Source organism: Rhamphochromis longiceps, linkage group LG18 (genome assembly GCF_057381845.1).
Source record: "Rhamphochromis longiceps isolate RC_006_pf linkage group LG18, R_longiceps_female_GT1.1, whole genome shotgun sequence".
NCBI classification, from domain to species: domain Eukaryota; kingdom Metazoa; phylum Chordata; class Actinopteri; order Cichliformes; family Cichlidae; genus Rhamphochromis; species Rhamphochromis longiceps.
Genome location: NC_140574.1, coordinates 2,915,513 through 3,034,822, shown reverse-complemented (window position 1 = coordinate 3,034,822; position 119,310 = coordinate 2,915,513). Strand labels below are relative to the sequence as shown.

General features: G+C 41.2%; 10 protein-coding genes, 1 long non-coding RNA gene and 1 pseudogene across 20 annotated transcripts; 6 read left to right on the top strand and 6 right to left on the bottom strand.

Annotated features, from left to right (window-relative positions):
- The first annotated feature begins 4,463 nt into the window (after positions 1-4,463).
- LOC146647426 (uncharacterized) lies at positions 4,464-14,631 on the top strand. 2 transcript variants are annotated; one of them, XM_085388878.1, is made up of 2 exons: positions 4,464-5,201; positions 12,362-14,631. In XM_085388878.1, exon 2 carries the CDS (start codon positions 12,486-12,488, stop codon positions 14,148-14,150), a length of 1,665 nt encoding a protein of 554 aa, XP_085245004.1. In that variant the 5' UTR covers positions 4,464-5,201; positions 12,362-12,485; the 3' UTR covers positions 14,151-14,631. The 2 variants fall into 2 exon arrangements, with proteins under 2 accessions (XP_085245004.1, XP_085245003.1); XM_085388877.1 differs by lacking the exon at positions 4,464-5,201 and adding an exon at positions 7,575-7,949.
- A 2,142-nt stretch (positions 14,632-16,773) lies between these two features.
- Positions 16,774-24,493, top strand: LOC146647425 (uncharacterized). Its single transcript, XR_014908450.1, has 3 exons — positions 16,774-16,963; positions 20,525-20,665; positions 24,139-24,493. It is a non-coding gene; the product is annotated as an uncharacterized LOC146647425 (long non-coding RNA).
- il20rb (interleukin 20 receptor subunit beta) lies at positions 17,039-27,745 on the bottom strand. The gene is made up of 8 exons (XM_085388968.1): positions 27,603-27,745; positions 27,397-27,524; positions 24,508-24,634; positions 22,291-22,481; positions 21,868-21,992; positions 21,342-21,489; positions 20,482-20,636; positions 17,039-20,196 (listed from the first exon to the last, which is right to left on the bottom strand). Exons 2-8 carry the CDS (start codon positions 27,446-27,448, stop codon positions 20,068-20,070), a joined length of 927 nt encoding a protein of 308 aa, XP_085245094.1. The 5' UTR covers positions 27,449-27,524; positions 27,603-27,745; the 3' UTR covers positions 17,039-20,067.
- Positions 27,746-31,656: 3,911 nt separating this feature from the next.
- On the top strand, positions 31,657-37,008 carry cldn15la (claudin 15-like a). Its single transcript, XM_085388991.1, has 5 exons — positions 31,657-32,104; positions 33,934-34,098; positions 35,302-35,383; positions 35,701-35,808; positions 35,923-37,008. The coding sequence occupies exons 1-5, from the start codon at positions 31,888-31,890 to the stop codon at positions 35,999-36,001; spliced, it is 651 nt and encodes a 216-aa protein (XP_085245117.1). The 5' UTR covers positions 31,657-31,887; the 3' UTR covers positions 36,002-37,008.
- A 4,395-nt stretch (positions 37,009-41,403) lies between these two features.
- Positions 41,404-53,046, top strand: saga (S-antigen; retina and pineal gland (arrestin) a). 5 transcript variants are annotated; one of them, XM_085388932.1, is made up of 15 exons: positions 41,406-41,493; positions 43,283-43,365; positions 45,237-45,297; positions 45,673-45,717; positions 46,010-46,209; positions 46,695-46,754; positions 46,839-46,906; positions 47,006-47,141; positions 47,345-47,429; positions 47,537-47,609; positions 48,062-48,199; positions 48,282-48,359; positions 48,700-48,714; positions 48,879-48,931; positions 51,959-53,045. In XM_085388932.1, exons 2-15 carry the CDS (start codon positions 43,318-43,320, stop codon positions 52,006-52,008), a joined length of 1,110 nt encoding a protein of 369 aa, XP_085245058.1. In that variant the 5' UTR covers positions 41,406-41,493; positions 43,283-43,317; the 3' UTR covers positions 52,009-53,045. The 5 variants fall into 5 exon arrangements, with proteins under 5 accessions (XP_085245057.1, XP_085245059.1, XP_085245058.1 ...); XM_085388930.1 differs by having other exon boundaries at positions 48,879-48,945; positions 51,963-53,045; XM_085388934.1 differs by lacking the exon at positions 51,959-53,045 and adding an exon at positions 49,478-50,305 and having other exon boundaries at positions 41,407-41,493.
- Positions 53,047-54,258: 1,212 nt separating this feature from the next.
- Positions 54,259-59,519, bottom strand: LOC146647421 (uncharacterized). The gene is made up of 5 exons (XM_085389016.1): positions 59,407-59,519; positions 57,984-58,455; positions 57,695-57,775; positions 57,225-57,305; positions 54,259-56,820 (listed from the first exon to the last, which is right to left on the bottom strand). The coding sequence occupies exons 1-5, from the start codon at positions 59,428-59,430 to the stop codon at positions 55,907-55,909; spliced, it is 1,572 nt and encodes a 523-aa protein (XP_085245142.1). The 5' UTR covers positions 59,431-59,519; the 3' UTR covers positions 54,259-55,906.
- Positions 59,520-65,069: 5,550 nt separating this feature from the next.
- proca (protein C (inactivator of coagulation factors Va and VIIIa), a) lies at positions 65,070-72,423 on the top strand. The gene is made up of 10 exons (XM_085388914.1): positions 65,070-65,210; positions 65,445-65,508; positions 65,588-65,671; positions 66,669-66,826; positions 67,015-67,039; positions 67,413-67,523; positions 67,891-68,031; positions 68,845-68,960; positions 69,314-69,431; positions 71,571-72,423. The coding sequence occupies exons 3-10, from the start codon at positions 65,602-65,604 to the stop codon at positions 72,158-72,160; spliced, it is 1,329 nt and encodes a 442-aa protein (XP_085245040.1). The 5' UTR covers positions 65,070-65,210; positions 65,445-65,508; positions 65,588-65,601; the 3' UTR covers positions 72,161-72,423.
- A 2,590-nt stretch (positions 72,424-75,013) lies between these two features.
- On the bottom strand, positions 75,014-87,651 carry dusp28 (dual specificity phosphatase 28). 3 transcript variants are annotated; one of them, XM_085389008.1, is made up of 3 exons: positions 87,594-87,651; positions 79,158-79,577; positions 75,014-77,468 (listed from the first exon to the last, which is right to left on the bottom strand). In XM_085389008.1, exons 2-3 carry the CDS (start codon positions 79,500-79,502, stop codon positions 77,367-77,369), a joined length of 447 nt encoding a protein of 148 aa, XP_085245134.1. In that variant the 5' UTR covers positions 79,503-79,577; positions 87,594-87,651; the 3' UTR covers positions 75,014-77,366. The 3 variants fall into 3 exon arrangements, with proteins under 3 accessions (XP_085245134.1, XP_085245135.1, XP_085245133.1); XM_085389009.1 differs by lacking the exon at positions 87,594-87,651 and adding an exon at positions 80,549-81,098 and having other exon boundaries at positions 75,014-77,464; XM_085389007.1 differs by lacking the exon at positions 87,594-87,651 and adding an exon at positions 80,549-81,093.
- On the top strand, positions 82,975-84,847 carry LOC146647419 (uncharacterized; annotated as a pseudogene). The gene is made up of 2 exons (XR_014908448.1): positions 82,975-83,242; positions 84,297-84,847. The product of XR_014908448.1 is annotated as an uncharacterized LOC146647419 (transcript).
- Positions 87,652-87,698: 47 nt separating the features above from the next.
- Positions 87,699-93,293, bottom strand: LOC146647417 (uncharacterized). The gene is made up of 2 exons (XM_085388946.1): positions 93,092-93,293; positions 87,699-90,033 (listed from the first exon to the last, which is right to left on the bottom strand). The coding sequence occupies exons 1-2, from the start codon at positions 93,219-93,221 to the stop codon at positions 89,015-89,017; spliced, it is 1,149 nt and encodes a 382-aa protein (XP_085245072.1). The 5' UTR covers positions 93,222-93,293; the 3' UTR covers positions 87,699-89,014.
- A 917-nt stretch (positions 93,294-94,210) lies between these two features.
- Positions 94,211-100,988, bottom strand: LOC146647416 (uncharacterized). Of its 2 annotated transcripts, XM_085388927.1 has the most exons (3): positions 100,753-100,988; positions 97,641-98,748; positions 94,211-96,940 (listed from the first exon to the last, which is right to left on the bottom strand). In XM_085388927.1, the coding sequence occupies exons 1-2, from the start codon at positions 100,904-100,906 to the stop codon at positions 97,673-97,675; spliced, it is 1,230 nt and encodes a 409-aa protein (XP_085245053.1). In that variant the 5' UTR covers positions 100,907-100,988; the 3' UTR covers positions 94,211-96,940; positions 97,641-97,672. The 2 variants fall into 2 exon arrangements, with proteins under 2 accessions (XP_085245053.1, XP_085245052.1); XM_085388926.1 differs by having other exon boundaries at positions 94,211-98,748.
- Positions 100,989-102,958: 1,970 nt separating this feature from the next.
- On the bottom strand, positions 102,959-117,549 carry vcpip1 (valosin containing protein (p97)/p47 complex interacting protein 1). The gene is made up of 3 exons (XM_085388811.1): positions 114,737-117,549; positions 111,010-111,096; positions 102,959-109,502 (listed from the first exon to the last, which is right to left on the bottom strand). Exons 1-3 carry the CDS (start codon positions 117,384-117,386, stop codon positions 108,712-108,714), a joined length of 3,528 nt encoding a protein of 1,175 aa, XP_085244937.1. The 5' UTR covers positions 117,387-117,549; the 3' UTR covers positions 102,959-108,711.
- Between the last annotated feature and the right edge of the window lie 1,761 nt (positions 117,550-119,310).

Below are 119,310 nucleotides of genomic sequence, written 5' to 3'. Positions count from 1 at the left end.
CTTCAGTCTGAGTGTTGTCTAACCATGATAGCAATCACCTTGTCAGCATGTAAGGTACTCTGTTTTTCTTCACTCATCTTCCCCTTTGTTAACGATGTCCCAGTGGAGGTTATGGGAGAGAGTTTTTGTGTGGCTAAAAAGGAGGAATTAGTTTCTGGAAATGCTGGAAACCTGCATCCGTTGGAGGTGATTCCAAGAGTGTTTCAGTGTATCTTTAGTGTATTTTAGTGTACAGAGTATTTTACAATGTTAAGAGGTAGCTAGTTAACTATGACAAGGAATTGTTTTTGATGAAGGTCATGAGAAAAAACCTTGTAACTAATGATAATGGTGAATGTTTGAAGACAAACAGCTGAGTTAATTCCTGGTGACCAGGGGCCTGTTCTTCGTACCGCGCTAAGTAAGTTAGCTGGATTAGATTGTTGACGATTTTGCGTGATCCTGGATCGTTCGGTTCCCCGAAGCTCATCCGGGACTTGCTGTCATAGCAACAGAGCCGTAAGCGTAAACCTGCTCGGGAGCAGGTTTACTTTATGTAAACAGGATTAGATCGCGGCCACGCAGGTATGTCCGCTTCATTTATACGAAAGCAACAGCGATATTCCACCACTGTTTCACCATAAATAAATAACATCAATGTAACTAAAGATAATGCAGCACTTGATCCTTTTATTGATGTCACACAGATACATACAGGTCATTTCCTAAAAAAGGGAAATGTACTATTAACATTCTATTACATGTATGTGATTATTACAGATGTAAGTCATATTTTAGAGTAGTAATTGTAAATTACTTCGTGTAATCAAGATGAGAGACCACGGCTATAAAAGCGAAGGTGGATTTGGGAAGTCTGTCGCAGCCATGTCCTGTCCGTATACGCGAGCCACCCATTGCGGAAGGTGCAAGATTGATAAGGAGAGTCCTCAGAATTCAGCGTATATTGCGGGATAGACAGGATCCTTTAGCTCAGCGCGACAGTGTGCTCATAGAGAGATATCGATTTTCCCGTGAGGGTATTATTTACATAACCAACTTGTTGACGAGGGGGTGCAGGACCACCACCTGTCTTTTTTTCCTCTGCCCTTTTCTTGGTTGCTGTTATGAACAAACTAACAGAGTATTACAGGCCAGTATTACCTTGCCAAGAGACGCAAAGCAATCTAAGAGATAAATATTACCATTCTGTAGAATACTCCTGTATTCCACTTTTACTTGTTCCCATGTTCTTGTGGGTCCTGTTGTGGCTCTAATGTGAAAGGGGATATAATATAACATATTATAATATAATATAATGCCATATGATATTGGACAATATAGTGTCATATGATAGATCTACCCTACCGCCTACTGGTGTTGGCCAGAGGGGCTGATGGCGCGATATGGCAGCCTGGCTACAACCGTAGCTGCCTCCACCAGTGTGTGAATGTGGGAGTGAATGAATAGTGGTATCGTACAGCGCTTTGGGTGCCTTGGAAAGCGCTATATGAACCCAATCCATTATTATTAGTATTATTATTAAATTACCTACGAGTTTGATTTGTCAGCAACTTTCTGCCAGCCCTCTCTCCTTGCTTCTGCAGCCTTTGCAGTTTTCTCTTGCGTTTTAATTAAACTCTGAAACTCCTGAAATCCCTCACTCATGAGTTCTTGCTCTGCTGCCGGAAAATACCGAGCGCGCCCCTTCGACATTTTCGCCGACCAATCAGCAGGTTGCCGATCAATGTTTCTACTATCGATGCGTAGCCCCTTTTACGACACCCAGTGATGTCACATTACTGCGTCCAGCTGTACTAATCGTCAACAGCAGGCGTGTTCGGGGAACCGGATTAGCGAGCTCACGGTTAGCGCGATGGTTTGGTCTTGGATGTGTCATTTGATCTTGGATGTAGTAAGCGACGTACGAAGAACAGGCCCCAGGCCTGGTACTTCATTAAGACATTAAGCAAGTCATCCTAGAGTCTGCAACGTCTTCTGGCCTAATTTCTGCGTCTTGCCTGGAATTTGGGCAAAAAAACCCTGAATAATAAATTTTAACAGTGATAATAGTATAACTAATGTAATTCTTTTTTTGCTTAGATTTTTTTGTCAGTCAGTTGGTTAAACTGAATTGTTTTCATCACTGTTATAAATAAAAATGCCCAGATTCTTAAAATGTTGTGTTTCAGAGACAAGAATTTGTTGCCATGGAAATATGTTCTTTAACTGTTACCCTACTAGTGTTTTTGTCAATAATCTCTAATAACAATGAAATACATTTAAAAATTGAGCTCTACTCTTACTTGTTGTATATCGGTAAAGAGACTTACTCGATTTGAAATATTATTAAAAATGTGTATAAATCATTTTCATGAACTTTTGTTCATTTAATGTGTTTCTAAATTTGTGTAAATCTAAAAAAAATCTTTTAAAAAATTGTTTGTGGGATGAACTGGATGCTTTAGCTTTACCTTCCCCCACTGATGATGTGTTGTTGCACTTGTAATGCTGCTGGTGTATGTGCTTGGCTTTGGGAGTCAATGGTGTGAAGCTACAATCTGCAGGATTATGACTGAATGCTTCTAAGTCAGAATCCTGGGTAGACGCAGTGATACCGTAGTGCTGTGGATCTTCGGTTGGTCTTGGATCGTCGGCCGGCTGGTAAAGGAGAACCATTTGTGACAGGGCTGGGGGATGGCCAAATGATGGTTGCCCCTGTCCAATCGCACACTGATGTTTGTGGAGAATCTGGTGCTAAATTACTTGTAAATGACCTTTTGTAAGTTATTGTATGCCATGCCTTTTAATAATATTGCTAAATGATGATCCTCTAAATTTGTGACACGCCATTTCCTCTCCAGATTACGAGTCATCTGCTTTAGGGTACGTGTTTGAGAATTATATCACGGAGTCAGGTACTTCTGATTTGAGACCTTAGTTTTCACCGGAGCTACAGTATCCAGAGTCGTACGTAGTGAGGAGGTAAAATTATTAACAAGATAATCGACCTCTGTTGGCGCAGCTTTCAGATAGCTGCTCTGCTCTATGTTGGTACAGGGCATTGAAGATGATAACAGTGGGTGGATTATATTCTTAAACTTAGTTACAGCGCTTTCAGAAAGACATCTACTGTGATAAACGTCTACTCTCCACTGCTGGGGAGCTAAGCTGGTGAATCCCTAAAGACACAGTGAGTGAATACAGTGACTATATTTAACAGAGAGTGTGCTTTGCATAAAGCAAGTGAACATTACACTCTGAAATAAGACATTATATATAAAGTTCTTAATTAGATTGGCTACTCAGATAAGTGCCACAAAAAAACCCCACTGTATTTTAACAGGAACAGGAAGTGATACTCTGCCACAGAGAGAGCCACCATCAAGTGAGCGCACCACCCACAGCCAGGAGGACAAATGCTTCTTCGAATGCTGGATCTCTCATTGTCTTCGTCTTTCTTATCCTTGGGAGGAGTTCAGTCCTGATTCAGACAACTTATTAGAAAAGAGCTGGTCCAGAAACTTTTGGATGAACTTACCTTGTTTTATATTTTCATTCATGGTTTTTTTCCTATTTCTCTTTTCTTACTTTCTTGTTGTTACAAAAAAATAAATAAATCACTAAATTGTAAAACCTGGTCTGTTCATACTTCTCAGTTTGCTCTCCCTGTATCATATGTGTGCATCAGATCTGTATCACATAAGTGTGCATGAGGGGATGTGGCAGTGGGATGGTGTTGTTTCCTTTTTTAAATCTTTTGGTTTGTCTTCCATGTAATAACTACTGTCCTAACTGGGAAGAATGAGAACAGAGCAAAAAAATTTAAATAGTAATAGTAGTAGTATTAATAATTATACAAAGTGAGTTGCACATACTGATAATATTGGGGTGTTGGTGTTCTTGTTGTTGTTTAGCAGACAAATGATTGTATCAAACAAAAGGGGCAAAGAAAAGAAACCCTCATAAACACTAATATTGCTGTCAACCCCCCCAAGTACACAAACGTACAACACACTGACCACAAAGAATTCCTTTTCTGGAAACGTTGAATCTCTAGAAAACCTGGAAGCATGAAATCACCTCCCTTGTTGGACCTTGTACATAAGAGACTCTTGAACTGTGAATAACTAGAAGATTTTATAAATAGCACAACTCACCTTCACTGTAAATAAAATCACTTTACTTGCACAACTGAGTTTCTACGTCTGAATCTGGTCGACACGTGACAATATTTTTGTAACACTGATTTAGAAAAGAAAGTATTTAATAGATGCGAGCTTGTCTCTCAATTATCAAATCGATTACTCTGGAGAAAATACGAAGTCTCCAGAGACATTATGGCACAAAGTAACCACAGACTGGCTGTCGATTCAGCCAGGATCACGACATCTGTCCTTCCAGACTAATTTGAATGAATTAGAGAATTTCGTGATTCTCTGTACCGATTTGGGCATGACGAGCTCGAACGCTGACTTGACGCATGTCACAGAAGTTCCTGCCAATCTAGTGTGTTTCAAATTTGAAGATTTTGAATTGTAAATGTACAAATGTTAAATATACATTTTAAAAATTATCTTATTGACAAAATTATTATTTTAAATTAATAAGTAAAAAAAGGAACTCTAAACTCTATGTACCTCTAAATGTGATTACTTTTTTCTTTGTCTTTCTTTTTTCTCCAAGTATAAAAATCAGTTGCAATTCAGTCATCGCTGAAGAGTCTGCACAAAGTGAGTCTTTTAACTCATATGTTTCACTTTTTCTTTTTTTTCCCTTTTCTTCCCCAGCACAAACAAAGATAGAAATGTGTTCTGAAAACTTCCCTGAAAACTTCAGGTTCTCTCGACAGCTGCTTTTAAATATGACCTGTAACATTTTGTGATTTGACAAAATGTGTCAAATTACACATTTTGTCAATCATGACAACTTGAAAAAAGTTCCAAAGTTCTCCTCCAACAATTGTCTACTCTGCACTCTCTATAGCTACTGTTATCACTAGCTTGCCAATAACTGATAACTTGGATTGGCAATAGTTAAACATGTGACAGTGAACCTCTTTCAGGTTTCGATGTAGTGCTGCTGAAGTGTACCCAAACAACACGTTTTTCACGCTGCATGAAATGTGCACACTACACACTGTGTGCACACTGCATAAAAGCCCAAAAGGAGCCACAGAGTAAAGCAGACTTGCTCTCCCTTACTGGTCAGAGGCATACTAAGTGGTAAGTTAACAAATAAACTGAGGGGTTATTTTACTGTTTATCTTTTATTGAGTTGTATAAACTGAAAAAGGGGCTATTTATATAGTAAGGGGTGCCTGAGCACCACGTGCCAGTGGAGGTTAAGATCAACACAAGGTTTATGTAAAGTTTGTATTGTTTGGATAGGTTTTCTTTTAACATTGCATGCTACAGTAATTACAAGCTTTATAACTTATAAGATTTTTGTTACAATTTAATGTAATAAATATTTTATTTTCACTCCATTTTGTGTTCTGTAATCTTGTGATAATCAAAACTAAAAGGAATCCTAATGATAAATGAATCTGATGGGTTTTTCAGACAGGACAGAGTTAGACTGAAAGGTGACAACTGATGATGTTAGCTTATGACATAATGCACTAGCATGAAGTTAAGTTTGGTTAGAAATGTACTACCCACGTAAAAGTTTAAACATTAAATATTCAAAATGAAAACAATGCCAGTGCTGCTTGTTTCTGTACACTTTTAATCTTACAGAGGCAGGAACTTCACTGATCTGCATGTGGAAAATCTGCTTATAAAATTATTACGTTCAGAGGTTTCAGGATAAATTACAATACAAATGACTATGTACCATGTGCTGCCAGGCACGTTTTAAACAGACATTACAAGACACTCGTGGTTAGGGATGGGTACCGGTGTCCGGTGCCATGATGGCACCGGTTCTGACATAAACGGTAGTAACCAGACCGAAAAGCAGCGCACGTTTCGGTGCTTTATTTCGGTGCTTTATTTCGGTGCTTTTTTTTCCCGAGCTGTGATACACTTCTAGCCAATCATTTTAGTTTCCGAGAATAGTTAGCGGGGCCAGGTACGTACGTTCTTTTAGAGCAGAGCTACAGATTAAAAATGCCCAAGGCGAAGCGGTCAAAAGTCTGGCTGTACTTCACAGCAAAAGATGCAAACTCAGCAGCAACAAGTGCTTTAAGCTGATACTGTGATACTGTCAAAGGAGGTAACACCTCAAATCCGATGAAACACCTGGCGACGCATAGCGTTTTTTTTAAAAGCCCAGAAATGCGCCGTATTTGATAGCTTGCTGCGAGACCTCACACCGAGCGCATCTACTGCGGGTGGGTTGCCTGTTATGCAACATCCCCAAAAACCCGAAGAGGAGAGTCCTGGCCCCTAGCCCTGCCAGTGTAGCAGAAATGATGAGGATGATGATGCAGCAGCAGCCGTTCTTCTCTGCGTGAGTAGCTTAATGTTGTTCGTGTGTAATTTACGTTGAGTAGGCTAACCACGTTATTACATTAATGCAGGTAAGGTGAACTAGCAAACATCATCATAGCTACATGCGGCTGTCTTCTTGTTTGATGGCAGATACTCCCTTCACCCTGGACAAAAAGGCTAAAATGACCAAAGAAAAAGTGGAAAACAGTTAAACATGAGAGGTTTAGGACAAAGTTTGTGTTTTTTCCATTGTTTAAGCTTCCAGCCAAGAGTGATACCATATATGCCCCATAGCTGCAGAAAAGGCTAACATTGTTATCTTTTTACAAAAAAACTGCTGAACATGAGGTTTTTGGACCAATTTTGTGTTCTCCATTCTTTAAGCACCGGTTTGAGCACCGGCACCGTTTCAAAAGTACCGATTTGGCACCGGTATCGGATAAAACCTAAACGATACCCATCCCTACTCGTGGTTATAAGTGGATACTTTAGTTCTATTGCAGCATATTCATGTTTACATATTTTCCTTTCCACATATAAATACACACAAACACACACACACACACACACACACACACACACACACACACACACACACACACACACACACACACACACACACACACACACACTCCTCATGCCTATGGTACGACAACTTTTCTCCATACCCCTGGTACACTGCGTGGAAGCACTTTGCCACCCACACACACACACACACACACACGCACACACACACACACACACACACACACACACACACATGCACACACACACACATGCACACACACACACACACACACACACACGCACACACACGCACACCCACACACGCGCGCACACACCCACACACGCGCGCACACACCCACACACACACACACATGCACACACACACACGCGCACACACATATACATATGCAGATCAAAATAAAGATCTAATTGATAATAATGATACAATCAATAATAATAATCATCATAGTGTCACCAGTAACAATAACATTAATGGGGACATGAAATGCTACACATATAAAGGCCAGTGACAGAATCGATAACTCAGAGGAAAATAAGGACATTAAAAGTAAAAATCAGTCTAAGGGGATCACTTACATGCTGCTCCTGGCTGAAACAATAAGTTTTATGCTAAGAAAGAAACGATAGACTGTCCACTTTTACTTTCATGTCTCTTTAGTAGTGATGTGCGGATCGATATTGAAATATCGATTCTTCCGATACTAGTAATTTATGTTCTAGAATCGATTCTCATATTAAAATATCGATATTTTAGTACTTTGGGGTAAATTTGTAATTTTTCATTTACAGGAACGCAGTGGAAAGAAAGTATAACATTCGGATCATCTAAATTGGAAGGAACTACTTCCTCTTCCATCATTTATAGTCGTGTGCGAAATACGGCTGTATAATTGTGTCGCAGCCCCTGCTGGCGTGTGCACTCACAACAATGGCTGAGCGTAAACGGAGTCACATGTGGACGTAAAATACATCGAAATCAGTGGTATCACACATCACTACTCTTTAGCAGTAAGTAGGTATGCGGCGTTTGGCTAGCTGCACTCAAACAGGAAAATCCAGCTGTTAATAGTAATGTTTGTTTGGAGAGCACTTTAAAAATAAGAACAGTGTGGACGAGAGCCTGTTTGAGTCAGGTGACAAGTGGTTCACTGGACAGAAAATGATTTTTCCTCCTTTGGCCGAGGAGCTGCACAATTAGCCAATGCAATCAGTCTAATCTGACTCCTGCAAATCGGTGCCTGCTACACGGGCTGCCTTGACAGAAAGACATGACCACCATCGACCCAGCAGACTCTAGTTTGTTTGAGAGGATTTGAGTAGGATGCCTAAGGTCTGTCAGTCTCCCGGCTTGGAGAGCTCATTGTACATTGGACTTAACAGCATATCTACTTTAATAGAGGAACTCTTTTATTACTCCAGTTTCCTGAGACCTCTGTTTTGATCAGCACTGATGTTAAAGAGGAACTACAAGCCAGGGACCTGGCTCGCTCCTTTGCCTCCTTTGAAGTCAGCAAGAGTCTGCTCCTGAAGTTTGTGTTTCTAAGCTGGCCGCTGTATTTTTTGTTAATGAGCCACTTTACAAGAATGTATCTTTGATTCCTCGTTGGTGCGTCCCATTCAGAGACTGTAACTCTGCCCTCGGCCTCACCAGAGACTGGGCTGGCCTCAAACTTCTGTCCAACTAGATCTCTATGTTGGGTCTAGCACATGGTGCTAATTATCATTGCAATAAAACTGTTTTAAAAAAAACGTCTTTTTGAGTAAATAGAGATGACACAGCCTTTACCAACCAGTAGCTCTGGTAATACCTGATATTGCATTTTTTCTGATAGGCCACACCTGCTCCAGCCTCACCTTCAACTTGTCATCACAGCCAAGTACATATGCCATTCAAGGACCCCAGGAAGCAATATCACAACTGATCTGGTTTTATCGTCACAGCCAGGTAACAATAGTGTTATTTTTTCTATAATGTCAGATTTTTTTTTAAAGATCCTAAGTACAAAAATGATAGCTCCCAAAACCGCTGTAAAAATAATATATAGTAACATTTGTTTTCTTCACTTTAACCAACTCGGTCTTTTAAAACTACTTCAATCTGAAACACAAATAAGAGTCTGACTCAGGTGGAGCAGAGGCTGCAGCACCCTGCAGATTTAAATTGACTATGAGCATTGCTACATAAAACTGCAGTTCCACATAAGCCACTGCATACAGGTTTGTCATGGCCACAGTTGCTGTAGGATTTCATCCATGGGCAGCAGTGCACAGTTGTTGGCATGGTGTGTAGGTCCCAGAATCAAACCTCTGGCTGGTGGGACGTAGGAGAGCGTTGCAGTCTCTGTAGGAGACCAAAATATGGAGATGGAGAAGTCCATCCTGTAACTGCTTCAACCAGCTCCTCCCCACTCTCAGCTTCAGATGAGTTCGACTCCAGCTGGTCTGTTTCTACCTCTGAGGCCTCCTCTGTGTGTCTTCACACTCAGCCTCCTGTGTGCTGTAAAGTCTTGCCATCTCCATAGTGACTGCTCCTCCACTACTGCGCATATTTCTACCCATGGCTGCAGTACAGCTGCATAGCTGAACGAGAACAAAAATTTTGTTTTGGTTCTTGCAACAGAGATATGTTAGAAGCTCTGAAAGGTTAGTCATCTTTTTTGTTATTAAATTAGTTACTGAATTAGTTTACAAAACAGTGGGGGTGTCCAAATTCATAGCCTGCATCCTCCTGAGGACCCAGCCTTCATGGTCTATAAGTGAGCTGCTGTGAAATTGAACAGTCTAGCCTTCAGTTTTGCATCACCAGCTGTCTCGGAGGAGTTTAATAAAATCAGCCATCTGCTCCTTGCTATGTAAAATATAACAGGGCACTGGCGTAAATGTTTTATCGTCTCACACTTCTGTTTAATCAGTTTTCTGTTTGACGTTTATTCAGCTGTAATCTCAGCCAAAGCGATTTACTTACGAACAAATAAAACACTGAAAAAAGCCAAACAATAACATTTTTAAGTTATCTAAGTGACCTATATGTCATGTTTAACCTGAGTAGAGAAAGACCGCGGAGATCTGAAAACGATGTGCCGGGAGTTCGCAGTTATACCCCCGGCTAGCTATCGAGCTGGTGGGTAACTATGGGCTCAAATTGTGGTCATAAATATTTTGTACTTGTAAATCAGGATTTGTATGTGTAAAAAGAATTTGTGTGTGGACCAAAAAATACGTGTGAAACTCTGCACTCAAGTTTCAAGTTACAAGTATGAATTTTGACCCTATTTTTCTTCCTTTCAGCTGATTGGTCAATGTCATGTCAATCACTAATTTAACAGATGGGTTTGGCTGTTTGGGGGGCGCTGTTTTGAACTGCAGGCAGTGTTGCCAACTTAGCGACTTTGTCGCTATATTGAGCGACTTTTCAGACCTCCTTAGCGACTTTTTTTCTAAAAAGCGACCAGCAACAAATCTGGCGACTTTTTCTGGTGTTATTGGAGACTTATTTATGACGACTTTTTGACGTGAAAGCGCGTGTTGCTCTTACTCTCAACAAGCAGCGGTGCTGCCGTGGGCACCTCACCCGTGCTAAAGTGCTCACGGGCGGAGGATAGTCCTCCCCCAGCTGCAGGAGATGTTCACACCTGTGCGTCCAAACTGCAAATGAATCGCGCATGAGCGAAGCCGCTGCTCCTGCTCTGACTGTAACGCAGTCAGTTCTTCTTTCACTGTTATGCTGTTTTGTGGATCACAAGGTTTAAAACTACTTATAAACACACACACAAAGTAACTCCACCAGAGTGCCTATTTCGGGTCACTTTTGCCGTTCGAAGAACGGATAAAGGAGCAGGGTTGGAATTGTGACATTAAAAATCAATAATTCCTGCTCCTTGTCGTTTCCATCTCTGACTTTATGTCCTCTACAAGAGTTTCTGTTTTTTTTATCTTCAAATGTTCAATAAAAACATGTATCGCTAATTCACAACGAAGAAAGCTTTGTAACTATCCCCACTAGTGAAGACTGTGTCATTTCCACAACACTGCCCCCCCCCCCCCCCCCCCGGTCCGCAGCGCTGTTGAAAAGGCTGTGGAAGTCCCTGTATTAAACACGTAGTCCTGTGACACAAAAATCACCAAACTCGGACGACCACAGACTGTTTTCCTTCCTGGTGATGAAGGAAAACGCTGGGCTGGCATGTAAAGGGCATTTATTCCCTTCAAGGACCTGAAGCTCCATAAAGCACCCCTCCAATAGCCAAACCTATCTGTTCTCTGATTGGATTGTTAAATTTGTGATTGACATGACATTGGCCAATCAGATGAAACGAAGAAAAATAGGGTCAAAATTCATACTTGAAACTTGAAACTTGAGTGCAGAGTTTCACACGTATTTTTTTGCTAAGTCCACACACAAATTCTTTTTACACACACAAATCCTGATTTACAAGTACAAAATATTTATGACCACAATTTGAGCCCATAGGTAACAGACGTCTCCAAAAACATCGGAGCACTTTTGCAAACGTGATATCTTGATAAACCGAGCAAATATTTGAAGTTTACACAGCTACATTCTCACCTGAAAATATCCTAAAAGTGTATTTTGTGACCCAGAAAGAGAAATAAGAGTAATATTAAAACTAAGTAGCTGCCGCCATTGTTGGAAACTGGAATTGGCTGGGCTGCGCTATGAATTCTGGGACATGGTGGGCCACGAAGGATACACCCGACCCATCCTTCAAATCTGGGGAAAAGTAGGACACATTTGGAGGAGTGTACAAATTTGGACAGCCTTCGTCGCATCGCTGTGACGTAATCGGCCTACAAATGCGGCCTCAGGAGGATGCAGCCTATGAATTTGGACACCCCCAGTGTGTGGCCTTATAGGAGAAAGGACTTGAGGACACACACCCACACACACAAACACACACGCGTGCACACACACTCCATTATCTAACAGCAATAATGGCCCAAACTTATCTTTTCATTAGCAAAGCACCCTTGCAGAAAACAGACAAAAGTAAAATTTTACTGCATGCTTTGAATGGTAAAAGTCACACCACATTAAAGAATAATATATAAATTTAAAACTGAAAGTGAGTAGTCCAAACTAAAATCTTAACATAAGATTTTATTTTCAGTGGGGATAATTTTTGGGCTTAGAATAAAATGTGGTGGTTTTTGTGTAGTTTAGCCATTTTAAGCTAATTTAAGGATCTAAGGCGACAATTCTACATAAAAAAAATAGATCATTTTTTTCTTCGACATCTCCATGAGTACAGCGATAGAGCAGAATGCCATTCCCTCAATATCGATATAATGTCTTCCCTCACTTAAGATACACAGTCATTGTTAAGCACAGATCATTCCTATTTAAACTTGATGACTCTAATTCTGTGTATTTATATTTTGTACATTTCATATTTCTTCAGATTTGGGCCTGAACAACACCTCCAGAGCAGAAGATATTGATGCTGACTGCACAGAGCGAGAAAGATCAACGAAAGATCAACGTCTTCATAGTAACTTTAGTAATTAATATAAAACAAAACGAGAATGTTCAGCCGCTTTAAGGGAGAAAAAAGCCCCATAAAGCTTTCAGATGCTGTTAAAAAGATCAGCAAACTGCTGGAATCACATTCAGGACATCTCCCGGTTTATGTCATTCCCCTAAAAAATGATAAATTCAATGTTGATGGATGCAAGAGTTTTAGTTTTGGAGAAGAGTCCAGTAAACCTAATCGCACCATAATGGTTCTTGGAGCAACCGGTGCTGGGAAGACAACTCTCATCAACGGGATGATCAATTACATTTTAGGTGTTAAATGGGAGGATCCATATCGCTTTAACTTGGTGAATGAAACTCAGTCAACATCACAAGCTCACAGTCAGACCTCTGAAGTCGCTGTGTACAAAATCAACCACCAGGAGGGATTTCAAATCCCGTTCTCTCTGACCATTGTGGACACTCCAGGCTTTGGAGATACAAGAGGCATAGAAAGAGACAGAGAGATCACAGAGCAGCTACGTAATCTCTTCACTTCCTCACATGGTGTCAGTGAAATCGATGCTGTGTGTTTTGTAGCTCAGGCTGCTTTAGCACGACTCACACCAACACAAAAATATGTGTTTGATTCAGTGCTCTCAATCTTTGGCAACGATGTGGCAGAAAACATCAGGGTTCTGGTGACATTTGCAGACGGTCAGCGACCTCCAGTTCTCGAGGCGATCAATGCTGCAGGAGTCCCATGTCCTAAAACAAAAGACGGGCTGCCGGTTCACTTCAAATTCAATAACTCAGCGCTGTTTGCAAATAACAAATCAGCTGAAGGAGACAGAATGAGTGATGATGATGATGAAGGAGACTTTGATCAGATGTTTTGGGAGATGGGGACAAAAAGCATGAAAAGGTTTTTTGCCACTCTGAATAAAATAGAAACTAAAAGCTTGACACTGACAAAGGAAGTCCTCAGAGAAAGAAAGCAGCTCCAGATTTCAGTTGAGAATCTGCAGGTGCAGGTGAAACTTGGGTTAGCCAAGCTTGAGGAGATAAAAGAGACGAGGGAAAAACTTAAAGAATATGAAGCAGAGATCGGCAGAAATGAGAACTTTGAATTTGAAGTTACTGTCAAAAAGCCTGTTCAGGAGGACATTTCTGGATCTGGAAACTACATCACCAACTGTCAGCAGTGTCATGCCACCTGTCACTACCCTTGTGCCTATGCAAATGATGCAGATAAAAGGAGCTGTGCAGCAATGGGGCCAGATGGATATTGTACTCAATGTCCAGGAAAATGTATTTGGAATGTACACTTTAACCAGAAGTACAAATGGGGCTATGAAGATGTTAAAGAGAAAAGAACAATAAAGGAGCTGGAAGAAAAGTATCGGGAAGCCACAGGAGAGAAGATGACTGTTCAGAAAGTGATTGATAAACTGAATGCTGAGTATAAAAGTTTGCAGGCTGACGTAGTGAAACTGATGGAGAGATCTTCCAAGTGTCTGAACAGACTCAAAGAGATAGCACTGAAGGCAAACCCTCTGTCCACTCCAGAGTACATCGACATGCTTATTGAAGGAGAGAAATCTGAGGGCAAACCAGGCTGGAAGCAACGAGTTCAGTCTCTGAGGTCCATGAAGGAAAAAGCAGAGACAATGGCTAAAATAGAGCAAGGCAAGAAACTCCTGCGTCATCAAGAATCACTTGATGTTAATGCTTAGCAAGTCAACAAGGCAACTTGTCCAGAGTCAGAGAACGACTTCACCACAGTTCAGTTTGAACTTGTTTTGCAATGTAAGTGCGTGCTTCACCACTTGGCTGTACTACTGCAAGTAATTTAAGATGTAAACACAGCACAATGACAAAAATGAGTTTTTATTTTCTGGTTGAATTTGTTCTGCTCTTCTCCACAGTCTGCTTGACACACGCTACTCTCAGCTTTGGGTTTATTTCAATATCATTTCTTAATCTGTTTTGTTTACATTGAACTAAATTGTAATAATTAATTTTCTAACCTTAACTCTTCAAATTAAATTTGGGATAAAAAAAAGATAAATATAGTGCAAAGTCACATTTGTGCAAATGTGAATGTTACTAATATATAAAATCATTTTATGAGCTTCATTATGTTTTTGTCCATGATAGCATTCACGTCTGTTGTGGTGAATGATGGATGCATCAATAAATGTCAAACTATAACTACGTTTGTATTGTTGTGATGTTTGTGTTGTTAGCTAAGACATCTGTCCTCCGTCCACCCACATTAAAAATTCACTCCTTCACCTACTGGGTCTTCACCTAATCACTGCTGAAAGTTATGATTGTCATTTTACAGCAAATCAAATGTTAAGAAATTAGAAAAAGCCCAAATGAATCAAACTTGTGCACCAAATTATTTTTGTTCAAAGTCATACAGAAAAGTCAGAATGCTGTCTAAGGAAGTTTTTCCTGAAACACTACTTCTGCATTTCGGCTTAGTTCTTTAAAAGGTCATGTTACTCATATGAGATTGTATTTACCTCATTTACCTCACCTGGTAAGTACTAGATGAAGTCATAGATCAACATGAAACCAACTCCATATCCAAGTTATTACGTTTTGGTCCATTGAATATAAACTTGAATTATTTTCCTCTTGGTTTTACTGCGGCTACTGTAAGTGCATTGATGTGAGCAGTATTTATGAAACAATTTAGAAACAGTAATTGTACAGATCTTGTGCTGTGTGCTGTTCTTGGGCCTATGGAAAACATCATTTAGTGTATACATTCTGGAATAAATGAGTTTACTCCAGTTTTATTTGGCATTATATTTGTCTAAATTTCACATGTGATTGTTGGTCATGAAGACCCTTTGTGTTCATCTGAAGCTCATGTAGGCATCAGGCGCAATTCTCCTGCAGCAGCTCTTCTTTCACTTTCAGCTTTGCTGTGAATGAGGGTGCGGAGGACTTCTGAGAATTCATACTTGGTTACACAGTCGCTGTCCTGTTCACTTCCACCATACGTTCTTCTTCCTGTACCCAGGGCAAAAACACACACAAAGAGAGAGAGAGGAGAAAACAAAGAAAAAAATCTGTCAAATTTTATTTTTCAAAATGTACTAAAATGGAAGACGAATGCATAACAACATGTAAATTAAAAGAATTCATTTTTAACTTTCAACAGCTTTCATTATTATTAGTTTAGTTTGAAAACTACTTTATGTCATCTACAGCTAACTTCCTTTATATTTTGCTGCAGCATGGCTAAGCCTGTATGTGGGTGGGGGAGGGCCGTGCGCCTGTTTGCCACATTAAAGAAACCTGAAAGTAAGTGAAAAGAAAAATCTTCCTTTCTGATAAAAGGTACACTTCACAGTAAGTTCATGTTCACTGAGCTCTTTTTTTGTATATATGTATATAAATATATGTGTGTGTGTGTGTGTGTGTGTGTGTGTGTGTGTGTGTGTGTGTGTGTCTTTTGTTTTATGTTTGTCACGGCCCAGCGGCACGAGGGAACAGGGATGGACACAGGCGCAGAAACCAACCCGGAAGCGAGGTGACAGAAAACAAATGATTTATTTCCGCCCACAGGTAAACAAAGGTGAAACACAAAGCGACGCCACCACACTAGTGGCGCGTAGGATTCGTCGGGGATAATGAGGGCGACCTAGACACCTCTAGGAGATGGCTGAACAGCGGGGAGGTAGAAACAGGACTAGGTAGGGACCGGGGGCATTGGTTTCAGATGGAGGGGACAGGTGGAGCGGAAAATCCGGAAGCGGTCGAGGCGTGGGGAGGCAGGCAGGTGAGCGGTGGGCCGGCAGGCCACGTGGTGTAAGCAGCAGGCGGCCCAGGTCCAAGAGGACGGGAGCGAGGGGAACAAGATCTCCACTCCGGGTGCTATCTCTGAGGACAAGAAAGACAGGTGAGTCATCACACGGCGTTAAGACAAGGTTTAGGATGCTCCACTGAACTAACATGGGAATAGCAGATACTCAGGCGATGAGTGGTTGAGAGCGCAGGTCTGATATACCGCTGGCACGATTGCTCACAGGTGGTCAGCCAGGGAGGGGCAACCGGACTCCGCCTAAAGGAGGAGGAGCCGCTGTCTGAGACCTGTAGGTGCCCAACCAGACCATGACAATGTTTGTTTCATTTAGATATGTTCATTTTAATTTATGAAAACATTTAATATTTATAATATTATTTGTACTAAGTATCCAAACATTGGTGTCCCTTTGTCATTTTTAATCTAATCATTGTATTCTAGATGGTGTTGGCAGTGTTTTGTGTAGAGCTAAAAGGTAAAGTTATTTATATCAAATTTGACAGACAATGAATGAAGTTGGTGTATTTACAGATTCTTCAAGATTTTAGCAGCTTCACAACAAAACCATCGACAAGTTAAAAATTAAACAAATATTAAGGTTTATTTGCTTTTCTAATTTCACTTTGTTTTTTCTTTTTTTCATACACTTTCAAACAGAAGTCAACATCAGCAAGACACAACAGCGTTTGGGTTCAACTGGAGGATTACAAACAGCCAGCAGAGGTTTGTTTTAACTCATCCATCTCTCTAGCTTTTTTGTTTTTACTTTAAGTATCATGGAAATGAATTATTAGTCTGTTTCAGGTATGTATATTTTAAGATGGCAAATTAAAGGTGTGAACATGTGAAGTTACTTACTATGTTTTGATATCCAGCTAAACCTCAGGGTTGAGTTCGTACTTGAAACCTGTTTCCTGCTGCCCACCCATTTTGCAGTTTCTGCACAGATAGTTTGCATTTTCCTCAAATTTGAATAATTTGAATACTGCAAATCTGTGTGTGTGTGTGTGTTTGTGTGTGTGTAATTTACCACCACACACAGCTGAGATCAAAGTGTGTGTGCATCTACAAGTAATCTCAGCAGAAACAAATAGATATCCACTACCAGTCAACAGTTTGAATCAGAATCAGAATACTTTATTAATCCCGAAGGAAATTAGGGTTACAGCAGGCAGCACGCTAATGGCGCATGCACACTTACAAAGGAACCTTCTGACCAACTTTACAAAAACATAGGGAGACATGTCACACTCAAAATCTCCAGTGTTAAATTAACACTGGAGAGTGTCTATATGGGTCCACACCTCTGAGTGTTAAATACAACACTGTTGAGTGTTAAATTAACACTTTTGACAGTGTTATATGTTTAAAAGTAACCTAGTCAGTTTTGAAGATTAACAATGGCTAACACTGAGCAGTGCTGATTTTCTAACACTGGAAAATAACTCAAAATGTTAGAAATATTCCAGTGTTAGAAAATCAGCATTCTTGTAATAGCCTGCTGAATGATGGTGACATCATTAAATAATAAACTTTGATAAACTTGAGAGCACATAAGCTGCTGTCTGTCGTGATCCTTCATTGCACAGATTGGCATCTCACTCACTCTGTACTGCAGTCAGTGTAGAAAAGATGGTAACTCGAGTTATAAACAGGTGACAAACAGTCACTGTTAATATTTTGGTTTCTGTCCTAGTATTTCTACTTCTCAGGTTTTGTGTTTTGAGCTCTTTCTGTTCTGCGTCTCTGTGTTCCCTCCCTGTTGCCATGTCTGATAGTGTTCAGCTCGTGTCTGTGCATACCTGTTGCATTGTGTGTACACCACGTGTAAGTAAAGCTCACTCATTGCACATAAGCCAGTGCCTGCATTTGGGTCTCTCTCTCTCCACTTCACTTCAATAATTCAATTTTCACAAATTTACGACAAAGCAAAACTATAAATACTCATCTTCTAGAGTGTTTCCAATGATAATACCTGACATGGGCTATTGCCCTGCTGTAAGTTTCCTCATAGGTTATACAGTGCAATAATGAAGCTCTCTGAAGACGCTTCTCACAATCTAATTTCTTTTTTTCCTAAAACAGTAAATATTATCATGGCCTTAACAAAAATGTGTCATATCCACACATCCATCCAATTCAGACTGCAGGGAGGCTAAAACCCATCACAACTCCAGTACGGCAAAAACAAGAGGCGCAGAACACAGAACACCTAGTAAAAAGATTTAAAGGCTGATAATCCACAAACACGTTTATTCAATGAATTTACCTCATTGAATATATATATATATATATATATATATATATATATATATATATATATATATATATAAAACACATCAACATTGCAATGACAACATATATATGTACATATACACATAGCTCTACAGCAGGATTTAAGACTAAAGCAGTCAAACTATATGCCTCACATTACATACACATGCACGGACCACAATAAGTACACTGAGCTCATTACTCGGTCCAGAGTAGATCAACGTTCAACATTTGTTTAAAATCATCTCTGTCACATTGGTTGTTTACTCGACAGCACGCTCTACGTGTGGTATAGAGTTTCTCCTAAAGGCAGAAAGTCTGGAGCACAGAAACTGAGTGTGACCTCTCTGATACAGGTTTTCTCTGACTGAGGTTTCAGGTTTTGTTGAGCCAGCAAATACCACGAAAGCCTGACAATGTTGACCTGACTTCATGGCTCACCCTTCAGGTCTAAGGTTACAGAAAATAAACAATGCTCATCTGTAAGTGTTTAGCTGTAACCCAACAATATCTGCTCCGTCACAGCAAGCTTATTTCAAAAACATGACACACTGCATGTGCTTTAATTATAACTTCATCCTAACAGCACATTTTCAGCAGTGATGTGACAGCATCTCGTACACATCGCTGCAGTTTAATTATACACGTTAACAAAGGCGACGTTAACGTAAAGCACCAGCTAGAAATCAACACATGTAGTTTCACTCTAAAAGAACTAAAGAGGTAGCACTGTAAGATAACAAGAACAGAGTCTGGCATCAGAGTGTTTTAAATACAGATTTGTAAAGCTTGCTCTAAAATGAGCATTAACAACTCTTAGTACCAAAATATTAAGAAGCTGATGAAGTCAGTCCGAGCTCCTACTGCAGGTCTGATGGTTTGTTTAATTTGTAGGCAGCATGTTGCTCACAACTTTTGAACTGAATTTTACAGACTGACACGCGTAGTGAATCCTGTGGTTGGTCTGCTGGACTGATGGCTTTGTAAGAAGCTCATACTGGTTCAATTCAAACAGAATGTAATCTTTAATCTTGGTAAATATATTTTCTTGAGTAATATACTTAAATGTACTCGGTGAAAATATGCCTGTATCCCTGCTTGATTCATTACTGCTTCATTTCACAATCAAAGTGTGATGGTTCATTTGCTTAACAGTTTCACAATCAGCAGTTACACAGTAATACTTAAAATGTCTCTTCATTTCCCAAGTTTTTTTCCCCCTACATCTTTGTTTACTACCACTGTGGATCTGCTTGAATCTTGAATAAATCCTGACCTCCTTCTGTGGGCTTCGTAGCGCTTTAAAAGTCACACAAATACCCAGTTTTTTCTTCTGAAGAGAAGTCAACAGGGAATGTAGACACTTGTCAGCTTTGTCGGGGCTCACAGGGGCTTCTTGTTCCACCTCCAACTCTGATCAGTGGGTCATAAATGGACCATTCAAATGTTGCGTGCTGCTCCGTGTGACCCTCCAACAGCTATACTGCAGGACTGTAGCACGACGTTACTTCCTTGTTGTCCTGCTGTAGATTCTCAGTGAGTTTCAGCTTGGTTTAGTCTTCCTGATGGGTTATCAGTGCAGCATCAGTCTGTGATGAGGTTTGATTTGGCTCCATCACCATCTGGTCACAAAGCTCCTTCTCCTGAGGGCTCATTGGGATTTGAATGTCCCAATTACCTCTCTGTAGAAAAACAGACCAAGATATGGAAAACTTCACTAAACAGTAGATCATTTTACTTCACACTGAACCTCAAACTTAGTCAGTACGTGCAGTAACACTCTTTACTATGTGTATTTATGATTTAGGTGTCAGATATTCGGTAGAAACAATAATTATGAGTGTATCACCAGCAGGGTGCGCTAAAGTACTGCTGCTGTTAGGTTTGCTGATATAAATTGTGACCTCCTGGTTCAGATATTTTACACCACAGGTATTCTGTCTGTGTAGATGAGAGGTAGTACTGACCAGAGACTGTGGCAGAGGCTCTTTATGGAAATGTGTTTTACAGGTTTCTGGACGACAGTGAACGATGGACCAGAATAAAACAAACAGGAGTCCCGCCATGATGATGACCGTCACCGTCAGGGTGGTCGGCGTCTTCCAGGCAGGAGCATCTGGATCTGCAGATGAGTCGGGAGTCAAAACCTCAGTGAGCATGAGCGCTCTTTTAGTTCACTGCATACATGCTGGCTTTAAAAAATGTCTGTTCAATGATCAGAATTAGATTCAGACCTTTTAGTTCTTTAGGTTCTTTCTGGATTTTATTGTTTTTTCTCTGCGTCTAATGTTCACATTTTCTTGATGTTCAGATATTTTTTAATTGAACATTTAATTATTTTGAATAATTGATGAGGAAACAAGGACCACTGTTTCCAAAACTAAGAAAAGCCTCATCTGGACAACTAGGAAGGTTCCATATTTTAATTTAATTATAAGCACAAATCTTGATGTTTCTGTGAAGTAAAGACTTTATAGGCAGATCATGTGGAATAAGAGAATGGGTTTGATGGTGAAGATCTTTTTCTAAAATTGTGAATGTTTTTTTTTAATTTGGATTTCTTTTGGGAAAGGGAAGACTTTTATTAAATGCTTTTTTGCAAAGTGATGAAGGTTTTAACTTCAATGAACTACCAGGTATTATGAAAAGAGAAACATCTCTGAAACTAAGAAAATATTTTATGAAATACATTTTAAATTAGAAGGATATTTAAGCATGACCTACAGATTTTATTGTAATTTAGAAACATGTTCAAAGTTAAAACATTTTAGGAAAGTAAGTGTGTGTGTGTGTGTGTGTGTGTGTGTGTGTGTGTTTACGCCTGTACCTATGATGGACACACACTGGGTGTCAGTGCTGTTGCTGCGAAACCCTGAGTTCAGCACAGTCTGCGCTGTGACGCAGTACACTGCTCCCTCCTGCAGGGCGGCGATGTGCAGCACCTCTTCCTCAGCAGGCATCGAGTACACGACAGCCTAAAAGAGATCAAAATAACGAAAATGTGAGTTTTTTTTTTATTTTAAACAATGAAACAAAGAATACAGCAAATGCATAAAAAACAAAGCTTAAACTGTGTCATTAAATTAAGTCAGAAAGGAGGAGACACGAAAAAAGAAACAGTGTAAGAAAAGGGGACAAAAAGCAAGAGTGTGGGGGAGAAAACATGAAAACGTGAGAATAAAGGTGGATTAAAAGAAATGGAAGGACAGGCGGAAAGAAAAAAGAAAACAGAAACAAGGAAAGGAATCACAATCTCAACGAAAATAAATAATCAAGGAAAAGAAAAGAAAGGAGCAAACGCAAGAATGAAAACATGAACTAGAAATAAAGAGAAAAGGAGATCAGATAACGACCTGCAGCTTTTCGCCTTTTTTCCAAACGGTCACATCGACGGTTGACGTCAGAGGAAGAGTCTCAAACGACACCTGGATGGCGTCGCCTGCTGACATCACTGTCATCTTTGGTACCGACAGCTTGGCTGCACACAGGAATCACTCTTTATTATTTCTATTAGAAAATGTTTTTTCTTGGCCAGGTTCACAGGATCACGTGGGCTCTTCAAAGTAAGTCTCACATATTTAAAAATTCAAAAATTCAAATGGACTTTTCTGCACATTTACTCTCTATCAGATATTTTAAAACCAAGGCCTCTTTCTTTCCTTTAGTGCCTGACTTTTCTCTTCCTGCCTGACGATACGTCTCAGCTGAAGACAAACATCCATAAACACACCGAACATCAGCCGTAAAACAGCCGTAGCTGTCAGCTCTTGTCTTACTTTGTCTCCTATTGAAGGGAGGTCTGAGTTTGGTCCAGGCGGAGCGCTGCGAGCCGCAATGCGCTCTGACCCGGATGTTGTAGTCAGAGTCTGATCCCAGGTCAGAGGTCAGGTCACAGTGACTGAGCGTGATCCGCTGGCACCCTGGAGCCTCCATCCACCTGCCGTTCTGATGCTCCAGCTCAAACTCTCTGCGGACGTCGAGCACAGAAAGAGTTTTAGTTTTCTTTTAGATATTTCTTGGGAACAGAACAGAGACTCTAAAAGTTCATATAACAAATTTCGATTCATATAACGATTTCTTCATCCAGCACTTTTTGGTTCATTTAGTCATATTAGTGACCAGCTGTTGCATTTCAATCCAATTATCCCCGTTTTTAATGTCCATATTTTGTTAATCTACCTCTGTTGTATACAGTGCTTTGAGTAGAAAGCGATATAAGAATCAGTCCATTTACCATCTTTAGATGCTAAACATGATGCCAACTGTGTGAGCTCATTGTCTCCTGTGGTTGAACTTTCTTCCTCTTTCTGAGAAGCTACAGTGAGGTAATAATAGATTCTTCTCAAGAAAACTATGATGCTGGAGCTGAGGAGGAACGTAGGTCTGAACAAATACAACCAATAAACTCTCTGCAGTGTAACAGCTTCTTTGAGTGTCACTGTTTATAAATCTGTCTTTCCTGCCTCAGTGATTCCCCTCCTGCTACTCGCTGGGTAATTTTGATAAAGCTGTTTTTATTAGCTTCATTTAAAGGAGTTTGAAACTATTCACATTTAATCCTTTTAAAATACACCTCTGCACGACTCCACCTCCTCCACCACGCACGCAGCAGTCCTCATTGCATTTGTTGTTTATTGCACATCACTGAAGATTTAGCACAGCAATGACTCAGGATTCAGTCAGAGTCAACCTGTTAGGTGGCATTTATGACATTTATCAGAGGATCAGAGGTGTGGCTGAGCCTGTCTATCGTTAGGTTTTGGTGTGAGCTCATAAAGCTTTTACACCAGGATGATTTTTGTCTTTAAATATTTATAATAAAAAGCAGAGGAATAATTAAGTTTATGGTTGTAAAACTTTATAAACATCATTGCATCTGCATGCATCTGTGTGCTTTCACTGTTGGGGTGCATACACCCATACCCGAGCCTTACACCCATAGCCAGGTCTTACACTGCTGCTACGCCTCCAAAGCAGAAAAAGAGGGTGGAACCACAGGTGAGAGTTTTTCGAACAGGTCTTATGATCTCACTGTTAGTGATTTGTTGGAAGTTATTTACTCGTTAATTTAAAGGTGGTTTTTAGACGTCTCTCTTGTGTTGCAGTGATAAAAGACACTGAAATTCTCTCAGTTATGAAACTGTTACTGACTGAACAGCTGTAATCTTTGTGGCTTACACTCAGGTGACTTAGAACAAACTGAGGCTGTAATAACTAGAATAAAGCACTAAGCAAAAACACTTCCGTCCAGCTATGAACACAGACGTACCTGCTGATCATTCTTTGCTCCTGTTGTTTTAGGTCACATGGTTAGAATTACATCAAGAACAATGTCTCCCTGTCAGGATCATTTAGTTTTAGCTGTCGTTGTATACAAATACAAACATGCAATAAACCCTGTTGGTCATTTCTGTGTTTGTCAGTCTGCAGCAAAGACACGAGAGTCGGTGCTGTTTGTTTGTCGGCTCTCAGTCTCAACACTGACGTCGTTGTTCTAGTCCAGTCTTCTTGCTCGCCTTTATGTTCAATCAGCCTCTACTCTGCGTAGTTTAAATCTGTGCTCTCAGTCCCGCTTTTAGGCCTTCATTCATTCAACCTACCTCCTCTCCATCTCCACCTCACAGACACCTCAGTCAGAGCTCCATCCAAGCCTCAGTCTTCATCTTCACCACCACCTGCATCTACACTCTGCGGCGTCCTGTCCTAAATCCTCTCACCGTGGAATTCTGACTGCCGTGATGTCTCATCGGAGTCTAATCCCCAAACTCTGCCTCAATAAACCATGTTTCAATTCTTCAAAGTGATCTCTCTGTATTGAGCTACAGGATGAGGTTGACTTTGAGCTCCAAACTGTTCTTACTAAAATTCATATTTTTAAAAGTCATCATCAGTTTGTTTTGTGTATGACTTTTTAATATGGATCATTCAATATGGATGTTCTGTTGGGGACTAGTGTAAGCAAATATTTGATCAGCATTTTTTACAATACTTACCCCTGATACTGGACAGAGTACAGAAGTGTAGTGTTGCATGAAGCCTGCAGGGGGGGCCACCTCAGCATGTGTCTCATGTCGACAGACTCCATGAAAACACTGCCAGGAGCCGGTAGCGTCCAAACATCTGCAGGCACAGTAAAATGTCAGATCAAATGTTATAAATCAGGTATCATAAAAAATTTAATATTAAGTCAAATTTAATATGAGCAGAACACGTCCTGATATCCTCTGGTGACATATGACTAATCAAAACATCAGATGGATATTAAAAAAGGAAATTGAAGCTCCAGCTGCAGACACGTATAAACCCAATCTAATCTAATACTGTTTGCCTGCATCTCATCGTTACACACACTGATTTATTAGTCAGAAGGTTCACTTTGTGTTTTGCACTTGTGTTTCCAGTTTTCTGATTGGTTTCATTTAGTTTGGGAAAAAGATATCCGGCCTTAACCATGTGCCTCAAAACATACTGCACAGAAAAATGCGATAACTTGATGCTAAAGCCCAGCATGAGTCATAACTTGCTGAACGTCCATATTCGCTGCATTGCTGCACTGACTGTGCTCAAGCTGTCGGTGTTTCCTTCTTACTGGTAGTTACTATTGCCACTGACCTCCCACTGCAACAAGTTAAACTGCAGTCACTAAACCATCTTTTGGCACCAAATGGTATTATAGTAAAACCGACTCCAGTTCAGCTGCAGCATAACAAATAGAGGTTTTTGACATTAAGACATAATATTTGTTCTTCATTTTGGAAAATGTATCTATTTTTAAATGCATTCATTATAAATTGTTATCATTAAGTAAAGTTTCAAAAAGCCCAAAATAATAAAGAAAAGCCCCCAAAGTTCATAAATGTCATGCATGTCAGTTTTTACTTCACTTGGCTTGCTGAGCCCAGGTGAGAGTAGTGCACAGCTCTACACGGGTATAACAGGGATAGTAATGATCAGTACTTTGAGGAGCATCCATGAGTTCTGAGCAAAGCACACTCGTCTTGGCTTTGCTTGCTTGTACGTGACAGAGCGACTGTCTGCATTGGCTCCACACACGTCAGGATGAGGGGAAATAAGGCAGGTTGGTCTTTTCAAAGCGGGGTTCAGTGAAGAAATGGAGAAAAGGAAACTCGATCATTTTCATTTATGGTCAAATTAACTGTATTATTAGTTGGTAGATGTGATGAAAACAACATTAAAAAATAACTATTGTAAAAGTTACACTTATTCAAAAGGCTTGAATTAATATTTTTAAGATCTACTGGATGTCAGACTGGATACTGATGAAGCTGATGATCCTCCTTCAGTGACTGTGGCGTGCAAGAATCGAGTGTCTGATTGGGCAATACAAGAGTCCACTTACACTGTAAGATCTGCAGTGGACTTTCTTGTGTAGGTGTACTTTTGTATTACTGACGTATTTTCTATTTTCCAAATTTTTTAGGGGGGAGGAAACGAATATGGGCTGTAATTATTTAATAACTCATAAATCTGAGTAATTTTGTGGTGGCTTAGGCTGACGTGCGTGTGACACTGCTGCTCGCTGTTTACATGACTGAACCTGGATCCGTCTGCTGTGTTTGCCCTGTTGACGCCTTTAGGTGCATTTTTAACGCAATTATCAGATTCTTCATCTGTGATAGATTTTACTAGAAGACCTCCAATAATTTTTGATGTTTAGTATTTATTTATATGACTAATCATACTCATCTGTACTCATACAATTTATGCATACAGTCGTTTAGTTCTTTATGAATAAAGATGATGATGATGATGATGATGATGATGCTCTCTATAGCTTTAACTGCTCACTTGGCTTTCACTCAACAAACATGAGATAACACAGATTCCTTCAGTCATGTTGTGCCGAGACATCACCGGTGCAGCCGAGCTTGTTCATCTACAACAGCTCAACTAATTAAAATGTAACAATAAAAGGCATTAAGCTATGACTTTCCATTACACTCAATGAAAGCTTCTTTAAAACATTTCAGGGCTATTATAACATAATGCAATGTTACGCTCACAGCAGCTTCAACATTATCAGATAATGTCAGAAGTCCGGAGAGTTTTCCGTTCAGTTTTATTCTGCCACATATTAAATTTAATAAAATAAAATAAAGAAAAAAACAGACATAAGTAGTCGTAGTTAAAAGTTTGTGCAGCGTAAATAAGTTACTGTTTATTATTCGAGCTGGCAGCTATAAGAATCACACAAACTCCTGCTTCATGTGTGTGTGTGGAGCGCACACCATAACTGCTTCTGCACCTTCACGGGGTTCACAGGGAGGTCACAGAGACACGACTGACCTCCGCTGGTAATTACTTCTTATTCTACAGATTTAAAAATATATCACGTAGTGTTAATACAGATAAGAATAGACACATTTATAAGCAAGTGAAAGCATTTCCAGCTGAAACATGAAGTTGACATATCCATTAATAACTTAGTAATTATGATGCTGTTATCACAACAATGTGTGTGTGTTTGCACACAGACTACTATAACTTTAGAACCTAAGTGGTATATGGTTTTTAACCTTTTAATGTTTTAATGTTTTCTACAACAGTTTTATAAACTACAATTTTTTAATCAAGTATCCAGATTTGTGTGTGTGTGTGTGTGTGTGTGTGTGTGTGTGTGTGTGTGTGTGTGTGTGTGTGTGTGTGTGTGTGTGTGTGTGTGTGTGTGTGTGGACTCTCCATAAACCATCCCATTCAAAAAGAAATCCTGGTAAAGCAGCAGCCAGACTCCCTCCTGGAGGATTTTCCAGCCTGTTAGTTGATCTTGTGTGAACAGCGCCTAATGCTGCAGAGCCTTCATGTGATTGTGTGTTGGGCTCAGACAGAAATCAGGTCTCTGTGTCAGCTGAATGTAAACTCACCATTTGTGAAATTCAGCAGGGTCATCATCAGCAGCAGGAGACTGACAGTCATGACTGCAGCACTTATCTCCAGACCAGAGGGAGAAATGAGCCCGTCGGTTCCTTCATAGCCAAATCTGAGCAGGTACCTGCACACAGGCGGATCGTTAATATGAGATTAAAAATCCAGATCTCTGTCAAAATAACCCAGATCCTTCTGTGCTCACTCAGGTCTTGAAGACAATTAGAAGATCACAGTGAAATCACAGGTTTCAGTTCGTCTATCGTCTTTCTGCCAAACTCTTGTTTCAAACTCGTAAGAAGCGTCTTTCGTCTCTCTGTAACTCGGCTCTTCTCTGACCTGCAGAAAGGAGCTAGTGTGTCCGGATGCTGAGGGTGTATTTGGGGCAGGAGATCCGGTCTGACCTGTTATGATTTCCCTCAAGGCGCACAGCTGTCAACAGTAAATTACTGGCTTAACTCATAACACGGCTGTTGAGCTTCTGTAACACAAACAAAGATCATCAACGCTGTTTGTTATCAGTATTAACACGGTCAGTACATAGTGCTGCTTGTCCAGTGCAAACAAGTGTCTGATTGACACACCAGCCGGTTTCTGAGATCAGATTTTAAATGTACATCATGATCTTATTTTCTGTTCAGTCCACATAGTGAGTAAGCAGATAAGCAGCCCTGACACCAGCATTTTAGAAATGAATGGTTCCTTTAAGTAACATCCTCAGATAGAATCTGGGCTAAAGTGCCAAAGATAACAAGCACTCGTTTTCATCTTCAGCAGAGGGAATCCTAATCTCTCCTGGAATACATTTTATCCACTCGTTCACTTCATCCAGATGCTGTGTCACCTCAGCGTCTGGTGGTGTGCAGAGGGGGACACACTAAAAAAATGTGAGTTAATTTCTGTCATAAAATTTCAGGAGTTATGGCCAAAATGCAAGATGACAAGGCTGAAGTCCGGCCAATAAAAAGCAAGCCTGAGCATGAATCCAAAGCAGAGACCAAAAACGCAAATAGATAAAAATGCAAAGAGACACATGCAGGGAGTCAAACAAGCAGAAGACAACACAACACAATCAAAGAACACAGCCAAACTGAAGCCTTTAAATACACACAGGAGCTAATGAGGGATAGTGGCAACACAACGGTGGCGACAAAGGGCCAAGTAGGTCTGGATATCTCTGGAAATGCTGTACTTTGATTTACTCGAGGTATCATTGTCTAATATTCAAATCTGTGTGACAAATATGAACCAAGTAAAAGCTGTGTACATGAAAAACTACTCAACCCCCCCAAAACAAGACCTCCAGCAGCACCAGGCTCAGGGAGGGGCGGCCATCTGCTGCAACTGGTTGGGGGAGAGGGGAGGAAGGCGGGACAAAAGACATGCTGCAGTAGAAAGCCAGAGATGAATAATAACTACTGATTGAATGCAGAGAGGTGTACAACCACATGATGAGTGAGGAAAGGTGACTGAAGAAGAAACAAATGCTGAAGCCAAAGCAAAAAACAAAAAGCACAAATGAAGATGCTTCACAGCCCTGCAGGGTTTTAAAGAAGACATCTGCAATATTTACACAGCTGCTCATCTTGTTCTTTCAGAGCCAAAACATTTGCTCACAGAATCGTCTGTTTGGATTTGGTGACTGCAGCTTAGAGCTCGGATAACTTAAAACAAAGAACTGGATGAACAGCACCACCCACAGGCAGGAAGGAGCAAAAGCACTGCAAATGTAGGTCACGAGTCATACGAGCTTTGTTTTATTGTCGAGTGATCATATTTCTAAATCACACCAATTTAATTTTCTTCAAAGGCCTTTAAAAAAAAATAATATGGTGACTTTGTTGTGACTTATTCATTCTTTTCAAAATACCGTTATAAGTGTTTAAAACTACTAATTAATAATTAATGATTAAGGCTGAATGTACAGTCGGGCGCTCCTCTCATACATTCATTTTAATAACTGTCCCGTGGTTGTAGTTTGGATTGGACTTTATCCCTGTGATGTTGTGCATTTGCAGTTAGACCTGATGTGATGTAATTAGTTGTCTGAAACTGTATCACAGGCTGTTGTCTCATGGCGTGTCTTCGACGTGCTGAGCGGCTTCAGTGCATGTTGAAAAATGGTTCTCGTGCATGAAACGCATTAAAATGTGATTAACTTTTTGTACACTGTGTGACGAGTTGAGATATAGAGCATCATGGCCAAGGAAGGGCAGAAAAAGGAGATGAATAAGAGCTTTACAAACTGAAGAACTGATAAGCTGACCTGCTTCTTCACAGCAGGAGTGGTTTTGCATAGATGTCCATTTAACTGTAAATGCAACTTCTGTAAATGTTATTGTTCATTTAAAAATAAGGACATTCAATGTGTGTATCTGGGTGTGTAACAGTTTTTTCCCTTATGTTAAATGTTGTGCACCATGTTCGTGATTTACCTGTTTGTTTTTGCCAGTCTCTTTTCTCTCTGGTGATACAAAGACCATAAAAGTCAGACTTTGGACTCTCATGACGATCAAATATTAACTGTTGTCAACCATAAAACTATAAAACCTCGAGCATCTCATACAACCTGCTAACCTGCCGTCTGCAGCCTGAAATCAGCACGTATGACTCACACACAAACCTTTCAAAGCTAATTGCATCAAGTATGTTTCTATTGCTTTCTCATGTAGTTATGTTACAAAATATGTTTAATCAGGAAGATTAGCAAATTAAATGTTAAAGAAATATACAGAATAATATTTCTGGTGGCTCACGATGGTTTCAGTGAAGATTATGTCATTAGTAGGCATGGCAGGCGACACTGGTACACTTCTCTTGTTTAGCTGACTCAGCAGTGCAACCAGGACTTCTTTATTTGGACGTTTCTGTTCCTCTCCTGTTCTCATCGTCCAGAAACCAGAGAGCACCTGCTTTACTGATGAAGTATGTGAAGAATGAACTTCAGTTTAGGGTTCAGTGTGGTGAAGGATTTTTAGAACAGATGAAGTGGCGTAGTTTCACTTCCCTCCAGCACAGGTTAGGTCAGAGCCACACAGTAAAACAACTGGTGGAGGTGATGTTGAGCAGGCATGTGGGGAACTCGGTTTCAAAGCAATAACAGCTGCTCGATAACTGACTTCACTCAGTCTCACTTTCTTTATTTCACTTCTTTATTGAAATTCTTTGACAGGAATTTTAAATTGGACACAGATCTGTGATTACTGATAATATGAACACTGAATCTGTTAGTCGAGGCTGAAAAAGGGGTGAAAAAATTATTCAGCAATTATTTAAATAAATAAAAATAAATTTAAGTATAAAAAATAGTTTTAAATTTATGACATGTATGTAAGCCATAACTAACAACCATTCATCTTATATAATATATATTTATATAATTATAAATGTAATTATAACGATTATGTATTGTATGCAGTAAACGCCCTCTCCCATAGAAATGTCAGTATCAGTATCACTCGCTTGCATAATGAAAACAACTCCAGCACTGGAATATTTTTGTTGACCAACCCAGAGGTGTGTTTTTGTGTTTTTCTGTAGAGTATTTGGATTTAGTGAGAAACCTTCCTGTGCCAGAAATCTTCTGAAGGTGCTAATGTGAGGTTGGCACATTTAGCCTGTGGCTCCATTACTGATCTGCGGCTGAGCTTTTCTAGCATGATGATGCTGAATGTTTCCTGTCATTTAACATTAGCAAATGTCTCCTCTGAGATACCTCAAAATTCACAAATAGGATATTTACTGATATATTTTATCTTGTAAAACTTGTGTTACTAATAAAGCATCAAAACAAAACTCATTAAAAAACAAACTGACATCCAGATGAGCAAACTGAAAGTACAAAATGCTGGATCATTTCTACATTTCTATTTCCTGTGGCACGCTCACAGCAGCAGTTTATCAATTAATTTTAAAATATGCTTGTAAAGAACCAGATTACCCTACATGTGATCTGCTAATAAAATAACCTCCAATATTGTAAGCTGTGCAACGTCGCCGCAACTCATCCACAACTTTTTGCATTTTAAAGAAAAAGAAAATAATCGAAAGCTCCAGGACCCAAGTAAGAATACCCAGTGTCCTCTGCAGAACACAAACCCTCTCAAAATAATAAAAACCTGTGGATCATTGTGACTCAGGTGTGGCTGAAGACTCGACTACATTATCTATCATTGTCATCGATTGGTGTGTGGTCAGGGGGAAACAGAAGGAGTGGCCCTGCAGTTTATGGCCCCTGTTAGAGTAAAGTCCCTGTGCTGGAGCACCAGATGTCAGATTAACAGGACATAACTGAAAGAGCGACACCAGAGCCTCCACCACCTCCAGTCTGTTCCTGACTACCTGAAGGCTTCAGCTTAGAGGACACAGAGTTACTCCCTGTTAATGTTCTTGTGAACGTTGCTGTTGTTAGGCTATTTGTGGTCGCTGGATTTTTTGGGGAGAGTTGCTGTGGTTTTTTTTAAGTAATTTTTGTGGAAACATCTGTAATCATGTCGACGGCAGTGGAAGCGGTCGGGTTCATCATGTGCATAATCAGCTGGCTGGTTAACGGTGCGGCGCTGGTTAACGACTACTGGAAGGTTTCCACCGTGTCCGGCAGCGTGATCATCTCTCAGAGGCAGTTTGAAAACTTGTGGCACGCCTGTGCTGAGAACAGCGCGGGAATCGCTGAATGCCGGGACTTTGAATCGATGCTGGCCCTCCCCGGTAAGACCAGACACTCAAGTCCTCCTGTTACTTATCTCAAGCTGAGAGTTGATGTCAGACACTCTGATCAAACCTGATAACAAAATAATGTTATTTTATGACATCATTATATTTTGCTTTAAAAGCAGCATTAGTGTCTATGAAAAGCAGAACAGGAGATGACTGAGCAAACAGAATAAAAAAACTTGTTAAACTGTTGACCAATCGTGACCCAGGAAACAGGATGTGGTCAGAGCTTTTAGGCCCCACCAGACAAACAGTTTAGTTTCCATCTCTCATAAAGCTATAAAGGTGTCGTATCTTTGTAAAGCTCTTTGAAACCTTGTCATACTGGCTGTTTAGAAAATAGGCCAGCATGTCGCGTGGCAGCATTTCAGAATTTGTCGTCCAAAGGTTGCTGACGGTGTTTCCCGCCTAAAGTAAAAATGAAAATAGATACTTATTAAAATGTTTGTTATAAAGTTGCCAAGTCTTCAGAAAAATCTTAGCTTGATCAATAAAGGTTATTATTGGATTGTGTTAGGTTGACTTTTTCTCAGTAATTGTTATACAAGGATAGTTTTTGGACGCCATTTTGAGTTTTCTCTGTTGAAAGCAAAATGGGCAGAAACAAAGAAACTTCTCTGAGAAGAAGGATAAAAACCCCAAACAAACAGCTCAGTATGTTTCTTCATTCTTTACTTTACTTGGACTTTAATGTGGGTTCAGCAGGTTTATCTATAAAAGCAGACTGGGGGCTTATTTTTGATGGTTTTTTGTATTTTTAAAACTCATCAAACCTCTCGACACTTTTTCCTACATAGTGATAAAGATGTAAAGAGACGCCAGGTTTCCTCCTGCAATTGAGGCTCTAATGAAATACTCCAGTATAAAAGATTCAAAGTTACAATTTTTGAGAGTTTTGAACGTCTTTAGAAAGCTTGTCCATATAACTGGTGTTATAAAGGTGTTTAGTGACATATATTTATATACCTGTCTGAGTTTAAGTGGCTGTTGAAACCAAACTCATCATCATCATTACTCGGTATGACTCCTACCAGCTTACCTACCATTGCTCCTGAAATTCCCTGAAGCTCATAAAGAGGTGTGGTAGTTGTTTCTAATGATCAGCAGAGGTCATCTGGTTAATAAATGACTGCAGCAGCTGTAAAACACACAAATACACACCTAATGTTACAGCCAGTTCCTCCTTTTCCTTAAACAGTTTAGCTTTTGTGTATTTTTAATAAACGTTTAATAAAGATGTAAACATATAAATGAGTTTTACAGTAACAGGTGGTTATATATTTATATATATATATATATATATTTACCTTTGCACAGGTAGTTATTTCCCTGTTTGTTTTATATTACATTTAAAATAAAGAGTCAAGGGAAGTTAGGACTGGTTTTACTGGGATTTATGTCACCGGCTGGAGTATTTTTGGTTCTTTTTGACATTTAAAGTTTCATTACAGCTCACCTCACTTTGTTTTGCATGAAAACTATGTTCACATATAAAATAAAACAAAAAAACAGGTTTCAGAATAAATTATTTATTGATTCCAACGAGTCTAGATCAGGTTTTGTCACACAGTACAATAGGTAAAAACAGGGGGATGAACAGAAAGAACTCAAAGGACAAACCTGTCACTGAAAATCAAAGAGTTCCCATCAAGCGCTCAGTTTCTTTGTGTTTAAGCAAAACTGATCATCTATTTGTAAATTGCTGGGTGTGTTTTCCATGAACAGGGCTGCAGAGGCTCTGTTTCTATGTGAATTACAGAATTACCCATAAACCCCGAGTAAGTATGTAAACAATAATTAATGACTTCTTTCTGTGTCTGCAGTCCATGTACAGGCCTGTCGTGCCCTGATGATCATCTGTCTGCTGTTCGGCCTCGGCTCCATGATTGTCGCTCTGCTTGGACTCAAGTGCATCAAGATTGGCTCAACCACTGAACAATCCAAGGCCAAGATCGCCACCATTGGAGGAATCCTGAGCATCCTGGCCGGTGAGTGTGATGGTCCATCTCTGTCACTTCACATGCTACAAACACTAACACAGAAAACTTTGTCTGAAGGGAAAGTCAAGAAAAGGTTAATTGATTTTCTATTATTAAGACACTCAGTAGAAATTTACTACAAAATACTATCATAAGTTTTAGATATTTGGATATTTTTGCATTCAGTGTTGTTGTAGATTGTCTAAGGAGCTTGGAAGGAAAAGCGTCTGGGCCTGTTTAAGTCCAGACGCTTTTCTTTCCAAGCTCCACAACAGAGTTATTGTGGATTGTTATATATTGATGTATTACAGATGCTGGAAGTTGGAAGCTCTGCAAGTTTTTTGCTCTTCTTCCTTTCTTTTATTTCAGTGAAGTTTCTTCATTTGTTTACTGAATGAATTTACAGATATATCAAAGAAATGATTACAAACTTCTGCATGAGCAAAACTGACATGACGTGTTTGTACAGTCTGCAAACCTGGAGCATTTCTCTCCATGTTGTTCTCCAACTAAGCAGATATTTGCAGATTAGTGCTGAATAATACACAAGTTAGATCCTAGAGTTTTACTCAGTAAAATTGGAGCACAGACTTTTTGGAAGACCTGTCAGTATAACTAAGTGCACCGTGCTATTTATTAGATAATGCATTAAGAAAAGGACCAAAATAAAAAGGAGTGAGTAACACAGACACGTGGAGGCCCTCATACGATCCCCGTGTAGGCTTAAACCACAAATGTTTTTTGCAGCATGAGATGATCTTTTCATGCTTGGTTCTCTCCCAGGATTAAAGCCAAGCGCCTTCCTCTTTTTCCTCTCTTGTGTAGTTAAAGTTTATTGATTCACGTTTGTGTTTTTTTTATATAACACCAATTAAACGTAGGAACTGTCACCTTACAGTCTTCCATATGGCAAAGTGAAGAGCCTACAATAAAACACTCATCAAACTCAAATTTAAAAGAGGTAAACTGAGTGTTTATTGAATGTTATATTTGTAGGAAGTGTTGAGTCAGAGGTATAAAAATAATAAAAAGACATTGAAAGTACAAACTATATACATGCTGTGTGGTGGAAACGAAACAAAAGTAAAGTGAAACAGAAACATTTTTTAGTAAGAACTGGTGATGCGATGCTGTGAGTGCACTCACAGGTGGTGGAAAGAGACTAAGAAAGAAAGGAAGTGAGGCTGTAATACTTTGTGCTTGTGTCTGCAGGTCTTTGCTGCCTGGTAGCTGCTTCCTGGTACGCAGCCAGAGTGGTTAATGACTTCAACGATCCGTTCTACGGTGGAATGAAGTACGTTCACCACACAGATGCTGAATTTTGATCTCATGAGAAATACCAGAGTTAAAAAGAAAAGATGATTGCCATTAAGGGACAGCTGAGTCCTTTTAATGATAACTATTTTTAATTCCTCCATTAATAAATTTGTTTTTGATGCTATAAACTAATATGACATGCTTTAAATGTTAATTTAATCTGATTTTATTTTGTTATATTTGATCTTTTTTGCATTTTAAATGTAAGTAAAACAAGTAAATCTGAGCATTTTCTGCCTGAAACTTAAGTTTAAGCTGATTTCTGTCTGTTAATAATTGTCACGTCATTTCCAGGTTCGAGCTCGGCACCGGCCTCTACATGGGATGGGCTGGAGCCTGTCTGGCCATGCTGGGCGGAGCTTTTCTCTGCTCGGCGTGTAAGAGAGCGTCGGTGAAGAAAAGGTAAACACGCACTCGTTACTTTTTATTGTTGAACTCTTGACATTTTCAGTTGTTCCAGTCTGGGGATGTTGCTGCTTTGAGAATCTGTCTGACTTTGTATTTCTTGTTTTGCAGCGGTTATTATGGAAATGCACCACAGAAGGTGTACACGCCCACAGCCAAATCAGAACCAGATGCCAAAGCTTACGTCTAAATGCAAACTTTGTGGTCCCCACAATGTCATAACAACACAATCATGCAGCACTGTCTGTATACACCTGATACTCAGACCGGCGTTCTGTGTTTTTCTGTCATTTTTTCTAACTTGTGTTTGAAAGAAAATCTTAAATCTTAAAGAAATCACAAAGATTTACAGATTATATTGATCGATATAACTGTTTGTGATTCTGGAAACCCTGTGTGCAGTTTGTTTTTATCGGAATAAAGTTTGTATTACATAAGAAATTGAGGTGTTGTGCTATTTTTTAACCACAATACTCATATTGAATCCAAATCTTCTGCATGGATGTGGCTTTTCTATACAAACATTCATGTACTGTATATTTATTTGGTATTTTAAAGTATTCAGATATGAATCCTGACAGGTACATCTCACCTCTATAAACGGACTTCCTGAAAATCCTCTGATTTGTCAGTAAATTCACCAGTAATTATAAAAACACAGAGAAAACTGTAAAAATGCAATTAATCTAAACCAGTTGTCATTTTCATGAGATGCTTTCTGTACTAGTTTTGCTTCTGTTTGTGTTCTTTTTTCATTGCTTTCTCATCTCTTTTGTTGCTGAATTTGCATTTTGTGCTTCTTAAATGTGATTTTAATCATTTGAAAGTAAACAATCCTCCAGAAAACAAAAGGACATGCAGTTAAAGGTGCAATTAGTTTAAAATTGTATATTACTGTTTGAGTTAAATGATGCTTGCAGCAGTGTTACATGGAGCTTTTCCACCAGCTGCTTAATGAAGTCCTAATGTTGAAGCCAAACGTGTTTATTAAAGCAGACATTGTTAATGAGGTTGCCTGTAATGAAGTGTCTATGGACACTAATAAGATGGCAGCTCCAGCAGTTTTTAAGCCAATAACATCCTGGAGTGCATTAAATTTGGACTTTGGATTGTACTGTTAAAGTTTTGCAGCTTCTCCTTCTGTTAAAGATCTCCACCATGACCATATAGTCCGAAGTAATTAAGTCATAAATAAACATTTAAATGGCAGAAAAGTTCCCGTTTTTTTTTATCATCGTCTGTGTAAGTTTGTTTGTTTCATCGTTGGTCTGAACTAAGAAACAACAAGAATTTTTTGTGGATTAATTTTGTGAAACTTTCTCCTTTCCTGTAATTTTGCACATTGTTCACATTTTAAATCATGCTCACACACGTCTTTCATTTACTACAGAAACATTTATTTATCATATAGAAAAACTGCACCTTCACTGCTACGGTGAAGCTTGTTATATCCAGCCACATGTTACACTGCACCAGTGGTTCCCAATCTTTTTTTGCTAGGCCCCCCTTTGTTTTACAAGAAAATTGTTCGCACCCCCCCCCCCCCCCTTCTCAAACCACACACACCCATATTTTGCTCCATCGCGGTTTATTTCACACCTCAAACATTTAGTAAACAATTAAGCAAATACAAGTAATCTGCAATAAATTACAGGTAGCAATAAAATAAACTACTAACTCTTTTACGCTGCGTCCGCACCTACACGGGTATTTTTGAAATCACCGAAAACGGAGATTTTTTAAACTCCATTTTTGCGTTTACGTGTGGACGAGGAATACAGAGTTGGTCACGCAATGTCAAAGGTATGTGCCTTTTTTCATGTCACGCTGTGCGCACGTTATTGTTTACATGAGATGAATTGCAGAATAGCAGATAGAGACAAAACACTGTTAATCTGACTGTCTGCAGGTTTTACACGCAGTTACTGTCCCTCCATTTACAAAGGCAGAGGCGTCACAGTGTCATTATTTTACTGTAGTTGTTTTTTTTCATGTGTAATAATGTTGAATATTATATAATATTCAACATTGCTATCAATACATTTTTCAAATAATGCCACTCTGTGCAAAATGGGTTTAAAAACATAAACAGCTGTGGGATACTGTTTGTCCGTGATTTGAACAGCCCAGCAATGCTATGATGCAGGGGAAACCAATCCTGCAGGGAGACCTACCTCGGCACTTGTGCAGGTGAAGCCAAAGGGCAGATATGCTTCACCATATTTTCTGGTCTTTGGCTTAGAATGAAGTTGGTTTGGAAACATATTCAGCGATGCTTCATCTCCTGCTTTGCGTTTCTGTGGACACCCGTGCTAGCAGTGTCCAATAGTGATGGGTCGTTCGCGAACGAAATGGCTCTTAGAGCCGGGTCTTTGACGTGAACGACACGAGCCGGCTCCTTATCGCGAGCCGTCACGTGGGTTTTTTTTTTCTTTCTCTCACCCTCTCTCTCTCGCACTTTTTTTCGCTTCACTCTGCACACGAGCCTTGTGCTTTATGCTGGGCAGAGGGGGGAGGGGCGGTAGTTACACTCAGTAGCACAGGAACAGAGCGGGAGAGAGAAAGAGAGCCAGGGACAACAATGTCACATTAGAAAGGTATAGTAATCATCCACAACTATTTTCGGTTGCAGATGATAAAGGATTCAGAAAGTTTATTCATGCAGGCCCATATGACAGAGAATATGCATGTTCTTTTAGTTTTCATATTATAATTTATATTTAATTGTGTTGTGGTTTGCAGTGTTTTGTGTTGTTTTCACTTTAAATTTGTAAAAGGAAAAAGCTGAAAATTTAAATAGTTAAAAGTTGAAATGTGAATAGTTGATTTTTGTATTATATGATTTATTTATTACATTTTATGTGGAGTGAATAAATAAAAGTATATTTACGGTGGCCCCTAGAGACAAAGCACATACAAACTTCAAATCACGTACGAACTCTGAAGCACATAAAAACTCAAAACACGTACAAAAGACAACAGAAGTGCTCCAGGATGCTGGGCGCAGTGTTGAGCTTTTGTTATCTTGTGGCTACACAAGCCAGCAAGTACCAAGTACCGGATTTGGTGTGTGGTAGTAACAGGTAAATGAACTTTTTTTTAAAAATTATTTGAATATATATGAGTGCTTGTGTATAAATACACAAACAATACACACATGCTTTCAATTGTGTAATTTAAGTGATCTAGTAGCTCTGCTTTGGAAGTTCAGTTCATGCTAGAAATGTGTTTTGGTGTTTGTACGTGTTTTGTCTCTAGGGGCCACCGCATATATTTATATATAAACATATATAAATAAAACCACTTTTTTTATGTTAGTAATTCCTTTTGTGCGTAATTCTATATTATTGTTAATAATAAATTAATTAAAGCAACAAAACAACCTGAAGAGCCGGTTCGGAGCCAAAAGAGCCGGCTCTTTTTAGTGAGCCGAACCGAAAGAGCTGGATCTCTAAAAAGAGCCGGAAATCCCATCACTAGTGTCCAAGCATTTTGTCCCCTCCCCCCTTTTTATACCGCGCCCCCTGCAATGGCTCTGCGCCCCCCCTAGGGGGCGGGCCCCACACTTTGGGAAGGTCTGCACTAGACAATGATGCATGTTCAATCATCCAGGGAATCCTGAGGACTCAGATTATGTGTGTTTGTACTTTTTTCTATTTCTGGTTTTATTGTGTCTCATGAATATTTTGAGTTTCTCTGTGGCGCAGCTCCTTGTAGCAGTTTGAGACCTGAGCCTTTGTGCCAGAGGCTTAAATTATCAATATACATGTAATTATTATGTATAACTCACTGCATACAGAAATATTTTGTCTGGGAAAACTTCTAAAGTATTTGAAATCTGCATATGAAAGAAAAATAAGTGTGTATATGCGTGTGTGTCTGTGTGTATGTGTGTGTTTGTTCACAGGTCTATATATAGGCAGAGTGATGCTGCTGAGCTTTAATCCACTGTTCTGCCTGTCAGCAGGTAAACAGACAGGTGGATTACTGCAGCACTTTCATCATCATTATTACACCGGAGATTACAGCACACACACACACACACACACACACACACACACACACACACACACACACACACACACACACACACACACACACACACACAGTCCCTATCAAAAGTCTGAACGTGTTTCCCTTTTTCTTTTAGTTTCACACTCAAAACCAAAGACTGTGAAATATAATAATTTGTCTCTGAAGAAGGAGTGTAAAGTAAACCCAACCTAAAACGTAGCGAGACAGATTTGATTGTGTTACAAAAAGTGTTACAAAAGTGGAAGAACTTTGATGAATTTGAACTGAAAAGCACTTTATACACATTAGTTTAGCGATAAAGTAAATAAATGAATGGCCTGTTTTAAAAAGCTTGTTCTGTTGTTGTTGTGTGCATGATTTATACCATGTGTTAAACACAGATTTTGGTTTTTGCCTCATTTCTGTCCTCCATAAATCACATGGTTAAAGGAGCATTGGCTTTGTTTAAATGTAAACGTTAACCACTGTCTGCTTATTATATGTCTGATGTCATCGGTCATTTCTGGGTCCGAACACTGAGAGTTAAAAAAGCTCCAATAAAATGTAGGTATAAAAAATAGTGAACAAAATAAGATGCTGACCACCGTGATGCTGAAACTGAGGCTCCTAAATGGAGACACCTTGGCTGAGTCCATCTTTTAAAATGGTAAATGGCCCTTATTTATATAGCGCTTTACTAGTCCCTAAGGACCCCAAAGCGCTTTACATATCCAGTCATCCACCCATTCACACACACATTCACACACTGGTGATGGCAGCTACATTGTAGCCACAGCCACCCTGGGGCGCACTGACAGAGGCGAGGCTGCCGGACACTGGCGCCACCGGGCCCTCTGACCACCACCAGTAGGCAACGGGTGAAGTGTCTTACCCAAGGACACAACGACCGAGACTGTCCGAGCCGGGGCTCAAACCGACAACCTTCCAATTACAAGGCAAACTCCCAACTCTTGAGCCACGATCGCCCCACTTTTAGATACAGTCTATGCATTTTTTTTTTACTCAGAAAAAAATCAAGCAAAAATGTTTAAGTGAAGCAAATATGTACAATTAAACCCAAAAGTAATCAATTAACACTTTTAATAAAGGATGTTTATAATAAATCTTATAATACAGATTATTATTTATTATCAGTCATTAACTTATTTTGTTAATGCTCATCCTTATTTTACATCACTTTCAAAACCTTCCACTGCATGAGCTGAAGTGCATAAATACATTTGCCCTGACAGAAATAATTCAGCACCTTAAATGTGTAAACCTGATGACAGCTGAATGGGTTAAAAGAGATAACGTGAAGTAAAACACAGGGTGAAAGCACGTTTTGTTCCCTGCACCTCCTCACTCTGTCACGTCTGTCGGTCTAATCCAGCCTCGTTGTGCTGACCGAGGATAACCAGCTTCAATCCTCTCAGTCAGCTCATTCACTGAAGTCTGTCTCTGTCTGTCTGTCCATCTGTCTGCACGTGGAGGTTTGTAGGTGAAGAAAGTGGGAGGGAGGTCCTCAGGGCTGGTCAAAGTTCACCGCTGGGTCACCTGATTGGCTGAGAGAAGCTGTGAAGGACAGCAGGCATTTACATATAGAGCCTCGGGGACAGACTCCTGTCTCCTCCTCTGATCCAGCCTCGGCACACCTGCGCACCACAGGTGAGTCCTCTGACACATCCAAGGTGTTCCTGTTTTATATTTACATTTGTAGATCCTGGAGGGTCTTTCAGATTAAACCTGTCAGTACAAAAGGAACAGTTATTAAACTGAGCTGCTAAAGTTTCCTCCAGGAGCCCTGAAAAGGAGCAAAAGCCTGTGATTCCAACAAAGACAGAGACAGAGAGAGAGACAGAGAGAGCTCTGCTGTGAGAAACTTTAAAGACCAAACCAAAACAACAAAACGTGACACTTTATTTAATATCCTCAAAATTTCCCACAAGGGGAAATTTTGAGGATAAGATAGATAAGATAAGATAAAACAAGATAAGATAAGATAAGATAGATAAGATACCTTTATTAAAAGGTATCTTATCTATCTTATCTTAAAACAAAAAAAGTTCTTCTGCCTCTGTTTTATTATTCAGTTTTATAAACTAAAATAGACACAATTATCTTCAAAGTTCAGGATCAAAGGTTTCATGTTCAAGCTTAGAAATAAATAAAATACATAATTAAAACTCACTTTATCTGATTATTTGGGTGAAGTTTGTCACTTGGTTTTTTGTCACTTAATTTAAGACAAATATGGTTTTCAGGACTCAAATTAAAAAAAGTTTGTCCCTGAGTTTAAAAAGTAAATGTTTATTCTTCATATTGTAGGATAAATAAAACTAAAATTAAATAAAACTAACTGGGCTACACATGTGACATGTTTTATTTCTAAGCAAAAAATGATTTCTGGGACTTCAGACACATTTATGACTGAATGAAGAAACTACAGATTTCTCAAATTGTGGATGTTTTTTTTTGTTTTTTTTGCTGATTAGTTTTGATGTCATGAGAAATTATTTTGCATTAAAAAAATCATCTTATTTCAGTCAGATTTTGGAATACAAATGAGTAGCACTGACACGTGCTCTTTATTCAGTTGTTGTAATTATTGGAAGTACAAAGTTTCTTCGTGGATGCAGACTTCCTCACGTCGCCCTGGACTGATTTTGAAGATGTCTGCAGGTGTAGCTTTCACTGAGACGAGGTCACAGACTTCTGAGAAGGTTTTAACAGGATTAACTGAGTTAAGTCTGATCAAACCTCTCGGTTATCTCAGGGTAATTAAATCAGCAAGGAGAAATCGTTTATCCGTGTGGATGGACAAACAAACAAAGACATAGATAAATAACACATCGTTAGTGAAAATGTGTCTTTTTGTACATATAATTCCATCCACCCATCCATCCATGCATCCATCCATCCATCCTCTTCTGCTTTCAGTTCAGGGTGATAGGTGGGGTACACCCTGGTGTTTATCGCAGGGCTTGTGTAAGAATAAATATGTACCTGAATGAACTTACAGTCCACATGTACATTGTGACAAACTGACTCATATTTCTCCCTGATTGACTTCCTGTTTTCTTCCTGTCCAAATCTCTCCTGGTTACACGTTTCTAGCAGTGTCACAGGAACTACTGACTACTTCTATTTTCAATTAGTGAAAATGTTTCTCACTGGCGATTTTTATGGAAACTGGCTTTTTTTTAGTGAAAGATATAACTGAGGTGTGTTTGTAGCTCACACGTGGAGGACAAAGACAATATTTGGTTGGCAAGAAAAGGTTTTACAGATTTTTAGTTCACCATCAACTTGACATTTTGTTACTTTGTTGAGTAAATCAAGAATCAGACAGAATGGAGGTGAAAATATGGAATTTGTTTTCAAACATTCTGAGTTTTTAGACGTTGCTGTGATGTCGCACGCTTTGCCAGTCAAGTTATTCCCTTCTTTCATTCAGGCACCGCGGACCAGCCTCCTTCAGTCTGAACCAAGATGAGCCCCAAAAATGTGATTTTCAAGAAGGTTTGCAAGGACAAGTCGGTGAGCTGGTTGAGTTTTCTCAGTAAAATTAGAACCGTGAGTGTTTTCCTGAAAGGTTTTTCCAGACTGAAAGGAGCTGACAGTCATTTTCATTCATGACTGTCAGCTGAAATGTTGCCATACAACTAAACTGCATTCTCTGATATTTATCAATGAAAAGCTTCATTTTCAAGACTTCTTCTTTTCCTTTTCTTTTGCTTCTTCCTCGTCCTTTTCTTTTCAACTCTGTACATCTACACTTTTGTTTTTGTTTTAGCCACATGACAAAGAGACACATTTACAGAAGCCAGAATCGTCTCATACGCTTGTTTTTGCCATTATAGAATTTCTGTTAAGAGATTTTTAATTTGGGAAACAGGTGGAGGTGAACCTGAATCATTTAAAGGTTGCCTTGTTGCCTCTCTGTGAGATCTATCATCAAAGGTTCTCTGAGCCTTAAACCTGTCTGAATGTGTCGTATTGTCAGTGTTAAGCTCGTCACCGGTGACGACCTCAGGGCATTAATCCAAACCCCGATGTTGCAATAAGCCCAACCCTAATAGCTGAGATTCTTAAATCTAACAAAGCAAACAGTTAAAACAAAACTTCAAATGTATAAATAGTAACAAGTCTCAGCTTTGAGGTGAGCGATGGAAGTGGCGAGCAAAGAATTCTTTTTATTGGCTGAAGCCTGGAACCAATCATCAGCAACAAAAGACAAGTGATGTCATTTGTATGTAGTCATGGCTTTATGGTTAAATTGTGGCACAGGCCTAAATCTAACTGCCACAGTGGCATTCTACCACCAGCAGTAATATCCTGTGTAATCACACTACACTGACCAGCACAACGAGGATGTCCCAGTGAAGAAGCAGGCTGTGGTTGGAGTGGAAATATAACTCTTCTGTGTATAGAAGACATCATTTCCGACGCCCTTCTCTCTCTCCAGCGCTTCAATGAAAGTAACTTTAATTCTGTGAAGCAGCTCAGCTCACTGATCCTCTGAAGGTTGACACGACAACGTGAGCTGATTTATGATGGCTTTATTGCAGCGACGGCTTCGCTCTGTTTATCGAGCACATGACTGACCTCAGTACAGTCTGTGCTGAGCTCTGTCAGATAAGATGAGGCCTTCTCCCACAGGCTGGGAACACCTGGATAACAAAAACATCATGCCTGTCGGAAATGCTAACGCTCAGGTGTGACACTGCTGGAGAGCGCTTTGTCTTTTATGAATTATTAGAAAAGATATGAATCTGAATAAATAATAACAAAGAATGAATTATTCATTATATGTTAACTTCATATTTACCAAAATGCTTCCATCGCTTTAGCGTTTGCAGTTTGTCTGTTTCACATCAGTCTGAATATTATCGAGTTTTTAATGTAAACATTTTTTTCTAATTTTTTTTCATTATTTTCATTTTTTAAAACAATATTCTTGTTCAGTTATTCTAAATAAACAACAACAAAACAACAGAAACAATGAATATGTCATCAGCTGGTCAGTCTCATCACACAGTTTCTGCTGAAAGGCTGAATTCACTTTAGAATTATCAGCTGAAAGTTTCTTGACTGATATGTTTCCTCTGACCTCGCCTCTAACTTCTTTCGAGTGTGTGGGAGTCCCTCCAACCAGCCCACGTGTACTTTCTGCATTCGTTTGTTCTTCAGGAGGATCAGATATCAGACCTGTTGTGATGCCGACTCGGATTTATTAGTTGAGCTATGTCTCACCTGAGCTGCAGGTGTCTGCACTCAGATCACGGTCATTGTAGACCTCGGTCATTAAGCAAATTGGAGCAGACAAACTGGACAAACTGAGGTGTGTTTAGCATCAGCGGGTGATGCTTCCTGGATGTGGTGTTTCAAGACTTTCTTTCCTCCTTCAGGTTGGAGTCTACATGGGGAAAAGAGACTTTGTGGACCGTGTTGATTCTGTGGAACCACTGGGTGAGTCTGTTGTTTAAATGGGGGAAAAACCTCGACATTGCCTGTGATGTAGCGCGGACCCCAGCACTGATGCTGCAGAGCCTTTGGCTTGTTTGGGGTTTTTCTGTTCAGTTGAATTTTCTGTGTAATTTACTGAACTCAAAGTTGAGAATAGAAACATGACAGCTGGACTTCTGGTAAATCAAACTAATAATCAAAGTAAATAACCAGCACAAATTAAAATAAATGGCATCTATATTGTCCAGCTATATTAGCATATGAATTGAGACTTTATTGCATCTGTTTATGTCTTTACGTTGCTGTTTGAATATTTTGATCATCCTTTTACATGAAAGTGTAAATTTGTTTTATTGAAAATCTAATTTTTACCACTAGATGGCGTCATCCTCATTGACCCGGAGGCCCTGCAGGGGAGGAAAGGTCTGTACAAAACACCAGAGCTCATTTTATTGGACAGTTTCTTTTGCATTTATGTCCATGGCCACAGCCACACTGGATTAAAAGAGTTACATTTAGATTCATTATTTTAGCTGCAGTTTCCTGATACTCAGCCTGACGGGTCTTTGAAAAGTTGCTTCTCATTGTTTTTTGGTTAAATATGAAAATAACGAAATCGCTGCCTACCTGACTGTTCGAACTCGGATTCAAAGAGATTCCAGTCATATAAATATAAAGCAGATTTTTGAACTGATTTGTCTCTTCTGCCCTCTAGTGTTTGTCACGCTGTCGTGCACCTTCCGCTACGGCAGAGATGACATGGATGTGATGGGAATCGCCTTCCGCAGGGAGCTGTACCTGGCCACCCGGCAGGTGTACCCGCCCCTGCAGGACCGCGAGAAGGGTATCCACACCAGAGTCCAGGCCAAGCTCCTGCGCAAGCTGGGAAACAACTCATACCCGTTCTTCTTCGAGGTGACACTTCAGCGGCACTGCAGACAGGCAGAAACTTCAAATAGAAATAAACTGAAAACAGCCAAAGTCCTGAGTTTAAATCTGCTGAAGTAAGCAGGGGAAAGTACTCAGAGATGGATGAGATGAAGACAAAAAAAATCCTTTTAAGCACACAGTGCAACATGGACAGGAACTACAGCCTTAGGAGAAAATCAGATAGACATTCAGGTGCAGGCATGTTGGGTTAAAGTCATGTTTTTGCCAAATCTCAGGTGTGTGGTGAGATTTTGTGGCAGAAAGAATAAGAATAACTGAGACGGCTTGACGTTCTGCTACCTGAGCTGAACGTTAAGGCCCAGTGTGGTGACATCATCACTGTAACCGTTAAGGACAAGTGACTGGTTCATGGATCACAGACAGACGTTAACATGCTGGCACATAAGAGGAAATGAATGGTTCTGTCTCAGTCTCCATACAGTACATACGTTTGTTTTTCTTCTTTGCAGTTCCCCGATAACCTGCCGTGCTCAGTGGCCCTGCAGCCAGCACCCAGTGATGTCGGAAAGGTAAGATTCAAACTCATGAGTCAGCAGTGATGACACGGATGCCTCGCAGGCTGGTGAAGCATTCTCGTCTCTCCTCTTCTGCAGCAATGTGCTGTGGAGTTTGAGATTAAGGCGTTCAGCGCTGAGAGCCAGGACGCCAAAGTACGCAAACGGTGAGTGTCAGCGGGTCCGATCGGACGGTAGGAGCCGGGAACACAGCTGGAAGTGAACAATATCTAATGTGGATGATTTTGTCCTCTTTGGTACAACAGGAGCACAGTGAAGCTGATGCTCAGGAAGGTGCAGTACGCTCCGGAGGGCGAGGGGATAGCGCCCTCTGTCGAGACCACCAGGGACTTTGTCATGTCGGACAAACCGCTGCACGTCAAGGCCAGTTTGGACAAAGAGGTGGGTCCAAAGTCTGAAGCTTCAGTTGATCAGATACTTCATAGCTTTGGCGTGTTTTTCTCTGCTACTCGAACATGAAGGGTTTGGCGGGTTTTCATTGTTGGTTTCTGCGACTTTTTTTCCCTTTTCAACTAGTTTTTGATCAGTTTCAGGGAATAATCCTGACACTGCTCACGTCCTCCGACCCTGTGTCCTGTTTTCAGGTTTACTATCACGGTGAGCCCATCAAAGTTCACGTTAGCGTCACAAACAACTCCAGCAAGAACATCAAGAACATCATCCTCTCCGGTAAACGCGACACTTAAGAGCTCATTTTATTTCTCAGAGGTTCATGTGGAAACACATAAGAGTTGATGTCTTAAACATCATGTCTTTTTGTGTCTTGTCTTTCCCAGTTGACCAGATTGCCAACGTGGTTTTGTACTCCAATGACAGCTATGCCAAATGTGTGGATATCGAGGATTCTGGGTAAAAGTCAGGACACACTGAACTCATCATCTTACCTGTATCGTGCAGTTTATCTTTTTCTCCCAAAAAGAAAAACTGACTTCCACACGAGCAGGTTAATCATTAGATATTGAAATATTATTTTTATCCTTTTATCCTTTTTAGGATCTATAAATTTGAACAAAGTGGACAGAAAATACAGACGCTTCCTTCAGTTGTTTGATCTGAACCATTGCAATCCACTTTTAATCAGAATCGATTCGAATGAACAAGGATCAAATTGTTTATTGTGCTTTTCATCATATTGTTAGACACCTTCAGGTTCATTGTACCTTATAGTTCTGATCTTTTAAAGTAAATTAACAGGACTTCTCAGAATTTTGTAAAAAATGTAACATTAAATTTTGCTGATATTTTAACCTTTTGATTATTTTGTGTGTTTCCTTTAAAGCTTATCTGTTCTTTCTTGTCAGGGACTCGGTGTCTCCTGGAGCGACGCTGCAGAAAGTCTACACGATGCTGCCTCTGCTGGCCAACAACAGGGAGAGGAGGGGCATCGCTCTGGATGGCAAACTGAAGCATGAAGACACCAACCTGGCCTCCTCGAGCATGTGAGCAGTCAGTCAGCTCCAAACGCTGATGCTCAGTTAGGATTTAAAAAAAAGAAGCTTTCAATCGTTTTTTCCGTTTCAGTGTCAAAGACGGCGTGCTGAAGGAGGTTCTGGGGATCATGGTCTCGTACAGAGTCATGGTGAAGCTCATCGTTGGAGGGTCAGTCTCTCCTCTTCATGTGTTTGAAATGTGGCTTCATTTCTTTTAGTATCCTGAAAAGTGTTTTGCATTTCTTTCTGAGGATGAGATAAAAAGCAGGCAGATGATGAGTGGGCAGAGCCAGTGTTGCTCTCATCGTCTATTTGCTTTGATTTGCTTTGATTCGTTGTGGTGCTCACTGCTGCTTAAGAGCTCCAATTTTCTTCATCTTACTCTGATAAATCTGAGCCAACCTGTGACCTGAGTATCCTAAAAATGTGCGTAGAGGAATGAAAAGCACTGTCACTGCATGTAAACGTGTTTCTATTTGCTCTGATCTTTGTCTCCAACACGCTCACAGGATGATGGGCTCGAGGTGAGTTCATGTGTCCTTGTTTTCACTGATAGTTACTACGATGTTCAGTTTCTAGGATCAGCAGTATTGCTCAACATGAGCTGAAGACACTCAGCAAACTGCTGCAGGATGAATCAGACATTAAATGATGAGACAGAAATGTTTTTTCTGCTTTTACTCTGCAGCGAGGTCGGTCTGGAAGTTCCCTTCAAACTGATGCACGCCAAACCAGATGCAGGTAAAACTGCAAATGTTCTCATGTTTACAGCAGCTGTGCACATCTGTACCACTGCAGGTTCTTTACTTCAAAAGTCAAACCAGATCATTATATAGACAATATTATATCAGTATAACACATATGCTTATATACAGTTTTATATGTATTAAAAGAAATTAAGTTGCAAAAAAAAACAGTTAAAGAAATTTTCCAGAGTGAGTAACTCAGCACGAAAGGAAAAGATTTCCTGAATCCTCAGTGGTTCTCAAAGTGGGAGGTAACGCCCTCTGTTGGGTCTTAAAAGAACTGCAGTTTATTTTCATAGTAAACCGATTTCAAGTGAAAACAGATCAAATAAATTAGTCAAGTCTTAAATGTCAACATTAAACATTCGACTAAGGTGGATATCAGATAACAAAGGGTTTAAATTTAAGGTTTGGTTGGGCCAGATCTGAAACTGGTCCGTGTGAAGTTCAGGAGAGACGCTCAGAGAAAACAAAGTTGTGTTCATTTTGTAGAAATTTGTTCAAACTTCTTTGTTTGTTTTTTCTTTATTGCTGCCATCAGTGAAGGAGAGGTAAATATGCAAAATAATTTCTGTTTATCTGGTCGTGTGTAACTTTGAAACATGTTTTCCATCGACACAGCACTGGTGCGTAATCCACAACATGTCGATAGCTCTGCTGGAAACACTTGCATGAGTACCTACTGCAAGAATATTAACAACTGAAAAAAAGTTAAATTTAAAAAGAATATAAACAACGATTTTATCCCCGTGGAAGACACCCTGAATTGTTCTAGTGATTATGCGCCGTGTTGGTTGGAAGAGACTGAAGCAGTGAACACGATCGAGTCAGAGGCAGCAGATTAGCTGAGGATGAACATCGTCATGCTTATTGTGCCCGATGTTGCTTTTGTTCCTTTTTATCCAGGGACAGGATTGAGTTTCAGGATCTTTATCTCTTCATCAGCATTTTTAAGGGCTTCCTCTCTGCCAGCTCCTGTCCTCATCAGCAGTATCAGCTTCCCTTTGTTTGTTCTTCAGTGTTCGGTGTCTTTGTGTCCTCTTTCCTTCACAGTGTGAGAAATGGCTGAGAGGTCAATCCAGTCTTTTTATTTCCATCTTTTCCTTCACATCAGTCGATCAGATTACCAGAGTGACAGAGCAGATTAAAACCGAAGAAAAGCCCAGATAAGAAAAAGTTCATCAGATTAGAAACAAAAATGGAAAATAATGAGGACTCCTAGTCGAAGACAGCTAACTGAACATCCTCTCTGAGAGAATCTTTTCAATCACAGGCAGTCACGTCATTTAAGGCAAACGGGGCCTCGTTTATCTTCGGTCACGTGATGTTCTGAAGCACAATATGGGCCTCGGCACAGGCTTCGTTTGGACACGCAACATCGACGTAACATCACACTTGGAAACAAAAAGCTAACACAGCTGGTTGGAAGCTCTGTGTGGCCTCCCTGACACGTTTTCTGGTTTATTCATAGCAGAACATGTGAAGAAACTGAAAATACCACCTTAAAGCTCTGTCAGGATGGCAGTAATCTAATACTTTTTACAGTATGTGGTTGGAGGAGGACAAAAAACGCCAAACAAACACTAAAAAGTATTTTGTTTTACTGTTAATGTAAAAAAACAGGTTCATGCTTTTTAAGTTCCCTCCATTGTCACAGCAAACCAGTGATAAAATGTGGACAAGTTTAAAACTGAAAACAAGGTGAAGGTTAGAAAGTTGTACCCACCGAAACTGCCAATCACGCGCTTCATGTTCAAGTTCTCCAAGCTTTTTAACTTTTTTCCTGAAATAATTTCTAATTCTTCTGATTCCCTCAGTGCTGAAGAGATGAAGACTTGGGAAAAAATGACATACTGCTAAAAAACCATCTCTTTCTCCTTTTTAGGATGAATCTCAGCATGTTTCATTATTGTGGATGAATGGGTCACAGCGTAAAGCGGGAGAAAAATCTCCTTCACACAGTCTAGTATATGTGACTAGATGGTAAAGACAGTAAAGGTTTACTAAGAGTCGTGCTGATGTGGTCTGAGGTCAGACACATCTGGGCTGCGTCAGTTCAGCTGCAGCAGATGTTGTGTGGGCTGTTTGTGGGTCAGATGCCACCTCAAACCTGACATACAGCGATTGTGAGGTGGACCTGGGCTCCATCGGTTAACACAAGGCCAAACGTGACAAAGAAGAAACGGGAAATACATCAAAGTGTTGCTCTGTGGATGCTCAGCTGAAGTCTCAGGCTACGTTCACACTGCAGGCGACTTTTCTGACCCTGTGCGACCCATATCCCATCATGGTGTGACGGCGTGAACGGCACAAATCCGATATTTTCAAATCCGATCTGGGTCACTTTCGTATGTGACACTGAATCCGATACATATCTGATGTTTCAGAAAGCGACTGCTGTTTGATGGACATGTTGCATTAAATCCATCTTTTACATCACTGACACAAGACAGACGCCAATTATCAGCCCCGGAGAAGACAAACGAGAAAGCATGGCGGCGTGTTTGCTGGCTCCATACATACCTCTGCACGGAGGCAGCAGCCACTGCTCCAACAAGGCCATTGTTAAAGCACGGGCTCTCTTTTTTTCTGTGTCCTTCTTTCTCTAATGAATCTGACAAAATTCTGTCGGTTACGACTGTGCAGAAATTGACAGACTGCTGCAACAACACCTACTAACTCTGTAGCCGCCATTTTTACTTCCGTAAACAGAGCGCACTGAGTACGACCTCTTCTTTTGCGCATGCAGGCCGCTTTGAGGGCCGTGAACCGTTCACACTAGAGTGCGTTTGCTGTCACATTTTATTTGTAGGGTAAGAAACCAGACAAAATAATTGGATTTAATCAAAAAATCGGAATTGAGCATTAGGACCGGCAGCGTGAACGTAGACTAAGTCTGTAGTTTGTGCTGTCTCGTTTCCCAGCTTTCCCCATCCTGCTCTGTGTCCCTGATGTGATAACTGTAGGGCTGATGTGCTGCTTTAAACACTAACTTTCTCTGAAACGCTGCTGCTGTCTGTAGTGAGCAGGAGGAGGAGATTGTGTTCGAGGAATTCAAGCGCTCCTACCTGAAGGGGATCATCGGCGATGATGACGACGAGGAAGGCAACGTTTCGGGTGGTGACGACATGGCGCCCAAAGAGAAATAGAGGAGAGAGAGTGAAAGAGGGTGAAACAAAGAATGCTGGGAGTTTGAGTTTGTGCTAGAAAAAGATTTAAAGGCGCATACCTGTGGTTGTGCATGTTTAACCTTCAGGTGTATTTTACATCACTGCAGGATGTTTTCATCCATCATCTCTATTTGATCTTCTGCTCGGTCTCCTTCAAGCTCCTGAGGAAACAAATATCTGTTTAGGTTCCAGATTTTGTGCTTTTGTTCATCAGGGCATAGCTGAAAAAACAAACCGGTGACCTAAAGCGAGATAAATGCGGCACAAACCTGCAGTGCTGCAGAATCACTTTGAGTTATTACCTTTGTAACTGCTAGTAAACACGTGGTTTCAGCCAGATTCAGAAATAAATAAATCCAACGTCTAAACCAATAGTCAGAGTCTTTAGACACCAGTGGACTTCAGATGTTAACATCAGATCTGAGGACAGAATAAAGACTTGGTGACAAATAATTTGAAGCTAGCATCCTGTTAAAATGCAGAACCACAGAAATGATCCTGATATTAAAAGTTTAAAAAAATCCTTTAACATTATTTAAAGGTTTGTTGTGTAGTGCTTTTGTTTTTTGGCTCCACTCTTCATGTTCAGATTTAAAGTCATTTCTGTGTCTTTTGAAAACTGCTGCAGACAGTTTCTGTTTTAATGAGGCTGAAACTGATTATAAAGGTGTTTCTGACTTTGAGTTCAGATTTACTGTAGAGACACTGATGTAGAAGGATCAATTCAATCTGGCCCTCAAACCAGACGTGTTTGTGCGACAGTGCACGTTTAACTCTGACAATAAAGCTAATTTATTCATTTCTTTGTTTCTTTGCTCATTTTCTGGTTTAAAGTTCTGAATGGCTGAAATGTGGGCGGGGCAGGAGCCGACGACTGGATCCAGCTGTTGTGTTACTGAGTCTTTATCTTACAATATAAAGTGCCGTGAGGCGACTGTTGTTGTGATTTGGTGCGATAAATAATGAAACTAAATTGAATGAAATGTTAAATAGATGAAGGATGTGGAAAATATGGATTCAGTCTCGGTCCTTCTCACAACTGTACAATAAATATTAAACCTGTTTATTTGTTAGTATATTTAATCAAAGTGTATTTACCTTCATATTAATTTAGCTCAAATATTCAGCTTTTACTTCCTGGTTCTTATGTGTGACGGTCATGTGAGATACAGAGGACTGATGTGGCATTCTTTAAACAAGTGCTTTGATATTTTTATTCTGCAGTTTCATCATCATCATCGTTTATATAGCGCTTTAAAAACACACCAAAGTGCTGAACGATAGAAACATAATAGATAAGAATAATAAATACGATAAAATAATAAACATAGCGAAAACAATAAAATATAAGTAAATACAAGTCAGTCAACCACTGAGTCAAAAGCCAGTGAAAAAATGTGTTTTCAATCTGGATCTAAAAACCAGCCCTGATGTGAAGATTCGGTTTAACATGAATTGTTTTTAAAGCCGTGGAGACTCTTCGTTTATTGTGTCGTTCTCCAAGCCCGTCGATTCCTGCTGAAGTCTTTGCAGATGCATGTTCTAACAACAAATCCTGGTCATCAAACTGAACTAGTGCAGCATTAATTATTACACAATAAAATTCAACGTGGACATTTCACACCCCTGCTGATCCAGTTACTCAGGCTCCCAATTAACATTAAAATATTAGAAATTAAACCTCAGTGATTTCCTTCCAGCTCAGACTCTTCATCAGCAGATCTACATCAGCTCACACTGCACCGGACTCTTAACAGCATTCAAAACAAAACTTTTGTTATTGTGTGAGGTGAGTGTGAGTGTCATGAAATGCACAGCTAAACAAAATGTTGTATTCTTTTTGTAACAATCCATATTTAACAATCACCTTAAGTGAAAAATGATCATCGTTGGAGATTTTTTATTAGCAGATGAATTTGCAGTAAGTGCTGAATCAGAATAAACTGCAGTGTGTTAAAGTTTAGAGTTTGTTGGGAGCAGCCAGGCTCAATGTCTGGTTTTGCTCTGCACACGAGATTCATGTCACAAGTTAATTTTTGGACCAGGGGACCCAGAAAATGTGCTGCTGCTGAAAATAACTCAAACACAAAGTTTAAGTGAAAGTTTTTAATTTCAAACAAAGCCCACGATGCACAGATCGCAACAACCTGAAGCACAAACAGGCGACACGGTGTGGTCGCTGAAAGCACCTCAGAGAAGGTGAACGATGCTTTAACCTGTTACACATGCAACACACTCCGTTTACTGTCTGAATCCAAACACACGTCCAACATCACCTGATGGTGTCGCAGGTTTTACAGATTATACATTTTATAAAGTGGAAGTTTAATGTTGCGAGACATCAGGCAGTGATAGTTTCACAGGTAGCTTCATTGTACAACCTTTGTTTTAAATCATATAATAAAAAAATAAAACCTTAAAAATAGCGAGAAAAGCCTTTAATCAGTTATCCTACATTCAAAATTAGATTTTCTTCAAAATTAAGAAAACATTAAGAAAATAATGGCACGTGTTCTCACTCTTTATATCTTTTAAAATATTCATGTGTACTGTGGAGATCTGTGGAGATTATGATTCTTTTACTTGATGAACCTGAAGAGAATTTCACTGATTTTGTGGAGAATTTGCCGGCACGTCTCATTGCCGTGTCTTCAGCCTTCTTCATTTCTCGCTGTCTCGTTTGCGTCACAGCTCTGTTCCCGCTCCTTCACTGTAAACCTTTTAAAACCTACATCTCAACAGACCTGTGGTGATGTTATTCCATCGCCTGCAGCTGATCCACGTATTTACATTTTCTATCAAAAATATTAAAACCTCTGCTGCTAAATGAGCTTTCTGATAAAAGGGCGCTCTAACAGTTGATTAGTGCATGATCAAATGCTGGCATATACAAGCCCAGATGCATTTTCATATGAGTGTTGAATCATAGCCACATTTAAAAGGAGGGTATTATGGCTGTTCAATTTTCTTTCTTTTTTCCAATTGTGTGTCAGCTGATCCCAGCGGTCACTGGGTGTGAGGCAGGATACATCCTGGACAGGCCTCCAATCTGTCACAGGGAATACACATCCTGTCTTTAAACTGTTGCAAGAAGACAGATAACTGAGAGGTTCGTCAAAGTCAGTAAGCACAAATCATTCAAATAGTGATTGAAGATATTTTAGTCGGAACCAGTACTTGAAGCCACTAGCATTACCAGTAAAACAGGACTTGATTTTAGGGGGAGTTTATTTTTGTCTCATCCAAGTGTGACATAAGAGACGAGAGATGTTTGCAGTCAGGAGAATGTTTGTTAGACATATGACTTCCAGGTGAAAACCTTTTAAAATTAGTATTCTGCAACATTGTAACGCTTTTTTATTTCATTTGACTTGTTTTTATTGTCCCAGGAAGAGTTGGAATTAAGGTTCACTTAGACAACGTTTGACAATAATTGCCTGGATATGCTAACATGCTAAGTGTTAAACAAATACTTCAAGAAGGATTTTGTGTGTTTATTGTTGGGTTTTTTTTGCTGGCCTTTCCTTTTATGTGATGCCAGCTTCAACAACCAAACAGAATTAGATTTAACCCAAGAAATAAAACCTGATTTTTTTAATTGAGTAGTAACTACAGTGTGGTACAATGGTCCTACAGTAGAACTTGTATTCAGCATAACTCTGGTAGAAAAACCTATTTTAACAATTGTCATTGCTTCATTGCTAGAATACCCCTCCTTTAAAACTTGCAGTTATAAAATCACTGAGAATTTGATTGGATGCTTGTTGTGCCTCATCTATAACTGTGCAACTGAAAAGAAACTAATTTGGTGGAGTGGTGGTAGGGTCGGGACCATCCCAGCTGTAGCGTCCATGATGTGGCTGTGGGAAGTAGTGATGTCTGCCCAGAGGAAATTCGCAGGAGTCGGGGTGCAGCAGATACCCAGAGAACGTGCTAGTGCTTTCATTATCAGTGTACATGCCATTGGTGGTGGGGTCCTTCACCTGCAGCCAAACCTGGTCTCCCATGTAGAGGTGGAGGACCACCGTGTGGCTTGTGGTGGATGGGACGGTTCCTTCTGTTATTTTAGCCACAGGGTAGAAATTGCGGAACAGGCCGACTTTAAGTGGTTTCACGGCAACTGACAGGTGAAAGGAGAAGACGTAGGTGCCGTTGACGGGGGCTATGTAGATGCCGTTTCGGTTAAGGTGGTTTTGCTGGTTGGTAAGGATGTGTGGGAAAGGAATGGGAAAATTGTGAGCTGGAAATGACTCATTGATACAGGCGGAGAATGCTGACTGGATGGCTGGAGAGCAGGGCCCAGGTGGCCCCATGAGACCCATATCACCCTGGTTGCCTTTTGACCCCATGGTGCCCTGTATACCCTGGGAACCAATATCACCCTTGTCCCCTTTGTCTCCCTTTTGCCCTGGTTTGCCATCAGCACCATTTGTTCCATTTGTGCACTTACACACCCCCTGCTCACCTCGATCACCCTTCTCACCATTGTTGCCAGGGTTTCCAGGCAAACCCATGTCACCCCTATCACCTTTTATGCCCCTGGGTCCATCAGGACCCTGCACCCCTGGCAGGCCACGGGCTCCAGCTGGTCCAGGTGGTCCTTGAGTACCAGGTGCACCTGGCACACTCTCGCAGGTGGCAGGGCATATACCAGATTCCCCCTGAGGGCCCGATGCACCAGGGGGTCCCATTGATCCTTGGTCCCCTTTGTCCCCTGGAAACAGCCACAGCATACATCAAGAATACGATCAAGTTTAACACTTTATTTTACTGAACAATTTCCAACAGTATTTACTCAGGTGGGTTAAATCCTAAAGAATCCCCACATTTCTCTCCATTTTCTGTATGTAGACTGATGAAGCTGGCCAGTTTGCCCAGAATCCATCAGGATCTTTCCAGGATGTACTTTGGAATTACAATCTTCCACTCAAATCATCTCATTTTTATGCCTGAACCCAAACCTTACCCACCCTGTACTAATGTTAAATCATTAAACCATCATAAAATTACATTCACACAAAGCACTGACAGGTATTATTTCCTGCTTTAATAATATCCATGTATTACCAATCACGCTTTAAATAGGGTGACCTTCTCCATAATGCCATGTAGACCCACCTTTAAATCCCCGATCTCCCTTTGTGCCAGTGAAACCTGCTGCACCTTGCATTCCCTTTTCCCCCATTTCTCCCTTCTGGCCTGTAAACAGAGAAGACAAAGGTGAGTTGATATTTTACTGAGTGAAAAACCAACAATTCTAAGTTTAAGCTTATTAGCTTTTTTGAAAGATACATTTAAAGATGACAACAGGTTAGAGGAACAAAAAAGAAAAAAATGAGATTCAGTTTGTGGTGTTTTAAGGTGGATTTCATTCAGTATCGATAGAAAAGTACGTGAGGAGAAGAAACATAAATTCAAATCACAGGAAGTCAGTGTCTCATTTTCTTCCCCTCTTAATTTCAGCGTTGCTTTGTGTTGCAACTCGGTTTGATTAGTTCAGTGTGGAAAGTAAAAAAAACACCTTTATGTTAAAGACCCTGATTATTGTAAATGTGCTTCTTCACACACCCCTCTGGTGTGTAACTCACCTTTTATCCCCTGAGAGCCTGTAAACCCTCTGGGACCTGGAAACCCCATCAATCCTCTACTTCCAGCGCTCCCGGGAGGACCTGATCAAAAGTTAAAGACAGGTTACTTTCAATATAATCAGATATTTGAATTTGAATTAAATCACTAAAGAGGAATCATCCTCCAAACCTTGCTGTCTGCCTTGCTTCAAACTTTAAATCCTTGACATTTGTTCAGACATTAATGATTTTCAAGTTTTACATTTTAATCGTTGTTTTTAGTTTGAGGTGCTTTGAGTGATCAGGTTACCTGGAAGACCTCGGTCTCCGCGGTCTCCTTTGGGTCCTACGGTTCCTTTGCAGTATTTACAGATGCAAAAAAATGGAATCTGGTCGGCGGGCGGGGGTACCGGTGCATTTAGCAGCATGTCACAGATTGTTGTGTCAGGCATGGGTGGTAAAGGTGGGTTACTGACCCCAAACACCCTGGGCATGTTGGGACCTTCAGAGTTGTTGCCATAGTGTGGAAATGGGGGTCCTGTTGGAGGCATCATAAGAGGCCCGCTGCGTGCCTCGGGTGGCCACGATGGGATTCCCTTTGGGTGACCAGTCTTCTTAGAAGTCTCATTAAACTGCCTGTCAACTGATTCAGGCCAGTGGTGGGTGTTGGGATCATATGTGGAGCCTTCCTCTTCACTAATGTATTGTCTGGTGTAGTTTTGCACCCACATGGCTGAGCAGAGGGTGGACAAGACAAGCAGTCCGAGCAACCTCGTCAGCATCTGGAGAAGGAAGAAGGAAGAAGATGCATTTGGTACTTAGAGGTCAGAAATGTAAAATCTGTTGTCAAACATCCTGAGAGTGTAAAGATACTAAAACAGGACTGATGTGATCGCATCTCTCGAGCTCTGTCGTGTTCAGTGGATTTCATGTTCAGTAGTAAACAGGCCGTTAAAGTAATTCAGACCCGATGAGATAAAAGTGCACAAAATAGTCTTGTTTTCAAAAAAATATTAAATAAGATTTGCTTCTGAAACTATTTAAACACGACTGCATTAGATTTGAGCTGCGCTGTTCAAAATGGAAGAAATAAATATTCAAGAAATGGAAAACTCTTTGCAAAAGACTTGATAATGAAGAGAACCAGCTGATTGTTAACAGTTTCACAACTGATGATTTCTGTTTTTAGATCAACTAAATAAAATGATGCTGTTGCAAAAAGGCAGCTATTAAGAGAAGCCAACATTCCAGTGTTGGAGTGTTTAGGTACATGCATGTGTCATCAGCACAGAAACGCTAAGAGACGCTGTGTCTGTGACATTTATGCCCCGAGTGGAGACGAGAAGAGCATGAAATCGATCCCAGAGCTGGCCCCTGTGGCACACCACACAGATATAAAAACATTTACTAAATAAGTGTCCTATGTGACAAACGCTAACAAAAAACTGTGGACACTCAACACGATGCCCTCACGGACACATCCTGGTCTGTTTCATAAAATCTGTTTTAAATAATCATTCAAGTCTGACAAAAGATTTGTGAACTAAAAACATTAAAATGTTTTAAAAACACAATTTTTACTGTCACTTGTATAAAATGTTTTCAGCCTGGATGAAACAGGCAGTTGAATTTTGAAAGTTTTAGTCTTTTTTGATGCATACGTTTAAAAAAATAACCTAAATTGCTCTCAGACTTGAAAATAAAATCCTCTGAGATGCTTTGGAGAGACTCACCGCCACATCCGAGTTGTGCTGCATCTTCTGGAGAAGCAGATTTGGGAAGATGAGCTAGCTGGAAGAGGCTTTGATGCATTTATAAGCCTCGGCCAAAACAAAACATCTTTCAGGTTCAGTCTCACCTGCAGACAAAGGCTGGAAACACGGGGAGGAGGGCAGCTACAGCAGGGATGTCTATTGTGAAGAAGAACTGGGCGTTCTGCCTGCGACATGATACAGAAAGAAGAGATGATTCTCTGTTTATCGTGCCATCTTTCTCCACCCTCCATTTTCTCTCATCCTTTAAAAAACACATTTAATATTTAATATTTCCTTTCCACACCTCTAGCTGAAGCAATCACACCAATAGTGACATAAAAAAACCTAAACAACATGAAAGACTAAAGAAAATGAGTCTGTTTAGTTTTCTTAGAATCAAACCATTGATGTGTATCTGTGCAACTCATGTTTGAATGAGTGAGGAACAAGTCAGAACCAAAACTGTGTTGTCATATTGATGCAACAGCAGGTGCTTTATCGTCCCTGTGACCACCTGGCAGTGGTTTGATCCATCTTTACCATTATTAGATTAATGACTAGATTAGTCGTTCATGCTTCAATGTTGCTGGGCAGGCACGCACCTCCAGGTTCAGGTTTATGGAAGCAGGAGGTCTGGCCACTGTTGTTCCTTTGGATTTTATATAATTTTCTGTTAGATCCACAAAGGTTTTCTCATTTTTCTGATTTCTCAGAACACCCATCGTCTAGTTTTTGCCACCTCTTTAAAAAAGAATCCTGTAAACTTTGTCTGTGATTGTAAACCAAAAGCTGTGTGGCACAAATGAATTATGTGTCTATTATTTCTGACTAACTTCTATTTTATCATTAGGTTCAAATGATTAAGTACAAACAAGTACCGCAGTCGCCACATAGTGATGAAGTTGTAATAATTTACTCAGCATGATGTTCAACAATGCAGTAATCTAACACTGAGGAGGCAGCCAGGCTTCACAAAGGGCAGCCTACTTTTTATTAGCACATTTTACTGCACAACAATGATTTTATTCTATGAAAACATCTCATGAGACTGTCTCCATACACAATATTACAAAAACTAATTATACGCCTGGGAAGAAAAACAACCTGTAGCTGAAATTTAAAACTGGCCTAATTTTAAGAGCAATGACACAATGAACATAAAGTTTAAGCTGCAGGTATTTATTTAAGCATTGAGTCTGTACTTTTATTGAATGGAACCTCAGATGCTCCGGTTTATTGCTGCACCGAAGTATTTGAGTACTCTCTGTCCTGTTTACCACGCTCTCCTTGTTTCTTTCTTTTTTCAGCATCGATGTGTGAAGTTCAGATTGCCATGATTTTCTCAGTAAAATGCTTTTTATTCTATTAACACTCAGACAAGTCCATCAGGGTTGAGTACTTTGACCACTTAGACATGTGGAAGACAACAGGTCTAATTTAATTTCCTGCTGGTGGAGAACCCTTACAACATGTGGCTTTTTATTTATTTTTAGTAAAACCAAACTTTTATTTGATTTGTTTTTTTTATGGCAGCTTCAAGAGGGCGATATAGCTGTCAAATGTGGTGCTGCGTCCCTGGAACTAGTTATTTTGAAGTAATGTATAAATAAAATACTAGAATTTTGTATATTTAGCACAGTTTTACCTCCAGGCCTGGCGGGTATCCACCTCAAAGCACCCAAACATTACAGTTCAGCAGAACTGGATTAGTCGAGTTCGTTAAAAACTCGCCTAGTTGGGTAAAATTAGCTATAGAGACCAAAACCATCTTTAGTAGCCTGTAAACATGTTTATTTCTGCTCTGAACTGGAGCTTTTTAACATGTGAGTTTATTGGGACTGAGTCACTTTGGAGCCAGCCTCAAGTGGCCACTATAGGAACTGCAGCTTCTGGTTGGCAGTTCTGTACTGGTTTTACTGGGGGTAGGTAAACCTCCAGGGCAGTGGTTCTTAACCTGGGTGCGATCGAACCCTAGGGGTTCGGTGAGTCGGTCTCAGGGGTTCGGCAGAGCCTCTGCCGTGACATGCTCGGCTCATTTTGTACACCAGTAAAAAACATATGTATGTCTTGAATTTGAAAAAAAATCGTATTTTATTTTTCACTGAAGAGGGGTTCATATGAAACTGGGGGGGTTCAGCACCTCCAACAAGGTTAAGAACCACTGCTCCAGGGTTAAACCGGTGTTGCTAAAATCTTTCTTTGCTTCTGACAGGATACTTAAAGTAATAATAGATTTACCATCAATGATAAACTATGTGCCGTCTGATCATGAAGTAAAGATATACAACGCAGCAGGGAGCAAGCCAGGTCTCTCACCACCGCAGGAAGGCCACACCCACCCACGTCACTTTCAAAATCACTAAAATCGCCTGTGGAACCAGAGATGGCTCCTTTATGTCCCGAGGGCAGCTTTTATTCAGAAAAAATGAAAACAGCTGAGGACACACAAGTAAACCAAGCTGAGGGAATGAGGCTGAGGCACAAAGGAGGACACGGAGATGAATGGTTAACCTTAATAAGTGCCCTGGTTTCCACAGCAGGCGGTGCTCAGAGACACTGTGGAGGCTGGCCTGGGTTCACGCCTGTAACCGCTCGCTCTCTGGGTGTTTCCGGCAGCTGACGACGAGACCGGCTCTTTACTTCGGAAGCTTTTGTGGATTTCTCCTCCGAAAAACAAACACAAAAGCTGTTTTAACTCAGACATGTCATGTTTTTAGAGGGTCACGTGACAGCTTCTTTTCATGGAGTCTCTCATCCAATTATGGTCGTTTCTGGCTTTGAGAAAACAAAAATGAACAAAAACTAATGTCAAGGCTGAGGGTTCAGAAAGGTGCTCACAAAGTCATCTAATAGCAAAATCTTACAGCTTCTCTTTCACGTACTCTGTCCTGATATATGTTCATTCTTGTGGTTTAATTAAAACAGTGTCAAATACTTGAGTGAATGAATTTATCTATAAATCCTGATGTGAACTGTTTCCTGGGGGAAACCCCTAAAACCTTTTGGCTTTGGTTCAAATCATTACAATCAGCTGATTCCTGTTAAGTGCCGGCTCTGCTTGGAAACCAGCATTTAGGGATAAGACTGCTCTATGACCAGAATAAAGCTCGTCCTGGACACTGGATCTCCAGGAGATAAATGTCAGTCAGTGCTCTGTCCTCTTTCAGAGACAAAAAGCTTTTCTTCCTTATTCTTTCTTGTTAGAAACTGTTCTCCTCCTTCTATTTGGACTTTAATATCTTTCCAATCAGAGGATTATTAGTTATGTGATGCCAGTCTCTTTATACTCTTTCTGTGCTTGTTCCATAATTGTAATTGAAAAATGTCTGCTAAAGTCCTGCTTTTCCTGCTAACTGAGCCAATGCGTCACATTTGTGTAAAACGTGCCTTCTTCCTTGTCTGGATTTTTCTTAACAATATTCTATGTTAAAAAATATTAAAGATCAATAAAATGTTTTTAAAAATTAAAAATTACACTGAAAACAAAATAGCTGTATGTAAATGTGTTGAGGATGGCCACAAACCTCACAGACTATGTTTGAATGTCTAACAGCGTCAGCCTGAAGCTGATACTGAAGTGTAAAACTGCAGCCCAGAATGACCTCTCCACCCTGTTTGTGCTGTTGGTGACTGTTGGAGCCTCCAGCAGGTCTGTGCTCCAGCTTTTTGTGTGTGTGACTCAGTGGTGTGCTGGTTAGTGCTGCCTGTTGGGACTTTCCTGTGTTCTCTCATCTCCAGAGTCCAAAGACACAAATGTTGGTTAATCAGTGATTGCAAATCGGCTCCAGGTATTTTTTATTATTAGTCCTTTATTTATCCAGGTAAAAAATCTCATTGAGATTAAAAATCTCATTTCCAAGAGAGACCTGGCATCATGGCAACAAAAGTCACATACCACATAGGTATATAACATTTAAAACAAATACAATATCCCATACCAACATGTGTAAAATATACAATAACAGATCAAATTAAGAGTACATTAAAAACAATCACACTGAGTAAAAGAGCTGTTCTCTCGTTCCTTTAAGACAGACTTAAACTCTCCCAAGGTAACCAATTCTGATCATTTCAGTTCCTTCTGCAGATTATTCCAGGAAGCAGGGGCAGCGTATTTAAAAGCCTTTTTCCCCAACTCTGTTCTGATTTTTGGGACAATCAATTGTATGATATTGTGCGAACGAAGGCTGTATTGGTTGTGGTTTTTACACATATAAACACATAAATAAGATGGAATCAGCCCAAGGAGAGATTTATAGATAAAGATCAACCAATGGGAGAGTCTGCGAATATGCAAAGATGGACATTTAGCAGCAGCATACAAAGAACAATGATGTACACGATTTCCATAGTCAGTAATAAAACGTAAAGCACAATGGTACACAGTATCCAACCTCTTTAGGTAGTGGGCAGGTGCATTCATAAAAAGCAGGTCACCATAATCCAATAAAGGTAAAAAGGTTGCACGAATCAAACGTTTTCTCACTTGGAGGGAGAAACAGGATTGGTTTCTAAAAAAGTAACCTAGTTTTAGTTTTAACTTCGACACAAGCCTTTGAATGTGAGTCCTAAATGACAAATTCTGATCTATAATGATCCCTAGATACTTGTAAGACAGGGCTGCCCAATCCCGGTCCTCGAGAGCTACTATCCTGCAGCTTTTAGATGCATCCCTACTCCAACACAGCTGAATCAAATGGTTTGATTACCTCTTCAGCATGCCATCGTGTTTGGCAAAGGCCTGATAACAAGCCATTCATTTGATTCAGCTGTGTTGGAGTAGGGATGCATCTAAAAGCTGCAGGATAGTAGCTCTCAAGGACTGGGATTGGGCAGCCCTGTTGTAAGATGTGACCATTTCAATTTCAGTTCCTTGAATTGTTTTAATCTTAGGAGACGTAGCTAATGACTCTTTGGGTGTGAGTGTGTCCTGCCGCTCACACTGTGGCAGCTGGGAAAGGCTCCCGCCTGGTTCCTCTGCAGGGACTTTACATTACCCAAGCATGGTTTCTTCCTGTTAAAGGAGGAATTTTTCCTTCTCACGTTTTGTGATTTGATCTTGTATAAATAAAATTGAATTGAATTGAAAACCAGATGGTGAATTTTAAAGGAAAGGATACCAGGCTGAAAACGCTACGCCCAGGTGAACAGAATCCACTTTTTGGGATTTCCTTGCCTGGATGATTGAGCATGCATCCAGCAATACTTGGCTGTGGTGTCTCCAGCTGTTTCTGCCCACAACCAAGTGTGATGAAGGTTATAACCAACATGTCTGTCTCTCAATGCATCTCACAGACTGAGCTTGCTAGCGTTAGATGATAACTTAGCACTCCAAACAGCCAACATTATCTTAGCTTTTAGTAATACCAAGGTCTAGTCTGGTTCACAGGCTTTGGGCTTTGCTCAGTATCTTTACAGATGTCTTGTAGGGTCATAGGTGTTCATGCTTCCAAAGACAGTGATTTAAATGATAGAGACGTGAAGACTTCATCCACGTCCATGTTTGTGGTGAATAACCACAGATCTATTGTGTGGTGGGTACACAGTGAAAAGTCCCACACTATCGTCGTCCTGCTAGTGTCTGAAGGTTTGTAACATTTTGTGAAAATGGGGTCTGATGTGTAGCAGAGTGGGTGGAGGATAAAGGGCAGGTCTGTGTTGACAGTGTTGGTGGACAGCGATCAGCTGCAGACTGTGGACTCTCAGTAAACACTGGGAGTTAGTTATTAACACAGCAGAAACAGCGAAGCATCGTCTCTGTCCACGGCTTCCATTCTTCACATGTAAGTACCAAAACTCTCCTGAAAGCCCCTCGTTTCTCCGTGACTCTGTTTCATGTCCTGTGAACGTTTTAGGATGTTGTCTCTGTGGCCCTGTTGTTAGCTCACAAGGTCAAAGGTTGTAGAGGTTCACACGGTGATCGTGTCCTGCTGTGCCCCTCTGACTGGAGGCCTCTGTGTTCCCTGCTGATCAATCTTGTAGAAATATTCCACTGAGAGATTTTTTTTAACTCGCAGTGAGGACTCGGTTTTGTCTCGTCTGCAGCTCCTCCAGAACTCAACTTTTCAACCCCTTAAATCTGTAAGTCTCATTATGCTGGATGTTAATGCTAACTGGATAAACACAAGCAGTAAAGACATAACTGTCTGATTTCCTGCAGGAGTGATCGAGGTCATGTCCCGCCTCGCCCTCTGTCTGTGTGTCGTCGTTGCTCTGTGGTCGGCGTCAGTCATCAGTCTGTCAGGTAGGTGTGATCAAAGACGAACGGGATAAGTAAACATCAATACGTCTGTAAAACAAAGAAGAGACACGGAGGTTAGGTAGCCACAGATTTTCTGTTACACGGGTGTCTTGGAGTCTCACTGAATTACATAAACCTGACGGGAAATAATGTGAGAGCTTCACTGTCAGCAGGTCAGCCGTGGAATCTGTTTTAGCAACAAAGCATTCATCTGCCAAGAAAGTGGACCTATTGTGCTTTTACCTGTTCCTCAACTGGGCGCTCATATTAAACATGGACAAAGTTTCAGGTAATGAGGTCAGCGAGCACACCTACCTGATCCTGAGCCAATCAGAAGAAAGCTGGCTCCAGTGGACGGTGACCTTAAAGCAGCGGTCCCCAACCTTTTTTGCGCCACGGACCGGTTTATGCCCGACAATATTTTCACGGACCGGCCTTTAAAGTGTCGCGGATAAATACAACAAAATACAACTAGTACCGAAAAAAAGATTTATTCATAACACACGTGAAAAGACCGAGGAAAACCGAGTTAACGATAAAAATATTAACAAAATAACACTGAAAACCGATAAAAACCCTGAAAACCAGACATTTCACACCTGAGCCTCAACTCTCGTGGCCAGGTACCAAACGACTCACGGACCGGTAATATAATATAATATAATATAATATAATATAATATAATATAATATAATATAATATAATATAATTCTCTCTCCTCTGGGAGATGCTTCAGTCACCTCAGACTGTCCAGATGCTCGCTGATGTCCTGGTCCAGATCTCTCCATTTGTCGTCTCATTAGGAACATTTTCCAGGCATGCATACAACACACGGGAATCACATGAATTGATGAGAGTAAATTCACAGAATCCCAAAGATTTAAGTCCAAATGACAACAAAGTGCTTTCCAAAAACGTGATGTTTGGGGAAAAAACAGTTAAAGAAGCTGTTGTCTTAGCATTGGTCTGCATCACTGTTTCACTCTTTCTGTGTGTTCAGTATTCTCGGACCCACGACGGGCTGACATGCTGCTTCGCTCTCGTCGGGCGAACTCCTTCCTGGAGGAGATGAAACCAGGAAACCTGGAGCGAGAATGTAATGAGGAGAAATGCAGCTTTGAAGAGGCCAGAGAGATTTTCAAGACCAGAGAAGCTACGGTAAGATGTCTCTTTAACACACTGTAGTTCAAAATAAGCAAAAATATCTGGCTTTTTGATTTATGGCTGATGAAAACATGACACAGTAGTGTCGACTTGACAAATACCCACAGGAGGTGTGTGTGTGTTGTTCTGCAGCGATGACCAGATGAGTGCGATTGGTGATGTTTGTTTCTGTGTCTTTACAGCTGGAGTTCTGGACAGTTTACTTAGGTAAGACAAGTTTGTTCAGCTTGACAGTGAAAACATACTAAATATCAGCTTTAAAAATAATACCATGTATAAATTATTAAATATTATTTTAATATTTCTGATGATTGGAATGTGAATGATGTGTAGACTGAGGAGAATTCAGGACAAGGTTCTTCACAGGCTGCATCGTTTATTTCTTGGGATGGGGTGTGATATGCTTGCCTGATTACCCAAAAGCACAAGATTACAGTACATTTACAACAATACGACATCAAATACGATTTAGCCTGCTTCTGTCTTCCTCCCAAAGCGTCACTAAGGCGAGGCTTTTGACATCCTCTTTCTTTGCAGATAGTCATGGGAAAAATACTCAAGTTATCTGACTGTATTTCAGATGGGAACCAGTGTGAGTCCAACAAGTGCAGTCATGGAGACTGTGTGGATATGCTCCAAGCCTACGATTGCCGCTGTCACTCTGGATATGAGGGCAAATACTGTGAATATCGTGAGTCAGTGTCTTTGGTTACCTAGGAGCATTTCTAACGTTATATTAAAAAAAGACTACAAAAGTGAAGCAAGGAGTGTTCAATATAATGAAACTGCATCAAGCAACAAACCACATCTTTAATTAAAGCTTGAGAATCAACGAAAAGAATACAAATTACCCACTGTGCACACAAACGAACCTAAGTAACAAAGCATTTACGAGGGTTATTTTTTTGCTAAAACTTGTTAGCGAGACTTTGTCTGGCAGCTGGACGTAGCTGCTGTTTGATTTCTTTTACAGGCGGAGTCACATCAATGTAACATTCACTAAAACTTAATGTGAAACCTGAAAAGTTCCCGTGTTCCTGTTTCCCATCTCCATCTAGCTGTAACAGCCACCAACTGCTCCGTGGATAATGGCGGCTGCGACCACGATTGTACGGAGAGCAGTGACGGCCTGTCGAGGACTTGCAGCTGTGTGAATGGATACAAACAGACTAATGACTCCAAGAAATGTGTTCCCAACAGTAAGAGCAGTTCTAGTCTGACTTCACTTGCTGGCTGTAAACAAAATGTTTATTAGCAAGCAAAAATTAAATTCTCTCATCACTTTATATAGACTTGTTATTCAATATATCTTTATGGATTATGATTTTCTGGATAATCCTTTCGATAATGAAGAGCTGACGAGTTGGACAGCACATGTCCTGACACGATTCGCACCTACTGGCTAAAGAAGCTAACTGCACTCCTTGAGTACCTGGAAGCATAAATGAACCACCACATGATTCTTAAGGATTAATCCCATCCAACTACCGACCAATAATATGTCTCATCACCACATGGATGCTCCTGCCAGGCATCATAGGAGCTAGCATGAACAGGCACATGGCAAGACACAGACCTACTAGTAGACAGAGCAGTTGCTCGAGACTATAAGATCAGATGGACCAACCTGTTGCCTGTTTTGGCTACATGACAGCCATGTACTCAATGTCTCACACATGGATGCTAGAACAGGAGCCTTCATCAACTTAATGAGGATGTGGTGACACTATTAGACACTTCAAGCCAGTTGCACAATCAAGTCATCAAGTGAAACTCACTGATGCTGTTTTACTTGCTGTGTTTCCATATGAACCACAGTTAGTAACTGATCTCAGAACAGTGAACGCAGACTAGTGGCAGTTTGCTTCGCACACTGCTCATCCACAACAGGCATGCACAAACCACAGACACAAGCTGCTGGCCTCTCAGCTTGAATGAGATGAAAAGAGAGAGATTATTTTATGTTTCTCTTAATATTTTTCCATTGTAGCTTTAATACAGTGTTTTTACAGGTCGATCATCCTGTGGACAGCTGTTAGCCACCACATCATACAGCCCACCACCGAAAGGCCTCCGTCCCTGGATGGTGGGGGGGCAGGTGGGCAAGAAAGGGGAGAGTCCATGGCAGGTACTACAAAAAAAACTCACCTACAATACACACTGGGTGTGTCATGCTGGCAACTTTAGCTTGTTAGATTTGTATCCTTACAGCAGCCTGCAGTCTGAAATCAAAGTGCTGTAATGGTGATATGATTATTAAGATCTTAAGACTCCAACATCAGATGTTGGCAACGCCCTCTTTTTATGTTATATACATTTGAATTTGGTAAGAAATCTGCTAATTTGTTTAAATCTGTTCTGTTTTTTTTTTCAAAGATTGAACTAATATGTGAAACAAAGCTGTTTCACAATGTCAAGATGTTATCTTGTCAGCAGAATCCAAGTTGGAGCATTAATACCTGATAGTGTGTTTATCTGTAGGTCCTGGTAATGGATTACAGGAGTCGATTTCACTGTGGGGGTGTCCTCATCGATGAGAGCTGGGTTCTGACAGCTGCTCACTGTCTTGACAACAGCTTAACGTTCAGTGTACGACTCGGTGAGTTTCCATTGCAGATGACAGACACTAATTATAATTAAATGAAAAATAATCATAAATGAATGACATTGAAGTGATTAGAAAGATCAACGCGGTAACGAACTGATTAACAAACTGATTATAGTGAAGTACAAATGACTGGAGAGACTGCCTGTAGTTTTTACCTGAAAGGCTTATAGGGTCTTGTTTGTTTGCCCACAGAGAGAAAACACTTCGGTTTACCTTAAATTTAGTTTGTATGACACAGAAATAAACTAGAAGCAATATATAAAGTTATAAAAATCACCACAGTGAAGGAGTTTTTTAATTGCCTGTGATATTGGGAGAACAATAAGGACGAGACTAAAAGTGATTCAAACAAACTGAATAAATTAAATGAATAAAGAGGAGCTGGTAAACCTTGCTGGGCCTTGATCTGTGGGGTATGACCAGGCACGACCTCAAGAAACTATCGGCCATTCTGTAAACCCATCACCCACAGAGATGGGCACTGGGCTTAGATACCTGGGAACCTGAGCTGGAGCAGCACAGCAGACTGGATCTCGTACCATCAGGTCTCTGGTTCTTAGCAAATAAACTCGATATACTGTAGTGGGTCACACCTCAGCCCATAGCCATGGGCTCTAAACCCATATATACTTGTGTATATATGTTGTTGTTTTTTTTTTTTCTGTATATGTCTGAAATAAAGATACAATACAAAAAACCCAAATCCAGGTTTGGGACTGGACTCTTTCTATTTCTGGACTTACCCAAGGAAAGAGGTGCCAGATGGGTGAAGGATACTCATGTCCCTGGCCTTTGGGGTTTTTCCCAGAGTATAAGGGCGCAACTCTATGCAACTACAGGTCATGGAGGATATGGTTCTGAATGTGCTTTTATGCTCAGTACTTCAAAATACCTGGCCTTCTTGGGTCTATATGTGAAATTATTGAAGGGGATTCACTTGCGAGCTCTCGGGAGACTTTACCTCTCATGTGGGCAGTTGTAAAGAACCCTGGACCAGCTGATAAACTGCCCAGAGTTTTGTTTTTGATGAACAGGCATAAATTAGCCCAGACAAACACCATGTTCATGCTCATGAGTGTAGTTATTAAAAAAGAAACACAGGCTAAAAGGTTTACAAACTGCTAGGCATGCATAACTGGTGGAGTCACGTCAGTCTATGTTTGATATTTGGGTGAAGAGAACAGCATCGCTGTCAACTGATCACCAGTATTAATTTGTATTAGATGGCAGGAAGATGCCATGGGACTGATCTGTAAACCTAAACAGGTAGTGAGAGTGAGACTCCATGGCAGAGGCAGCTGGTAGGTTGTCACTGCCCATTGTGGTGACAATCCTAAGGACTCCATACATGAACATTAATTCAACAGTGACAAATAAAGCTGGAATACTACTACTAATAATGGATTGCATTTATATAGCACTTTTCGAGACCCTCAACGTGCTTTACAGTTCTCACATTCACACACTGGTGGAGGCTACAGTTGTAGCCACAGCTGCCCTGGGGCAGACTGACAGAAGCGAGGCTGCCATATCGCACCACCGGCCCCTCTGGCCATCACCAGTAGGCGGTAGGTGAAGTGTCTTGCCCAAGGACACAACAACCAAGACAGAGCTGGGGATCGAACCTGCAACCTTCCAATTATAAGAAGGTCACCCATGGGGCGACCGTGGTTCAGGGGGTTGGGAATTAAGTACATTGAGAAAACTCAATGTACTTAAATTTTGCAGTTTTTATTTTTTATTCAACTGTATATACAATTATTTGAAGTAATTTGCTATTTTGCCATTAAGCACTAAAACTTTACAAAACCAAGGTTGCTGATAGGTTACATTGTAGTCCAGGGGTCTCGACATCCAGGCTCCGAGGGCCAGTGTCCTGCAGGTTTTAGATATCTCCCTGGGTCAACACCCCTGATTTAAATGATTAGTTCATTATCAGGCCTCTGGAGAACTTCAAGACATGTTGAGGAGGTAATTTAGCCATTTAAATCAGCTGTGTTGCATCACGGACACATCTGAAACCTGGAAGACACCGGCCTTCGAGGCCTGGAGTTCAAGATCCCTGTTGTAGTCAGAGTGAAAACACACATCAGCTTTCATTAACCATGAGTCCACGCCCTGTGTCTTTAGGTGACTATGAGCGTCTTAAACAAGAAGGCACTGAGGTCATCCTGGATGTTGTCCAAGGTTTCAAACACCCGAACTACAACACCAAGACCATGGACAATGATATTGCCCTGCTGCGCCTACAGACCCCCGCTCCCACGACTGAGTACATCGTCCCCATTTGCCTGCCAGGACGCGAGATGGCCGAGCGGGTGCTCCACCTGAACGGCACTAAGACTGTTGTCTCTGGCTGGGGCAAAGAGGACATGAACAGCACTAAGCACAGCTCAGTGCTCAACGTTATTGAAATCCCACTGGTCAGCCACAGCATCTGTACTCAGCAGATGTTCCCCCACACGATCTCCAACAACGTCCTCTGTGCCGGTATCCTTGGACAGAGGAAGGATGCCTGTGAGGGTGACAGTGGGGGCCCGATGGTCACTCTGTACCGGGACACCTGGTTCCTGGTTGGCCTGGTTTCCTGGGGTGAGGGCTGTGGACAGCTGGACAAACTGGGAATCTACACAAAAGTGTCCAACTACAATAATTGGATCAATAGTGTGCGTGAAGAATGGGACAGAGGCCATCGCCCGGAAGGACGCCCACGCTTCTGAACCAATTTATCCACAACAGCTGTTTCGGGCTCTGTTCTGTTGAACCCACATAAAAATGTAACACACTTTGTTAAATAAAATGATTTACCATGAAGACGCAGCTGTTTGCTTTTTTAAAACCAGTGATTTCCACTAGTTCCAGACAATTTAAATTCCCTCTGACCTGTAGTGCTACGTATCTGTTTAAAATAATGTGAAATACTCAATTAATCAATGGAAAAATGTCTTCCTATAACAAAACCAAATGGTGTTTGCCTTTAGATGCTCTAAGTGCCAAAAAATATATTTGTATCAGCTGACTCTTTCCAGAAATTACTGATGAATTACTCAAAAAGAAAATCTTTGATGAAAAATGTAGGACTTATTTTCTTTGTATCAAATTACATCCATCAAATAAAGGAAAACATGCAAACATTACAGCTCAGCTGCTCTCAGTTTTTCAAGCCTCTCACCACACAGGTCACAGCCATAGTTTGGTAAGATATCATCGTCTCCTTGAACAGACAGATTTGATCATAGGCTAGGGTGGAGTCCTGTATCCATGAAGTGTACCTGCTAATTAGTACAGAATATGTCTTTGATTGGCTACACCACAGAGACTCTCTGTTAGTTTGATTCTTGGGTATTGAATATAGCTCCTGGGACATGGAACGTTACACCTCTGGTGGGGAAGAAGTCAGAACTAGTTGGTTCGAATTGTTGGCACTACGTTGGACATGTTTCTGGTGAGCCTTGGATCTGTTCATAGTTTTTTTATGGACAGAATATCTAGCTGTAGTAGTTATAAAAGGTTTTTATCTTTGGATGTTGTGGGATTTTCTTTGATGTGGTTCTGTGGCTTCATCGATTGGGGACCTTCAGCTTGTCCTGGAGCAGTTTGTGGCCGAGTGCGAAGGAATCAGGATTAGCATCTCCAAGTCCAAGACGACTGTTCTCAACCAGAAAAGGGTGGAGTGCCCGGGGAGGCATCGTGGTGGGGGGCAGCATCACGCCCCCCACCACGAAAAAATAAAAATAAAAAAATTGCTCGTACTCATGCTGCCCCAACATCATGCCAGTGCATATTGGGAATGGTACAGGCACCGATCGGTTTTCTATCGCCCATTTGCTGGGAGTAAGGGCGCCCTCCGTTTGCGAGGTGCGCCTGCTGCTGGTGGTACAGGGAGGAGAGGGCGGGGCGGCGGGGGATTCTCTGGCTGGCTGGAGCAGCGTCTAATAACCAACTCGCAAAATAAAACAAAATAAAAACAAACCAACAAACACAAAAACACCAGACATCATGATACAGACTTATAATTTGCACCGATGTTTTTTCGAAATTCTACACGCGAAAAGTGAGCGCGAGAGCCCTCGGTGCGCCTGCTCGCTGCTGAAGTCAAAGTAAACTTTATTGTCATCTCCGCTACAGTCCAGTATATAGAGAGACGAGACAACGAGGCTCCAGTTACAGCAGTGCAAGTAAACAAACAATAAATATAAGAAGAGTAAGAAAATAAAAATACACTTTAGGACTCGGGGTAAAGGGATCAATAACAATTTAACATTTATAATTTAGAGTTTGATGATTTAAAGTCTCACACAACCCGTCGAAAGGGGCGGGGGGCCCTGCTGCTTCCAAATAGAGCACATTTCATTCATAATGTTGTAAACCCAAGCCCATTATGTATTCATGATTTGAATCATGGGTTGTGTGAAATCCCAGAAATAAGCCCTATAGACAAATCGAATCTGTGAACTAAGGTGTTGGTCTGTTAGGTTATGTTGTGGTGATTCTCGGGTTGGGGGATGTGTGTTCATACTGGAGTGCAAGATTAAAACCAAGATGGACAAGAAAGGTTCAAAGCCATCAGGTGCTCAGTTTATAAAAAAGAGAAAAGAAGAGGAGGAGAAACGAGCAAAAGATACAGGTAAGCAGATGTGTCACTGGATAATGGCAGGTCATCCTGAAACAATCAGAGTCAGAATACTTTATTAATCCCGAAGGAAATTATGTGGGTTACAGGTGCTTCAAGAAGAAATGGTAAAAAAATAGTAACAGTAACAGACTAAACTCCAAACAATACATTATGTTACAGATTTTAATATTAATTAGTCGTTGTCAGTTGTTGATTTGTCCTGTTCTCATTGTGTGACGAGTTATGATGGCTGTTTGGTAGCTGTTTGCATACTATGCATACTCTCTCTCTTCATATGTGTGTACGTGTGTGTGTTTCTCTGGCGAAATTCAGCATGGTTCCGACAACAGTTTTATGTTATTGTACAATCCTTAGTACATTTCGCGTGTGTGTGTTTGGGGGAGGGCAAAGGGAGTGTTCGCCCAGGGCGCCAAACAGGCTAGGACCGCCACTGGGGACGAGTTACTACCCAAGGTGTAGGAGTTCAAGTATTTTAGGATCTTGCTCACGAGTGAGACGTGCGATTGACAGTTAGGCTGGCGGGACATTCACAGTCATGCGGCTGCTGTACCAATCTGTTGTGGTAAAGAGAGAGCCGAATGAGAAAGCCAATTTGTTATTTCACTGGTATATCACGCCATCGGCCCTCTGCTCAACACCAGTAGGGGAAGTGTCTTGCCCAAGGACACAACGACCGAGACTGTTGGAGCCAGGGCTCGAACCGGCAACCTTCCGATTACAAGACGAACTGCCAACTCTTGAGCCACGATCACTAGACTAACAACTGTGAGCCTTACTCGTGTCTTTGGAGTATTTTTAATCAAATATTGTGGTTTGCAGTGTTTTTTACTTCAGCTTCAGAAACAAACACATCTCAGGACAGGAATAAAACATAAAGTTAAACCTCGGCCAACATATTGTAGACAATGACCACAGAGCTCATTTTTGAGTGATCAACATTTAACTTTATTTTTATTTTCTCACAAACGATTGTTTACAGCAGCCTGGTCTTAAAGAGGCAGGGCAGGATTATTTCTTTAAGCGCCTGTTATGGTAACACCCTTTAGCTAACACAGACATCTGTTTGCTTTTGTAATTATAGACTCATTACAATAAAAACTGAGGTCACAGGTGGTTTAAATAATATCTGTGCAAATAAAATCATTGCTTTTAGATTCAAATGGCAGCATCAAAAGGAGGACACACCTGAGATCAACAGTAAGACTCTGCAGACACCAAAGATTTTCACAAGGTTTTTTGTTTTGTTTATTAAAAGATAATTATTAACCAGAAGCAGCATTAAAACTCACAGAACACATTTAACATATAAAACTGCTGAATTTCACAGACTTACATGTTTTACGTTCAGACTTAATAAGCTGCCAAAATGTTAAAAATTCAGACCGTTTCCCACATAAGTACTTGAATATGTTTGTTTCTTTTCTACTATTTTAACCTGAGTATTTAATATGTTGTATATTTACAGAGCTTTAAGACATCTGATGGAGCATTAAAAAAACTGACAATTAATAATTCAGTGGCTCTTTAAGGCAAGACATTTTTGTTTGTGTTCTTTTGTTTTTATGCCCAGTTTCAAGATTTTGTGCTTTTAGAGATTAATAATTAATCTTCTTTCTTTCTTTTTGTTTTTTTGTTTAATTAAATATAAAAGACCAGGAACATGTTGCTTTCCTGTTCATGTCCAGGAAAATGTTTTTCCCGTGTATCATTCAGAGGCTGATTCATAGAATATTAATATAAACTGTTACTTGATCTCGACATTATTATCAGTTTTATAAGGTGATTTAAACTAAAAAGCTTTCAAATCTCTAACTTGTAACAATCTTTGACTTTACTATGACAACATAAAAAGTTTAAAGATTTCTGTTCTGGAAAATTTCAGCTTTTCACTTATTTAAATGAACAATTCCACGTTGGCATATGTTAACCTAAGTTCAAATTAAATCTCAGGTGAAGTTAAATTGGAGCCTCCTGGGAAATAATTCTTTTACAAATAATAAATGTAAAGGTTTTGTGTGAATTTAACAAGTTTTAACAGGAGAGGCTTAAGTACCTGGAAAGCTCCATATTATCACATCTTAACTGAAACTTTCAGTGTAACATCATCCATGCTCTACAGTGAAACTGACCTAGGATCAGTGAGATAGCCTCCTAAGGTTACATCCTGTCAGAATAAAATCCAGGTGAGTTCTCATTTAATCAGGTTCACAAGAGAGACGCTGATGAAGATCGAAATCTCACGTCACGGTTTATTATCATCCCTGAGCTTCTTTGTGGATTTTTTTAATGTTTCAGATCAAATTAAAGAGGAGCCTGACTCGTCACGTGTTCACGGGGCTGCATTATTTTCTGTGTAAGTGATTCCACCTAGAGGTAAAAGGTGGGACTGCAGCCACGTGTGCTCAGACTTGGACAAGAAAAGAAAACTGAGTGTTTAGACAGAAAATAATCATTCTTTTTGATTTTCTTATGATTAGTGAACCACTGAGAGGACAAGCATAAAAATAATCAGTTTTTATACTATTTTGTTGCCAATTATGGTTTAAAGTATTTTATTTTAATTTAAATAGAAGTATTGGCTGCAAAGTAATCAATAGTGAAACCAACGGTGAGCAGCAACCTGATAGATCATAACTGATACTTGGATAATAAATATACTTCTTAGTTCATATTTTGAACTTTTAGATATAAACCACATTTTCGCTCTTTTTGATGTCTTCACCTTTTATTTTCCACAAACTTGGTACAAATGTTGTCCTGTCTGTTTTTTCTTTAAGTGCTTTGTAACAAAGTAAAGGTTTATAAAAGAAATAATGTTATTGTGATTACATACAGTAAATGAGCCTCGTTTTCTGTAGATGAACATCATGTAGTGTGTATATTCAGTACATTTAGGAGGTAACAGTTCCACCTTCACTTCAGCTTAGTTCAAATTTTATAGTTAATTTGTCTTCTTATGTTATTTGACTTGATTTTAAAACTTTCTATACTTTTTCTCATCATCTCCACTTGTTCAGTTTTTGTAATAAAAACTTTCCTTAAATATTGTTTTTATCAGGTCACATTTTAGATACTTGGATATCTTCAGTATCCTAACATTAAAATAAGTTCAATACATATTTGTTGGGACTTCTTTTTAAAAACAGGCCGTAATCTAGAGGTTAATTCATTCATCTAAGCCTTAATTAAAGTGACGGCGTGTAAAATCCTGCAGAAGAGGAGGACGGAGGTGAAGAAGCTTCAGCACTGCTTCTGTTTTCAGCTGCGGACTCTGAGTTTTGTAAGAAGGATCAGGACTTTCCTCGTCTCCGCTTCAGCTCCTCTTCGTATCTCTGCAGCTGAGACATGAAGCCGGGGTTCGGGTCGATCACGTGACGAGCCGTCTTGACTTTCTGGGAAAAGGGAAATGAACAGTGACGAGCTCTGGTTGCTTCTAAGGATCTGTGGTTGCTCTGCATGATTTGTATTTCTGTACTTTACAATTTATTTTAATATTTTCTAAATATTTTTGTATTTCATAAAATTTTTCCTGTTTTCTCTTATTTGTTTTATGGACATATTTTTTTTTTGATTACCTGTCATGACGTTTGCAAAACTTCAGTCCTTCATTTCTGTCAAATCATAAAACTCATTTAATGTTTGAAGTTATCGGAGAAACTGCGGGAAAATATTTTAGTGAACAGTATAACATCTGATTTAAACTCTAAATATAAATTAATAATAAAAAGAAATGATGATTAATAAATAGATAATGCATAAATTCAGCTTCTTCTCAACACAACAAGATGTGGAAGATTTTTTAAAGTATTTATGCTGTTTTTCAACAATTTTTTCCAAAAAATTTTAATTTTACGTTACAAAAAGCAAAAAAGACATTAAACAAAGATGTGTTTCTGTTGTTGGGGTTAAACAGATAGTTAATGTTATGAATATAGGTCAGTAAATAAAATTTAATTAAATAACATTTTTCTTTTTCATTTGAGCCAAATCTGCAGCACAAAACAGGATCAGGGGTGTCAGCCTTCAGAGAAGGGCTGAATTGTTGTATTTGTCCCTTCTGAGCATGAATATAACAACGCTCAGTGTGCAGCTCATCTTTCAGTGTTGTGTTCAAGGGCACTTTGGATAATAAAAGCTTCAGCGTCAGAAAACAAACCTCTCAGCTGCAGGTTGAGCTCAGTCCTCCACATTTTTGACCTTCATGCAGCAGGATTGGGCTGATTTAGACGGCTCAAAGCACAGTGAGACTTATAAATAGGATGATTGGCATTTTAAAATCTGCAAAATAATACTTATTAAATGATAAACAAAAACTGTATGTGTGAAAAACTCTGAAGCAACCAAAAGTTCAGCACTTTTTCTGTGACTTGTGTTCACTCTATTACTCTTTCAGTCCTCAGACCTTCATTTGAAGACTTGATCATTATTTATCAGCACGTTCTCCCAAAGCGTAATGCTAGGTGACAAATCGTCAACATATTACGTTTTCAAGGCACCCAACACATTCCTAAATGATGAGATTGGAAAAATGAGGAAATATGACAACCGTTTGGACTCAATCTACACATTTTTGTTCATTTTCTTCAAACCTCTTGGGAAAACACTATTTAACGTCATTAAAGTGCTGGTTAAAGTTAGGAATAAAGTTATGGTTAGACTTAGGGAGAAGGTTAGGTATAGGGCTGGAATACATGGCTGGAAGGTCTATTACCGCGGGAGCGTCATTCCACTGGATTTCATCCATAACCTGGTGCGGACCATAAGAACGCGGAAGGTCACTTTTCGCGTTCTCACGGTCCACTGCGGGATGTGACAAAACGTCGAGATGTTACGTCTCGGGAGTGAGAACAGTATTTATGGAACCTAACAGCTCCTCTAAGAGTGAACAAACTCAGCAGTTTGTTTAATCAATGTGCAGTTTATTTTCCAATAAACAAAGTGTCACATTTATAATCTGCCTCACAGTCAGCAGGAGGAGCTCGGGGTCTGTGGAGGGTGGACAAAGTTCATCACTAACACCAGATGCCAAAGTTGTAACCTGTACAAAAAGTAAAGTAGAGCAGGGTGGGATAGATCCTCACCTGTAAGGCGTCTGTCAGGGACAGTTTGCGGTGCTTCATCAGGTAGGCGATGCAGATCGTGGCCGAGCGGCTGCGTCCGTTCTTACAGTAGACGACGCTGCGTCCGCCGCGGTTCGCCTCCTTCTGGATGGCGTCGGCACAGCAGTCAAAGTGGCTGTACAGGTCCTCGTTGGGGTCGTCGTAGACGGGTATCTGCAGCTTGGTGATGCTGCTGGAGGGAAACGGCTGCTGCTTGGACACGTTGATGCAGAGCGTCACCGCCTCCTGCTGGATGAGCTCGTCGCTGCAGGCTGAGCGGGCGTTACTGATGAACAGAGCGTTGGTGACTTTACACAGCTGCAACATCCTGGCCAGGCTGTGGAAGAACTGACCCTCGTGGGCTTCCTTACACTGTCAGTGAGGCTCACAGGTAACTAGTGCCTGGAGAGAGAGCGGTGTCGGGTTCAGCAGTCTATTTAACACTGAGAAAATGATTAGTTAGTCTCTGACTCTGTCGCAGAGTTCAAGGCTACACCCGTCCATCCACTCTGACTTCCTCCTAAAAGTAAAACTAAAAGGAACGACATTCATTCTTTACTTTTAGTTATTATTTAAATGAATATCTTTTCTGCTTGCTGAAGTAGAAGTGTGAAGGTAGAGCCTCGCGTAACTTCTGATGTGCGTTTGTCAGCTTCTTTTTTTAACTGTACAGTGTTTCACTTGCTGCATACTGAGCTGAATCTTTTACAGATATTACAGATTTGTTTTTTGTTAAAGAAAAAAATAACCTTCTCTTTACATACCAGGTCTTGAATAATCTGGTCGTCTCATATCGTAAAACTCTATCATGTTACTCCATCAGTCGTTAACTTTTGTCTTCTCTCTCCTACAGTTTCTTTTTTCTCATTTTTCTTCATGTGTTTCTCACAGAGGATTGTTTGATTACCTCTAATATTGTATTGTACAGCTTCTGCTGTTACCATATAAAGCGCTTTGTAGTGGTAGTGGTATAAATAATAACACGTTTAATGTATTGATGAAAAATATATTTGCAAGATTAATCAGGACCTTATTCACTGGATCACATATGAGATTCTTTTGCTTTTCCTTGTTTCACATTTCTGTAAATAAAAGCTGGATAAAGTACACGTCAGGATATCAGCTCACACTACAGGATTTTTAATCACTTAAAATAAATGTAATCATTTAACCTATTGATGATTCACAAAGAAAATAAATCTTAGTTGAAGCATTTTACTTGGCATATGTCATCTCAATAATATAATAAAGGTACAGACATTAAATATTCTCTGTGGCCCCAGTGACAGAGATTTAAGATGTTCAGTTAACCTACAGAAACAGCAGGCAGTGAACGCCTCACACTCGCTGAACACAAGGACGCCGTGACTCACGTGCGGCTGATCTTCAGGCTCCTTCACGCTCAGTTTGTGCTTTAAAGACGCGCCATGTTCGCTTCGTGCTGACAGGAGAGCTCAGACTGCTCCGGTCTGTTCAGGCCTCCTCATGATGACCCGGAGCTGTTCTGACCCGCACACCGACACCGCACACAGAACAGCGCACACACCACAATGCTGCTATATTTACCGCTGCTGACAGCCGCTCTGCTCTGGGTCTTAAAGCTGCTCAGATCCATGACTAAAATAGATGAATATTTGATTTTCATTTGATTTTATTATTATTGTTTTTATATGTTTTTGGAACTGGGTTTGTTTGCATAAAGATTGAAATGATAATTTTAATTACAGATAAATTACATATAAAAAATAAGCATCTGTATTGTATAAATATTGCACCTGTTAATGCCATAAATAATTCTGTAATTTTTTTTGTTTGGATTTGTACTTTTAAATTTATATTAACTTCTATCAGGCTTCATGCACCAGTACTTACTTTACTTAAAAAAAAACTTAAAATGAATGAAACAATGACTTCACCTCATCATATTTTATTGCCAACAAAATAAAATAAAATAAGTAATATTCAGTCAATTTCATCTGCTTACTTTGCTTTATTTTCTCCTTATTGTTTGTTTTTGATCCTCTTTTCAGAAAATGATCCCAAAAACAAATTATGTGCATGAAAAGAGTCGATGCGAGCAGGTAAAGTCATTGTTTCATTGTTCTTAATTTTTTATTATTTTTTTTATTTTTATTTTTTATTTATTTATTTATTTTTTGGGGGGGGGGGGATTTATTTATTTATTAAAGAAATTAATGATTAAACTGTTATTGTTGTATATGTATTACTGACACTTTAAGAAGAGAGCAGGCAGAGTGGAGTGGGTGGATGATTTGTGACTGAAGGAGAAGGTTTACACGATGGTAGTAAGAGCTGCTGTGATGGCTGCTCGGGTGACATGACACGTGACACATACATGATAAGCTGTAAATCTTATAAATGTCGCAGTGATGATTTTTAGTAAGTCTTTAAAAGACAAGTGACATGACACCGTGACAGCGACATCAAACAAATAAACACGCTGTCAGATTATGGTATAAGACCATATTATACAGTGAAAATGGAAATGATGGCGGAGGGTAACACCACCTGGGTCTGGGTGCAGTTTCCCCCCCTCCAGGGGCAAGGGTACCTAGACCCGGTTTGTAGAGTACGCTTGGGGAGTGTGATCGTGTGTACAGCGTCTCTTTATGTCTGTCTCCACGTTGGTTGAGTGTGGAGTAAGTGCATATGAGAGCATGAGGGTGGGAATGGATGTTTGTGTCTGTGTGTGCCTGTATTTCTGTGTCTATATGTCAGGTTGGGTGTCAGGCGCCACCTCTCTGGGGACATCTCAGGCCCTCCAAGGTTTGGAGGCCTATCTCCCCCTACCACCACTTCCCTGCCAGTGGCGGACTCCCTCAGACAGCTCTTACTGGGACAGTGGCGCAGCTGCCCCTCTGTTGGTCTTCCTTGGTCTCTTGTGTTCTGGGGGCCTCTGGATGTCTGGAGTTTTGATCTCCTCCATACCTGCTTCATGCCCTGGAGGACGGGGCTGTGGCCCCCCCCACACCCTCTAGCAGATCATTACATGAAGGAACCTTTTAAAAAACAAAAAACAAGCGCGTCCATGCTCACAGGTGTACACACGGGTGATCACACCCACAAACTACACCCTTTTTGGCTCCTACCTCAAAGCACACTGTGTTCTGTTGATCTTATGTGCTGCACAATAATGTTTAATATTTAGTATTTACTGTCATATTCCCATATATCATTGTGATGTTGTTTATTCTATTACTCTTGTTCTCTTCTGCTTGTTTTCTTTTTTCTTTCTCAGCAGGTGATCCAGGTGATTGATATATGCATTTTTTTCTTCTTTTTTTTTCTGCTCATTCTGTTGGTTTTTGCCTTTTGCCCTTCTCCCCCGTCCCTCTTCTCAGCTGTTTCTCTTTCCCTCTTTCTTTCTCCCCTTCTTTCCCCCAGTCAAGTCTGTCCCGTATTCAGCAAGTGAAAATAAAATAAACAATAAAAGGTGAATCAAATGGACCATTATGGCAAGGCTGGGATGGTCAATTTGGTAAAGTAAATCCGTTGGGCATCTTTCTTTGCCTTTAGACAACAATTCTGATGCAAAAGAGCCAAACGGGACAGGCCAAAAAAAAAAAAAGGAAATGATGGCGGCCTGCGATTACTTACTTTGAATAACTGTGCCAGTACAAAAAATAAAAAATAAAAAACAATAATAAAATAATAAAAAACAACAATAATAACTATTATTATTATTATTATTATTATTATTATTATTATTATTATGTAAGAAATAACGTTTGGCAGTAATTTACCGAGAGCGGAACTTTAAAAAACGTCTCAGCTTCATTCAGAACCTTTAATGGTGCAGCACACAGCGGAAGCAGATTCAGCAGAATCCGGAACTGTAGAAGGACTTGTGCTGATCGTTTAATCGAAAGTAAAAATGTCCACAGTGGAGTTTCTGATAAACTTTGTCAACGAGCGGCTGTCTGCCGCCGTGGATGAAATTTTCACGGTGTTTGAAAACACGATCGTCAAATACGAGCAGGACATCGAGCGGCAGCGCAGGCTGCTGGAGAGCTTCTGGAAGCCGGAGATCAAGCTTCAGAGGATCGGTAGGCTAACCGGGATGAATGAGTGTGAGCCTGCGGGAGCTCCGAGCTCTTTATGTCATCCTCGCAGACCAAAGTAACAATAGTAATATTAATAATGATAACAATAATATGAGAAATGCGGAGTTAAAAGCAGACACCTTCAGCTTTTAGAAAGATCAGACTGAGGTCAGAGCAGCAGAGACGCTGACGGCTCAGCATGCCCACAGGCAGGTAACGTGGCTCCGGCTGGTTAGCGGTAGCGGGCTCCTCAGGTCTGTACACTTGTAGAAATCACCGTAACTCACCGAGTCTGTCACAGCTTCTAACGCCAGACTTGTAGTGATGATACAGCACAGCTGGGTGGTGTAGCTCAGCAGCTCACCTGCTAATCAGAAGGTTGGGGGTTCCCTCTGCTCCAGAGTGTCTGTGGGCAGGATGCTGAACCTGAGCTGCTGACTGTTGGATAGGTGCAGAAAAGTGTGTGTGACAGAATGGGTGAAGGAGACATGTTGTAGAGTAGAAAAGTGCCATTAGGACTTTTGTATTTTTTTGTGTGTTTGGTTTGTGAAATTGGATCAGAAGGAAACTAGTACCTGCACTTAGCTGATCTGTACTTGTACTCTGTGTACTGTATTAAATCTACTCTGCAGATACGTTATAACCAGATCTCTCTGAAACCCAAGTCACATCAGTTCCTCCTGTGAACTTCCAGCTACTTTTTCAACAAAGGTTTTGAATTAATCAGAAAATAATCACTATCATCTCAAAATAAAGACTCCCTGAAGCTCCTGGAGGGAGCTTGTCTGTTGGAATGGACGCAAGAGCATTTACAAAGATGTGGAAGAATATGTCAAACATGTTTACCTCTTAAAATTTCCCCAGCAGAGTAGGTAGGGAGGCAGAATAATGCCCTGGCATTTTATTTGCTTCTGACGGCTGGCACAGCTTATATGACACACGAGACGCGACCACAAGGTCTAAAACACCAACACAGAAGTTTAAATCACCTGCTAGGTCAGGATTGTACTCTGTGCTTATTTATGGACTGTTACTAACATTTATCTTGTCCCTGCAGACCACCCACAGCTCCACGTCACTGCAGCAGAGAAGGTTCTTCCTAAAAAGCGTCTCTGTAACCAGGAGAGGAACTGCAGCCTGAACCAGGAGGAACCAGGGCCTCCTCATGTTAAACAAAAACACAAGAAACTGTTGTCCAATCAGCAAGAACCAAAGCGTCCACAGATCAAAGAACAGCACAAACTCAGGAGGGAGGGAGTGCAGTCGGCACTGAAGCGTCACACCGAGAGCTTTGTGGTGACTCCTGTTTATGAGGAACATAGAGAACAGGAACCAAACGATGGCCAGATTCTCTTTCACAGCTCCCCAAACTGGAGTCTGATAGGAAGCAAGCACGTGAGGTCAGGATCAGCCGCAAACGTGGACGAGAAACAAAGAAGGAAGCGCAGAAGAAAGGCCAATGAAAGAAACTGTAGAAAACTCTCACACGTCCAAGAGTCAGCATAAAAAAGTCTGCAAAATGTGAAGTGGGTAAAAAAACTTGTATGAAAAAGTCCCAAATGCTGAAGCTTCCCAGGATCCGCACACGTGAAGCTGCACACGTGTGACACATAGTTGTAGGTTGTAAACTGTCACTCCACACAAGAAGTTGTGTTCAAGCAAGATTTGCACTAAATGTCACAGAAATACAGCAAACGTGTGTTTCAGGCTGCAAGAAAGCTGCACGAATATCTTTGGGGAAAAATATGTTTCGAAGTCAGTCACAAGCATTTCATACGTTTCAAAGATTTTTATTTGCAAATAAACTGCTGAACGAGTCGGTGTTTGCAGAGACAACGTGTGCTGCAGCTCAGCTTCTGGGTCAAATCCTGATTGTTCCTGCTTTATCACAGCTCCAGGATCAGTTTGTGAGCTTCTGCTCTTCCACCTGCTTTTTAAGGTTTGACCAAACTAACTGTCAGTCGATGACCAGCTGAACGTTTTCCAGCATATCACAAGAAAGTGATACCAAGTCGCTCGGAGGAGAATCAAATGAACATTTTGGATCTGTGACCAGGAAACTCCTGGGATTTACATACATTTGATTTATTTGGCAATAAAATTCTTTTAAAAGTGTGAAATGTTCCCGATGGTTCTCGATTACATCATAAAATCATGTAAAACAGCAAATTTATGCCAGTAAAAAAAACTTTCGACCAAGTCTATAAATGCAGACTAACAGAGCGAGCTGTGAGGCCATCTTTGAGTTTCTCTGAGGTCCTGGAGGAAAAGCTTACACGTTTGCACCACGTGTGTAGTTCCTGATGTCAGTATTAGAAACAAATTGTAAATATTCCGTTCTTTTTTCTTTTGTTTTAATAAATGAGGTGAATTAAAGACCGAAGCTCTAAATTCTAAATGAGTTTGTTACTGAGTAACTGTGCATGTCCTTTCAGCTTTCTTTATTTTATTAATCATGTATAAATGCACTAGTTGTACATAGATTGATACGTCTGATGTTTTGAAGATGTTTTGTCATCTTTTCATTGTTCAGGTTTTTTAAAGTGACACTCGAGTTCTGGACGTTTTCTTTAATAAATGATTCACAAACCAACAGTCGGCTCTCTGGGATCCTTCATCGCACTCGCGAGCGCTTAAGTCAGACATGGCGTCTCCTGCTGTTTCATCACTAAGCCCCCACGTTTACAGATGTTTTGCTGTGGCCTCCATGTGAGAAACAGCTCATCGTTCGTTGGGCACTCAGCAGCTTCATTCTTCTGAAGCTCAGATTGAAATGTTGTTTTGACTAATAGACAGCAGGGGGCGCCTCCTCACATGCAAAAGGAAGCAAGAAAATGAACCTGCTCTTCTCTTGACCTCTGACCTCAGTAAATAATTTCCTGATGAGTTTGTCACAGAAACTGTGCTCCTGTGAATTCTGTGGGAAGGGTTTCAGTCAGAACAGCGATTTAACGGCTCGCCTGAGGATCCACACCGGTGTGAAGCTGCATACTTGCAAAACATGCAGGAAGTGTCTCCAAAATCACTCGAGCGTAGCGAGCCACGTGAGAATCTACATGTGGGAGAAACTACATCTGGAAAAAAAATCTGAAGAGGTTCAGCTTCATGACGCCATTCGAGAGGATCATGAGAGTCCACGCAGACGAGAAGCTGTATTCTTGTTAACTGCGCGGGAAACGGTTCACTCAGAGCGGCAGCTTGAAGGTCCACATGAGGACTCGCATGGGCAGGAAGCCGTTTCCTGCAGGATGTGTGGGAAAAGTTTCAGAAGCAGCAGCAACCTGCCGGTCGACACAAGAACCACAGAGTGGAGAACGGGGAAGCTTCCAGGCGGGACGCCACAGAGCTGAAACATCAAATCACAGATGATGGAGAAATCATCTGTGACTGAAATGTCCATCACCCAGAGTCAGAGCGCTGTTAGAGGAGTTATGAATGCACCAACCCCGTGTTTGGACTGGATATTAGTCTGATGACAGAAACCGGGTCAAGTGTCCTGACAACAGCTCAGTCTGTGGGCTGATCTAGTTTTTTCAGCTCTGAGCTGTTCTGTGTTTCACAAGACGACTGCAAAGAAATAAAGTCCTGTTTTTATTTATTGTTTTACTTACTTTGAACATAAAAGAACGATTCAGTTTCTTCCTCATCGTGATGAATAAATCATTTCATAGGTGTTGATGTCAATACTGGAAAAGTTCAGTCAGTGTATCTCTGTGAAAATACCGTCTTCAGTTTTTAGAAAATATCTAAAATACATTTAAACATCATGCTGTTAACTTTTCTAATATTTAAAATGTCAGCAGCTCAAATTCTTGGTATAAAAATGAGACGTGACAAGAAAACGAACCAGGAACTGAGACCGTCGCTTATTGAAAAAGAAATCAGCGCCTTTTGTTAGATTCACGCACCCTGTTTGACACATGTGAAGAACTGGTGATATTCTTCCTGCCTTACAATGTGTAAGATTCATGAAACAAGGTTTGTGTGTGATTCAACCCACAACCTGCTGTTTTCATTACATGCTCATTATAAAAATGTCTTTTTCGTCACAGAGACCTTTCGTATTTCAGAACTGTCTCATGTACAGAGACCAAGCTGAACTTGAACTTTCACGGCCGGCCTGAGGGCGCCTTGGTGTTCCCCGAGACGAGCCGGAGGAGGTGGTGGTGGAGAGCGTGGTCTGGGCTTCTCTGCTGAGGCTGAGCCAGCCCCGGATAAGCAGAAGCGAATGGATGGATGGACATTTGACATGTTTTCTATGTTCTATTGTAATGTGACCTGTTTTTACATTTTACAGCCCATCCAGACTTTTAGGAATTTGTTTTAGTTTATGACTCACGTGATTTTCACTTACATTTAATCTTTTTGATCCGATTCTTCTGGCAGCAGAAAACCTTCGCAGCAGTCAGACTTCATGTTTCTGTCATTAAAAACATTTACAGTCATGTCAGGGTAATAAAAAGACAGCTCTAAAGGTGTTTTCATATTTGTTTAATGCTGGTTTAAAATGCAGGCTGATGCTAATAATGCACAGCATCTTTCATTCTTTTTATTACTTTTAAATGTAATTTTGGGCTTTGACCAGCAGGAGGAACTAAACCCTGATAAAACAGAAACAGACAGGCTGACTACAATGTGCAAATTTTAATCAGGTGCCTCAGATGGAAACATAACGTAAAACCAAACAACATCATTTATATTTCATATAAAATCTGGAAAATTTCACACTTGACTCATAATCAGTTTTTCTGTACAATAGCTCAGTACGTTTAAATAAACCATGCAACACTCGTACTTTAAGTATTTTCAGAGTTACAGGCCCTCTAAGTACACAGAGGTGGGGTAAACCGTGGTCCTTATCAGTTCACCATGTTCTTCCAGCAGGTTCAGGAGAGAGAAACATTAACAGAGGTTTTAAAGTCTTTAATTTCAGATGAAACATTAACACCTCACACATTTAACAAGATCTTCTTCATTTTGACCTCCTTCACTCCTGCTGTGTAGCTTCAGTTACCCTTGCAATACAACAAAGTTATACAATTACTGCTATTATGACACCAGGTGATACTTGGAGTATAAATTACTGTTAGGTGAATGAACCTGAGTAACTGGTGCTAAAAGAATGATTGTTATCCAACATCTACATCTAATATTGCCTCAGCTGCGTGTCCCAATCACAAACACTGCACACAGGAACAAGCTGAGACAACGTGCTCTGACATAAAACTATTTGAAACAGGAGCGATGTAACACAGAATGCAGTCATCTGAAAATCGTTTGAACGTTATATCTGCCTGCAGAAAGCACACTGACAACATTTCAAATGTTGTACAGGCCTCAGAGTACAACCCACTGAATCCATGACATCATCATACGCCCTTACAAACATCCACATTTCAATAAGACCCATTCAATAAAAACTGAAATGCACTTATTACAGATTCACCACATCTACTGGACAATTTGACAAAGATTGATTGTGCAGTCTGACACACTGATCCAGGCCCAGGCAGCTTCATCGAACACAGCCTGCTATACATCGCTTAAAAACTGAAAGCTCTACTTAACGACTTCTGTTCCCAGACGTATTTTCCACTCAGACATTACAGGCCTGACTTTCCTCCTGAGAGTCTGTGGGCTGTTAAACTAACACTGAGTGAAACTCTTCCCACATGTCTGGCAGGACTCCTTCTCCTGCAAATTTATATTTTCATGTGTGCAGACACGTTACGACGATTGATGAAGCTTTTCCCACACTTTGCAAGAGTACGGTCTCTATCTATTGTGAATCCTCATGTGGACGTTCAAACCGCCGCTTTGAGTGAAACTTTTGCCACATATTGTACAAGAGTAGTCCTTCTGGCCTGTGTGGATCTTCATGTGTCGCAGCAAATGGCCACTCTGCCTGAAGCTGTTTCCACACAGTTTACAGGAATACGGTTTCTCGCCCGTGTGGATCGCCGTGTGCCGTTTGAACGCTGAAGCGTCAGAGAACTTTCTCCCACAGCTCTTACAGATGTGCGGTTTGTCACCCGTGTGGATTCTGCTGTGGACGGTCAAATCACTACTCTGACAGAAGGTTTTCCCACATATTTTGCAGGAATACGGCTTCTCTCCCGAGTGAATTAACGCATGCCGTTTCAACGCCGATGACTGAGAAAAGCTTTTCCCACAGGCATTACAAAGGTAGGGCTTCTCGCCTGTGTGGATTCTCATGTGAATCAACATTTTATCTCGAGCTCGGAAACCTCTCCCGCATGTTTCACAAGAAAACGGCTTCTCCTCTGCGATGCCACTTTGGTGATACTTCATTATATAAAGCTGATAGAACTCTTTCTCGCAGGTGCTGCAAGCGTACGGCTTCTCTGAGGTTCTGTGTTGGTTCCCGTCATCTTGAAAGTCTTTCCCACAAACATCACATTTACTGACAGAGTCTAAATTGCTGTCACTGTTTCTGTGACGGCTCTGCTTTGGTTTCAGCTCTGCATTTCTAGTTGATCCTGAGGCTACATCAAAGCTTCCTTCGTTCAAGCTCTCAGTTTCAGGAGAGCTGGGAGAGAGGAGCTGATCACAGTTTGATTCTGACTCGCTGAGGTCACTGTCCTCATAAGCAGGAGTCACCATAAAAGTATCGATCTCCTCCTTTAGTAGGAGCTGCTTTCCCTCCTGACTGATGAAGAGTTCTTCCTCTTCCTCTTTGATTTGTGGAGGTTCTGGATCCTCCTGGTCCAGACTGGAGTTTCTCTCCTGGTTACAGAGCTCCTCTTCCTCATTCTGACTGACACACAGAAGATCTGAGGGGACAAACGGACACATGAAAAGTTCCTAGTGTGACGATTACGTTCTGGGGAATGTAACCGCATGTTTTTAAACCAGCAGGGACAGTGTTTTTATCTTAGAGAGTTTTGAAATGTGTTCTGCTGCTCTTAATTTGAATATTTCTTTTTAGTTCTACTCACTTCCTCACAAGGATTTGCCCTTTGCTCAGCCCGCAGTGTGAGCAAGATTGTTGTTAATAACTTACCTGGTTAAATAAGGGTTACCCTTAGTATAAATTGGCATTACATGAAAGTACTGCATGTCCCCATTTTAAGTTCAGTTGGTCTGTCTTCCATACAAAACACAGATGTTTAGGATGTGAAGTCATAGTGTTTTTTTTTTAAAATTCACATCCTGCCTCATTTTACCACCATACCATACCACCTTTATTTATAAAGCACTTTAACATAAAACCAGAGTTCACAAAATGCTGTACATGCTAAAAGCATAAGTAAAGAAAATTAAAATGAGATAAGATAAAATAAATAACTAAAAAACTAAAATAAATTGAAACATGTCAAAACAAATTGAGTCAACCCCTCTAATCAATGCCAAAGGCTTCAGCGAATAAATATGTTTTAAGAAGACTTTTAAATTCAGAGAGAGAAGAGGCCTGCCTAACATGCAAGGGTAGATCATTCCACAACTTTGGAGCAACTACAGCAAAAGCACGATCACCTTTAGATTTATACTTAGTTTTTGGTACCTTAAGGAGCTGCTGATTGGCGGACCTAAGGGAACGGGGAGGTGTATATGGTTGTAGTAGCTCCGAGAGGTAGGGGGGGGCCAGGCCATTAAGAGATTTAAAAGCAAATAAGAGAATTTTAAAAACAATCCTAAAATGTACAGGTAGCCAGTGGAGTGAAATTAAAATTGGGGTAATGTGCTCAAACTTTTTTGTTCCAGTTAAAAGACGTGCTGCAGCATTTTGCACAACCTGCAGGCGCCTAATGGACGCATCACTAACCCCAAAATAAAGTGCGTTACAATAATCCAGCCTAGAAGTAACAAAGGCATGGATTACTGTCTCAAAATGCTGTTTCGATAAGATAGGCTTTATTTTGGCTAATTCCCTCAAATGAAAAAAGCTAGATCTTACAACAGCTCTGACCTGGCTTTCAAGTTTAAGATTTGCCTCTATTTTAACTCCCAGATTAGTGATGACTGGTTTAACATACATTTAACATTTTGTTTTTTAACAACTTTTAAACACAGAAATTCACAAGGAAAAAAAAAAATCACGACGTGCTTTTAGTTTAAACAAATGATTTGTGTCGACAGACTTCAGGCCAAACATGCACCAAATGGGCAATACTACAGGACCACACCTGCTAATCTTTAAACCCAGGTGTTTACAGTCCCGCTGCCACAGCTGTAGAAATATCAAGCTTCTAGCCAAGCAGCCCTCAAACCAAACAACAGAATGTTTGGTTTGAAAGAGCTCACTGAATTTGAGCGTGGTGTTGTAAGAAGATGCCATCATTGCAACATGTCAGTTTGTGAAGTTTCTTCCTTCCTGGTTATTCAACAACCAACTGTTGATCAGATTACATAACACATAAGTCACCGATACTATTGCCTCAGTAAATGCAGAGCTCCAAACCAATTTCTTTATATTTAGATAGGAAATAGAAGGTGGGTACTGTGATCAGTAGAAACATGTGCAAACATATGTGGAATTAAAGTAAATAAGGCAGAAACAGAGTTTGCACAACACACGACTAAAGCAAAGATTCTGCACTGTATTAAATCAGAGTGTAATAAAAACTAAATGAATGCAGCATCTAATGATAATAGTAAAGTACGTAAGTATAAAGCAGCTCTTTGGAGGGGCTCCTTTTTTGCAACGCTACCTAAATCTTGTGCTATATTAATGTAATAATAAAATAATATCAATGAGAATATAAACTTAAAATTTAAACTAAAGTTAACTTAATAAATGTGCTCTGCTTAAATCACTCAAGTAGAAAACGAGCAGAGAAAAAGAAGGAACATTTCCTTTGCCTACATAGTAAGGGGTGTCAGGAAAATGAGTACAGTCGGAGGTTAAAGTGGATTTAAGCAGGCTGTGAAAGCCTAAAATTGGTTGTAGTGGCTCAGCTCAGGGAAAGACTCACCACTGCTGTTGAGAGCTGCAGTAGAATTTCTTTGTGAACAGGATGTGATCAGCTGATCCAAGGTTTACTGCTTTTTGTGGATTTACACAACTGAATTTAACAAGCAGATGTTTCATGAGTTGTCCTGCTCCATCCTTTTGCATGGTTTAGAATCAGCTTGCTAAATTCACAAGACCTTCCCAAAAACAGACGCCATCTGGATGAGAGCAAATTCCCTCATCCATTCTCTGCTGCTCGTCTGTATATACCTTTCAGCAGTGATGGATTCTTTCCAGATGTGGATGCTGCCAGTTTCACAAGCACTGATTCATCTCCCTCCATACATCAGAGAGGCAAGCTTTTGAACTGAACACTGATGGCCATTCTCATCTTTAGTCTTGTGTTCAAATTAAATTACCATTCGACCAAAATGGTTTTCATTCTCCCTCGGTCCATTTTAAATGAGCTTTGGCAGCATTTCTGGATCACGCTACAGCAAACTGCTCACAGACATGATTTCTGGACGCTTTCCTGAGACCATGCTGTGATTTCCATGACAGCATCATTTCTGACCTGCTGCCAATTAAGCTAATTAGATACAAAATGTTCCTCCATCTGTTTCTTCTTAGTACCACCTCCATTTTCCAGCCTTTTCTTTCTCCCTTCCCAACTTTTCTTTGAGCTGTCAAAAATGATTTTGTCTTAAAATTGTCCATTTCTCAGTTTAAAGACTTGATGTGTTCTTTATGAATAAAATATGGGTTTATGGGATGTGCAGACTATTGCATTCTGGTTTTATTTACATTTTTCACAGCAGCCAGCTATTTGGGATTTGGGTTGTATGTAATTTGGCGTTTCTCTCTCTTTTTTTCTCTTTGGGAAAAACCTGCAGCTCCCTGCTACCCCTAAAACCCTGCAACATGTCATCGTTTCTTACCGATTCTGTGTAACTTTATTTCAGGCTTCCAGCTGATGTCCAGCAGCTCCTCCTGACAGCGGACGAAGGTTCGCTCCACATCCGTCTGACAGAGTTCATGAGCCGGAGGAAAACACTGAGCTGAAGACATCCTGCCTCCAGCAGCTAACGCTGCTAGCGCCTGCGCCGCTGCTGTTTACGACCCGAGTGTCACACTGTCGAGTTCCGGCAGAAGAGAAGGGAGTGAACTGTAGTTCCGCCCGTGTTTTATTGGAGCTCCACGCTGAGCTCCCACTTTTTAAAGGGATTCGGCCGTGAAAGTACATTTTATATTTCAGAAAATCAAGAAGTTTAAGGTTTAGAAAGAGCCAGCTGCGCCCATAAGAAAACATTTAATTAAAAATAATAAGTAACTAAATAAATAAACAAAAATAAAGGAGAAACATCTGCGATCGTTTAACAGTGAGCTACTCATCCTATAATGCACTGCACATTAGTGTGTGATGTTCCTCTTTTATAGAAAACCATATTTAAGAGCCTGCAGGTCTAAAAAGACTCCCGTGTGATATTATACAAAGTTTGTTTCAGTATTGATGCACTGACTGTGCAGTATTATTTCTACGTTCCTAGAAAACCTAAATGTGTTACTTTATCTCATCTTTAATCTTCTTTTTAAACTTACAGTATTACCTTTTGTGTCAGTGACAGAGTTGCACTATATTTTGTTGTATAGAATAACATAATAGGCGAGCACATTGGTGTGGTGGTTAGCTCTGGTGGCTCACAAACTAACCACCACACTCCTGCACCTGGCCAGGTTCTTCCTGTTTGTGTGGATTGTCTCCGGCTTCCTCCCACACTCCAAAGACATGGGGTTAGGTTAATTTAGGTTCATTGGTGATTTTAAATTACCCATAGGTGTGAATGTGAGTGCTAATGGTTATCTGTCTCCCCACAACCCTGAAAAAGATAAATGATAACAGTAATAGAACGACAACAATGCTATTCTGTTGTAATGATTTCAGCCTCATGTCAGCACTAATGATGGTGAGTCGCCTCCTGGAACACCCAGATTAATCACCTGGGTAGACTTTCCCACCTAGCAAGAAACAGTCCACCAGCAGCCAAGTCAAAGTTTCGACATGTTTATTTTTTAAATATAAAAGATTGCTGTTATATCAAATATGATACAATATATGAATTTAGTTGTTTATGATGGTTTGGAAAAACAAAGAAACACCTGAAACACAGCTCGTTAGTCGGCTCAGATATGATGTTACTGTACAATAAACCTTTGTTTTAAACTTAGATTAAATAAATCACCACAATGCATAACGGATTTTTACAAGATGGACAGGATTATACAGAACTTCAAATGAATGACATTTTTCAAAATACTTCTGAGAAAAAAAAAAGGATTACATTGATATTAAAGGTTATTTGTCAGCAAAACTCAAGCACAGAAGTTAAACCTCATAATTAGCAGACGTCTTCATTCGTTTGTGATTCTGTAACAGTCGTTAAGGATAAATTATTTGACACCTTAAAATTCGCACTTTGTTCTGCCTGACACAGAGTTACACTTCATTCAACCCGTCTCACACAGTGTGACACAACAAGCTCTTAAACATCATCACTGTTAAAGTCAGAAGGCACTTGGAGTCTGAAAGCTCTGCTGTGAATCGTGCTCACTCAGAAATATTTGATGAAAGGGATTTTTTTTGAAAATGTAACTAAAGAGACGCTCCTCTGACCCGACACAATTACTCACAAGTTATTCCAGAAGATTATCCGACCCTGCTGAACTCGGCCCGGGGTTTAGTGTTGGCTAACCCACCGTACTAACAGGATGGTCGTGATCTTTTAAGATCCCAAAGTCATTAAATTTTAAAGAACTGAAGTGTTTATGTGGTTATTTTTGGTCTTAAACTACGCACCTGATAGGATGTACTGTTACAAGCAGACTGCTGCTTGCTGATCAACAGCAGACGTGTTTCTAAGTCCCAGGTGTCAGACCGGTAAATGTGTGTGGAGCTGTGAGATGAGACGCTGCTGTAAAACCAGGAGAGCCACAGACGACTAACTCAGACACCTCTGTGTGAAGTTAATTAAAACAAATAAAAATGAGGTGCAGTGCAAACCGCTGGGGAACAGCCAGAACATCACAGGTCTGTCATTAACTGTTAAAGTCTGTGTGGAACGGCTTCTGCTTGAAAAACAAATACTGACCGACTGAGTACAAAGTGTAGCTGCATTAGTCAGATAAACAGATTATTAGCCTGGTCACCTCACAGAGAGAAGGTTTTGGGTTCAAACCATCATAAACAGTCTCATCTCTCCTTGTGTCAAAGGCTGGCTTCTCTAAATTGGATGGCACAGCAAAGAAGAGCTGAGTGTAACAAAAGGCCTTAATGGGGGTAAAAACAGCAAAATTATAAATGTTATTAACTGTTTATATTGGTACTGGGACATACACAAGGTCTAATTTCATAACTGGATGTGAATGTTTCAAATACTGCCGAGCAGCTTTAATCTCTGATATACTGTCTACTAGGGCTGCCACAAACGATTATTTTGACAGTCGATTAGTCGCCGATTATTTTTTGCGATTAGTCGACTAATCAGATCATCATCCATTGGACGTACAGCTTATCGCACCAGCAGCATTTGCTCTTATATAACTATCATTAGCTTACAGCTTTAAGTGTTTAAGGTCTGTGCTAACTAAAGACAAGATGATAGTTTATTAAATTTTAATGAAATCTGCAGATTGTTTCAGTGAAGTTTAATAAACTCCTTGCTATCTAAAATATAACAGGACACCGGAGTAAATTCTCCAGCATCTCACACTTCTGATAATCAGCTGTCTGCTTGACGTTTATTCAGCTGTGTAAAAACTATAACTTTGATCTCAGCCAAACAGATTTACTCCGGAACAAATAAAATACTAAAAAAGCCAAACAATAACATTTTTAAATTATCTAAGTGACTTATATATCATGTTTAACCTGAGCAGCGAAAGACGGCGGTGGGTTTGAAAACGATTTGCCGGGAGTCCGGTGTTCTCACGGCTCTAGTGAGCCTTGAACCCCGGCTAGCTATCGAGCTAGTGGGTAACAGACGTCTCCGAAAACGTCGGAGCGCTTTTGAAAATATGTGGTGTCTTGATAAACTGAGCCGATATTTGAGGTTTACACAGCTACATTCTCGCCTGAAAATATGTTAAACGTTTATTTTGTGACCCAGAAAGAATAATAAGAGTAACATTAAAACTAACTAGCTGCCGCCATTGTTGGAAACTGCGCTGGGCTGCACTATGAATTCTGGGACACAGCTTCTTCTTCTTCCGGGTTTAACGGCAGCTGGCATCCTTGTATATGCAGTGCTGCCATCTTCTGTTTCAGTCTGTTATTACACTCTTAAATCCTACTACTTATTCCTGCGTCTTTTGTGATCTTACAAAGCTTCAAACGACGCGTCGACTATTAAATCAGTTGTCGACGATTTTGATAGTCGACGTAATCGTGACTAGTCGACTAATCGTGGCAGCCCTACTGTCCACTATAAAACACTGAACAGTGTGCTGAGGAGGGGCTGATATTAACCATTCAGTCGGCATGATGCCGACAGGATACAATCAATAAGCCACAACGGACTGACTTCAACACCGCAAATATGACATAAAGTCACATCACATGCGGCATAACGTGCCGCCTTCAGGAGCAGCAAACGCAGAAGAAGGAGGATACTGAAGAAAGTGCAGATGTGCACCTAGAGAGCAGCTGTTGGACCTTCACTGAGGGCCATCTCATCTGAAGCTCCGCCCACACACGATGGCATTCATTATTTAAGGCTAACAGGTGTTTTTACCTGGAGACACAAAACATTGTACCAGAGTTTGAAAGTAGAAGTCTGAGAGGAGTTTGTCTCACAGCTGCACTTCATTAACACAAATGAGCCAGATGTTGACTGATTCAGAACAGCAGCATGAAAACATGACATCACAGCTAACCACAACATAACAAGCATGTTTAGGACTGATTCTGCATCCCTGTGCCGAACACATGATAGCAGAGCATAAGAACAACTTATTCCAACTGTTTTGTCTTTGTGTTTTCACTTCTATGAGGATATTGAAATACTTTATATTTTACATCTTTCTGGCTTAATCAGATTAATTATCTGGTGTTAAAATGTTAAAAACATGCTCCGGCATTTTAAAGTTGTTAATTCAACTTCCTGAAAGTCAAAAATATAGAAACTGAGCTAGTCTTTGACATCCTGCAGTAAAATAGATGGAACTGATGCCATGACTTAAATAAAGTATTTATAAGGAGTCACTACTACCTCCTTAAATAAAGGTTACGCTGACTTGTTTCACCATCTTGTGGTACAAAGTGGTATTGCATGAAAGCACAGCCCAGCCTTATTGCGCTCTAGTTGATATCTCTTCAGCACAACACACAGATGTTGTGAACATAAAGTCACAGCAGTTTTTATGACTTTAAATTACCACAAGCATATTCATAATATTTTTCCCGACAGGTGTTTCAGGGCCCTGACATCTCACCTGTATGGGTTCCCGTAGCGACCAGATTGTTATCACTCCCCCTTGGTGCCTTTCCCACATTTTTTGCAAGCGTGCGACGTCTCTGCTGCGTGCGTTCCCATGTGGTTCTTTAGCGTTGCGGCGTATTTAAATCGTTCCCCACAGGTGTTGCAGTGGTAAGGCTTCTCACCTGTGTGCGTTCTCATGTGAACAGTTAAATTGCTACTTCGACTGAAACTTTTGCCACACGTTTCGCAGGAGTACCACTTTTCACCCGTGTGCGTTCTCATGTGAACTGTCAGATTCCCGCTCTGAGTGAAACTTTTCCCACAGATTTTACAGGAATACGGTTTCTCACCTGTGTGGATTGCAGCGTGTTTTTTAAACGCGGATAAGTTGGTGAATCTTTTCCCACAGGTGTTGCAAGCGTACGGCTTCTCACCTGTGTGGGTTCTCATGTGAACCAACAGAGTCGCACTGTGCCTGAAACATTTCCCGCACGTTTCGCAGGAATACGGCTTCTCGCCTGTGTGGATCGATGTATGCCTTTTAAGTGCCGATAGGTCAGTGAATCTTTTCCCACAGGTGATGCACAGGTGTGACTTCTCACCTGTATGATTTCTTTCGTGATATTTCATGAAATAAATCTGATAGAATCTTTTTCCACAAGTGCTGCAGGCGTACGGCTTCTCGCCTGTGTGGATTCTGTAATGTTTCTTCATTTGGAAATTATACTTGAAGGTTTTTCCACAAACGTCACATTTTACAGACTTTTTCCCCACGTCAGGTTTACGCTGACTGTGTGATGTGACAGCTTTCGCGGTACTTCTGGTACGCTGATGTAGCTCCGCTGGCTGTGGCTCTGCATTTGTCGTAGATCCAGAGTCCACATACTTGTGCTGAGGTTCACTGAGGTCACTTTCATCATAAGTAAGAGTCACCATAATTGTCTCGCTCTCCTCCTTCAGGATAAGCTGCTCTCCCTCCTGACCGGTGTAGAGCTCCTCCTGTTCCTCTTTAATCTGTACTGGTTCTGGTTTCTCCTGGTCCACAGCAGAGGCCTCTTTCTGCTTACAGAGCTCGATGGAAACCTTCTCCTCCTCTTTGCAGTCATCTTCCTGTGGAAGGTCTGCAGAGATAAAAGGGAGAAAGAATTAGTTCATACTGTGATACGACAAGGTTTGTTCTGATGGACAATGACATCTCGGACTGATGAGGGTCAAAGTGACTGATGATACCTCAACAATTAGCACGATTTTTATGCAATTTCTCCGATTGCTCATTATGAAAATATCATGTTTATTCTGATATTCATAATAAATGAAATCTTGGCTTCATGTCGCTCCTCCACATGTAACAAACACCTGCAACACAAATGTTTCTGAGCATGTTTGGACACAAGTTCACGCCCAGACCTCTGCTCAAGTTAAGTCGTGTGTGGCGTGGCAGGTGACGATCCATCATCATCAACTGAGAGATGACAGGAAGATATTTTTGACAGCTGGAGCTTCTTTTATTGTTGTTTTCCCCAAGCATCTTGTGACCACATTTACTCTTTAACTCTGAAAAACCTAAAATCTGAAAATCTACCTGTCTGATTGTGACCGCTCACATCGGGGCACTTGTCTTTGATCCCACTGAGTTCTAAAGTTGCAGAAACAGAGAGAGGCATCTGCAGAGTCAACGGCCGAGCGCTCATTCCTGTTACACGTCTTTGAAGAAGAACTTCCTCTGGATGTCCCTGCCTGCAGCACACGTGCAGCTGATGCACCGTAAGGTTAATTCTCCACAGATGAGTTTGCACAGTGATGAAAAACAGGCATATAAAACCAACAGAGTGTTTTCTTCATTTATTTTATCCCAGATGTTGCCACCTCAGTGAAGGTTAAAGAGTTACCGACATAAATGAGTATCCTCACAGAGTGTGACCATCAACGATTGCTGGCTCCTTAAACTGGTACTCACACATCAGCACTTTCAGGTCCTCTGCTCCAAGCAGTGCTTTCATACTTTCAGTTAAGTCATTTGTTTGAAACACTAAACTCTTAAACTTGTGTGCAGCCACTGATCATGCAACCCAAGAGTGTACAGGGCTGTGAGCCTGAAAATCATCAGCGTTGGTTCCTAGTCCAGTTGTATCCACAGCATCAAGGTCATGGGCAGATCTTCTATGGACAGTTCAGACCATCCAGAAAGGTCTCTGTGCCCCCTCTGCTGAATTCTACTACATATTACTACTACTGCATATTCTACTGAAATACTTCTACAACTAGAAGTAAACTGAAGTGATAGTGTTTGGTAATGACAGAGTTAAACATCATCGTCAGAGTAAGATCAAGCTAAACCTCATTCATCTGTAAATGTCTTTAAAGCCCGAACAAAAGGAAACGAGCAGAGATGAGACGCTTACAGTCTCAGTGTAAGCGTCTCTGGCTCTGTCCACCATCCAGGGGAAGAAACCTTTTGCACTTGTGCCGTTTCTGGCTGCATTTCTCTCTCAGTGCACTGAGACAGAGCGCGCAGGGTCACGACATGTCCAGTGTTACCCAGGATTACCCGAGCGCAGTGACAGCATCAGCCGCTTGCCTCTCTGCCATTAAGGGCTCGGTGCCTTTCTATTAGAACAGATACTGTTACTCAGCAGTGCTTTTATTGTTTTGGTACTTAACTTCGTCTAAAATAATAAAATGAAAGTTGTGTTATTTGTAATGAAGGAATCATCAATAACTGCACATAAAAAAATGTTAGGGCAATATTTCTGTTTCATGTGTTTGAAAGAAAAAAAGTTACACATGAGCAGTAACTGTCACTGGTTTCTGGTGTTTTCCAATAAAACCAGAGTGAATTCATACTGGAATGATACAGCACGGTCTCTGGCATTTTCCTGCGGCTGCTGGCTGGCTTTTACGTGTGCACCGAACCACAAATGTCAGATTTAAAATATATTTTCATTTTAAATTGGAGAAACTAGTCAAAGTCACCACATCCCCGCTTCAGCGGCACCTTTGTCAGCGGCTCCTCCGCGCTCTCCGCCCCGGCTGGACTCACCCTGTGACGGCTAAGCTAACAGCGTCCGCCCGGCCTGAGAGCGCAGCGCTGGTCCTTCTCCTCCCGGGCCTGCTGCCCCACGTACCTGCAGAGTCTGCAGTCCAGCTCAGGGCCCCGTGCTGCTGGTGCAGCTGCTCCTCGTACTGCAGGACGGTTTTCTCAAACTCCTTGAAGATTTCCTCCGCTGCGGCGCTCAGACGCTCCTTCACGAACAGCCTCAGATGCTGAAGAGCGGACATGGTTCCTCCAGCAGCTCCACCGAGCCTCAGCGATACAAAACACCGTCAACCTCCAGCTGCCAGCTTCCGACGTCCACACAGCCGTGAAGTTTCAGTCCACTTCCGCCGGAAGCTGCTTTTCCTCTAAAAATAAAACGCGCTCTACGGAAGCTTAATGCATCCACTGGCCAAGAAATACAAATTAAATTTATAAACATTTATAACAGAGTTTTTATGAAAGAGCTTTTGTCTTCTTCTGGCTGCCTCCTCATCGGGATTACACAGCAGTAAATCCTCGCTCTTTCTCGCCCTATCCTTGGCATCCTCCTCTGAGCTCCTCCTTTCCTCCTGCCTGTCAGCTCCATCTCCGGGATCCTTTGGTCCTTCCAAACCAGCTCAGCCTTGCCTCTAACTTCATCTTCAAACTGCTCCACCTGAGCTCCCCCTCTCATATACTCATTTCTGACCACAGGTATTTAAACCCATCCACCTTCAATGCCTCTGCTCCTCGGATCTTTAAAATAACACAAGGTTTCTCAAGGATCAGGATATGAACCAATCACTCAAGAGACAAGGACACCAACATCTGCCAATATTTCAGTCCTAAATCAAAATAAAGTTGTATTCACCTTAGTGAGGGCTCATTATTGCTTACTAAAATCCCCAGATGCTCTTTGGGATTTTAAGATATGTTATTAATTTGGAAAAAAGGGACACGATTCTTTTTTAAATCAAGCGAACGGATCACTTCTGTCTTGTGAAATCAGGAAACTTTCTAAAAAATAAAATAAAACAACAAAAAAAGTGCTTGAAAATGTTTCCTCTATAGTGACTTTAATAAGCACAGGCCTACAGTATGTGGTGGAGGCACTGACGCTTAAAAGTAGAAGAAAGCAGCAGTCACGCATCCTGTGGATGGTTTGTGAAGTCTCCAAAAGTTGATTCTGTTCATCTGGACGTTTTCAGTGGGAGAAACGTTTCGTCGCTCATCCAAGTGCCGTCTTCATTCTCTGACTGCAGGTTTCCCCAATCTTATAAACAGACATTTGCACAATGACTGAAATCAGTCCACTGAGGGAACAATGGGCTGGGAGGTCAGTTCATCATGATTATGCAAATTCTCATGACCATTGATCAGTGGTTGTTGATCAATGGTCATGAGTACCATTCACAGAGAGCTGGGGAATGGCTGCAATCACAGGATTGTATGATGGTGAAAGATGTTCCCTTAGGCCCCCTCCTCGATTCAGAGATGGTCTTTCCTTTTCACATAAACGGCCTCCTTTTCTCCCGCTGCAAACGCTACGTCCAGATGAGCAGAATCAGCTTTTGGAGATTTACTTACCTGGATGATTGATCATCCATCAAGACGTTTGTGAAGTTGTGTTTGTCCTGTGGACCAAACCACTGAGAACTACATGACGGGAGTTTATGTTTCTGAACTAAAAATGTATTTTCCCCTCTATAATTAAATCAACAGCTTTCACTGCATGTACACTGATGCACTGAGGAGGGCGCCTTCCTTATCCCTCTTTCATTTCCACCATGTACAGTTGCATTATTACAAGCACATTATAGGTTTCAGATGTTCTATAAAAGCCTTCAAATGTGGAGCTTTTGGAACTAAACAACTTTAATTTATTCAGATCTAGAAATACTTGTTCCCTCCTGTTAGTCTCTCCTCAGCATTGGACTGGAGATATCAATGATGTCAGTGTGATTTTTCAACACTTTCCAAATTTATCCAGAGGTGTGATTGGACCGTTTCATTGGCTGAATCTGGCCATGTGTCTGACACCCCAGACAGTGAGCAGTCTTTGAGTGACTGAAAGAAATGTTAAAGGTGTTCTCATCAAAATCACCAACGTTTAATTCAAAAAGACATAAAAGAGATAACACGATCTTTAACATCTTTGAGGCTCTTGCCAGCTCTACTCTTGCTTTTCTCTACAAACTTATGTTGACTGGACAACAGAGAAAAATGATTTCTGCACCATAAACAAACACCTTTTTTTAAACAGACAAACAGAAAAGTGTGTGAGTGACGACAAAATACGGAAACATGTGAAGGAAGTGATTTTATTGTCGGGGTTGGAAATTTATCACACATGCAAACAGCGATGTCGAAGCCGTGTATCATCAATATTTTATTAGCAAACCAGAGAGAAGTTAACAAAAGAAATCATTACTGCAGGAACTGAACATCTGTGTTTCTGTACAGATCCAAATATACTACAATATATACTATTATACAGGTGGATTACAATTCATGTCATTAGTACAGCAGTCACAAAGAAAAACTTCAAGTCTGTTACAGCAGTGTCGTCTGATCTGAGCAAACTCTCCTCCTGATTCGTGCTGTCGACCTGCTTCCTCTCTGACTGATGATGATGATGATGATTCGGCTATGGGCATGCTATGCTAACATTCCCTGTTTTCCTCAAAGTGCTAAAGATTCATCTGAACGGCAAAAACAGAAGGACCGTGATTCTGAAACAGACTTTTTTTTGCTAAACCAGAAAACAAAAAGGCCAAAAAAGTGAAAATACAAAGACTCCAGTTCAAATTAAACACAGTCGAGATAAAAGAGTTGAAGCAGAACCTAAGTGTAAAACATTTTATGCACAGTTTAAGGCCTGATGATTCATTACAGAAGTAACATGCAGAGGTGGAGAAACATCTGTGTTGGCGGAAACTGCCTTCCATGTTTGTGATGGAGCAGAGATCGGTGCCACTCGCAGGTGTCCTGTTTTACATTTCACACGGATTTAACAAACGCGATACAGCGTCAGTGAGATTTAGAGTTCAGAGTCATTTCCTTTGTTAATGCTAAACTAACCAGCTGCTCCAGAGCACAATGAAAAACATCTGCACATTTCTACATTTCTACAAAAGCATCGAATCAGAGGACTGTGAGCAGAAATGACCCAGTTTGTTCCTGTAAAAATCAGATGGATGTTTGAGACCTCTGGTTTGATGAATCATGAAAAGAAACTGCTGTTTTTCTCAAGAAGTCCCTGAAAAATCAACATGCAAAATAAAAGTACACAAACACACACACCAAAACACTGTACACACCAGTGTACATCTCCTGTTAGAAAACACAGGAAACTCTAAACTGCTGCTGATGCAACAGTTTAGAGTTCACACTGAACGTGGACGTCCCGTCAAACAGTGAAGACGAACCTGCTGAAAACTGTGACATCAGAGAGGATTTCAGGCAGCAGCGCCTCTGAATAAAAGTCCTAATTTTTAAACAAATCTTCAGCCAATCACATGTTTTTACAAATAATTCAGTACTACTACCCAAGAAAAGACTGAACCTCTGATGAAGCTCAAAGCTGTACAAAGGTTATGAAAACACCTCGAGTGTGTGGCCCAGAAATGATCTTGAACTTCTTGTTTTGGTGCCGAGCTGCACAAACTTTGCCACAGCTAACCTTGTTAGTTAGCTCTGTTAGCTAGCTGCATGACTAGGTTTGTTACTATAACGACGCCAGCAAAAAACAACAACAACAAAGCAAAACCCACCTCTGAACATCAAGCACTGAAGAAACACATACACGTGAAGCCTCCCTTATAGAGCCTGTCCATATGTGACAGTGGCAGCATTTGCATTAACGTGCTCCTCTGGCTTCAGTCTGCCTGCCAGATGCTGAAGAGTGAGCTCTAACATCTGGATCTGTTTCACTGTTTCATGCTGAAAGAGGGAAAAGTTTCCTCTGCAGCAGGAAGAGCAGACACTGACTGAACGTAGAAACCACAAGCCTGGAGGCCAACTTAGAGTTGTAAAACCCTTTCTGCAGTGTGTGGTGAGCAGCTCTGAACGAGCTCCTCGTGAACTAAAACTAAGATCTGCATGTATAGGTGACAATAGCTGCTAGTAATTCACAACTTCAGTGAAACCAAACACTCTGTGTGAACAATGAAAACATTTAAAAATGTCCAAAATCATCTTCATCAGAAACCTGGGACCCTGCTTCTGTGAGCTTATTCAGCAGCTGCATAAAGAGCTTTATGTGATAATGCTTTCATTCAGTGGTTTTCAAACTGTGACGAGCGCTGGGCCTCATTAATGGCGTCACTGCAGGTGGAGCGTGGAGGATGAAAATAGGCTCAATGAGATTATGCTTTAATAGAATCGACGTGGCCAGAAAACAAGGAACAGGTCAGCGAGGATGATACTTTTGGACATCTAGTGATGGGCTGAACGTCTCTGCGGATTTGTCTTCAAACACACATTTACTTTCAGGTAATTCTGACAAAAACAGCAGCTTCTTTATGATTCATATAGAACGAGCAGACATGTGGACAACAGTGTGAAAGACACATGAACAATGAGAAGAGTCACATGCTGCGACTCTAACCTGCCTGATGTTCCAGACGTGGAAACACAATCCACAAAAGCTGATTTGACACATCTAAAGATGCTTTTTCTTCCTGCAGCGTTACAGGAATAAAGGAGCGGTTAAAGCCTCGGGGAAATAAAAATAATAAACTCTTGTTCTCTAATCTGGTGTCGCCACACTGAGGGAAGATTTAATTAAATCTCTCAGTTCCTGTTTGTGGTTTGGTTTTTACAGACGAGAGCTGATGATCGACGGTCACTTTGTGTCCCGTCGATCCTCAATTTGTACAAGTGAATTCTTTCTCATTCAGAGAGTGAAAAACTGTAATATATGATTCCCAAAAGCTGTTGTTTTAAAAACAATAGTTTAACTTGATTTCCACAATCAGTGCATCTCTATGAGACGCCTTCACTGACAGCAGGGCCACCTGGTGGTGAGTCTGGGAGGTTCAGCTGAAATGTGTAGGTGGTGTTTAGACCTGGAAGTTCAGTTAAGATGTTTGCATAGGACAGAAGCACAGAGGCCCAGCGAGGACTTCCTCCAACCAAAACTTAGATCAATCACGAGAATTTAAACTCCAGTGAAAACTTGAACCTGGTTTTTCTTTGGCTGTGTTCTGCTTTTGAAAAGAGAAAAAATGAAGCGAGAACCAAACCTTAAATGTTAGGAAGGAGCAGAAGGTTCATCTTCAGAGCAAAGAAGAAGAAGAAAGCCTCCCGAGGCCACACCAAAGCACCACTGAGACATGAATCCCACCTGAATGGAGCTTTAGGTTTCTTACTTTGATATTTGGGCCTTTTATGAAGTAACCTGATCAGCTGATGAGCACATGTTTAACTTTTGGGATGTGAAGATCAACTTGTTCACAAAGTATTTTCAGAGTATCTCCATAAGGAGGAGCCGTTCGCTTTAACCTGCACAAACCTCCGCAGCTCATTTTGGATTTTCTATAAATTCTACAAGCTAAACGCTTTTTGATTTCGCTGACTCCCATAATACTTTAACTGTGCTCCTGTGGCTAAGACTCATGGGAAAGGTAGTTGTTGAGCATAAGATAACAGTCCAGTGCAGAGTTATTTTACAGTGTTTTCAGGTAAACCGAGGAGAAGCTTCGACCTCCAGGAAGTTCATTACTGCTGCACATTCAACACGGCGCCACCTGCAGGCAATAAATACAATTTCTCTTCGTTGCACTGCACTCAAGTTCATATTCATGCTCACATCTCAAGGCATTTCATCTTTAGCTTCTAAAGCACCAGATATTTGCTTCATGTTTATGTCCCTCTAAACCTCACACAAAAGTCTTTTCAGGTACTGATTTCAAGAGTTTTAATAACAAACACAAAATAGTCCAGAGCAGAGTGGATCGTAACATTTATGTTCAAACACGTCGTGTCGAGGTCGTCTTGGGAATTTTATAGTAAAAAAAAAAACATAAGTGACTCTTGTTGACTACATGTGCATCTCTAACACATCTTTGGCATTTTATTGCTACATTTACACAGATTCTCATGAATCTGCAGTGTTTGGAGATCAGATGAAACTTAAATTTAGGTGTTAAAAATTTTAAATATTTAACCTGGGATACATAAGGTGAATAAAAATACAGCTGGAACAAATATGTGAGAAATAAATTAGTTCTTGTTTTTAACACGTAACACTTTTTGTCAAACCCACATTTACACACTGGCAGTGAAGTGGGGTACACAGGAACCCAAACTAAGATCTTTTAAGAAGCCCGACCAACCAGAAACATCCATTAATGAAGCTAATGGCCACTCGAGCTTAGCCTTTGCAGACCCGCAAGTAAAAATTTTAAAAATTTGATGAACTGTAAACAATGTTAATCGTATTTAACTTATTCATTTGGACACTGATAAGGCTTAAAGTTTGCATTAATGGGGGCGTGGCCCTGACAGGTGGGTGGTGACACAGGCAGGTGTAGCTGTTAGGCTTCAGCTAATCAGAGTCACTGAACTGGACCTCTCGACTGTGTTTGTGCTGTTGGAGCATTCTGGAGAATTTTTCAATGACGTTTAAAATTGTGACGAGCGACCCATCAGCTAAGAGACCGTTCCAGTATTTTATTCGTCTGTTGATTAGCATTAATCACCAGACATCTGTGCCTGTGTGCAGCTTATGGATGCAGCTTTCTGCTCAAACCAGCTACTGTTAGGTGGTAACTGAGCAATAAAACTTCTCATTTAAATATGGTTACACTCATCTGATGCTCAAAAAGCCATAAAAAGAGCACAAATACAACAAGGCCGTCTTTTCCATATAATCAACCTAAAAAGCAAATCAAATGTCAAGTAAACAACAAACAAAACAGAAGAAAAAATTAAAAGTGCAAAACACAACGGTCCAAATGGGACGCGGACCACCAAACAACTTGTACTAACAAACCAGCTCATGTGGACTTTGGAGGTCTCGCACAGCACATGTTCAATACTGCTACAGGCACAGATATCGACAGACGCCTTATTACTGATGTTGAGGCGCAGGTGGCATCACACAAAACTGCAATATGTCACACGTGGAGATGAGAGCGTGCGGTTAAATTTTAGATACAACAAATAGAAACTGCAGTTAGTTCTCTGCCTGGAGGTTGTGAGGGGCTTCATTCTGATTTTTCTAGAATATAAACCATTAAACTGGTGATGGTTAGAGGGGCAAAAAGGTAAAGTAAAAATATAAAGTCATCAAGGAGGATTCAGACAATCAAGCAAACACAGATCAGAGTTCTCCCTGCAGAGCTCAGACAAACGGAGGGTGGAAAGCAGATTCTGAAGGCGTTGATGCGTACGGAGGCCGGTGCACTTTTCAGAGCGTGCACTTTGACGGAAGCATGTTTGCAGGACGCGACGCTGGCGGCGGCCAGCTACTCTCCTTCCTGGTGGCAGATTAAGACTTCTTCTATCTACAGGAATGCGTCTCACCGGATTTTCCTCCTCGGAGATCCGTAAGTGTTCACAGCGAGAGGATTAGACGTCTGCAGGTGGGAACCGCAGGCCTAACGACAGAATCCCGTCACCTTATGGACAACTCTGCGATATACTGTGAGACAGTTGTTCACGATACATCATCAACTTAAGAGAAAAACTTATTTTGAATCAACGTGGGGATCACATTGTTGTATTTATTCATTACCGTGTTAAATTTTCATAGAGCGGTGCTGACAGGCGAGCTACAGTGGATACAGTGTAAACACACATGGCAACGGCTTCTGCAACAGATCTGTGAAACGGGTGAATCGATGACATATCGCAGACAGCGCGTCACAATATATCGCTTCATCGACGGCTGTCCCACCTGGAGTTCGCAGCGGCGAGGACAGTCGGCCCGCTCTTAGTCATGCAGTAAAGACAACGCAACACGATGAAGACCAAAGCTTGAGGATCCGACCTGAGGTGTTATGACCCACAGATGCCGGTCAGGCGGGTGCGGGGGTGGGGCGGTGCTGGGGCTCAGGCGTGATCAGGAGTGATCCATGGGTTCGGTGGCGTTACTCTGCCCGGCGTCCTGGCTGTCCATCTCCTCCGGTTCCTCCACCTTCTGCTCAGGTTTGATGGCTGCCGTTGTCGACACTGCAGCTGGCGGTTTGTGGTCGGCCGTGGACACCGACTGGTCCTCACCCGCCTGGCTTCCGGCCGTCGGCTCCTGGGCAGCCCTACCCCCGGAGGCGGTGCTCTGCTGCTCTTTCAGGTGCCGCTCCATGGAGGCCTGGATGGAGGACACCATTTCCTGCAGCTTCCTTCGCTGCTGCTCCATCAGGCTGGGGTCGAGTCCACGGCCGTCCTTCATGGTGACGAAGCCCGGAGCCATGCGGACCAGCTCCCTGGTGGTGTCCTCGGGGATGTCCGACAGGTCCGGGGGTCCTCGGGACACGCTGGCACTCAGGTCCACGCCACTGCTGTGCTGTCGTGTGATAGGGCGGTGTTCTGGTGGTGAGGAGCCTCCGGCGCTGCCCAGAGAGTGGCCTTTTCCCTGAAAGGCTGTGACACTCTGCAGCTGCTCCTTTTTACGAACAACGCCACCGCTGCCCAGCCGCAGCACGCCATGAGAGGGACTACCCTCTCTACTGCCCCTACCGGATGCCTCAGAGCGTAGCTGCACCAGGGCCTCCTTCACCAGTTCCTCGACATCAGGCCCAACAGGGAAGTGACCGGCAGCGTCCACGCAGAGCTCCAAACGCTCCTCTGCTGCATTATAAACAAAGGTTTTCCCTGTGAGGTGAGGCAGCGTGCAGTGCTTCCCGTCCATCAGGCCTGAACGAGAGAGAGAGAGAGAGGTCATTCCCAGCTTGACATGATTCACAGTCTAAAATAATCCTTATTAATCTCATCCTGGGTCTTGGTCTGAAACAAGCCTTCAGCTCTGCCAACTCTGATTGGCTGCCCCTCACAAGAAAAGGTTTAAATCAGTAGGCAAGAAACTTTTATTCTCACATTCAGACACAATTTATATAGAAAAAAAATCTGAACTGCAATTTATGGGAGACTTCTCAGATACTACAGATGGCCAGTGTCCTCTGCCTTCCCCCAAAGAGCCAATCAAGTTGAAGCAGGAAACATATTCGTGTTATTGCATTGATGCCTGTGTATAAGCTCACAAACATTTCAGCAGCTGTAACGTTGTGAAACTGTGCAGTGCAGTGGGAGCAGAGCATGTGAGGGCTGTCAAACTTTATTGTTTTAGATTTAACTTGTAATTTTGTTTTTCTTTAAGCTCTCTTATTATCAAACTAAGCTCATGCTTTTAGTTACGCGCTCTGAAACACCTGCAAAGATTCAAATGACCATATTAGCGATATCCCCTCTTAGCGCCGTCACACAGATCCAAGAGTAGAAAAACAGTGTTTGGCTCACAGCGAGTTCGCGGCTGACTTGACCATCCACCATTGTAACAATATATCTATGACAGGTAAACAAAAGCACAATAGGTCAACTTTAATAACACAGCTGTTCTCCCTCCCTCGGGTGGGATGTACCAAATATATTGACAAAGGTTCAAGGGTTTGCTTTCATTTATGCTGCGGTTAGCTCCAGAGCATCAGATAGAAACACAGCAACAGTCTGACAATCTGATAACAGGAAATAAGAAGTCGCCATAAAGGATCCTGTGTTATTAGTTTTTGGTTTGCAATAACTTACAATAAAGAATATGACAGATAAAAACAAACTGATCCTTTAATCACACCAATCTGCTTTCAGACATGTCTGAGGAGTCACGTGTATGTGACAAGAATCGATATATTTCAATCAAACTTCATCTGACTGTAAACTCTGACATATATTCCTCTGTGCTGCAGAGGACCAGAGCTCAGCACACATCAGTGAGCCACTCCACGTTCCTTTATTTACCAGAAATCTGGGCACTATCATCTAATCGAAATCCTCTCCACATGTTTACAACAGACCCCGTTTTCTTCTCTGGGAAGGAGTTCCTGTAAGGTGCGTGCTGGGAACCCGGAATATGGCACAAATGTGGACCACTGGGAGAGCGCATTGATCATCAGGTCTGGGAAGAAACATTTCATTTCCTGCAGCCTCGTGAATTTTATTCACTGAACTTTTCTGCTCTCAGGCGTCACCTGATCAGTCGCGTGTGTTTCTGCTACATTTCTGCACATGTTTAAAATCTGTCTAATAATTAGTTAGCAAAGAAGCCTTTAAAAAAAGTAGCTCACGTATGATAAGCTCCGGTTCACAGTGATGCAGACACACAAACGCACATGTATAAATGTACCTGCTCTGTTACACAGAGCCTGCTTACCCATGTCTTTCTTAACGATGTTGTAGAAGACGCCGCCCTGCTGGAATAAGTGTGGCAGCTTCTTTGCGTACGACCAAACATCCTCACCTGAAACAAAGACAAACATTTTAAAAGGATCCAACGAATGAGACGAGGTCCTAAACACAACACAAGGTTAAAATGTGTCTGTGTGAGCAGGACGCTACACAGGACAGCACAATGTAGGACCACAGAAGTCCTCGGTGTCAGAGTGCACAGCTTTGGCAGGAACGTGAGCGGTCAGAGCAGCACAAAAATAAACAGAGACCGAAACATCTGAATGTAAGACACAAGAGTGGAAATACAGTTGATACTCTGACCTCGCCATTGTTTGGCTTACAGTGAAGCCGCTGATATGTAAAAATATATTTAAAACTGAAAGCAGTGGTGGACAAACCTACGAAATGTTTCTTGAAAAAGGTGTGACATCACATTTATTTCTACATGATGAATATGAAGCTGCAAGCAGCAGCTATCGTCAGTCATTTATAGAAACCTCTGTGGTTCCAGTATGTTTGCTTTCACACTCAGTGAAGCTCACACCACATACAACATCTACAGCTTTGATGCTGATGGTAAAGCCAGGCTAGCGATTCCCCCTCGTTTTAACCTCGCACTGCTGCTCATGCTGCTGCTACTCTGTAGGAACATTCACATTTTTATATTCTACATTTCATCTACATTTACCGTCTCTTGTTTTAGAGGTCCTCTAATAAATGCCATTGTCCTTCAGCTGCTTCATATTTAGTCTCAACAACCTCGACAGAAAATATCAATCCACTTGTACTCTCCTGCTGTGATGAAAATGATCCATCTCATCTGAGACATAAACCCTTTTTTATTGCAATAACAGTCATCTAAGCCAATAAATAAATGTCCAGTCTGTCACTGATCATTGTCTCCATTAATTCCCAAATCTAAAACTTAAAGTGGAATGTGTCGATGTGGGTTTTTCTGCTGAGAAAACCTAAAATGGTTCATTAATGATTCAGTTTCAGGCAAAGTTATTATAGTGAACCAAGAATAAATTGGCTACAGTAAAAATAAAAACTAGACTTTGCAATAAAGCTACTGTAAACAATATTTTTTCACTTTATTTTTCAACACAACCAGCCTGAGGAACATCTGGTGCATCTGTTTAATGAGTCTGGGACTTGAATGTGTATGAAGTGTGTTAACCTTTAAAATTTTGCACCTGACAAAACCTCCAAATATATAAGAACAAAACTAAAACTACCACCAAAACTCATGAAAACTAAACTGAAACTCATCATTTCCAGACAATGAAAATTGAAAGTGAAATGAGCAAAAACAACAACTTAAGCTTAAAATGAAATAAAATCTGGTTTAAGGTTAAATTTTATTTGGTGTACAAAACCACTGTCAATAAATAAAGGCGATAAAACCATATTCAGGTGTTTATTTAGCTTCAAATATCCTGTCAGTAAAACAGGGACTTCAACACTGCACTGATGCACTGAGTCCATTTGAAAGTGCGTGACGGTGCATTTCCTTTTGTTTGTGTGTTTATATGTAATGCACGTCGCACATATTCAGCTACAGGTCTGCTCCATTCAGCTGTGTGAACTCTGAGCTCTGGGTTGGAGGCACTGTCTGGTGAGCGGATGCTTTGTTTCATCCTGGCCGGGGCCGGGCGGGGGGATTATTGAACACGAGCTCGGTGCTGACAGGAAGTGCAGCGTCAGGCCTGCGGAGCGCTCGGAGCGCAGCCGAAACCTTCCTGAATATCGACAGACGCTCTGTGTGTGTCACACGGCCCGATCTGTTTATCCTAACGCAGTTGTGACCTTTGACCTGATTGGCAGGTGAGACGGGGAGGGAGCGAGTTGCTCGAGTCAGCAGATTCTCACACTCACACACAAAACAAGTCTCTTGTTTGCTCATGGCAGCTGATCAGAAACCTGGGAGCTCAATCAGCTGCTGAGAGCAAACGGCAGTTTTTTGATCACCTGCCTGCACCAGCCAATCAGAAACCAGCAGGCATGTGCGCTGCACACCTGGAGCTGTTCTCTTTATTCACACACAGACACACACAAACACACTTCAGCTTACTCTGCAGTCTTAAGCAAGCAGCAGCATCATTGCAAGAAGACAATAAATTAAACACGACGATGATCCATCATCATCATCACCACATTCAATAATATGAGTGAACACAGAAAACAAAGACATCCCCATGCTGGAGAAACTGGAACAGGAGATGTTTACTGTACAAATCGTTATCATTCTGACTGATTATTAATCAATAAAATAAAGTGCTGTATGACATTAACCTGACAGCACTCTCTATAAACACACCGTCAGCCCCAGCACAGTAGGTTTGTATCGTCAGGAGCTCAACCTGTGAACAAACATTGACTATAGAGATGCTAATTATAATGAAAATATAAACAAGAGGTCAAATTAATGAAAGGGCAGACAGCAGAACGAGTTCAATCGTTATCTTTGAATGATTAATGATCAAAAGTTGAACTTTAAAGCAAACTGAAGCACCAGCACTGTCATGTTTGAGGAAATGTTATTTTTTCCATACCAGGGTTTTCTCTGCATGTACTAAAAACACATTTGACGCCAATCGAAGCTGGCTTTCAACCAAAGGAAAATCACTGCGACAGAAGATATTAAAACATATGTCGGGTTTAGTTTTACTCAAGGTTGAAGACATCTTTGCTAATAAAATGGCCAAAAAGACTTAAAGTCAGTCGACACATTCTTTGCCTCAACTACAGTCATGGATAATTGCATGTTCACCCCCAGAAGCCAGGACACATTTTTATCATATTTTATCCTGCTTTTATTAAGTCTAATTGAACCTTTGTGCTTCTTTGTATATTTACCTGTAAATAACTCACTGCTAAGTCACAGATTAACTCTGTACAGTAACAAGCAACAGCCAAGAGCCGGACTGAATGACTGATTCAAGTTATTATAACTGAAATACACGTTTCCTTATGCAAGCATAGGAAAAAGAGGACTGTTTTCCTTTAGCTTTATTGTAGAAAGGAATGTTTCTAAAATCAAACTAAGAAGTGAATTATTAAAATAAGAAAGTAGCAGCAGCCACTTGGCTCTGTTAAACCTGACGAGCGGGTTTTAGCTCCTGAAGTGCAGAAGAACACAGGAGAAAAATAGTTTTCTCCTGGCAGCCTTCAATCAGACCAACAAGCTTTTATATCTTAGATCAAATGTGACAAAATCAAAGCCTGAGGATCAAATCTGGCCCTTTGCAAAATTGAATCCAGCATGGATTTCATTTAATAAGGCAGACGATTTCAAGACAGGCCCACTATCTGCTGAAAACGGAGACGATCACTGATTTCAAAGAACGTAATCAGTGTCTCGGCTGTGATATTCGAATCCACACGTCAGCAAAGAATTCAGGATTCACAGCATCTTTAAAGTGAAAAGAAGCTGCAGCTCCAGCACAATAACTTTCCTCTAGTGACATCTCAAAGTGACACAGCTTGTTTTTATGTGCAGCCAGTTTCGCTTCAGAAGGCCGTACGGTACAGGTAAGCTGTGCGACCAAAGATCTTTTGCTCTGCTTTATATCAGGATGGATCTTATTCTCTGAAATATCCTAAACTTACACTTCCTGTCACATTCAGTCTTGTGGCACAGGTTGCTGTGATAATACATTACTTTGCTTCACTCACTAACTTACTTGGTACCCTACATGTAACCTTACCCATCAACGTTGCTAGGAGACAGAGGGAGGACATCTCAAGGTCGATGCTGTCCTGGAGTTCCCGGCTGCTCATTCTTCCGGGCGTCACGGCGTCCTCGCTCTTCACTGAATGCAGGGCGGAGTGCGAGCTGGAGGCTCGGGGAATGGAGGCCGCAGGGCTCTTGTCCTCTGGGCCTTTTAGGATCTCCACAGTCACCCTGTCACCATGCTGCAGCGCCACTGGCTCGTTTTCCTCGCCATCTTTTGGTGGGACCAACTCCTTAGGTGGGAAACCGTAGCGGATGCATTGCTGCGCCGGCGGCACGCTGAACTGGTTGCTGATGCTCCTCTGCAGCTCAGAGAAGGTCGTGTGGGCCTGCAGAGTCAGCATGGCCTGTCTGCCGTCGCTCGTAGTCACACGAATCTTTTTCTCCTTACTGGACGAAGATGGGGAGGAGGACTTGGTGGGTGTGGCTGGAGCTGAAGAGGAGGAGGTTTCTGGAGAGCCTCCGGGTGAAGAAGTCCGGCCCTGGCCTTTCTGCTCCTGCTTCAGTTTGTCAGTCCGACGCTTCTGGGTGACGAAGGCCTGCTCGCTGATGCTCTGCTGGATGCTGCGCTCTGCTCGGCTCATCGTTAGCTCCTCCTTGTGCAACGTCTTCGCTTTCTGTCCCGTCAGGATGATCTTTGTGGGCGGCTGGGGGTCCGCCGGCTGCTGAGACTCTGAGGCATCAGTGAGGCGCTGGACATGAGCCCCGTCGATGGACACGGGGTTGTATTCGTCCGGGTTCTTCTTGGCCGTGTGATGGAGGATAGTGTTGACCACTTTCTGCACCAGGATCTCACTGCCAAACTCGCCCGGGAAGTGCTTTGTGACGAGCTTCATGGCCACGTCGTACACGTTGCTGTTCAATGAAGGGTCAGTCTCATACTGGAACCAGTACACTGTCTCTCGCACCACCCGACCCCCCCACTCCAACGTGATGGGGAAGGCCTCGGGGAGGTTGTCATACTCCTTCCCCTCCCAGTAGTGTTTGAAGCCACACCCACACTTCCCTCCCTGGGAGCGGGTGTTGGTTCTGTCCCCATCCAGATAAACCACCGAGCCGTTTCCACGGATATGGCGGACTGACGTGCCGTGACACCAGTTGCAGGTGTTGAGGGAGCTCAGTTTGTAGTCTGGGAGGAGAACATCCCTTTGGGGGTCGTAAGAGCAGACCACATTGTTGAGGGGGAAACTGTAGTTCTTATCCGGCCGCAGCTGGCCGTGTGTGGATTTGGCTAAGTTGTAGAGCTTACCGCCGGGAATCAGCCACTCCGGTGGGATGTGGAGCTCAGAAAGGGCGCCACAGATCAGGCAGCGATGCAGCCGATTTTCCATCACTGACTTCTTTGCCGCCTCTGTGACCTCCTCTGGATGGATGCCAATCACGCCAGTCCTCCTGTAGACGTACTGGTGAACGTCAGCCACCAGCGACGGGTGGATGCTGTGCTTCTCCATAAATACCTCCTCCATGGCGTTAACTAGCCTCATCAGATATTTATCCTGCAGGCTGCGATCTCCGCCAATCACGCAGCTCCCATCCGCTTCTAACTTGATGTACTTCTTGATGAGGTCCTGAGGGACGCCCCAGGCCTTTGGCAGCAGACGGGGTGGCAGCTTTGGCAGCACCGTGTTCTTGATTCCCACCAGAGGGATGTAGTGGTTCCTGCTGGAGCTGCTCCAGGCGATACAGATGGGTTTGTTCAGCTTCCCATCTTTCCCCTTGCACTGCTCCTCCGGCACCAGTCCAGGCAGGAAGGTGGCAGAATAGTCCCCGGAGCTCCTCATCCCACTCAGGGAGTCCAGGAGAATTATGGGTCGGTGGAGGACGTTGGCTAAGCCAAATATGTGGATGTTGCGTAGTCCAAGGGGTACGCCTTCTGGTGGGATGAAAAGAGGGTCGCACTCGTTGATGATGTCCTCCCACTCTGCAGAATCTATAAAGTCCTGAAAAAGTGCCTTGTAGCGTTCCAGATTCTGCTTGAAGTTCTGTTTGAGGTTTTCACGGAGGGCATGCCAGAACAGTTCTCTCCCCACCAGAGCTCTGGACACAGCGTGGACCAGGCAGTGCCCGTCTCCGTCCACATGCACCGGGATGAGACACTCTCTGTTGCCGTTGGCTTTCTTCACCTCCTCCAGAGTGTCGTGGAGGTATATAAGGCTCCCTGACCTATCTTTGCCATAGCCTATGGTGGAAACATGGTCCGGCTCAATGAGAAAAGCTCTGTCTCCCAGGATGGAACAGTCAAACATCTCCCCTTGGTTCATCTCCCTCAGAAGCTTGGCTTTGCCGGTTTGTTTGTCCATGCCATACCTGGTGAGCACGGGCGACAACAGCTTGCAGTGGTAGTTAGAAAGCCCCATCACTTTCACCAGCTCGGTCCCCTTCTTCGGGGCCCCGGTGACGCCGAGCAGGGCGTTTCTGAGCAGATTGTGAAGCACGACATCGGGGTCGGTGACTTCCTCAACGTTCTGCAGGTTCTTCTGCTCGTGGCGCTGACCACACTCGGTACACTCGATGCTAACGGAGCCGTAAGCAGGAAAGAAAAGCCTCGCCTGACATTTCGGGTCTGGGCAGGTACCAGACAAAATACGCTTGTCTTTTTTCTTTGAGCTCTGCAGCAGCGACATTTTGGCTGAAAAAAGGCTGACGCTGTGTGTCAGCTTCACAAAACCATGATATTCACACTCCGGCGAGGCTGTCAGGCGAGCTTTGACTCCGCTAACGACAGTTATTTTACAAAATAACACAAGAACAACACGGAAGCGGCTGTTTTTTCCTTTAGCTGTTCGCCGTTGCTAGACGTACATACGTAATGACGTCAGTTACTGGGATTTGTAGTTTTTTTCTCTTTATCTATGTTTAAACAACTACGCACCAGCATCAAAATGACTGCATTTTTATCTTTTCCCTGTTCGAACATTAGCTGGAAACGCGAGAAACTCAAACAGTAAAACGCGTATGTCGGGTTAAGTCGTGTACATTTACGACCTTAAACCCAGGTTAACTGCATTTACCAGAATGCAACGCGTCACAGTGACGTGTGTTGTGTAAGGAAGTCAATTCGGCAGAATCATGTCAATTTGGACTGACTGGGTTTGCTTTTCTTCTTCTAACGTATAGTTTTGGTCCCCACAAAATCCAGTGAAATACAGTTTTCACTTACGTTGTTTATAGACTTTTATTGTGCCCTGTGGTTTGCACGATCTGGGGCACAAAACCAACAGAGTTTGGATTAAAGACACTGACAACACGAGTTTACCGGTTAGCTTAGCCGTTAGCCATCTGGGAAAATTAGCAGGGTGCCGAGCAGGGCTCGCATTGAATATTTATCATACCATTTAAATGTCGTTGCTGTAACCAGCGGTAACTGGATCTGGGACGTTTAGGGAAACCAACCGTCGCCGAACTCCATTTAGAAATATGTGGATTTAAGTTTCCTTGTGCGCCGGTCAATACACTGAATTCACAGAGCTATATTAAAAGCTTTGTACACATTTTAAGCTAGTTGTGACCAATGCGTCTTAAATGCGATGCATCAGAATGCACTTTATTTCAGGGCGAACCAGGCTTGATGCTGCCGCCTGGTGCGACTCCCTGGCAGGTGACTCGGGGAACAATGACATAATGGTTTTGGAGCAGTGACCAAGCAAAACAGGACCCTCTGAACACTGAAAGGACAGAAACACAGTTCATCTTCTGAATGCTAACTGTAATATTTAATAAGACTTAAATAAGATTGTCTCAGTGTCACGTTAAGCACAAATGATTAAAATGATGGTAGATGTTTACAAAATCACCAGTAGAGATGATGCATTACAGTGTAGCCCTGCAAGGTAAGGAGCTTTGCATTGTAAATGAGTTGTAAAGTATGTTTAACTCAAGTATATCAGAGTCTAGCTCAACCCCCTAAATAAAAAACAATGTTGAGCTTTGGAGCTCTGAGATGCCCGTTTTCTAAATAAGGTTGCATGAACTCCTGCACTCCTCTAAATGAATCTATTAAACCAAAGAGTGACTGAGATTGGACCCAGGGACATGGCTAGAAGGGGCTGGGAACGGCTTTGCAGGTGAACCACAGTTGGACAAATTGCTGTCACTGAAGGGAAGCAAATACTAATATAGCGTACTAATAAAGAAAAATTCTATATGTCCAATTTGAAGGCACATCTCAAGGTGGCTTATGAAAAACCAGACCTGTGATCCCGTTTAAGCCAGTGTGACATATTTTTATTTGTCTTTCCTGTGTGCGTTTTGTTGTGCTTTTCCTTACAACACAAAGCACCTTGAGGCGACTGTTGGTGTCAGTTGGTGCTATATCAATAAAACTGAATTGACTTGTGCTGTATCTATCAATGTGACCTGCCCAGGGGCGTCTAATGTAAATAGCAGTTTACTTAAATTTTTTATATTGAGGTCCAGTAGGTACCGTACTTGTTAAATAAACAACCAGAACCAGTGCAAACACTCGTCCACCCTTTGCAAAGCAAATAAAACAGAAGCTTTGCAATTTGGTGTAGTACCTGCGATACTATTTGTAGTATTACATTGTAC

Coding starts and splice junctions, on each gene's coding strand:
- il20rb (XM_085388968.1), bottom strand. CDS start 27,448: ATGACTGTCAGTCTCCTGCTGCTGATGATGACCCTGCTGAATTTCACA. Junction 24,635..27,396: donor CCTGCTGAATTTCACAAATG/GTGAGTTTACAT, acceptor CTGTGCCTGCAG/ATGTTTGGACGCTACCGGCT. Junction 20,197..20,481: donor AGCCTCTGCCACAGTCTCTG/GTCAGTACTACC, acceptor GTTTTTCTACAG/AGAGGTAATTGGGACATTCA.
- LOC146647417 (XM_085388946.1), bottom strand. CDS start 93,221: ATGTCTTCAGCTCAGTGTTTTCCTCCGGCTCATGAACTCTGTCAGACG. Junction 90,034..93,091: donor AATAAAGTTACACAGAATCG/GTAAGAAACGAT, acceptor TTGTCCCCTCAG/ATCTTCTGTGTGTCAGTCAG.
- dusp28 (XM_085389008.1), bottom strand. CDS start 79,502: ATGTTGCAGCTGTGTAAAGTCACCAACGCTCTGTTCATCAGTAACGCC. Junction 77,469..79,157: donor CCCTGACAGACGCCTTACAG/GTGAGGATCTAT, acceptor CCCTTTTCCCAG/AAAGTCAAGACGGCTCGTCA.
- LOC146647421 (XM_085389016.1), bottom strand. CDS start 59,430: ATGCAGCACAACTCGGATGTGGCG. Junction 58,456..59,406: donor AGCACAACTCGGATGTGGCG/GTGAGTCTCTCC, acceptor TTCCTTCTCCAG/ATGCTGACGAGGTTGCTCGG. Junction 56,821..57,224: donor GGGAGATCGGGGATTTAAAG/GTGGGTCTACAT, acceptor GGCTGTTTCCAG/GGGACAAAGGGGACCAAGGA.
- cldn15la (XM_085388991.1), top strand. CDS start 31,888: ATGTCGACGGCAGTGGAAGCGGTCGGGTTCATCATGTGCATAATCAGC. Junction 32,105..33,933: donor ATCGATGCTGGCCCTCCCCG/GTAAGACCAGAC, acceptor CTGTGTCTGCAG/TCCATGTACAGGCCTGTCGT. Junction 34,099..35,301: donor AATCCTGAGCATCCTGGCCG/GTGAGTGTGATG, acceptor TTGTGTCTGCAG/GTCTTTGCTGCCTGGTAGCT.
- LOC146647416 (XM_085388926.1), bottom strand. CDS start 100,906: ATGTCCGCTCTTCAGCATCTGAGGCTGTTCGTGAAGGAGCGTCTGAGC. Junction 98,749..100,752: donor CTGGACTGCAGACTCTGCAG/GTACGTGGGGCA, acceptor TTATCTCTGCAG/ACCTTCCACAGGAAGATGAC.
- LOC146647426 (XM_085388878.1), top strand. CDS start 12,486: ATGTTCAGCCGCTTTAAGGGAGAAAAAAGCCCCATAAAGCTTTCAGAT.
- vcpip1 (XM_085388811.1), bottom strand. CDS start 117,386: ATGTCGCTGCTGCAGAGCTCAAAGAAAAAAGACAAGCGTATTTTGTCT. Junction 111,097..114,736: donor TCTCCTAGCAACGTTGATGG/GTAAGGTTACAT, acceptor TCTTTGTTTCAG/GTGAGGATGTTTGGTCGTAC. Junction 109,503..111,009: donor CATCGTTAAGAAAGACATGG/GTAAGCAGGCTC, acceptor TCTCTCGTTCAG/GCCTGATGGACGGGAAGCAC.
- saga (XM_085388930.1), top strand. CDS start 43,318: ATGAGCCCCAAAAATGTGATTTTCAAGAAGGTTTGCAAGGACAAGTCG. Junction 45,718..46,009: donor GGCCCTGCAGGGGAGGAAAG/GTCTGTACAAAA, acceptor TCTGCCCTCTAG/TGTTTGTCACGCTGTCGTGC. Junction 46,755..46,838: donor CACCCAGTGATGTCGGAAAG/GTAAGATTCAAA, acceptor CCTCTTCTGCAG/CAATGTGCTGTGGAGTTTGA.
- proca (XM_085388914.1), top strand. CDS start 65,602: ATGTCCCGCCTCGCCCTCTGTCTGTGTGTCGTCGTTGCTCTGTGGTCG. Junction 68,961..69,313: donor AAGGGGAGAGTCCATGGCAG/GTACTACAAAAA, acceptor GTTTATCTGTAG/GTCCTGGTAATGGATTACAG. Junction 69,432..71,570: donor AACGTTCAGTGTACGACTCG/GTGAGTTTCCAT, acceptor CTGTGTCTTTAG/GTGACTATGAGCGTCTTAAA.